The 132,042-nt window shown below is 40.8% G+C and overlaps 1 protein-coding gene across 1 annotated transcript; it reads left to right on the top strand.

Moving 5' to 3' along the window:
- The first annotated feature begins 67,974 nt into the window (after positions 1 to 67,974).
- Positions 67,975 to 131,179, top strand: ANXA4 (annexin A4). The gene is made up of 13 exons (XM_058551032.1): positions 67,975 to 68,193; positions 94,486 to 94,540; positions 102,435 to 102,522; positions 106,958 to 107,052; positions 109,579 to 109,692; positions 110,518 to 110,608; positions 112,897 to 112,976; positions 115,068 to 115,124; positions 121,025 to 121,118; positions 123,400 to 123,495; positions 124,080 to 124,138; positions 125,166 to 125,288; positions 130,108 to 131,179. The coding sequence occupies exons 2-13, from the start codon at positions 94,532 to 94,534 to the stop codon at positions 130,165 to 130,167; spliced, it is 966 nt and encodes a 321-aa protein (XP_058407015.1). The 5' UTR covers positions 67,975 to 68,193; positions 94,486 to 94,531; the 3' UTR covers positions 130,168 to 131,179.
- Positions 131,180 to 132,042: the final 863 nt, after the last annotated feature.

Below are 132,042 nucleotides of genomic sequence, written 5' to 3'. Positions count from 1 at the left end.
TGGCCATCTGTATATCTTCTTTGGAAAAATGTCTGTTCATATCCTCTGCCCATTTTTTGATCGGGTTGTTTGTTTTTTTGTTGTTGAGTTGTATGAGTTCTTTATATATTTTGGAGATTAACCCCTTGTCCAATATATGATTTGCAAATATTTTCTCCCAGTTGGTGGGTTGTCTTTTCATTTTGTCCCTGGTTTCCTTTGCCTAGCAGAAGCTCTTTAGTCTGATGAAGTCCCATTTGGTTATTTTTTCTTTTGTTTCCCTTGTCAGAGTAGACATGGTATTTGAAAAGATCCTTCTAAGACCGATGTCAGAGTGTACTGCCTATATTATCTTCTAGGGGTTTTATGGTTTCACATCTTACCTTCAAGTCTTTAATCCATTTTGAGTTAATTTTTGTGTATGGTGTAAGATAGTGGTCTACTTTCATTCTGTTGCATGTGGCTGTCTAGTCTTCCCAATGCCATTTATTGGAGACTTTCCTTTCTCCATTATATGTTCTTAGCTCCTTTGTCAAAGATTAGCTGTCAGTAGATGTGTGGTTTTATTTCTGGACTTTCAGTTCTGTTCCCTTGATCTGTGTGTCTGTTTTTGTACCAGGGTTTTCTATATACAAAATCATGTCGTCTGCAAATAGCAAGAGTTTCATTTCTTCATTGCCAGTTTGGATACCTTTTATTTCCTTTTATTGCACAATTGCTCTGGCCAAAACCTTCAGTACTATGTTGAATAAGAGTGAGCACACTTGTCTTGTTCCTGTTCTCAGAGGAATGGCTTTCAGTTTTTCCCTATTGAGTATGGTGTTGGCTGTGGGTTTGTCATATATAGTCTTTCCTTCTATACCCATTTTATTGAGAGTTTTTATCATAAATGAATGTTGGATCTTGTCAAATGCTTTCTCTGCGTCTATTGAGACGATCACGTGGTTTTTATTCCTCATTTTGTTAACGTCTATCACATTGATTGAGTTGCAGATGTTGAACCATCCCTGCATCCCTGGTATAAATCCCACTTGATCATGGTGTATGATCCTTTTAATGTACTGCTGTATTCGGTTTCCCAATATTTTGTTGAAGATTTTTGCGTCTATGTTCATCAGCGATATTGGCCTGTAATTTTCCTTCTTTGTGCTGTCCTTGTCTGGCTTTTGGATCAGGGTGATGTTGGCCTCATAGAATGTGTTAGAAAGTGTTCTGTTTTCTTTAATTTTTTGGAACAGTTTGAGAAGGATAGGTATTAAATCTTCTTTGAATGTTTGGTGGAAGTCACCAGAGAAGCGATCTGGTCCTGGACTTTTATTTTTTGGTTGGTTTTTGATTACTGTTTCAATCTCTTTACCTGTGATTGGTCTATTTCTTCTTGATTCAGTTTTGGGAGGTTGTCTGAGTCTAAGAATTTATCTATTTCTTCTAGATTATCCAATTTGTTGGCATATAGTTTTTCATAGTATTCTCTTATAATCTTTTGTATTTCTGTGGTATCCATTGTAATTTCTCCTCTTTCATCTCTAATTTTATTTATTTGAGCCTTCTCTCTTTTTTTCTTAGTGAGTCTGGCTAAGGGTTTGTCAGTTTTGTTTATCTTCTCAAAGAACCAGCTCTTAGCTTCATTCATCTTTTATACTGTTTCATTTTTTTATTTCAATTTCATTTATTTCTGCTCTAATTTTTATTACTTTCCTCCTTCCGCTGACTTTGGGCTTTATTTGTTCTTCTTCTTCTTGTTCTGTTAGGTGTAGTTTAAGATTGCTTATTTGAGATTTTTCTTATTTGTTAAAGTGGGCCTGTATTGTTATGAGTTTCCCTCTTAGGACCTCTTTTGCTGCATCCCATATGAGTTGGTATGGGGTATTTTCATTCTCATTTATCTCAAGATATTTTTTTATTTTTCCTTTAATTTCTTCAATGACCCATTGGTTGTTCAGTAGTATGTTGTTTAGTCTCCACATATTGTCACTTTCCCAGTTTTTTCTTGTAGTTAATTTTAGTTTCATAGTCTTTTGGTCAGAAAAGATGCTTGATATGATTTCAATCTTCTTAAATTTATTGAGGCTTGCCTTGTTTCCCAGCATATGGTCTATCTTTGAGAGTGTTCCATGTGCACTTGAGAAGAATGTGTATTCTGCTGTTTTTGGATGGAGTGTGCTACATATGTCTGTTAAGTCCATCTGGTCTAGTTTTTCATTTAATTCCACTCTTTTCTTGTTGACTTTCTGTCTGGATGATCTATGCATTGATGTAAGTCGGGTGTTAATATCCCCTACTATTATTGTGTTGCTGTTAATATTTCCTTTTAGGTCTGTTACTAGTTGCTTTATGTACTTTGGTGCTCCTTTGTTAGGTGCATATATATTTATAAGTGTTATGTCCTCTTGGTGGAGTTGTCCCTCTTATTATATACTGCCCTTCTTTGTCTCTCATTGCCTTTTTTATCTTGAAGTCTACTTTGTCTGATATAAGTATGGCAACACCTGCTTTCTTTTGTTTGCCATTAGCTTGGAGTATCATCTTCCATCCCTTCACTCTGAGCCTGTGTTTGTCTTTAGAGCTGAGATGTGTTTCCTGGAGGCAGCATATTGTTGGGTCTCTTTTTTTAATACATGTAGCTACTCTGTCTTTTGATCAGAGAATTCAATCCATTTACATTTAGAGTGATTATTGATATATGAGGGCTTAATACTGCCATTTTATCACTTGTTTTCCAGTTGTTCTATATTTCCCTTGTCTAGCGTCCCGTGTATTGCCAACTGCCAATTCAGTTTGGTGGTTCTCTATGATGGTTTTCTCAGTGTTTATCATTCTTGTCTCTGTTCTGGTTTTTTGTTTAGTGGTTATTGTGAGGTTTGTATATAAGACCTCATAGATGAGATAGTCCATTTTCTGATAGCCTCTTATTTCATTAGTCTAAGCAGGTTACATCCCTACCCTCTTCCCCATCTAAGTTATTGTTGTCACAATTTATTCCGTTTTGTGTTGTGAGTTTGTGGTTAAAATGAAGTGATTATAGTTATTTTTGATGTTTTCCTTCCCTTTATCTTTAATGTTATAATTAAATTTTTGCTAACCTGTTCTGATAGAGAGCTGCAATTTTCTGATTTTATCTGCCTATTTATCTCCTTGCTCAAAGCTTTGTAAATGCTTTCTTTTTTTTTTTCAGGTATGATGGCCTTCTTGATCATTTCTTGTGTGTGGGGGGGTGGTCTTGTGGCTATGAACTCCCTCAGCTTTTGTTTACCTGGGAAATTTTTATATCTCCATCATATCTGAAAGATAGTTTTGCTGGATAGAGTATTCTTGGCTGAAAGTTTTTGTCTTTCAGAATTTTGAATACATCTTTCCACTCTCTCATAGCCTCTAAGATTTCTGCTGAGAAATCTGCTGAAACCTGATAGGGGTTCCTTTGTAGGATATTTTCTTCTGTCTTACTGCTATTAATATTTTTTCTTTGTCATTGACTTTTTTGTGTGTGTCAGAAAGATTAGCCCTGAGCTAACATCTGTTGCCAATCCTCCTCTTTTTTACTGAGGACGACTGGCCCTGGGCTAACATCCGTGCCCATCTTCCCTTACTTTATATGGGACGCCACTGCAGCATGGCTTGACAAGCGGTGTGTTGGTGCGCGCCAGGGGTCCAAACCCAGGGCCACCGCAGGAAAGTGTGTGCACTTAACCGCTATGCCACCAGGCCAGCCCCTCTTTGTCATTCACTTTTGTCAGTTTTACTGTCTTGGAGAAGGTCTTTTTACATTGATGTAATTAGGAGTTCCATTAGCTTCATTTACTTGTAACTCCAACTCCTTCCCCAGGTTTGGGAAGTCCTCAGCTATTATTTCTTTGAACAAGCTCTCTCCTCCTTTTTCCTTCTCTTCTCTCTCTGGAATACCTATAATTCTTATGTTGCATTTCCCAGTTGAGTCAGATATTTCTCAGAGAATTTCTTCATTTCTTTTTAGTCTTAGTTCTCTCTCTTCCCCATCTGAAACATTTGTATATTTCTGTCCTCTAAATTGCTAAGTATGTCCTCCACAATATCAGCCCTGTTATTTAAGGACTCCAGATTTTTCTTTATCTCATTCATTGTGTTTTTCATCTCCAACATTTCTGATTTTTTTTATAGTTTCCGTCTCTTTTGTGTAGAATTCCCTCTGTTCATTAATTTTATTCCTGATTTCACTGAACTGTCTTCCTGAGTTTTCTTGTAACTCATTGAGGTGTTTTTTTTGATAGCTATTTTGAATTCTCTGTCATTTAGATTGTAAATTTCTGTGACTTCAGGATTGATTTCTGGGTGCTTGTCATTTTCCTTCTGGTCTGGAGTGTTAATATACCTCTTCATACTATTTGATGGGTGGATTTGTGCCATTGCCTAGTGGTAGTATCTGGTTACAGAATCCACCCACCACCACTGGAGGGGTGCAGGAGCTGTGTATTCTGAGCCTGTCACCATCCCTGGTGGCTGTGCCTGTCCTTTAGAAGCTATGCTGACAGGGCCTGTCTGCATTTGCCCGCTAGCCACCACTGCTTCACACACATGTGCATAGGTGCTCTGGTGGGGGTCCCTTGCTGTGGCCGACTGGCTGAGCTGATGAGCCAGGCGGGGGGAGGGGCACTTTTGTTTGCATGCACGATCTTGGGGGCACTCCCGCTCTGCACTCACTGTCTGCCCTCCTGGGCTGCTTGGCTTGGTGAAGACGCCTCTGCAATTAAGCAAAATTTTTTTAAAAACACACCCAAATATACTGAGTACTTCCATATTTGCAAATCCCCTTGATTGTGATTTTGTGATATCAGAACTATCTCAAATTTTTTGTCAAAAAATTTCAAGATGAAAAATTCTCGAAACCAAATTAATTTAAAATTTAAAAAATAATATATACCATGCTGCACTTTAGGAGGTAGGGAGCTTGGTGCAGATTCAAAAAAGGATGTGGTCTCACCACTTCTGAAAGGTCAGGAATCTCTTATCAAATATCTATCCTACCATCAAATTGCCATTACTTTGTGCTGGAATAACTATGAAAGGCTAAAGCTCCAAACAAGCTCAAATTGTTCTAAAACTACAAGGTTATGTTATGGCTATTATTTGGGTGTTCCATTCTTTTTAGTAAAGTTTGAGGAATAATATCAAGTAAAGGATAGGACCTGTAGCTTGGGGCCACTGTCAGTGGGGGATATAAATAAAACAGAGCTCTCCCATTTTCTTTTGTTTCTGACTTTCATGACAAGGACATTTCTTCTCTACACGGAATGAGGAAGGTGAAGACGAATAGAAAAATGGAATGAACTTTGGTAAGGGAAGATGGGAGCCCAAGATGAAGTCATAGAATATGAAAAAGCCCAGAGCAGCTCCAATTCCCCAGCTGTGAGGAACAATGTCTTAGGGCACTGAGAAAAAGTCATTATGGAATCACCAAACAATTGTCAGTGATCTTTGGGGCATCCTTGAGAATAGGAGAGATATCAGAAGACTGGAGACAGTGGAATATTCTAATTTTCAGAAAGAGAAAGAAGGCAGAGCCAGAGAAATTGTAAACAATTGTCTATAACTTCAATCTCAGGCAAGACTCTAGAATGGGTTACCAGAGGAGCAGTTTCAGGCACTAGGTGAGGAACTAATGATTATAGCCCAGAATGAATTTACTAAAAGCAAGCCAAGGCTGATTTATCTCCTTCCATCTTTACACGATTACCAGCCCAGTAGCTCTGGGAAAGCCCATACTTATATAGAGAAAGTATTTCATCATTGGATAGATGTTTAATGAGGTTTTTCCTGATATTCTTTTGGACAAGATGGAGAAATATGAACTGGACTCTGGCATACAGGATGAATTAGTAACCAGTTGATTATATGCACAAGGCACTGACTAACAAATTGATATCAAACTGCAAGAAAGTATATAATGATGAGTCCTAAGGTTGTGTCCTTCACCTGCCGCTCATAAATGTTTTTAGAATAAATACACAGAAAATGTGCTCATCAAATTTATAGGTAACCTGAAGTTGGAGGTATGATGAATACTTGGATGACAGAATGAGAATCAGTGAGTTGAATCTAAAAGGAACCAATTTAAAAGTGATTCATAAGTGAAGTCTAAAAACTTTTTTAGTTTTAAAACCTTTAGTGAGGTCTAAAAACTCAATTGTATCAATAAGAATGGGTTATACTTGCTTTAGCAGTAGCTAAGAGCCTTAGCCTAATGTGAGTCAGAAGTGTAATGTGGTTGCCAATAAAAAATCTAAGATTTTAGGCTGTAGCCAGTGGTTCAGTGGTAAATGTTTAACAATTGGCTCTCTGGAGGAAAAAAATGCCTTGATTTATAGCACTTGCCAATTTCTGTAGCGTAAATACTCCCACCACGGCAAATTTCAAGCTACCAACATGATGTCACTGAGCACAGAGTGTGGAAGACATGTGCAATAGCATATCATTATTTCATAATTCTATTACACAAATCCAATACATGTAAATTACCCCAAGAGAAGAGATAATAGTAAAATGCAGTAAAATAATTAGGAACTGATGAGTTTTACGAATTTTATACCTTTGTTTTTAATGTAATATACGTAACTGTAAGTTTATGTAATTTAACTTTTAATTATGGCTATGTTTAACAATCGGCTCACAAAATTCTTGAAAATTTAGCACTCAGCGCTTGGAACTTTGTGCATCCAGGCTCCAGCCCATGACAACAAGAAATGTGGTAACTGGAACAAGGGAGGTGATAGCCCTGTTGTTCTCTGCAGTTGCCAGGCTACACCCAGATCACTTCATTCCAGAGCACATAACTTACAACTCTGTTCTGAGATCAGAGCAGAGCAGCCAGGATGGCAGGGAACCAAAGTCACGAGTCTGTGGAACAGTAGACAGAATTAGGGCTGTTTAGGCTGGAGGTTGAAAGACCTGCGTGTGGGGTTGGGGTGAGAGGGACAGATGAATGCTTGTTTTCTAATATTTGAGGGACTGTTGTGTGAGGAAGGGCCAGGCTATAATACACGGGTAGAAGAAAGATACAGGGAGACAGATTTCTGCTCAGTACAAGAAAAAATTTTCAAAGCTGTCACAAGTGGAATGGGCTGAAGGTAATGCTGGGGAGTGTGGGCAACAACCTTTAGGGACAATGTAGGATGGTTTAAGCCTCAGAGAAGGGAATAGGGTCCCCCCCCAAGTCTATGATTTCCTGATTTTTGATCCACTGCTCTTTCTAGGTACATGCAAAGAGGTATCCTCTACTCCTGGCTTTGCTTGGCTCTTATTAGAAAGGTGGTGCAATGCACTTAAAAAAAATCTTTTTATTAAGGAAATTTTCAAACATTAAAAAGTAGAAAGGATAGTATAATGAATATATCACCATGTTTCTACAATTGTCAATTTATGTCTAATCTTGTATCATCTATACCGCCACCCACCTCCCACCCCCCACCCTGGATTATTATGAAACAAATTCCTGACATCATATCACTGCATCCATAAATACTTCAGTATGTATCTCTAAAATATAAAGGCCCTTTGAAAATATACCCACAATACTTTTTATCACACTTAAGAAATTAATATTGATTCCCTAACAGCATCTAATATCTAGTCAGTGTTTAAATTTTCCCATTATCTCATAACTTTTTATATTTGAATTTGCTCAAATCAGGATCTAACTAGGGTCCACACACTGCAATTGGTTGAGGTGTTTCTTAAGTTTCTTTTAATCAGTAGGTTTTCCTTTCCTTATTTTTTCCCTTTGCAATTTATTTGTTGAAGGTGCTGAGTCATCTGTCCTGTAGAATTTCCCAGTCTGGACTTTTCTGTCTGCATTATCATGATGTGTTCAACATGTTCCTCTGTCCCCTATATTTCCCGTGATCAGATTCATGTCTGATTTTGGGGGCAGGGATACTTCATGGGTGGTACTGTGTATTTCTCATTAGGAAGCAAATAATGTCTGGGTCTCTTTTTGCTATATCAGCAGCCACTGATAAGTGTCTAGGTCCATTAATTCATTAGGAGTTGCAAATGGTGATATTCTAATTCTATCATTCCTTCTTCATTTATTAGTTGGAATATTTCCATGAAGAGAAATATTCCTTCATCAACTGTTTGTACCCAGAAGTACAGATGATATAGGAAATGTAAGATAAATGGTTAGATTATTTATTAATATTCAAAATAATGAGTTGGTTCTCTAGCATCTCCCAAAGTTGACCAATGAGGTGTTTTATTTATTTATTTGTTCATTTATTTATTTATTTTTGGTGAGGAAGATTGGCCCTGAGCTAACATCTATTGCCAATCTTCCTCTTTTTGCTTGGGGAAGATTGTCCCTGAGCTAACATCTGTGCCAATCCTCCTCTTTTTCATATATGAGATGCCGCCACAGCATGGCTTGATGAGCAGTGCATACATCCACACCCAGGATCCAAACACGCAAACCCTGGGTCACTGAAGCAGAGCACACGAACTTAACCACTATGCCACCAGGCCAGCCCCCTAAGGTGTTTTGTTTTAAGTATCATTATGAACTCATGGATTTTTTATGTATTTCAATCCATTGGCATTATTATTCTTATTAATATTCAACTTGTGCCATCTGTGGCCAGTAGGAGTTGATTCAGCTTGGGTCCCAAGTCTTAACATGATCCTAGTAATTTTTTTGATTTCTAGTATGACAAGATTCCTTGTATTCCAGACTCAGCTCATGTATTTTCTGCCTCAGATCTGGAATTAGCCATTTCTCAAAGGCCCCTCACTCCTTTTAATGGAAAATGAGATTTAGAGACCATACTCTGGCCTCTGGGGTTGTCAGGCTACTGGGTTGATCATAGTTTCTAGGCTGTTTCAGTAGAAAGAGTTAGGAAATACTCTTCTTCTTTTTCAAGAGAAAATACATCATGAGTTCATATGACATTTTCAAACAGGACTACAAGATGTTTTCTTAGCTTCACCAACATCACATTTATATTTCTTTCTCCCTTATCAAAAATCCTGATTCTCAAAGACATCAACACAATTACTTATTTGCTTTATTTCACAATAAACACGCAAATGTCTTTGAATAACTGTTCCAACACTACCACCAATAATATGATTACTGAAATCCATTTAATATTATGTAGTTATTTTGTTTTTAGGGTATATCATAATAATGAAACTCAAATTAAAGACACTTGAAGTAGTTCCTTTCTGCATGGTTGTTCCACCAACTCAGAGTATACATTTTAGTTCATTTGTTTCATTTTGATAATGGTTTTTAGGGATTGCTTTTTAATTAAAAAATTGTTTTATAATTATGTAAAATATTCATAAGCTTCCAGAGTCAAATCTACAATACCAGGCATATTCAGAGGAGTGTGACTTCTACTCCAGTCCCCTCCACCTTGTTCCCTCTCTATTTTAAAAAACAAAGTTTTATGGTTTATTCTTTCAGTTAAAAAAGAAGAGCAAATATTTCCATATATTGAATTCTCCTTTCTTAGAAAAACAGTAGCATGCTATGGACACCTTTTTTCCTACTTTGCTTTGTTTTTACTAACTATATGTTCTCAGGATTGCTCCATATAGTCCTCATTTCATTTTTATACCTGTGTAGTACTCCATTGTGTGGATTGAACATAGTGTTATTTGGATGTTGGACACGTTTAATCAAAATAAAAATTTAAAGAATCATAACATGTAGCATGGTCTGCTGAGAATAAATTTTCTCTCAGTCTCTCAAAATTTGCCCTCAGTCTCTCTCTCCCACCTGTTTAGTGGCCCTGCTGTTTGTCCAGTTCCTATACCCTTACCCCTGGGGCACCTTCTCTAGCCTGAGCAAATGTCCTATATTTTTCAAACAATTCTCTCAGGCATCTAAATGAGCCCTTTTTTGTCCATCCCCTTAAAACCTTGCTCTTTTTTAGGTGACAATGCACGCTGAGAAGTTCATTTAAAAATAACTCCTGCAAAAGCTTTACCCACCTAATGAGTCACCTCTCCTGGGTACCATGAGGCCCTGACTTCAAATGCACACATATCAGGATATCACTGGTTGCTTTATTAAGCACTATGTTTTAGCCAATAGTGCTTTAGCATTGTTGATAAAAACAAAGAAAGTCGTCATCAAAATGTATCCTGGGAGCTCGTTGCAAAGAAACATCCCAGAGTAACTGATAAATAATGATAATGGTAAGTCACACGTACGCATGAATGCTGGGGAAGGAGGTTGTGGCAGCTGTTTTTCTTGCCTTTTAATGCTCCTTATGTGGGTAACAGAAACACAAATTTTACAAATACTCTGCCCAGTAGAACCACCACTTGTACTTTCATCTTCCTGGTACAGTCTTTGCACTGAAAAACAGATGAACCACCACAGGATAAAGAAGGGAGTTTACCCTGGAGACAGCAAAGAAAAAGGCATTGGATTCAAAATTATAGGCTCAAAGTTAAAACATAGGCAACCTCAGTAATTACACACACCCCAATGAGCTATTTTGTCAGAACCAGCCACAGAACACTACAAGCTGCCATTGAAACCTAGAGCTGTGGAGCACAGTTTGAAAAGGCCTGGGACATGAGAGTCTGGATGACCCTCCTGAGCTGTCTAGACCTCACACAAAAGGACAGAAGTTAGAATAGGAACAGCCAGCGGGACCAGAGCTGCTTGACCGCTGTGACTGAGCTACCTGGCATATGTAGACCTTGAAGGGGCGTGGGATTAGTTACTATCCAGCAACTTATCTTTCCTTAAAAAAGTCTAGAATATTACCTCAGATGGAACCACTGTAAGGAGATTTAACATATAGAACTCTGAATTAAAAATATAAATCTGAGCATAACGATTTGCATTATGCAATTTACTACAACACTTATAAAGTCAAGGAATTTAGACCTGGAAGTGTCTGAAACATTTAGCGCTTTAGGCCTCTATGCATTTATACGTGCTGTACACTTAGCTTGGAAATTTCTTTCCTGATATCTTCTCATCCTAACAAACTGCTCAGTCTTTAAGACCCAACCCAATGTTACTTCCTCTCTATGCCCCCGTAACACTTAGTATATATCTCTTGTAACAATATCATATTGTATTATAATTATTTGTTTATTGCTTGTTTCATACTAGATTGTGAGTTCTTTGGGGGATGTAGCCTTTTCTTTATACCTCAGTACCTGGCATAAAAGACACTCGATATTTATAAGTGATCTTAGAGACCAACTAACCCAGACCCTCAAGTATAAGAAACTGAGGCCCAAAGAGTTTCTTTACAGTCAGTAATGCAGCAAGTATGCTGAATTTCCACAACGTGCCTAGCACTATGTTAAGGCTTAATGTCTTTAGTGTATTTTACATGTGATTCAGAATATGATTGATTTACATTTATCCAGAGATAAAAAGATAAATACCAGCACCTTATGAATCCTCAAAGAAAAATTAAATTATGCTCAGAATTGGTTTACATCAATTTATTTTATTATATTCTAAGTGAGCGTCACCCAAGAATACTATCTGCAGAATGCTAACTTAATTGTGTTTGTGTGTGTGTGTGTATGTGTGGTCAGGAGTTGGGGATGTTGAAAGCCCAATTTAATTTAGGAAACATTGGGTTAAATTAAATTAAATAGTTTCTTCCCTGAACTTTCAACATACTTAATAGTGATTAGGTAAATCTCCAAGAAGAACATCTAATATGAGTGTTTCCAGAATTCATTTGGCTAGAGAACTCCTCTCTTTTTTGTTGCCCTTATTAATATACTCCAGAAACGGTGTTCTGAAAAACACACTGGGAGTTGTAAATGCAGTTGTTCTTTGAAAAGTGCTCATCCATATTTAGTGGGGACTTCAAAGGAAAACAGGAGCCTGTGTCAAAGGGTTGACGGTGGTGCTAGAGGGGGAGGAAGGTGGCTGGAGGGGGAGAAGGGAAGGTTTTCAGGAGAGGCAGTGGGGGAGACCGGGGAGGTAGCAGGTCGCTGTCTAGGGTCTGAGAGAGGGGACAGGGGCCAGAAGCAGACATTTGAGGAGCAGATAGCACTTCTGCAGGAACGAGCAGCATGGCTTCAGCCCTCTGGGGACTCCAAAGGACAGGCACCCTGCCTGCAGCTGCCCCAAAGGCTGCCACACCTCCTGGCCATGGTGTCCACGGGGGTAGGAGAGGGAGGAAATGAAGTGCACACAAAGTAGGGGACCAGGTGGTTTCATCACCTCTGTGAAATCCACCCGCCAGGGGGCTTCAGGACATAATTGGGGCTGGATTCCTCAAGGGGCTGTAGCAACGGGGAACACAAGTAGATGGAACAAGAGCCAGGGAACAGGATTGGCTACGTAATTTGCAGGGCACAGTGCAAAATGAAAATGTGGGCCCTTTGTTTTAAAATTAAGAATTTTATGATGGCAATAGCAGCACATTACAAGTACGTGGCCCTTCTGAGTGTGGATCCTTGTGCAACTATATAGGTTGCACACCCACGAAGGCGGCCCTGCCAGAGACTTACCACTGGTCCTCTAATCCATTTGAATCCCCTGGCTAATGTGACCTGGAAAAACCAGGTTACACGTGTGTTATATGAAAGGTAGGTCTCCTTCTCTCAAGAGACTCAATTATCATGGAAACCCTATTTACCAGTCATTCAGGGTAAGCTTGATTTTGCTGAAAGATAAATCTATGTACACATTAAATTTCAGAAACATATTTAATGCAAAAATCCAGGCACATCCAAGCTATTTCCATATATAGTTCTCACATCACAAAGAGCTTCCTTTCTTCTGATGCCAAGAATAAAGACAGATTTGCAGCTGCAAAGCAGAAATGTCTAACCTTTTACTTTGTCCTGGGGTTAAATACCAGTACTTAGTTGGTGCTGAGGCAGCATTCAGCACCCATGCTGAGTTCTCTCAAAATGAAAAACAAACTCAGGGGGAAAATCCAGGCAAGCAATGTCATTTGCTATTTTTGGAGATGAGGGAGAAACAAAGTTGTGGAAAGTGTTGTAACAAACAACATAGAACAGCACACCATGAGTGTGAAATACAACAACACCCGCATGCTCTTGCTGGTGATTGGATGGAAGCAACTAAGGGGAGGAGGAACTGACCTGGGAGAGCTGGTATCCTCTTGTGAGAGGCCATCGGCCTCCCAAACCAGGGAATGAAAGCACGAGTTACCTCACCCTGCCAGATTAATCTCCAACCACACAGTAATCCTACCTCTGAGATCATTCTAAATGTCCATTTGGGGAAACAGTGAATACATCAGGGGTTCAAGACCAGACTCTCAGGGAGTCTCTTCACACCGAATTTTTTGAAGCTGAAGAACTGCCCCTCAACTCCTTCCACCTGTCTCCTTGGTGGTCCCCTTCCATCTGCCTCTCCCCATTGTTTCTCCACAGAGAGCTCGCTGAGGAGCACAGGCCTGAGTGGGGTAAGCCATGAGGTGCAGTTAGAGGGAGACTATGGCAGCAGAGAAGGATTACTGGAGGGTCTGGGGACCAGAGGTGTCACCTCTAGAGAGGATGGATCCTGGGGAAAAACTGAGTTGTAGTATCTGACCAGGTGGGGCAGGATGGCACTGACAGGCAAGAGTGAGCTATCATTGCCTCCATAATGCAGATGAAGGAACTGGGGCTCAGGGAGGTTAAAAGAATAAACGGTAGTGCTAGGAGTCCATTCTAGTCCTTGCTCCTCTAAGACTCATGTCCTTTCGGCCGTATCAAACATCATCCCTGCTTCTCAAGACTGTGAGAGAAACTCCAAATGTTCTGCAAGGGAGTGGTTTTGAGTTGTAATTTCAATTAAGAGGGGGAAGAAGAGGTAGAAAGAAATGATTTATTTTTATGATTTGAAATATTGATTGAAGAATTCAGCATCCTTCAGAAGGAAATAAGAGGATAAGGAGAGAAAGGAGGACAAAGAGCTAAACAACAAAGCCTGGAAAATACACAGCGCTAATATCTTAAAGAGATAATGAATTGAAGAAAGATTCTGGGGGTAAAAAGGGCTAAGATATACATTGTGAGTGAAGAGGAGGGTGTGATCTCCCTGCCGAGCACTAGCACCGGCAGTGGGAACTGGGGAAACTGGGGTGTCAGAGGGTCTAGAGTTCGTCTTCATTTCATAGATGAGGACACGGGGGCGAGAGTCACACAGTAAGTTGGTGGCCACACTGGGACTAAACTTTGGTCTCCTGGCTCAGGGGTCCAGGGCTCTTTTCTCTCCTTTGTCCTCCCTGAGAAGGAAGCTAAAGGACAAAAGACGTGGAAAACCATATGTGAAAAGTTAGAGGACACCCGCATAGTAAGAAGTGTAGGTTGACCACTTGTGGTGAACATGAACTAAAAACCCCTAAAAACTGAGGGGCCCCGAGTGAAAAGAGGTGCAGATTGAGGTGCTGGGGATGAAAGATTCAGGACTGCAGCTTCGAGGCTTTCAAAGCAAGAGCATCAATCACGACCAAGAAAAATTTGTTTTTCAAATAGGTATTGAACTTCCAGATGTGCATGCTTGTACCAGGCGCAAGGAGAGCTGCACACAGTTTGAGGATGGCGACCTTCCCCCATGGGAAGGCGGCACTTCCAAAGACTCCCCAGTGCAGTTGTACAGTAGTCACACGCGAGGTGGTAGTTGAGTTTAGACAGGGAAGTGAGCGCCCAGAGGGAATGGAAGGAGAAAAGGAAAGATGGAAGAAAGGCACAGGGAAGGCAAACTAATGTTTAATACCGTGATTTCGAAATTTGACCTATTAAAAAGGATGGTTACATACTACATCCAAATGGAAATATATCTTGTAAACCATATGCTAAGGTTCATAGCCTCTAAGTACAAAATGTTACATTTCCTTTAAACCTAGAAAAATTAAAATTGGTTACCTTCAAATGGGGAAAAAAATCCAAGCACTACAAAAACGTTTATAATTAAGTCTTATTATCACCACCACCAGCACTACTCCTCTCCCCACTATTAAAAATTTATTTATAACTCCAGAAAGATATGTTATGGTTATATAAAAATTATTATAAATATATCACATACACACACAACACACACGCTTTTAAAAATGTATACAATACACATTCAGTGGAATTCTATTCCCTTGATTAATAGTAATATATCTCAGAGCTCAATATACTTTTTCAAAATCTCTGCAGAGTAGTGTGTTGTATGGTTTTACCATAATTTATTTAACCAATTTACTGCTGTTGGGCATTTAAGTTTTAGTTTGAAATGTTTGCAGTTACAATGAGAATGAACATTCTTGGTATATATTTTTTTATTGATGTCATAATAGTTTATAAGATTGTGAGATTCCAGTTGTACATTATTATTTGCCAGTCACCATATAAATGCGCCCCCTACCCCTTGTGCCCTCCCCCCAATCCTCTTGCCCCTGGTAACCACCAAACTGTTCTCTCTGTCCGTGTGTTAGTTTATATTCCACATATGAGTGAAATCATGTGGTGTTTGTCTTTCTCTCTCTGGCTTATTTTGCTTAACATAATACCTTCCAGGTATCTCCGTACTGTTTTCCATAGAGGCCGCACCAGTTTGTATTCCCACCAGCAGTGAATGAAGGTTCTCTTTTCTCCACTATAATAGGGTATTTCTCCACATCTTCTCCAACATTTGATATTTTTTTGTCTTGGTGATTATAGCCATTCTCACCGGTGTAAGGCGATATCTTAGTGTAGTTTTGATTTGCATTTCCCTGGTGATTAGCGACGTTGAACATCTTTTCATATGCCTATTGGCCATCTGTTTCTCTTCCTTGGAAAAATGTCTGTTCATATCATCTGCCCATTTTTGATTAGGTTACTTGTTTTTTTGTTGTTTAGATGCATGTATTATTTATATATTACGGAGATTAACCCCTTGTCGGATATATGGTTTGCAAATATTTTCTCCCAGCTGGTGGGTTGTCTTTTCATTTTGATCCTGGTTTCGTTTGCCTTGCAGAAGATCTTTAGTCTGATGAAGTCCCACTTGTTTATTTTTTCTTTTGTTTCCCTTGTCCAAGTAGACATGGAATTCGAGAAGATCCCTTTATGACCAATGACGAATAGTATACTGCCTATGTTTTCTTCCAGGAGTTTTGTAGTTTCAGGTCTCACCTTCAAGTCTTTGATCCATTTTGAGTTAATTTTTGTGTATGGCGAAAGCAGATGTTCTACTTTCATTCTTTTGCAAGTGGCTGTCCAGTTTTCCCAGCACCATTTATTGAAGAGACTTTCCTTTCTCCGTTGTATGTCCTTTGCTCTTTTGTCAAAGATTAGCTGCCCGTAGATGTGAGGTTTTATTTCTTGGGTTTCAATTCTGTTCCATTGATCTGTGTGTCTGTTTTTGTACCAGTACCATGCTGTTTTGATTACTATCACTTTCTAGTATGTTTTGAAGTCAGGATTGCTTGAGCTATTCAGGGTCTTTTGTTGCGCCATATTTCCATGAAGAATGTCATTGGCATTCTGATTGGGATTGCATTAGATCTGTAGATTTCTCTAGGTAGTATGGAGATTTCAACTATGTTTATTCTTCCAATCCATGTACATGGGATATCTTTCCATTTCTTTATGTCATCATCGATTTCTTTCAATAATGTCTTAGAGTTTTCATTGTCTAGATCCTTCACCTCCTTGGTTAAATTTATTTCTAGATATTTTATTCTTTTTTGTTGTGATTGTAAATGGGATTGTATTCTTGAGTTCTCTTTCTGTTAGTTCGTCGTTAGAGTATAGAAATGCAACTGATTTTTGTAAGTTGATTTTTCACCCTGCAATTTTGCTGTAGTTGTTGATTATTTCTCATAGTTTTCTGATGGATTCTTTAGGGTTTTCTATATATAAAATCATGTCATCTGCAAACAGTGAGAGTTTCACTTCTTCGTTGCCTATTTGGATTCCTTTTATTCCTTTTTCTTGCCTAATTGCTGTGGCCAGAACTTCCAACACTATGTTGAATAACAGCGGTGAGAGTGGGCACCCTTGTCTTGTTCCTGTTCTCAGAGAGATGGCTTTCAGTTTTTCCCTGTTGAGTATGATGTTGGCTGTGGGTTTGTCATATATGGCCTTTATCATGTTGAGGTACTTTCCTTCTATACCCATTTTGTTGAGAGTTTTCATCATAAATGGATGTTGGATCTTGTCAAATGCTTTCTCTGCATCTATTGAGCTGATCATGTGGTTTTTATTCCTGATTTTGTTAATGTGGGGTATCACATTGATTGATTTGCGGATGTTGAACCATCCCTGTGTCTCTGGTATAAATCTCACTTGATTGTGGTGTATGATCTTTCTAATGTATTGCTGTACTCGGTTTGCCAATATTTTGTTGAGGATTTTTGCATCTATGTTCATCAGCGATATTGGCCTGTAATTTTCCTTCTTAGTATTGTCCTTGTCTAGCTTTGGTATCAGGGTGATGTTGGCCTTGTAGAATGTGTTAGGAAGTGTTCCATCTTCCTCTATTTTTTGGAATAGTTTGAGAAGGATAAGTATTAAATCTTCTTTGAATGTTTGGTAAAATTCTCCAGAGAAGCCATCTGGTCCTGGACTTTCATTTTTGGGGAGGTTTTTATTACTGTTTCAATCTCTTTACTTGTGATTTCTCTATTCAGTTTCTCTATTTCTTCTTGATTCAGTTTTGGGAGGTACTATGAGTCTGTTTCTTCTCGACTGTCCAATTCGTTGGAATATAGTTTTCCATAGTATTCTCTTATAATCCTTTGTAGTTCTGTGGTATCCATTGTGATTTCTCCTCTTTCGTTTCTAATTTTATTTTATTTATTTGAGCCTTCTCTCTTTTTTTTTTGGTGAGTCTCACTAAGGGTTTATCAATTTTTTTTATCTTCTCAAAGAACCAGCTTTTTGTTTCATTGATCCTTTCTACTGTTATTTTGGTTTCAATTGCATTTATTTCTGCTCTAATTTTTATTATTTCCCTCCTTCTGCTGACTTTGGGCTTTGTTTGTTCTTCTTTTTCTAATTCTGTTAGGTGTAGTTTAAGATAGCTTATTTGGGATTTTTCTTGTGTGTTAAGGTAGGCCTGTATTGCTATGAATTTCCCTGTCAGGACCACTTTTGCTGCATCCCATATGAGTTGGTATGCGGTATTTTCATTTTCATTTGTCGCCAGATATTCTTTGATTTCTCCTTTAATTTCTTCAATGATCCATTGGTTGTTCAGTAGCATGTTGTTTAGTCTCCACATCTTTGTCACTTTCCCAGCTTTTTTCTTGTAGTTGATTTCTAGTTTCATAGCATCATGGTCAGAAAAGATGCTTGTTATGATTTTAATCTCCTTAAATTTATAGAGGTTTGCCTTGTTTCCCAACATATGGTCTAATCTTGAGAATGTTCCATGCACGCTTGAGAAGAATGTGTAATCTGTTCTTTTTGGATTGAGTGCTCTCTATATATCTATTAAGTCCATCTGGTCTAGTTTTTCATTTAAGTCCACTATTTCCTTGTTGACGTTCTGTCTGGATGATCTATCCATTGATGTAAGTGGGGTGTTAAGGTCCCCTACTATTATTGTGTTGTTGTTGATATCTCCTTTTAGGTTTGTTAATAGTTGCTTTATGTACTTTCGTGCATACTTGGTATATTTTTGCTTGTTTAACCTAAGGTAAAATATCTGGAAGTGGAATCGCTTGGCCAAAGGGTATGTATTTTTTTTCTAATTTTTTTTGTTGTGGTAAAATACATGACAGAATTTACCATGTCAGCCATTTTTAAGTGTACAGTTCAATGGTATTAAGTATATTCATATTGTTGTGTAACCATCACCATCATTCATTTCCAGAACTCTTTTCATCTTGCAAAACTGACATTCTATACCCATTAAACAGTAACTCCCCATAACCCCCTCACCCCGGCCCCTGGCAATCACCATTCTACTTTCTATCTCTATGATTTTGACTACTCTGGGTACTTCGTATAGCTGGAATCATACAGTATTTGTCCTTTTGTGTCTGGCTTCTTTCATTTAGCATAATGTCTTCAAGGATCATCCATGTTATACAGTACATCAGAATTTCCTTCCCTTTTAAGGCTGAATAATGTTCCATTCTATTTACAGGGGTATGTATTTTTTAACATGTTGACAGATATTCTGAAATTGTCCTCAGTGTGTAGGTTTGACTGTTTCCCCCAACCTTACCAATACTGCTTTGTATCAAAACTTTTCACATTTGCCAGTTTGCTAGGTGGGAAATGGCATCTCATTATTGCTTTCCTTTGCATGTATGAGTAAGAGTGATCATCTTTTCACAAGTTTGTTGGCTACTTTGTTTCCTTTTCAGTGTTCCTCCTGTTGATATCTTCATCCAGTTTTTTCTTTTGGGTTGTCTTTTTCTTAGTGATTTGTGTGAGCTCTTTATAAATGAAGGAATTAGCCCTTTTAATATCTTTATTTTTTGAGGAAGATTGGCCCTGAGCTAACATCTGTTGCCAATCTTCCTCTTTTTTTCCTTTTTTTTCCCCAAAGCTCCAGTAGATAGCTGTATGTCATAGTTGTACATCATTCTAGTTGCTGTATGTGGGACATGGCCTCAGCATGGCCTGATGAGCGGTGCATAGGTCCACGCCCAGGATCTGACCCGGTGAGCCCAGGGCCACCGCAGTGGAGCAAGCAAACTTAACTGCTATGCCACCAGGCTGGCCCCCAAGCCCTTTTAATATCTTATGCTGCAAATATTTGTTCCCAGTTTATCTTTTTACTTTGTACATAGATTTTTTTCTTGCTGTTTATCTTTTACTTTTTATGACGGAAAAATCAAACATATAAAAAAGCAAAGAGAAGAGTACCCAGTGTGCTCATTATCAAGCTTCACCTCCACCACACCCTAAGTTATTTTGAAGCAGATCCCAGACATCATATCATTTCATCCACGAGTATTTCAGTATATATCTCTAAAGACAAAAACATAAAAAAAAAAATAACTATAATACTGTTATCACATATATGCGGCATTTTTAACATAAAAACTGCTAATTTCTATGCAAATGCAGCAATCATTTTCCATTTGACTTCTGGATTTTGTGTCATGCTTAGAAATGTCTTCACTATGAGATTATAAATGAATTCACATATTTTCTTCTAGTATTTTTTTTTTACTTCAAAACCATTTAGTAAGTTTAAAATGATTGTCCAGGGTATGCAGAGTCCTAAAGTCCTGGGAAGAGGCAGAGTGATAGAGTAGTCAGAGCCACGAGGGGTTAATCCCTTGCCCTTTCTCACCTATAAATTACAACATCTACTGCTGAAAAACACCTTCCAGACCCAGTTCTGGGGTCCTCTCCAGGCAGCCTGCTCTGACCTCAGTACTTGGGTCAGAGCCTCCTCTGGTCTCCCCAGCCCCTGGACTGCTGCTGCTGCTTTTTTAAAAAAAAAAAATAATAAGAGTTTTATTGAAATATAATTCACATACCATAAAATTCACCTTTTAAAAGTGTACAATTCAGCGGTTTTTAGTATTTTCACAGTTGTACAACCATTGCCGCTATCTAATTTTAGAACTTTTTCTTCACCCCCAAAGGAAACCTCATGTCCATTAAGCAGTCACAGCCCATTTCCCCCTTCCCCCAGCCCCTGGCAACCACTAATCTACTTTTTGTCTCTGTGGATTCCCAGGACATTTCATATAAATGGAATCATACAATACATGGCCTTTTTTATCTGGCTTCTTTACTGCTAGTACCTTAATTTCAACGTTTGATCATGTTCCTTTGGGAATTTACTTTGATGAAAGAAGTGGGGTTATACAGCTTGATTTTTTTTTCCCCCAAATAGTCTAGCTGTTGTCCCAACACTGTTTTTTGAATAATCCATCTTTCCTCTCATGGATTGGACATGTCAACATTATCATCTACTAAAATCTCATGTGTATTTCAGTCTATTTCTGGATTCTCTATTTTATTTCATTGATCTATCTAAATCTTTTCTAGAACCAAACTGTATTTAATTTTTGTAACTTCAAAGTGTATTTAAATATCTAATCTGACTGCCCCTCCTAATATCTCTATGTTCAGATTTTTTTGTTGTTTATTTCTACAGATAAATCCAACATGGTTTTTTAAAACGTTTTAAAACTTTTTTGACATTTTGATTGAGATCACATTGAGTGTATAGATTAATTTAACAAGAATTAATATCCCTTAATAGAGATTTTGCATTTGCTTTGCATAGGTCCTGCCTATCTCTGATTAAGTTTATTTTGAGGTTAATTGGTGGTCATGTTGCTATTGTAAATGAGATCTTTTCTTCCATTATATTTTCTAACTATTTATCAATTTTGTACGTTAATTGTACAAAAAGTAACTGACCACTCTAATAAATCCTCTTATAATTCTTGTATCAGTTAGTTTTTGCTGCATAACAAACCACCCCAAAACTTAGTGGCTTAAAATAACACAAGCATGTGTTATGTCTCATAACTCTGTGGGTCAATTGGTTGTTCTTCTGGTCTGGGTCAGCTCAGTTTATCTCTGCAGTCAATTGGCACCTTAGCTGGCATAGACAGACTGGGATGGCCTCACTCGTATGTTCGGTAGTTGGTTCTGTGTCGGCCGGGGCCACGGGGATGTCGTCACCACACGTCTCTCACAATCCAGCAGGCTGACCTAGGCTCGATTCACAGAGGAGTTGTCTCAAGCTCCCTTAAAATGATCAGAGGGCAAGTTCCAATGCGTAAGTTTCTGCTTGCATCATGTTTGCTAATGTCCCATTGTTCTAAAGATAATCACATAGTCCAACTCACATTCAAAGTGTGAAATATACCATTCCATTTCTGAGAAGAGCTGCAAAATATAGTAGCCATTTTTTCAATTTCCCACACCTTTCTAACATTTCTTTGGCCTATTCTCTTCAGGTTTCTAGTTATTCTTTGATATCATTGCAAATAATAAATCTTTCTTACCTTAGGAAGTACTTTAACTCTTAAATTCTTTTCTTAATGGTACTGATTGGGATTTCCAGACCATTATTAAAGTATAGTATCTTCTTCTTTACTTTAATGGGAATTAAAGTACAATGCTGGATCTTTATAATGGCAAAAAAAAATCTAGTTATTCCTAAAAATATTAAGACTATGGTTTTTGTTTTGGTTTTGATTTTGTTTTGTTTTTTTAATCAAGAATGGATGTTCAATTTTGCTAACTGGCATTTCAGTATCTATTGGAATGATTATATTGTTTTTCTCCTTTGATCTATTAATATAGTAGCATATTGATACAAATCCTAATAATAAACCACACTTGCATTTCTGGCATGAGGCTCACGTGGTTAAGGTGTGTTTTTTATTATAGCTGGTATAGAAAAATGTTGTCTCTATGCCTATTCTAGACATTTCATATAAATGGAATTATACAACATGTGGCCTTTTGTGTATGTCTTCTTTTACTTAGCGTAATGTTTTCAAGGTTCCTCCATATTGTATCATGTGTGTGTCAGTACATCATTCCTTTTTATGGCTGAATAATATCCCATTGTATGGATATACCACACACAAATGTTTCTGTGGCATCTACTGAGTTGATGCTCACATCTTTCTCCTCCTTTATTTTGCTTTTCCAGTGAATTGCATTCTAGATATTCTGGTGTTGAAACATTCTTCATTCCCGGGATAAATCTTACTTGGTCATGATTATTATTCTCTTAATATGTTGCAAGATTTGATTTGTTCATATTTTATTTAGAATGTTGGTATATTTTTATAAATGAGCTTAACTTGTATTTTAAATTTCTTCTGGTTTCCTTATTTAGTTCTAGTATAAGATTTACGCTAGCACAGGAACAGTTCATAAGATAGGAAATATTTGTTCCTTGAAAGTTTGATGAAATCTAATCGTAGAGTCATAGGATCTGGTTTCTTTGAGGAAGTAGATCTTTGGTTACACAAAGAAACTGAAAGAAACCATTTCAGTTTCTTCTATGGATACTGATTTATTCCTTTTCTCTACTTCTTCTTGGGAGAGACTAACATACAGATAGTAAAGTTTACAAAACAGCTTGATGACATTTCACAAAGCAACACCCAGGTCAAGAAATACAAAATTGCCAATACTCTGGAAACCCCAAAAGAGATTCCTCCCAATCACTACTCCTTTTTCTTTTCAAATATAATTCTTACCTTAACTTCTGTAATAATTATTTCTTTGGTTTTCTTTATAGTTTTGCCTCCTAAGCATGAAACCCTAAACAGTATAGTTTGGTTTTACTGTATTTAAGCTTTATATAAATGGAATTATACAATATATATTCTTGTGGATCTGGCCTTTTCTACTCAACAATATGTTTTTAAGATTCACCCAGATTGTTATGTATAGCTGTTGTTATTCTTTTAATTTGCTGAATAGTATTTTATTGTATGAATAACCACTGTTTATTTATACATTCTTGTGTTGATGGACTTTGAGGCAGTTTCCAGTTTGAGATGATTGTAATAGAGTTGCCATGAACATTCCTGTATATGTCTCTTAGAGAGCATGTGCACATATTTCTGTGGGATATATTCCTACAAATGGCATTCCTGGGTCATAAGTTATATGTAACTTCAACTTTATTAAATACTATTAAAACTTTTCCAAAGTGTTGTACCAATCTACACTCCTCCAGCACCATATAAGGGTATCTGATGTCCACATCCTCACCAACACTTGGTAGTGTTAGTCTTTTAATTTTAGCCATTCTGGTGGGTACATAATGGTGTCTGGTTATAGTTGTTCTTTTTTTTATTTATTGATGTCTTAATAGTTTATAACATTGTGAAATTTTGGTTGTACATTATTGTTTGTCAGTCACCATATAAATGCCTCCCTTCAACCCTTGTGCCCATCCCCCACCCCTCTGGCCCCTGGTAACCACCATACAGTTCTCTCTGTCCATGTGTTAGTTTGTATTCCACATATGAGTGAAATCATGCGCTGTTTGTCTTTCTCTCTCCGGCTTATTTCACTTAACGTAATACCCTCCAGGTCCATCCATGTTGTTGCAAATGGGACAATTTTGTCTTAGGGATGAGTAGTATTCCATGGTGTGTATATATATATATATATACACCATATATATATATATATTATATATATATATATACACCATATATATATATATATATATTATTGGATATATATATATATATATCCAATATATATATATATATATATATATTGGATAAGGAACATGTGGTGTGTATATATATACACACCACATGTTCCTTATCCAATCGTCAGTCAAAGGACACTTGGGTTGCTTCCAATTCTTGGCTATAGTGAATAATGCTGCAATGAACATAGGGGCGCATAAGCCTCTTTGGATTGTTGATTTCAGGTTCACTGGGTAGATACCCAGTAGTGGGATATCTGGATCATAGGGTATTTCTATTTTTAATTTTTGGGGGAATCTCCATACTGTTTTCCATAGAGGCTGCACAAGTTTGCATTCCCACCAGTAGTGAATGAGGGTTCCCATTTCTCCACAACCTCTCAAACATTTGTTGATTTTTTGTCTTGGTGATTATAGCCATTCTAATGGATGTAAGGTGATATCTTAGTGTAGTTTTTATTTGCATTTCCCTGATGATTAGTGATGTCAAGTATCTTTTCATATATTTATTGTCCATGGGATATTCTTTTTTTTTTTTTTCAAGAAGCATCTGTTCAAGTCTTTTGCCTATTTTTCTTTTGGGTTGGCTGCCATTTTCTTATTGGTTTGTACAATTTTTTTATGTATTCCATATGTGACTTCTTTGTACATTATAGGTGTTGCAAGTATCTTCTCCATATTTTGTATCTTTTAATGAATAGAAGTTCTTAATACTAATGTTAAATTTAAATGTTAAAGTAATGTCAAATTTATCAATCTTTTTCTTTATGATTAGTTCTTTTTGTCTCCTATTTAAAAAATCTTTCCTTGGGGCCAGCCCGGTGGTGTAGTGGTTAAGTTCACACACTCCGCTTCAGTCGCCTGGGGATCACAGGTTTGGATCCTGGGCGCAGACCAATGCACTGCTTGTCAGGGCATGCTGTGGCAGCGTCCCATATAAGGTAGAGGAAGATGGGCATGGATGTTAGCCCAGGGCCAATCTTCCTTAGCAAAAAAGAGGAGGATTGGCAAAGGATATTAGCTCAGGGCTGGTCTTCCTCACACATACAAAAAAATAAGTCTTTCCTTACCTTTAATGAGGTTTTAAATGTTAATGTATTCAAATCCATTGATCTTTTTCTTCATGCTTAGTACTTATTAAGCAATCTTTACTCATCTTGAAGTCATGCAGCTCTCCTTCTGTATTGCCCTCTGGAAGCTTCATTGTTTTGCCTTTTTCATTTAAGTCTATGATGCGTCTGTATGGTGTAAGGTAGGGGTCATGTTTCCCTCCATAATTATCCAATTGTCCCAGCACCATCTAGTGAAAAGATCATCTTTTCTTTATTGCTTTGTGGTGCCTCTTCTGTCATAAATGAAATATCCATATATGCATGGATCTCTTTCTGGATGTATATTCTATTCCATTGGTCAATATGTCTATCCTTGTGCCAAAATTATTTATAATATATGTAAATATGCAGCAGAAGTCCTCCCACTTTGTTCTTCCAGATTATGTGGGGTATTCTTGGCTCTTCGCATTTCTATCTTATCAAGTTTCAGAGAAAAAAATCTCGGTTAAATTTTGCTGGCTAACAAATTTTAAAAAAGCCCCTACTGGGTATTCTGAATAATCATTTGAATATTATTTCTTGGTTTCATGGGTCACTCTTTAGCAAACATATATAGTGTGCCTGCCTTAGGTAAAGTAACTGACCGCGTTCAAAGGTATCTCTGTTATGAGCTAAATCTCTGACCTTCATGAAATATGTTGCCTTAGGAGATTGCCTTCTTATGAGAGTAATCCCGTAGGGGCATCTTAAGTTCCTTCCTCTCAATAAACACAGTAGTAATTGTACTCTCTTTCTAGTCATCAGAGGATAACATAAATAACTTTAGAACTAGAAATGAAAATGAGTGGGGGAGTCAAGATGGCGGCGTAGGCAGACTCGGAACTCACCTCCTCCCGTGGACACAGCCAATTTACAACTACTCGTGGAAAAATTACCCCTGAGACAGAACTGAAAACTGGATGAGAGGAACTCCTGCAACAACGGACAATCCTAACTGAGGTGGAAGAGGCAGAGACTCCCTTCTGGAGAGGAAAAACGCCGCCTTCACAAGCCACCAGCTTCACGGCCACCGGGAGCAGCGCACAGGTACGCAGCCTCCCTGGAGGCGCGGGGCCCTGAGCCAGGAGTGCCCCCGCTGTGGGCATATTGTGAACCCAGCACAATCGAGACCAGCGGCATAATATCTGACTGTGCCTGCTACTAAAGCATTGGGGAGCACCCCCAGAAAACCCGGTTCACAAAGAAACTAAAACTGGCTCTTAAAGGGCCTGCGCGCAACCTCACTCGTTTCAGGAAGCACCCTAAAATCACCAGAAAGAAAGGGGTACAGTGCTTTGGTGACAAGAGACTCACCTAATAGGCCCTGAGTGCATCTCGGTGAGGGGTGAGACCTCTCCAGGGACTGGGACATTGGCGGCGGCCATTGTTGTGGCCTGGTGTGGGCGTGCTGACACAGACACCATTGGAGTTCTCCCTGAGGCCTGCTAGCCCAGAGTCTGCCCCACCCACTAGAGCACCGATTTAATCCAGCTCAGCCAGGGCAGGCAGCCCACCCTAGAGACTGGCCCCACCCAACAACAAGCCCTCAGGCAACTTGTGGGCCTGCATAGATTGGTGACAGGATTCTCTGCAGCCTGGCAACTGAGCCGACTTGAGCAGGGCAGGGTGTGCACAAGGAGCAGGTGGAGAGTGTGGGGCGGTGGCGGAGTGTGTGGGGCTCCCGCTGTGGAGAGACTGGGTCCGCTTAGGGAGGTCGGGGCACTCACACAGGGCAGGACTGTGTTGACTGTGTGTGTGTGGACCTGTGGGCAGCAGGGCTTCTCAGCCGCAGAAGACTTGTACTTCTCAAAGACCCACATAGGAGGTTTGCTCCACCTTCCAAAACCTAAAACAATTGGGTGCTCCTGTGCCTGAGGCCAGCCCCACCCAGCTGCAATCCTCAGAGAGCTGACAAGAGACCTAATAGGCTAGAGGCTTACAGCAATTGTAAGGCCCTGAGCCTAACAACCTGCCACGGTGGGGGCCTACTCACTTAAAAGAAATACTGCAACACAAATGTGGTATTAGAACTTGCAGCCAACTGTGCTGGGGATCCCCACACCTGATAAAGAGACTGAAGGGCCCACAACAACTACAAGCAGCTGAGCATTACAACAGCTGGCCAGGAGCATAACTCAGCCTCCCTGGGCGCCTACAGGGAGAGCAAACAGGCCACAGCGGAAGGATACACATAGCCCACATAGGGGTCACCCCTGGAACATTGAGAACTGAGGGAAGCACACTGGAGACCTCCTAAGGCATCACTTACATAAGGTCACCTGTCCAAGAGCAGGAGATGTAGCTGACCTACCTAATACGTAGACACAAGCACAGGGAAAGAGGCAAAATGAAGAGGCAAAAGAATACATTCCAAGTAAGGGAACAGGACAAAACCCCAGAAAAGGAACTAAGTGAAACAGAGATGAGCAACCTACCTGACAGAGAGTTCAAACTAAGAGTGTTAAGGATGCTCACAGATCTGGGGAGAAGAATAGATGAACTCAGTGAGAATGTCAACAAAGAAATGGAAGATATAAAAAAGAACCAATCAGAAATGAAGAATACAATACTGGAAATGAAAAATTCATTAGAGGGACTCAAAAGCAGAGTAGAGGATACAGAAGAATGGATCAGTGAGCTGGACGAAAGACTAGAAGAAATTACCCGAGGTGAACAGGTACAAGAGAAAAGAATTAAAAAGACTGAGGACAGTCTAAGGGACCTCTGGGACAACATCAAGCGCACTAACATCCGTGTTATAGGTGTCCCGGAAGGAGAAGAGCGAGACAAGGGGTCAGAGAATCTATTTCAAGAAATAATAGATGAAAACTTCCCTAACCTAAGGAAGGAAACAGACATCCAGGTACAGGAAGCACAGAGAGCCCCAAACAAGATAAACCCAAAGAGGCCCACACCAAGACACATCATAATCAAAATGTCCAGAATTAAAGATAAAGAGAGAATCCTAAAAGCCGCAAGAGAATGTCAAGTTACGTACAAAGGAAACCCCATAAGGCTATCAGCTGACTTCTCTGCAGAAACCTTACAGGCTAGAAGAGAATGGCACGATATATTTAAAGTGCTAAAAGGAAAAAACTTACAGCCAAGAATACTCTACCCAGCAAGGTTATCATTCAAAATGGAAGGAGAGATCAAAATTTTCCCAGACAAGCAAAAATTAAAGGAGTTTGTCACCAAGAAACCAGTGCTACAAGAAATGTTAAAGGGACTGATTTAAGGGGAAAAGAAAAGACCACAAATAGGAAAAAGTATCTATTTCCATGATTAGAACGTAATGGATACAAATGCACAACAAAGAGGTTAGATATGATGTCAAAAACATGAAGGAGGAGGGGAGTTAAAGAGTACAGCTTTCAGACAGAGGTCAAACTAAAGTGACCATCAATTCTGTATAGAAGAAGAAAGGAACAGAGAAGGACTACTAAAACACTGAGAAAAAAAAAAGTTAAAAAATGGCAGTAAGTACATACTTATCAATAGCTACTTTAAACGTCAATGGACTAAATGCTCCAATTAAAAGGCATAGGGTGGCTGACAGGATAAAAAAACAAGACCCATATATATGCTGCATACAAGAGACACACTTCAGACCTAAAGACACTCACAAACTGAAAGTGAAGGGATGGAAAAAGATACTCCACGCAAATGGCAATGAAAAGAAAGCTGGGGTAGCAGTACTCATATCAGACAAAATAGACTTTAAAACAAAAACTGTAAAAAGAGACAAAGAAGGGCATTACATAATGATCAAGGGAACAATCCAACAAGAGGATATAACACTTGTAAATATCTACGCACCCAATGTAGGTGCACCTAAATATATAAAGCAATTATTAACAGACATAAAAACAGAAATAGACAGTAACACAATAATAGTAGGGGACTTTAACACTCCACTTACACCAACAGATAGATCATCCAAACAGAAGATCAATAAGGAAACACTGGCCTTAAACAACACACTACAACAGATGGACCTAGTAGATATATACAGAGCATTCCATCTAAAAACCGAAGAATACACGTTCTTTTCAAAGGCACATGGAACATTCTCCAGGATTGATCACATATTAGGCCACAAAACAAGTCTCCATAAATTTAAGAAGATTGAAATAATACCAAGCATCTTTTCTGACCACAACGGTATGAAACTAGAAATCAATTATAGGAAGAAAATCAGAAAAGCCACAAATACGTGGAGATTAAACAAATTGCTACTGAACAACGACTGGGTTAACGAAGAAATCAAAGAAGAAATCAAAAAATACCTGGAGACAAATGAAAATGAAAATACGACATGCCAGAATTTATGGGATACAGCAAAAGCAGTTCTAAGAGGGAAGTTTATAGCGATACAGGCATACCTCAACAAACAAGAAAAATCTCAAATAAACAATCTAACAATGCACCTGAAGGAACTGGAGAAAGAAGAACAAACAAAGCCCAAAATCAGTAGAAGAAGGGAAATAATAAAAATCAGAGCAGAAATAAATGAAATAGAGACTAAAAAAACAATAGAAAAAATTAATAAAACCAAGAGCTGGTTCTTTGAAAAGATCAACAAAATTGACAAACCTTTAGCTAAACTCACCAAGAAAAAAAGAGAGAAGGCACAAATAAGTAAAATCAGAAATGAAAGAGGAGAGGTTACAACAGACACCACAGAAATACAAAAGATTATAAGAGAATACTATGAAAAGCTATATGCCAACCAATTCGACAATCTGGAAGAAATGGATAAATTCTTAGAATTATACAACCTTCCAAAACTGGATCAAGAAGAAGTAGAGAATTTGAATAGACCAATCACCAGTAAGGAGATCGAAACAGTAATCACAAACCTCCCCAAAAATAAAAGTCCAGGACCAGACGGCTTCCCTGGTGAATTCTACCAAACATTCAAAGAAGACTTAATACCTATCCTTCTCAAACTCTTCCAAAAAATTGAGGAGGGGGGGAAGCTCCCTAACTCATTCTACGAAGCTGACATTACCCTGATACCAAAACCAGACAAGGACAACACAAAAAAAGAAAATTACAGGCCAATATCACTGATGAACATCGATGCAAAAATCCTCAATAAAATACTAGCAAATCGCATACAACAATACGTTAAAAAGATTATACACCATGATCAAGTGGGATTTATTCCAGGGATGCAGGGATGGTTTAACATTCGCAAATCAATCAACGTAATACACCACATTAATAAAATGAAGAATAAAAATCACATGATCATCTCAATAGATGCAGAGAAAGCATTTGACAAGATACAGCATCCATTTATGATAAAAACTCTGAATAAAATGGGTATAGAAGGAAAGTACCTCAACATAATAAAGACCATATATGAGAAACCCACAGCTAATATCATCCTCGATGGTGAAAAACTGAAAGCCATCCCTCTAAGAACAGGAACCAGACAAGGATGCCCACTGTCACCACTCCTATTTAACATAGTACTGGAAGTCCTAGCCAGAGCAATCAGGCAAGAGAAAGAAATAAAAGGGATCCAAATTGGAAAGGAAGAAGTGAAACTGTCACTATTTGCAGATGACATGATTTTATATATAGAAAATCCCAAAGAATCCACCAGAAAACTTTTAGAAGTAATAAACGAATATGGTAAAGTTGCAGGATACAAAATCAACATACAAAAATCAGTTGCATTTCTGTACACTAACAACAAAGTAGCAGAAAGAGACATTAAGAATACCATCCCATTTACAATTGCAACAAAAAGAATAAAATACCTAGGAATAAACTTAACCAAAGAGGTGAAAGATCTGTACACCGAAAACTATAAAACATTTCTGAAAGAAATTGAAGAAGACACAAAGAAATGGAAAGATATTCCGTGCTCTTGGATTGGAAGAATTAACATAGTTAAGATGTCCATACTTCCTAAAGCCATCTATAGATTCAATGCAATCCCTATCAAAGTTCCAACAACATTTTTCACAGAAATAGAACAAAGAATCCTAAAATTTATATGGAACAACAAAAGACCCCGAATAGCTAAAGGAATCCTGAGAAAAAAGAACAAAGCTGGAGGTATCACACTCCCTGATTTCAAAATATACTACAAAGCTATAGTAACCAAAACAGCATGGTACTGGCACAAAAACAGACACACAGATCAATGGAATAGAATCGAAAGCCCAGAAATAAACCCACACATCTATGGACAGCTAATCTTTGACAAAGGAGCCAAGAACATACAATGGGGAAAAGAAAGTCTCTTCAACAAATGGTGTTGGGAAAACTGGATAGCCATATGCAAAAAAATGAAAGTAGACCCTTACCTTACACCATACACAAAAATTAACTCCAAATGGATTAAAGAATTGAATGTAAGACCTGAAACTGTGAAACTTCTAGAAGAAAACATAGGCAGTACGCTCTTCGACATCAGTCTTAGCAACATCTTCTCAAACACCACGTCTGACCGGGCAAGAGAAACAATAGAAAAAATAAACAAATGGGACTACATCAAACTGAAAAGCTTCTGCACAGCAAAGGAAACCATCAGCAAAACGAAAAGACAACCTAACAATTGGGAGAAGATATTTGCAAACCATACTTCTGATAAGGGCTTAATCTCCAAAATATATAAAGAACTCATGCATCTTACCAACAAAAAAACTACCAACCCAATTAAAAAATGGGCAAAGGACCTGAACAGACATTTCTCCAAAGAAGATATACAGATGGCCAACAGACACATGAAAAGATGTTCAAAATCATTAACTCTCAGGGAAATGCAAATCAAAACTACAATGAGATATCACCTGACGCCCGTCAGAATGGCTATAATTAACAAGACAGGAAACAACATGTGTTGGAAAGGATGTGGAGAGAAGGGAACTCTCATACACTGCTGGTGGGAGTGCAAACTGGTGCAGCCACTATGGAAAACAGTATGGAGATTCCTCAAAAAATCAAGGATAGAACTACCATATGATCCAGCCATCCCACTGCTGGGTATTTATCCAAAGAGCTTGAAAACACCAATTTGTAAAGGTACATGCACCCATGTGTTCATTGCAGCGTTATTCACAATAGCCAAGACTTGGAAGCAACCTAAGTGCCCATCAAGGGACGAATGGATAAAGAAGCTGTGGTATGTATACACAATGGAATACTACTCAGCCATAAGAAACGATGAAATCCAGCCATTTGTGACATCATGGATGGACATTGAGGGTATAATGCAAAGTGAAATAAGTCAGAGGGAGAAGGTCAAATACCGTATGATTTCCTTCATTAAGTAGTAGATAATAACAACAATAAACAAACACATAGGGACAGAGATTGGATTGGTGGTTACCAGAGGGGAAGGGGGGAGGGAGGAGGGTGAAAGGGATAATTCGGTACATGTGTGTGGTGATGGGTTGTAATTAGTATTTTGGTGGTGAACATGATGTAATCTATGCAGAAATAGAAGTACAATGATGTACACCTGAAATTTTTACAATGTTATAAACCAATGTTACTGCAATAAACAAAAAATTTAAAAAAAAAAGAAAATGAGTAAAAGGATACAAATTATACAGGATAAGACTTTACAGGTGCAAAATATATCTACAAAGCTCTTATTCAAAGTCTGACAGTTCTCAGTCAGGAAACCTGTTTGCTTAGGCTCTCAATTCTTTCCTCCATTTCCTCTTTCCACTCCTATCCTTCTTCTTAGCTCCAATATTTTGTTCAACCAAGGCTACTCTCTTCACTTGCCCACATTGCTTTCCTTCCAGGTCTTTACGTTTGTGTTCTCTTCAGTCTCATTTTTCTCCATCGGCAGAAGCACAGAGACTCTCTCTTCTGAGTATTAAAGGCATGCCTGACTTCTCAAGATGATCTTCCCAAGTCATTGAACATAAGCTTGGGAGCTTTTGCATATTTTAGAATATGTACCTGGGAAGCAGTTCCCCAGATAGCTACATGGCAACCTTGCGAGGTACTTCACAGTTCTGAATCCCGTTTTAAACAGGAGAGAAAAACTGCTTGGAGTTCAACAGCAGAGCTGGAATTATAGTTCAAAGCTTTTGGGTGGACCGTTATGCAATTAACTAACTCACTTGGTTATTAACGGTATCACAAAGCATGCCGCAGTCCAGGTGAGCTTGTAAAGGAAGCACCACCGCTGTTTTAACCATTTACTTCTTTGTGAGATGTTTTTTCCTTTTTAACTCAGGCATGCTTCCTGTATAAATCTTGAAAAAATATAGACAAGTATAGAGAATTTAAACATCAGCCATAATCTTACCACTTGGATATTATCACTCATTATTTTGGCATATACTACCAAGCTTTGTAAATGTATATCTGATATTATACATAATGTTATTTTATGCTTAAAATTATATCAAAAGCAGGTTTCCATGTCTTTAAATTTTTAATATTATTAAACGACTGTAAAATATTCCTTTCAATCATAAAGAAGGGAACATTTTCCCTTTTCATTAGATCGTAACTTGTTTCCAATTTCATAACAATTGTAAATAACATTGACGTGAAAAACCTTGTGCATGACTTTTTTTCTGTACTTTGGGTTATTTCCATAGGCAAAATATGTATCTGGTAAAGGACTTGTATTCAGAATACTTAAAGAACTCTTACAAATCAGTGATAGGAAAACAACCCAATTTTTAAATGGGCAAAGCATGTGGACAGTTTACCAAAGAAGATTTACTTAAGGCAAATAAGCACATGAAAACATGTTCAACAACACTAGTCATTGGGGAAACACAAAGTAAAAGGACAATGAGGTAATACTACACATCTACTTGAGTGGCTAAAATTTTAAAAACTGACGATACAAGGTGTCGATGATAAGGAGCAACTGGAATTCACCTATATTGCGGGTGGGAATGAAAATGATGCAGCCCCTTTGGAAAACTGTTTATCAAGTGTTTTATAAAGTTAAATTACACTTACCATACAACCCAGCAATTCTCTTCCTAGAAATGAAACAAAATTTTACTCCCTAGAGAAGTGAAAATATATGTCCACACAAAGATCTGTATGTGAATATTCATAGCACTTAATTCATAGTAACCCCAAACTGAAAACAACTCAAATGTCCATCAGCTGGTGAATGGATAAACAAACAATTGTGATGTATCTATACAATGCAGTATTTCTCAGCAATAAAAATGAATGAGTTACTGATACATGCAACAACATGAATAAATCTCAAAAGCAATATGCTAAGAAAAGAAGCCAGACTAGAGACTACCTACTATAAAATTGCATTTATATGACATCCTAGAAAAGGCAAAACTATAGTAATAGAAAGGAAACCTTCTGGAGTGATGGAATTCTTCTATGTCTTGATCGTGGCGGTGGTTACATGACTGCATGCATTTGTTTAAAAAGCATTAAACTGAATACTTACAATGGATGAATTTTTGTTTGTGTAAACTATATCTCTGTAAAGCAGATTTCCAAAATAAGGAATGATTCTGAATTTTTCTTTTTTAACTCGGGCAGCTGACCTGAAGTAGAACATGAGTACAGCTGGGGGAGTTCAGCAAGAGAAGTAGGACTTGAGGGTGCGGGGCACGGTGTCAGGATAATGACTTCTGGTTTTGGAAGTGTTAATGAGGTTGAGCTAATGAGGGCACCGAGGGAAAAAAGAGACGTATAGAAATGAGAAGAAAAAAACCCCTAATGCAGTAGAAAGGAAAAAAGAAAGAGAGCATGAAATTGAGAAAACGAAAGACTTGGTTTTTGTACTTAGGCTTTTTTGTGTTGCCTGTTTTTGTCTCAATTTATTTTCTTTTTTTTTTTTCTCTTTATCCTCTTGGTCTTTCCTTTTACTGGGAGGTCTTACACACCACGTGTGACCATTCTGTGCTTCCAAAGTCTCCCTCTAAACAGACCACACACATCCATTCCTGCACACACACACACACACACACACACATACACAATGCAACCAAATGAGAACAACAGCAGGAAAAAGTAAACCAAAAAAACAAGAAGGTAAAGAAATTTGGCACCTGCCCCAAAGTGCATTAGTAGGGAGGGTTCACTCTTGGTCCTTCATATTTACAAAGAAAAGCAGCAGAAAAATACCAGATTATTTGCCCTGAGTTCAAACAGCTGAGTAGGAAAACAGCTTTAATAGCTCCATCAGGACCTGGATCAAGGACTTTTCCTTTGGGTTCATTGTAAATAATTAAAGGTTAATGGTGGCATTTTCCTTTCAGCCTGGCAGAGGCAACCACACCAGTCATGATCCTAATTGAATCCAACTGGGGAACTCGAAAACCCTTCAGTAACAAGTTTGCAACGGTTCTGGGCCTCTTAATCTGTATCCACAAAAGGCAATGAGGCTGTATTTTTATTTCCATCCTAAGGATGAGGAAATTAAAATTCAGGAAAGCCATGGGATCTGCCCCCTCCCTCGTAAAGAAGGACCAAAGGACAGATGTTAGAGGCAGGCTCTCCAGTATGACATTTCGTTTCTAGATGTGCCTGGAAGAGGCAGACAAGAACTTCTTGGGCTGTTGAAACGTGGGTTCTGCACAAGTTGTTGAGACGTCACCTAGATGCTATCCACGTTCTCTGGACCAAGTTTGTGGACCGCTATCACCATTCACTGCAGAGGCTCAGAGAAGGTGAGAGGAGGACTCTTAGGGGTTCATCAAGATCCTCTGAGGGAGCTGATGAACAGAGAGGCCTGGCTTCTGCCTCCAATACAGATCATGATACTTCTCACTCCAACTTCCTCCACTTTGTACCAGTGAGAGTGTGTGTGAGCTGGAGTGTGAACCCAAATTCTGTCTGACTCCAACGACTTGCTCTCAACCACCATCCTCTGCTGCTCTTATTCTTTTCTAAAATTTCCAGTATATGTATTATTATGAGGTAGAAAAGAAAAAGGAAGGAAGGAAGATCGGGGGACACCCTCTATTTCCATTTCCATATGTTTCCATGAAGAACCTTCCAGTCTGCTTTTTTAGGGGAGAGCACTACCACCCCATCACTCATTCTCCCCACAGAAGGAGCCTGAATGATAAGACTGGGAGAAAGGTCGCTCTTATGTGCGGTGCTGTGCTGATAAATGTTTAGCAGCTGGCTTTGGGGCAGGGGAGCAGCCCCTGTAGCGTGTGCCAGTTTCCATGGTGTAAACACGCCCACCCTGGCTGATTTCAAGTTACCAAAGTAAGGTCAACCAGTTTGCAAAATTCCTAAAAATTTAGCATTCAGTTTCTGCAAGCTGTTATGTGTTGGCTACAGCACATAACACCCACATAACCATGTTATGTGGGTCTCAGCTCCCTGCTATGAACAGACTCCAGATCTCTGGCCCCTTTGGGGGGTTGGTTCTCTATCTCTCCATTGCTTCCACGTCTTCCCTAAAGGCATCACCTGTCTCCCCTCTTCCCGTGGGGCACCTAACTCTTTAAAGAGGTTAGGACTTTGAAGAGTTTAGCCTTTCAGACACACACACACACACACACACACACACACACACACAATTACAGAAAAGAAAAGAAAGAAATGTTGTGTTTCAGCAGCTTTGTTTTCTGCCCTACAGCACAGACTTCACCTGAGGAAGGAACACAAAGGCCTGACTACCTGCCCTGAAGAGGAGAAAGGAAAATTCTATACAGAATAAACAAAACCCAACTTCAAAGAAAATACATTCCTCTCTCTGTCCTCCACAAGAGAATGGGGCATAGACAGTCTTCAGTCTGCCTCTCTGTCCCACAAGTTCCCAATGACAGCAGTGCTGGTGTGACATCTCTCCAAGCTTTAAAAGACATCTGAGCCTGGATTCTGAGCACAGTTCTGACCTCCCTCTTTTGGAGGCTCTTCTCCTTCCAGGTCTGCCTTCCTGCAAGCCCTGGCTCTCTCCCGCCTGTTGAGGCTGGGCCCTGGCCTGGGGGTCAGGGTGGAAATGTGAGAACATGGTGATTGGTCACCCCATCTAAATCTCATGGAATGGGAAATTGACTTTCTCCAAAGGAGGGGAGTATACTGTTTCCAGAAAGAAGGAAGGATGATGTGAGGACCAAAGGCACCCACCACAGGACTTCAGATATAAACGACTCGATAGAATACAAGCACCTACTCCTGACAATCAAAGAAGGGGGAAGCGTAAGACGCTTGGACCCTGGGGCTTCAGTGAGGGGATGTGACTGAGATCTCCCATAACACTCAAGCCTTCTCCAGTGCCAGCATCAATTCAGCCAGGCTGCTGTCCACAGTGTGTCCACCGCTGGGCCCACTGCAGCCCCTGCGGACATAGCCTTTATCAAACATCCGCGCTTTATTTCCTGGGACCCAGCCGGGGTTGAAAGGCTGAGTGGGCTCCCATTGAACTTCCTGTGGTGTCCACTCAGCTGTTACGCATGGGAGAATGCTTATGTTGGGCAAATCCCCAGGCTGGGACCTAATTTGTGGCGAGATGCCCTGGGAAGCAACCATGATTCACCCTGAACCCAACCCAGGCCCCCACGTCCGGAGATGCCTAAGTCAGTTGATAGGACGCGGCACCTGCTCCAGGTCTAGGTTCAGAACCACAGCAGTTTTCTCCTTGAACGTCCCTGGGGCTTGTTCACAACGCCCCCTGCTGACCATTTTTAGTCAACCTTTTGTTTTTTGGATCCCTGGACAATTCTGTTTATGAAACTTAATCCAGGGCCCTCTAGGGTGCACAGTGAAGTCAAGTAATAGACGTGAGAATGCTTTGGAGACCCGAAAAAAGAGACTATAAATGCAATGGGCCATTATTATAAAGCCAAGATGGAGGAGGACAGAACTAAATGCCTCCCTTATCCTCAAAACTTCTCTTATCATGTATACCTTTTCAGTAACATACTGTTTCAGTGGACAGAAATTAATTGTAATGGGCTGAATTGTTTCCCCCCAAAATTCGTATGTTAAGGCACAGACACACACAGAGGGAAGACCATGTGAAAATACAGAGAGAAGACAGCTGTCTGCAGGCCAAAGAGAAAGGCCTCAGATGAAACCAGCCGTGCCGATGTCTTGATCTCAGACTTCTAGCCTCCAGAACTGTAAGAAGATAAATTTCTGTTGTTCAGACCACCCAGTCTATAGTACTTGTTATGGCAGCCCTAGCAAATGGATACATCAATCTATGATATATTTGAGCCCGGCTATTACAACCGATTTTATTGTACCTAAAACAAGGCCCTGCCTCAAGTAATTCATAGTCTAGAAGGAGCAAATAGGCAAATACAGACGATTAGGTGATATGAGTGTTATTAATAATAGTATTTACTGTGTACCAGATACTTTGCCTATGTTGTCTTTAATCCTCACAATAACCCTAAAATATTGTACAGATGAGAAAGTAAAGGCACAGAGAGGCTTAAAACTTTCTCAAGACCACATAATTATTATAAAGCCAGTAATTGAGTCTATGTCTATCTGACTCAAAAATCTCGTTTTGTCCCCCATTGGTCCCTCTGTCTGTGCACAGAAGGCAGTGGGAAGATGAATGGAGAGGGAGGGAGAGGTGAGATGATGATTGTAGTAGACATTGGTGGTCTACTCTCTTTTCCTGATAACGGCACTCTCTCTTTTACTGGAGAATGGCTTGCCAACAAAGCAAGTACCCCTTCTCCCTCCCCAGGTCAAGAGGATGGTCCAAGCCCTGGCCAATCATAACTTCATCCCTCCAGCCACAGGTAAATGACTGGGCACATGTCTATAGCCAAGCTAATCTTAGACTTTCCCATAATTTTTACAAGCTGAAACCAGGAGAAAGAAACCTTTGTTCTCCCCTAGGATGACCAAACTGTATGTCAGCCTAGAGCTCCCTGTGACCACATTTCTCCCTAGCAAGAGAAAAAGAGATTAACTCATAACAAGAAGCCAGAATACATGTGTGTGTGTAACCAGAGAGAACGAGAGAGAGAGCTAACAGTATCATACGAGTGTCTAGATCCAGCCATTCCTGAGGCTGACCCCAGCCAATCCCTACTTATATAAGTTACTATATCCCCTTTTAACTGAAGCTAGTTTGTATTTGGTTTCTGTCCCTTAAAATCAAGAGTCCCGAGAAATACAATACTGTTCAAAAAAATCATAGATGAGGTAACCCAGGAAAGAAGAGATTCACCAGAAAGACAAGAGGAGGAGAGAGACAGAGGCTGAGATGTGTAATCGCAGCTGCACCTGGGGAACTGCAGGCAGCTCAGTATAGCTAGACCTGAGACGTGTGGAGTGGCTGAAGAGATGAGCAAGAGCCACGTCAGCGAAGGCCTTAGTGCCCTGCTAAGATAATTTGGTCTTTATATGAGGTCAAGGGGGAGCCGCCCAAGAGTTGTCAGTGGTGTGACACAATCAAACTTGTGTTTCAGAAGGTCACTCAGGAGATGCATCTGAGAGAACACAGCAGGAGGCAGTGTCAGCAGGAGGCTGCTGCAGGAACCCAGGTGAGAGATCAGGGTGGAAAATGACTCCCAAGTTCTTGACTTTGCCATTGGCTGGAGAGGAGGGCAGGGACAAAAAGAATTGCATTTGGGTCATTTCAAGGTTTAAGTACGTGTGAGATATTTAAATGGAATCGTCCAGTAGGTATATTAAAGAGATGGCCGAGTTGGAGATTTAAAAAACGTTTTCTTGAGTCATTAATTCAACTACGTATTGACTGCATGCCTACTACTAGCCGAGCACTGTGCCGAGAAGAGTACAGTCAGACCTCTGCTCCCCTGGGATTACACTCTGGGGAAGACAAAACAGATAATAAACAAGTAAACAAACGAAGAGACAAGGTGGGTGCCTGATAGACAATAAAGTGGCGTCATGTGAAAGAGAGGAACTGGGGGTGAGGGGCTCCACCTTCCCTGAGGGTGGAAGAGGCAGTCACAAGATGACTGTTCTCAAATTCATGCAAATAGGAACATGCACAATCCATCCATCTTGTAAAGTTGCCTTCCTTGCCTGGCCGTGCCCTCAAGGCTGGCCATGATGTGGCAAGAGCTTCCATGCAGAAAACTGTGGCTGGTGCTCAGGCAATCCCCCCACACTCCTTTGTTCTCACCCAGCGCCTTTCATCCCACATTCCCAAAACCCATCCTGGCAGCCACTCTTTAATTGTCGGGCTCATTGACACAGGCAAGTGGCATTTGATCATTATCCCTGCCTCATAAATAAGGGCAACACAGGCCTCCGATCACAGGGCATCAGCCAAAATTATTTTGTGAGTCAAGGGATCTTACTTTGAGTTGAACCAGAAATACCTGATGTCTGGTCCTTTTTTTTCTGGAATTGCCAGTCGCTACATCTTTCTATTACAGCTGTTTCCTCTTTAACGCCATGCCTCTGACTAAAAACTTAGTTTTTCTTCATCATGAAAAAGTCACTGAGTCAAGTTGCTTTATCTCACCTATTCCAGGCCTGCTGTTCAAGCTAATCAGTGTTTCTCCCCAGAACACTCTTTAAATTGAAGTGCTACATAAAATTCAAAATCATACATTACAAATTGTTTCCTTTTTTCAGGGCTCTAGTATAATGGTACAAACTTCATAAAGTACTTAAGGGGAATGCTTGTATTTTCAGGTTGCCCAGGCAGGGGTTTTATGAACAGCAGACTTCCTTTTTCTAGAAAAAGTTTGGTTTCCTTAAAAGCCAGGAAACGTTCAGGTTGCCATCTGAGGGGCTGACCGTTTGGGACACTGAGGAAATGATGATATTATTTTGGAAGCCTGGTCAGTGTGATAAAATAATTTACCCATTTTGAGAAAGTGAAACTAAAGAAGATTGGCATGAGATTATTTTGAAATGAGCTTATACATAGGAAGATAAAAATCAGACAGCCTTGGGGACTTTTGGCTACAGCTGCGTGAAAAGGATGGTGAATCCTGTTGGCAAAAACAAAGTGTAAAATTAGATAAAATTATAAAAGAAATAAAGAAATAAAGTATCAGGGCTCTGGAAATTAACCACAGGCAGAAAACAAATTGAGAAACGTATACTTGTAAAAAATTGCTAGACTTTCAGATACAAACAGTTGTCTACAGTTGTATTAGTTATCTGTTGCTATGTAACAAACTGCTTCAAAATGTAGTAACTTAAAACAATAAACATTTATCGTCTCCCAGTTTCTGTGCATCGGGAATCCTGTAGTGGCTTACCTGGGTGCCGCTGGTTCAAGGTCTCTCATGTGGTTGCAGTGAAGCTGTTGGCCAGGGCTACAGTCTTATCTGAAGACTCAACTGGGAGAGTCTGTGCTTCCAAGCTTCCTCAGGTGGCAGCTGGCTGGCTTCAACTCCTTACTGGCTGTTGGCTGGAGGCCTCCCTCAGTTCCTCATCACATGAAGTTCTCCACAGGGCGCCCTCACCTCATAGCACCTGGCCTCCCCCAGTGTGACTGCTCCAAGAGAGAAAGAAAGAGAGCACCCAAGAGGCAAGCTGCAGTCTTTTTTGTTTTTTTTATGAGGAAGATCAGCCCTGAGCTAACATCTATTGCCAATCCTCCTCCTTTTTTTTTTTTTTTCCCAAAGCCCCAGTAGATAGTTGTACATCCTTCTAGTTGCTATATGTGGGACGCGGCCTCAGCATGGCTGGAGAAGTGGCACGCCGCTGCGCGCCCGGGATCCGAACCCGGGCCGCCAGTAGCAGAGCACGCGCACTTAACCGCTAAGCCACCGGGCCGGCCCCTGCAGTCTTTTTTAAGATATGAATTTTATTAATTACGCAACTTTTTTAGAGAAGAAGTAGAAGTCTGGTTTGTATTTGGAAACACCAAAGAATTTAACAATGTACCTCCTGGTTTAAGCAAAACACACTTGTGTACTAACGTGTGCAGCCTGGTTCCACTCAAGAGTAGCTTAGAAGGCATTTCCACAAGCCAAAAGTCCCAAGCATTTCAATTCTGCCTCCCCACTGGTTACGTTTCCAAAATGTCTCCCTAAGCTTTTTTTGGGGGGGTATTGAGATAAAATTCAAATAACATAAAATTAACCCTTAACCATTTTAAAGTGTACAATTCAGTTGTATTTAATGCATCTAGTCAAAACAATTTTGAGAAGAACAATGTTGGAAGACCTACCTGATTTTAAGACTTATTCTAAAGTGGCAGTGATCGTGACAATGGGATATTGGCATAAGGATAAACACTATAGATCAATGGAACAGAATAGAAAGCGCAGAAATAAACCCTCCATTTATGGTCAGTTGATTTTTGATAACTGTACCATGGTAGTTCAATGCAGAAAGGATAGTCTTTTCAACCAATAGTGCTGATTGGATATCTACGCCCCAAACACACACACAAAAAAAGAAAGAAAAAGAAGGAGAAAGAGAAGGAGGAGGAGGAGAATAAGAATAAAAATAAGAATGTAGACCCTTACCTCATGTCATAACCAAAAACTAAGCCAAAATGGATCATAGACATACGTGTAAGAACTAAAACTATAAAAATTTCTGGAAGAAAACATAATAGAAAATATTTATATGTTGGGTTAGGCACAGATCTCTTTGTACACAAAAGTATGATTTATAAAAGAAATAATTGATAAGTTGGACTTCAACAAAATTAAACACTTTGTGCTTCAAATGACACCATCAAGAAAGCAAAAAGAGGGGCCGGCCCAATGGCATAGTGGTTAAGTTCGCACACTCTGCTTCAGCAGCCTGGGGTTCACGGGTTCAGATCCCGGGTGCGGACCTACGCACTGCTTATCAAGCCATGCTGTGGCAGGCATCCCACATATAAAGTAGAGGAAGATGGGCGCATATGTTAGCCCAGGGCCAATCTTCCTCAGCAAAAAGAGGAGGATTGGCAACGGATGTTAGCTCAGGGCTAATCTTCCTCACCAAAAGAAAAAAAAAGAAAGAAAGAAAGTGAAAAGTCAACCCACAAAAGAGAAAATATTTACAACCAGATATCTGATAAAAGTCTAGCATCCAGAATATATAAAAAACTCTTACAACTTAACAATAAAAAGACAAATAACCTAATTTTAAAATAGGCAAAAGATTTGAAAAGGCATTTCTCCAAAGAAGACATTCTAATGCCCAATAAACTCAACATCATTACTCCTTAGGGAAATGCAAATCAAAACCACATGAGATACCAGTTCACACCCATTAGTATGATTAGAGTGAAAAAATTTAAAATAACAAACGTTGGCTAGAATGTGGAGAAATTGAAACCCTTGTACGTTGCTGTTAGGGCTATAGAATATTGCAGCTGCTATGAAAAACAATTTGGCACTTCCTCGAAAAGTTAAACATGGAGTTATGACATGGCCTAGCAATTCTACTCCTAGGAATATACCCAGGAGAATTGAAAACATGTGTCCACACAAAAACTTGTGCCCAAATGTTTGTAGCAGCATTCATAATAGCCAAAAAGTGGAAACCACTCAAATGTCCATAATCTGAGGAATGGATAAGTAAAATGTGGTACAGCTGTACAATAGAGTATTATTCAGTCATAAAAAGAAATGAACTACTGATACATGCTACAACATGGATGAACCTTGAAAAAATTATGCTTAATGAAAAAAACCAGAAATAAAAGACCACATATTATATGATTCCATTTATATGAAATGTCTAGAATAAGCAAATCTGTGGAGACAGAATATAGATTGGTGGTTCCAGGGATGGGAAGAGGAAGGAAGGCGGGGTGACTACTAATGGGTATGGGGTTTCTTTTTTTGGTGAGGAAGATTAGCCCTGAGCTAACATCCGTTGCCAATCCTCCTCTTTTTGCTGAGGAAGATTGGCCCTGGGCTAACATCTATGCCCATCTTCCTCTATTTTGTATGGGATGCCGCCACAGCATGGTTTGGTAAGCAGTGCATAGGTCTGCACCCGGGGTCCGAACCTGCAAACCCCAGTTGCCGAAGCAGAGCGCACGAACTTAACCACTCCGTCACCGGGCTGGTCCCACGGGGTTTCTTTTGGGGATGATGAAAATGTTCTGGAATTAGATAGTGGCAGTGGTTGCACAACCTTGTAACTATACTAAAAACTGCTTAATTGTACACTTTAAAAGGTAAATTTTATGGTTATGTAAATTAATATCAATAAAAAAATGTTAAAATTTTTGCACTTCAAAAGGCATCATTAAGAAAATGAAAATACAAAGTATAGCTTGGGAGAAAATATTTGCAAATCATATATGTGATAAGGGACTTGTATCCAGAACACATAAAGAACTCTTACAACTCCATAGTAAGACAAACAAATCAACAGAAAATAGGCAAAATACTTGAGTAGACGTTTCATCAAAGAAGACATTCAAATGGCTAATAATCACGTACAGAGATGCTCAACCTCATTAATCATTAGGAAATTCAAGTTAATATCACAGAGAAACCACTACAGACTCACTGGAATGCCTGTAAGCAAAAAGACTGAAAGTAACAAGCACTGGGGAGGTTGTAGAGAAATTGGAATCCTCATACATTGCTGGTGGAAATGTAAAATGATAGTTACTTTGGAAAAGTACTTTGGAAAACTGCTTTGGCAATTTCTTATGTTAAATCTACTTAAAACGTAGCAATTCCACTTCTATGTATGTATCCATGAGAAATGAAAATATATGTCTACACAAATACTTCCTCATGAGTAATCATAGCGACACTATTCATAATAGCCCAAAATTGGAAACAATCCAAATGTCCATCAACTAATGAAGATATAAACAGTCGTGGAAAACCTATACAATGTAATATTTCTTAGCAATAAAAAGGAACAAATTACTGATGCGTGCAACAAAATGGATGAACTTCAAAAACATTATGCTGAGGAAAGAAGACTATATATTGCATGATTCCATTTATATGAAGTTTCTAGAAAAGGCAGAACCACAGAGAAAGAAAGCAGATCCATGGTTGCCTGGGGGAAGAGTTTGCAAATGGGCAGGAGGGAACTTTTTGGGATGATAGAAGTGTTCTAAACTGGAGTGTGGTGATGGTTGCACAACAGTATAAATTTACTTAAAATCAATGATCTGTTAATGACATAAAAAAACACGCAAGGAAATGGACAAGGAGAAGTTTGGGGATAAAGGTAATATACTTTTTCTTGGCCTGGGTGGTTTCTGGATATGTTCACTTGATGATAATTTGTGCTCTTACATATATATATATATTTCTCAAACTTATGACTTATTCCCTTTACTGAATACGGCATACTTTAATAAAAATGTTTAAAATAGAAAATTAATAATTCAGACAGTCTAAACGATTCATTGATGAAAGCAGAATCAGCGTGAAGTTAAGCATATTGCTGATGCCATCTGGGCCTGATCCGCGCTATTATAAACAGCCAAGAGCACTCATTCTCCCCATAAATTAACAGGAACGCATTTTCCACCCATGGGGTCTGTTTGGCCTTCTCTCAGGGGGTCACCTCACGACATCTTTTGGTTTATTTCTATACCTACTGACTCCTACCTGTTCTGAATCCTGTAAGATAGGAGGAGAGGTGGATGCTTCTCAGATAAGGCTTTTTTTTAATTGAGATATAACTAGCATACAGTAAAGTGAACAAATCTTATGTACACAGCTCAGTGAATTTTTACACATGGATACCCCTGGGTAACCATTACCTAGATCAAGATAGAGAACATTTGCAACACTCCAGAGGCTCCTTTCTGCCCGTTTCAGTCAGCAGACCCCCACCAAGTATAACCCACCAAGTATAACATCCTGACTTCTATCACCATTGATTACTTTTGCCTGTTTTTGAACTTCATATATGGATTAAGACAGTGTGTACATTTTTGTGTCTGACGTTTTTCATTCAACGTTATGTCTGTGAGGTTCATCCATGCTGTTGCATTGTACCAGTAGTTCACTTTTTCTTTGCTGTATTCCATTGTGTGACTATGTCACAATTTACTTTTGAGGAACATTAGGTTGTTTCTAGCTTTTGGCTTTACAAATAAAAGTGTACATGTCTTTTGGTGGATATAAGCACTCATTTCTGTCGTCACCTAGTGATATTTTACACTAGGTTTTAATAAAGTGCAGCATCCAGACCAGAGTAGGCCCATGACATTTGGACTTACAATACTTGATCTCTCCCATGCAAGGGTAACCCCAAAAGGCTATGATAGGGAGTAATTTTGGAAACAGAAAATAATACCCATTTCACAAGTCTATGCGAGGTCTAAATAAGAAGGAACCTGTGAAGACCCCGGCACAGATTGAAATCTGTCATGTCTTTTCCCAGCTAGTATGCAAAACTGATCACTACTGAGTGAGCCCAGCCTTCTGCCCAGCCTTCATAACCACTAATAGTTTTAAAGAATTAGGGAATTCTCAAAGAACTATAAACAATTCATTGATAATGTAAAAGATTTACTTCAAATAATATTTTTTCTATAAGGTCTTAAGAGGAAAGAAGATGAAGGGCAAAGATAATGGGTTTGATAATGACCCTGAGATATTGACCAGTCCTAGAGAAAATTGTGAAGTAGGTTAGGTGCCATCCATGCTCTTCTCTTCTTTGGAATATCTTGTTCCCTGTGACCCCTCCCCTCAAAGCTTTGCCTCAGCATCAGGTGTCCTCATGAGGCCCTGGACTGGTACCTCATCCAACCTACTCTTCTCAGGTGGTGCCTAAACTCTGCATCTGCCTTGATCCCTACAGTGCATGCCCTTGGGGGCTGGCTTTCTACCAGGTGACAGGCAAGCTGAGAAGCTTACACAGTCTATGTGATCCCTTCCCTCTAGGATGTTATAATAGGAGTCTTCTAGGAAGAAAGCTGGAATTAAAAGGAGCTGTTTTCATGGTGGAAAATCTGGCTGGGGAGATGCTCTCATGGGACTCACAGGACTGTTTGTCTAGCTCGGCCTGGCACAGCTCAGCAGGTTCTGCATTTCCGTGCAGATGTTTGGTTTGGCAAGTCCCTTGGCTATTTGGCTTCTGGAGTCCTCTCTCACCATGGAGCTCCTCTGTGGGAGAAGAACTCATCAATCACATTCCCCAAATGTCAAGCTCCTGCTGTGTGACCCCAGGAGAACCTTGCTTTTCATCAACATAACGGAAGCAAGGACTCTACATCTGCTGGATAGAAGCTTGAACTGCTGGGCAAAGGTCTTCCCTGATGATTAGTGTTCCCAAAGATGGCGACTATTGGAAGACAAACTGCAGTATACATGTCACCCCCACCCTCTGGATGTTTGTCATTTCACCCTTCCTTCTTCTCTTTCCTACAGTCTCTTAAGAGATTCTTAGGGGATGTAATTCCCCAGCCAGAAACTAAATTATATTTAACTTTTCAATTAGATGCTATTTCAGCTATGGTAAACCAGTACTTGAGATGCCAAGCCAGGACTTGAGATCACTGGAAGAGGTCACAGAAACATTCAGGTTCAGACTTGTAGAATTGCTTGTACTTTCCAGAACCTGCCACAACTTCCTTTAACTGCTGCTCCCTTCCAAAATAACCTAGCATACTGGAGAATATTTCCAGAGAATGTAATTCAATTCAGAATTTGCTTGCTATGCTCAAGGCTTGACCCTGAGGGATAGGGGAGAAGGAAACTAGAAATACTAATTGTAATCTCTGCCTTCAAGGAGCTTTCCATCTTTTGGGGGATGGTGCTAGTGTTGGTCACCTCCCTGCATCACGTGAGGTCCTCTCAAAGCCCTCCTCCTCACTCCAGCAGTGCCCTGGTGACAAGTTTCATGCAGGCTCCTCCAACTGCACGTGTTCAAAGGCTTGTGGGTGAAAGAGTGCAGTGCATCCACGGAACTTCAAGAAGTTCAGAGTAGCTGAAACAAAGTGCTTTCATGGTGGGGAGGAGCAAAGGCAGTGGTGGGAAGAGATGAAGCTGGAAGGCTTGGCAGGAGCCAGATCTTGAAGGGCCTTCTGATCATGCAAAGTAATCTATATTGATGGCAAGGAGCAGTCATGGGAGGGTTTTGAGCAGGGAAGTGAGTTGATCAGACTTATGTATTTAAAAGATTCCTCTTGGGCCGGCCCTGTGGCTTAGTGGTTGAGTGCGCGCGCTCCGCTGCTGGCGGCCCGGGTTCGGATCCCGGGCGCGCACCGACGCACCGCTTCTCTGGCCATGCTGAGGCCACATCCCACATACAGCAACTAGAAGGATGTGCAACTATGACGTACAACTATCTACTGGGGCTTTGGGGGGGGGGAAATAAATAAATAAAATCTTTAAAAAAAAAAAAAGATTTCTCTTGAGCCAGCCCTGATGGCCTAGTGTTAAAATTTTGCGGTCACCGCTTCAGTGGCCTGGGTTTGCTTCCTGGTCGCAGAACCACACTACCCATCTGTCAGTTGCCATTCTGTGGTGGTGGCTCACATAAAAGACCTCGAAGACTTACAACTAGGATATACAGCTATGTACTGGGGCTTTGGGGAGGGGAAAAAAAAAGAGGAAGATTGGAAACAGATGTTGGCTCAGGGTGACTCTTTCCCTGCAAAAAAAAAAAAAGATTTCTCTCGGGCCAGCCCCGTGGCTTAGTGGTTAAGTACACGCGCTCCGCCGCTGGTGGCCCGGGTTCGGATCCCGGGCACGCACCGCTGCACCGCTTCTCCGGCCATGCAGAGGCCACATCCCACATACAGCAACTAGAAGGATGTGCAACTATGATATACAGCTATCTACTGGGGCTTTGGGGGAAAAATAAATAAATAAAATTATAAAAAAAAAAAATTTCTCTCGATACAGTGTAGAAAATTGACCCCCGTTGGACAAAGCTGGAGGCAGGAAGTCCAGTTGGCAATTACATAGTCTCAATTCTGGTTGCACATGAGAATCATCTGGGGAGCCTTAAAGAAGTATCTAGAGTTGGAACCCAGGCCTCACTTTTTTTTCTTCTAGCTCCCTAGTAATTTTTCTGTGCAGCCAGGGTTGAGGACCACTCATTCGAGGTACTAGAAGACTCAGTATGGCTGGAGCATAGAGGGACGTGGCGTAAGGCAGGAGAAACACGGGAGAAAGCTGAGGTTCACATGCCCTATGGCTAGCGTCCAGGCTGTTCCATTTTCTGTGATTCACTGTAATTTTGACCCAAGTGGGTTTTAAATTTGAAGCGTTGCACAGAGGGTTTTAAGACAGTGAAACTACTCTGTACGATACTATAATGGTGGATACAAGTCATTATACATTTGTTCAAACCCATAGAATATACAACACCAAGAGTGAACCGCAGTGTAAGCTGTGGACTTTGAGTGACAATCATGTGTCAGCGTAGGTTCATCAGTTGTAACAAACGTACCAGTCTGGTGGGTGATGCTGATAATAGGGGAGGCTGTGCATGCGTGGGATTGGGAGGTATACAAGGTATATGAGAAATCTCTGTACTTTCCTCTCAATTTTCCTGTGAACTTAAAACTGCTCTAAAAAATAAAGTCTATTAGAAATTTTGAATTAATTGCCAATATTATAAAATTCACACAAAATATCCAAATTTCTGTTTCTCTAAGGAAGTTGGAAGATCTGGCCACACTGGGTCTGCACACTCCCGAAGCAACAAACCAAGTACAGGCTGCCCGCTGTAGACATAGCGTGCCCTCCCCAGGCCGTCACAGTCCCCACCACTCTCCCTCCATTCCTACCGTTGCAGCTAAGTGCCAGTTGCTATTTCATCTCACACCCAGCCAGCTCACTCGTTTCAGTTAATTGTCTAGTCCCTATCAGGATTGGAGTTGAGAATTCAAGAGTTCCTGTTAAGGATTTTGTTTTTCACCCTGGGAGCAGCGCAAAGCCATTGAAAGGTTTTACGCAGAGCAACAACAGGATCAAACCTGTGATGTTCAAAGATCAGTCTGGATTGCTTAAATTCCAAGTGCAGGAACTATCTTACTAGATAGTGAGGGCAAATCAAGACCCCTCAGCCTCCCCCAGCTCTTTTACGTTCCTGTAATCAATTACATTATTATAATCAATTTTCAGTAAGAATGGATGCTTTTCACCAATAATTTGTCAGAAATAATAGGCAAAATAACAAGATAGGATGAAAATAGAATTGAACCAGAAGGCGAAAGGTCTGGATTTGAATCCTAAGTGACTTTGACCTTGATCCCCTTACTTTTGCTGTCCTCCTCTGTAAAATGGAAATAATATCCGATTCTTCTACATGCCTCCCAGGGTCATTGTGAAGATCAAGTAAAAAATATGTGATAAATGCTTTATAAACTGCAAAGTGATTCATAGATGTAAAGAATTATGATTATTCATTTATTTACCAAACTCACACCCATTCCTACTGTTTGGCCTCTACTAGGCCTGGGGTTATAAAAATGAATGGGATAAGCCCTAGTGGTCTACAGTCCACTGGAAGTACAGGTGTTGTAAAGAGATAATCATTAGGTATATACCCAAAAAGAATTAAAAACAAAGACTCAAACACACACTTGTATGCCAATGTTCACAACAGCATTATTCACAATAGCCGAAAAGTGAAACAACCCAAGAGTCCATAAACAGATGAATCGATAATCAAAACGTGGTACGTACACACAATGGAATATTATTCTGCCATGAAAAGGAATGAAGTTCTGATACATGGATAAACCTTGAGAACATTCTGCTAAGTGAAATAAACCAGACACAAAAGGACAAATATTGTATGATTCTATTCATATGAAACATCTAGGATAGGCAAATTCATAGAGATAGAAAGTAGGTTAGAGATTACCAGGGGCTGGAGGTGAGGGTGGGACTGGGGAGTTATTGCTTAATGGGTACAGAGTTTCTGTTTGGGGTGGTGAAAATTTTTGGAAATAGTGGTGATGGTCGTACAACGTTGCATATTTAATTAATGCCACGGAATTGTACACTTAAAAATGGTTAAAATGGCTAAGTTTATGTTATATATATTTTACTGCAATAAAAAGGAATAAATAAATAAATTCAACTAAAGACGTCAGAAAAAGAACAACAGTAAACGTAATGAGAGTCTAATTAAAATACTAAAAATAAAAGAAAAACTAATGAAATAGAAAACAAACAATAAAGAAAGTCAACACATCAAAAGCTGACTCAAGGGCAGGAGAAAGCTAATAAAATAAATAAATATAAACAAATAAATAAAAAAGAAGTAATCATAACAAAATGTGACAAGCGCTAAGAGACGCACTCATAAAGTGCTAGGAAGAAACTCCTAACTGGAGGGGGAAGCAGGAGAAAGCATCACAGACGTGCTTTTTGACCTGCGAACTCGGGAGAGGAGAGTAGGAGTTTTCTGGTGCACAGAGCCGGGTGTGTGTGTGTGTGTGCGCGCGCGCGCGTGTCCGTGCACGCGTGTGTGCGTGCGTATGCACGTGTGTGTCTGCCAGGAAGAGGGACTCACGTCCTAGTCACCATTGTATCCCCTTAGTAGCCCAGTGTCTCAAACAAGGGTGTTTAATAAATGTTTGCTAAATGAATAAACATCTCCACTGTCTTATGTGTCTTTTGTCTGTCCATGGATTTTAAAGAAAATTTTAAAGTAAAATTTCCTAAGCCCTTTGTCTATAATTTTGGATTTGTCCAATTCCATGCTATAGCCTTTCAAGACAAAACAGTGTGATACCGTTTTCCTAAAGAGGTTACATTAGAGCCTCCCAACCTTTTCTCCCATTTCACCTAAAATGAGGCCTTCAACACCTAGGCCTGAACTGAAAGCTAAAATTGATGGTGCCTGTTGAAGAAAAAACTGAAATTCACATATAACAGTGGCTGCCCAAGTGCCTTAAGGATACATATGAGGGTAGGACGTGCCCATTGTGTGCCCCAGCTTTGAGGTACTGGTGTTTGCTGTGGGCATTTGAGGTGCCAGGAGGAGGTACTGTTGCTGCATCATGGCTGCAGTGCATGGTTGTGCAAGTTGTCCACTGCACAAGGGTTCCTGGCAGAGGTGAGGAGGAGGGCTGAAATACAGCCTGTATTCCACTTATCAAGCCATGCACTTTGGGGCTCTGTCCATCCAGAAGAAAGAAGCCTTTTTCTATTTGGCACAAATGCATCCGTGAATATGGGCTAATTGCAGCCCTGTGTCCTTGTCTGTCGTCACTATGCTGTACTGGCTGGCGGATTCAGCGCCTGAGTCTCTTGTCTGTCCCTTCAGGAAAGCCCCCTCCATTCTCTTCAGCTTCAAAGCACCTTTTCAAGCCCTTTGGAGGATGACTAACCCACCACTGGCAATCCACGGATGGAGAATTATCTTCTGCCAGGAGACCGTCTGAGTTCTGCAGAAAGGCATAAGCTCATTTCCCCCACGCTGCTTTTAACCCTGTGGTTGCCTCTCCCGCCACTAGATGGCAACCTCGCCCAGGGACTGGAAACAGACTTTCCTGAGGCCCGAACTGGGGGAACAGGAAGCAAGCATGCAGGGGACGCCTGTGTGGAAAAGACTTTAGTTTGAGCCCAGCTTTTTTATTGTGTGATTTGGAAATATCTTATCATCCTGTCATGCCGTTGATTACATGGAATAACAGTTTCACAGCGCCTTTCAAGCTCATATACAGCCTCTTCTTTTCTAGCTCATCTGACTGTTTCCGTCTGCAGATGTTCAAATCCAGAAGACACAGGTCAAGCCACAGGGAACTCAGCTCCCTGACACCTAGTATTTCTGGGAAATACTAGGAGGACTTACTGATAACATAATGAGGTGTTGGTTTAATAAATTCTGACTCCAGGCAACTAATAACTATTAGTCGTTTTAGCATTCTTCTTTTTTAATTGGGGCATAATTTACATTACACTTAAAGACAATTTTTAAGTGTACAGTTCAGTGAGTTTTAATAAATATATATACCAGTGTAACCACCACCCCAATTAGGGCATAGAACGTTTCCATCATGATTGGGAGATCTCTTGTCTGCCTTCAAAGTCAATCCCTGTGACCTGAAGAAGGCTGAAGGCCCAGAGGAGTGCAAACAGTGGGTTGAGCAGGGAGTATGTGGTCTTGAGGAGAATGTGTGCTGTAAGAGGCTAAACACAGCTCTGAATTATTAACAGTTATGTTTTTGTTTTTTCCTGGTAAAATCAAGCAACCATTTATTTTAAAGAAAGAAACGGAATTTTAAGAACCAGTTTATTTTACCCAGCATTTTAGTAACGTAATTTTCTTCCAGATATGTAAATACATGAAATTATCTAAAATATGTTTAGTCGTTGCTTCATGATTGATTCTTGTGAAGTTCTTTTACTATGCAGTTATTAGGCTGCAGCTGAGAAAACTATCAAAACTGTTCAGTGAGACCATTGATTCGTTTTGAAAATAATTTTTCCTGAAGAACCAATCAAAGCATTCTTCAGCCCAGGAGTTGAATTCATCTGTCAGCCTGCATTAGCTGTGCCTTGTTTACTAAGCTAGAAAAATGCAGTGATTTCTACTAAGAGATGATTTCTTTATTGTAAACTTTTTATGAAAGCATAACACACATATGGAAAAGTGCACAGCTCAGTGGATTTGTACAAAGTGGACACACCCATGTAATCAACACCCAGATCAAGTACCAGATTACTAGAACCCCGGAAACCTTCTAGTCACTCCAAAGATAACCAGTACCCTGACTTCTAAGAACAGAGATGAACTTTACCTGCTTTTGAACTTTCCATAAATAGAATCATATATTAAGTTGCTGTTTTTTGCCTGGCTTCCACCACTCAATGTTTTATTTGAGAACGATATTCACATGGTTGTGTTGTAATTTGTTCTGTCTCTTTCTGTACAATATTTCATTGTGTCACCATACCACAATTTCTTTATCAATTACACTATTGATGGACATAAAAATTGTTTCCAGTTATTGGCTATTACAAATAATGCTGCTCTAAAAATTTTTGAAAATATCTCTTGATGCACATTACCTGCACATTGCTGGGTCATAGGATGTACATTTGTTCAGCTTACATTGATGCTGCCAAATGTTTCCCAGTGTGGTTGTTCTAATTATAGTCCCACCAGCAGTGTAGGAGAGTAGTAGTTGCTCCAATTTGACATTTGATATAACTGGTCTCTTTCCTTCCGGACACCCTGGTGTCTGCAGGTGACTCTCACCAGGGTTTTAATTTGCATTTCTCTGGTGACTAATAAAATCAAGCTCTTTTTCGAATGTTATACTGGCTATTTGGATCTCTTCTTTTGTAAAGTGCTTGTTCAAGTCTTTTGCCAATTTTCTGCGAAATACTTGAACAGGTACCTTATGAAAGTTTTTAATTTTTTATTTATTTTTAACTTTTTGTTTTGAAATAATTTCAGACTTTTGCAAAAATAGTAGCAAAAAAATCCCTTATTCTCTTCACCCGGCTTCATATCTTGCTGTCTTGCATAACTACAGTCCAATGATCAAAATCAAGAAATTAACATTGGTACTCATCTACAGACCTTATTAAAATTTCATCAGTTGTCTCACTAATGCCTTTTCTGAACCAGAATTCAATCCAGGATTACACACTGCCTTCAGCTGTCATGTCTCCTTAGTCTCTGTTAATCTGGGATAGTTCTTCTTACTTTGTCTTTAATGACCTTAACGCTTTCAAAGAGTACTGGCCAGTTATTTTGTAAAATTTTGTCTGTTGTTCCCTCAAGATTACATTCAAGTTATGCATCTTTGAAGGAGTGATGTTGTGTCCTTCTCCGTGCATGACAGTGGGAGAACGTGTCAATATGTCTTATCAGTGGTGATGTCAGCTTTTATGGCTAGGTTAAGGTAGTGTCTGCCAGGTGTCTCCACTGTACAGTTACTATTTTCTCCTTTGTAGTTAGTACATATCTCATAAGGCAGTATATAAATACCCTGTTTCTTGTCATTCTTTTGCTCTACAGTGGTTTTAATTTAGGTATTCTTCATATATTCTTGTCATTAGTCTTCTTTTTGATATATGTGTTGAAAATATCTTACCCCACTGTAAGGCTTGTTTTTCACTCTTCATGTCTTTTTTTTTTTTTTTTGGTGAGGAAGATTAGCCCTAAGCTAACGTCTGTTGCCAATCCTTCTCTTTTTTCTGAGGAAGATTGGCCCTGAGCTAACATCCATGCCCACCTTCCTCTACTTTATATGGGACGCCGAAACAGCATGGCTTGAGAAGTGGTGCATTGGTCCGCACCCAGGATCCGAACCTGCGAGCCCCCGGGCCACCGAAGCGGAGTGTGCGAACTTAACCACTACCCCACCAGGCCGGCCCCGCCAATCCTCCTCTTTTTGCTGAGGAAGATTGGCCTTGGGCTAACATCTGTGCTCATCTTCCTCCACTTTATATGTGGGATGCCTGCCACAGCATGGCTTGATAAGCGGTACGTAGGTCCCAGCATCCTCCTGCAAAGTCCGGGCCCCTAGCAAACCAGAGTGTGCGAACTTAACCACCACGCCACTGGGCCGGCCCCACACTCTTCATGTCTTTTGATGAACAGAAGTTCTTAAGTTTAATATATTTAAATGTATCAATTTTTACCTCTATGGTTACTACTATTTGTGTCCTCTTTAAGAAATCTTTACCTACCCCAAGGTCATGAACACATTCACTTATGTCTTCTAAAAACCTTATTGCTTTTCATTTCATGGTTGGATCCACAATCCATCTGCAATTGATTCTCTTTAAGCTAAGTATCCAGATTCATTATTTTTTCATATGGTATCAAATTGACTCAGCACATTTATGGAAAAGTCGATCCTTTCCCCTTTGTTAGAAATCAGGTGACTGTATGGGTGAAGGTCTGACTCTGCCCTCTCTCCTCTGTTCCATTTGTCCATATGTCTCTTTGTGTGAATACCACACTGACTTCAGTGCCATATTATTAAGTCTTGATGCCTTTATATTTCTGGCTTTGATCTTCGAGAGAGAGATTTGGCTATTTTTGGCCCTTTGCATGTTCAGTCTAAATTTTAGAATCAGTTTGTCAATTCTCATATGCCCATCATAAACCCATGCTGGGATGATTTGGATAGTGTTGAATCTATAGATCAGTTTGGGAGCATTACATATTTAAAATATTGAATCTCCCAATTATGAACATAGTACCTCCCTCCCTTTAATTAGATCTTCTTTATTTCTCTCAATAACGTTTTATAGTTTTCAGTGTAGTGGTCTTGCACAGCTTTCATTGATTTATTCCTAAGCACTTGATGTCTGACAATTTATTTTTTTATTTTTTTATTTATTTTTTTTTTTTGTGAGGAGATCAGCCCTGTGCTAACATCCGCCAATCCTCCTGTTTTTTGCTGAGGAAGACGGCCCTGGGCTAACATCTGTGCCCATCTTCCTCCACTTTATATGGGACGCCGCCACAGCATGGCTTGCCAAGCAGTGCGTCGGTGCGCGCCCGGGATCTGAACCAGCGAACCCTGGGCCGCCGCAGCGGAGAGCGCGCACTTAACCGCTTGCGCCACTGGACCGGCCCCCGACAATTTATTTTTAAAATACGACTACATGAGAAGAGCAGTGTTTCTCGGTGGGAGGTGATTTGGCCCCCAGGACAACTTTGGCAATGTCTGGAGATATTTTTGGTTGTCACACTCGGGGTAGTGCTACAATGCCTAGGACAGTCTCCCACAACAAGAATTATCCAGCCCAAAATGTCCATAATGCTACTCTCAAGAAACTTTAGCATAGAGTTAAGAATTTCCAGAAAGATGTCACTTAGTAGTGACATTCTTTTGTATACATTGTTTACGGAATTTTGTATTTCATGTGGCGTAGTGACCTACAGTGACATTTTCATCATGTGAAAGTTATTCTTTACTACTGGGGTGTGAATAAAACTTCGCATTTTCAGAAATTTATAAAAAGGATGTTAAAATTATTGGGAGATAATTCTCCATGGGTTTTGGGTTTCTGTACATCTTGTGATCAAAAGGCATTGACAGTTTTGTTCAAGGATGTTTACATAACAGACAGCCTCTGCACGTAAAGACAGAGATTCCCTGTAGAGAGATTTGGAGACATCTCTCCCTGGAGATATTCCAGGGTAATAAATCTAGAGACAGTGCATTTACTTCCCTGGAGATGATTTGCTTACATTCCAGGGTAATAAAAGATAATAGCTCTCTCTGGGGGGATAGGCAGGTTTGTTAGCAGTCCCCTTATAAGATTAGGGGTTTTCTAGGTTCTCAGCTGTGCCACAGATCCGCTGTGTGCCCAGTATCCACTTGGACCCGCCCCTGCATCACCCCATGGGACTTGGAGGCAAGAGGGAACCTATGCTGCCTGGTTTATATTTACGGTGAGTAATAAAGTGTCTAAATCTATTTGGACTTGTTGTCTCCTTACTGGCTGAATCTATAGAAGTATGTGAAGCTGACTTAGCAGCTGTAGTAATCTCTGTTGCTTAGGGATTGTTTAACAATGACCGGTTAGGAAGGCCTACCATCAATGTGGGAAGGGGAGGAGGCACCACTAATGTCACAGGTTTGTTTCCTCTGTCTTGTAGTGATGACGCAGTTAGACAAGGCAAAATTGTGTCTGCATCAAAGGTTCCCAAGACCTGCCTTTCAGGTAGCTGGGTTTGAGGGGCTGGCCCTAAGACATTCAGAGGAGCCAACAGCTACCATGTCACTGTCTGTATTCAAATTCACAACTTAGTTGCGTTACTGAACCCTAAGGGACTGGTGACCCGCAAGTGGGTCCTTTTGCCTGGAGCCGCTTGTGCCAATAGAATGAGACCGGGTTTGGAATAGCAGAGCAGAAACTTTATTTATTGACCAACGAATGGAGGAGGCAGAGCTCATGCTCTAAAATACCTTTTCCCTAAAGGGAAGGTGAGCAGAGATCTTATGGGATGTGAAGGGGCAGAGTCTCCAAGTCATTGCTTGGGGCGGGGACATTTGAGACATGTGCAGATCTTCCCTTCTTGCACACAGCACCTTTAGCACATGGCACTCCATCACCATCTTGGACATTTCCGGTTTGGACTGGTTCTGGGATTTGGCCATCTGGCAATATTCTGCCGTGGTTCCTATAAGCAAGCACAACTTAAAAACAAAGCATTAGACATGGAAAATGTTTTAGAGACTTCTCTGGGTGACAGTTGTAGTCATCAAAGGCCTACCTTTGTCTATGCAGATGATAACATAAGGCTTGGTTCAATCCCACTCAATATTTGAAACTTATTTCCTGGAGGCTGAGTCCCAGTTCTGTTCTTGGGGTCCTGGATCACCTGTACCGACCAGGTCTTTGTTACTTAATTAAGTTCAGCATGCCTGGCTCCTTTCCCCTCTTGGATGAGGTTTCTCAGACCTCTGCTGGACCTTTCCCACCAATTTGCCAGACCTACCCAAACTTGCCTGAACCCGGCAGTGGCCACAACCTCAATTCAAGCTAAAAGCCCCTCTACACAAATACAATATATGAAAAGGATGAGTTATCATGGTAACTCTCACCCTGTACCATTTGCAGCTGCTGTGTGTTTGTGATTGCTGACACAACTGCAGTCACTTCAGGGCTGTCCACATCCACCTGGAGTATTTGCAAAAACAAACGAGACCATGTCAATTCCTATGATCAGAGCTAATTTTCGCAATGATGGTTTGATTTCATGAGGCATACATGTGAGCAGCAGGACAGCAGCAGGAAACATACAAGCTAGAAGAGCAGATGTTAAAAAAAAGATCAATCTTGAAGGGAAAATATCTTCTCTGTCAGCTGCCATGCTTCTGAGTGAGGTGAGGGGTAGGGGTGGGGCACTTCCCTGAAGGCAGTGATCTGCAAATGCGTTGTTATTTGACTATCAAACTGTGCTAAAGTTTAACCTCTTCGGCCATGCTGAGGCCACGTCCCACATACAGCAACTAGAAGGATGTGCAACTGTGACATACAACTATCTACTGGGGCTTTGGGGGGAAAATAAATAAATAAAATCTTTAAAAAAAAAAAACAAAAAACCTGTGCTGAAGTTTATACTGATATAATGCAAATGATTAACCTCCCTGTGCTCAGATCAGGTTTCTTTTGTTGGAGCTGCAGCAGCTCATGGTAACCAAACAGGTTTTGGAGAAGAAAAAAAAGGTGTTCCTCCATTGAGGCATGGAAAAAGGAAAAATAGCAAATGCTGCTGGTTTTCCTAGATATATTTTCTGTAGAATATTAGACCACCTCCTGATGGGGAGGGGGGTTTGCAGTATAGAGGATTCATCACCTTTGCTCACCATGTCTGTCTGTTAGGCACACATAAAGTTCTGATATCCTATATCTAAAAGTGGAATAAATCAGACAATACTTCTTTCCAAATACCAATAAAGTTCACTGAATAAAGATTATTACAATAGCAAAACAGGACCCTAATCAAAAGCTTGTGCTAATCTCAGGTGTGTTGCTCATCTGCTGCCATGCTGTGCCTTAAATTCCTTAGAAGCCCAGACCAGAGGTGAAATGAGTTGTGGTGGATCTGCTGGTTCATGCTTGAGAAGGTGGGGGAAAAGTGGAAGTCGAGTGCTAGACATAGAAGGTGGAGCTGTCACTACCATTGGACTGGGGCTGTCCCAAAATAGACTTGTCTTCCTATCTCCTTCTCACGGTTCCTTCCCTCACTCTCAATTTAGCAGATTGGAAATGTTATCGCACAAAATTGGGGTTCTCTGCTCCATGTGCATAAACAAGCCAGATAATTATGGCATCAGCCTTTGGGGGAGAAATCAGCTCTTATTCTGTGAGATTGATCTGCAGGGAGACAGGGGGCATGTGCCCTCAGATATGTCTCCCTGATTCAGAATTTGGGGAAAAATTTAAGAGGTGAGGGAGAACAAGCTGGCATGCAGAAATGCTGGTGGGACAGGATTGGTGGGCTTCAAACATTTATGGTAAGGTTTTTAAACATTTATGACAGGGTGGGGAAGGAATTTTAACACCAGGTTTTCCTGAATGAGGGACCCCTTGCTTCTGATGAAAGTCCGACTTGCAAGTTCCTGTCATGTCCTGGTCCTTGTGTTCCATGGAGAGGAGGATCTTTAGTTCCGAGGTCGTTTCAGGTCACGATTTCTTCTTTTAAGCATGCTCTGGCTGTGTGACTTTGCAGTTTTTCTGAAAGACAATCCTTAATCACTTTGTTGATAAGAGATGGGGTCTATTCAAAGTGGCTCTAAATGGGCCTGCAGTTATAGACACACAAGTTTTCAACGTGAGAATCCTTCTCACAAACCTTACGTGTGTATATATATATATATATATATATATATATATATATATATTTATTTTTTTTTTTTTTTAGCAAGCCTAATATGCTGCTGTGACTTCTGATTGGGATGTCCTAGTCCGTAACCTCAGGAATCAGTGGATTCTATGGACCTCAGAAGGGTTTATCCTTAAAGCAGCACTAGTTGCCTAGAAGGGTGAGAATGAGAAGATGGAAAGCTGCTTTTTTCTTTTCGTAACAAGCCTTGTAGAACTATTCACCTCTTAAAACTATGTGTATTTGTAACTTTGATAAAAATAAAAGTTATATTTAAAAAAAAATTGGTAAATGAACTGAATACAGTGGACACAACGGAAAATGGAATTAATGAATTTGTAAGATTAATCCTAAGGATTCTCTCAAACTAAAGCTAAAGGACTAAAATAAAACCAAAAACAGAGGCTGGCCCCGTGGCATAGTGGTTGAGGTCGGTGCGCTCTGCTTCAGCAGCCTGGGTCCGAGGGTTTGGATCCCAGGTGCAGACCTATACACCAGTTGTTGGCCAAGCTGTGGTGGCGACCCACATACAAAATAGAGGAAGACTGGCACAGATGTTAGCTCAGGGCTAATCTTCCTCAAGCAAAAAAAAAAAAAAAAGAAGGAAGATTGGCAACAGATGTTAGCTCAGGGCGACTCTTTCTCAACAAAATAAATAAATAAATAAAAAATGACCAGTGAAAGAAGGGTTAAGTGAGATGGAGGATAAAGTCAAAAGTTTCCACAACATCAATTGAAATTCCAGAACAAAAGAATGAGAATAATGGAAGAGAGAATAATATAATAGAGGAACATTTCTGAGTTCGGAAAAGATTCACTCAGAAGAGTCACTTCTGAGTGAACAGACCTAAGACTGTCCACTAGAAGGAGCAAAACAGGTCCCACTCCTAAACACATTCTTCAAAGGAAAGAGGAAATCTTAAGTTTTTCTAGAGAGAAAAACTAGATTACCTACAAAAGAACAAGAATCAGTTTGACATCAGGTTTTTCTTTGATATCATTGGATTCTAGGAGACAATGGAGAAACATCTTGAAGGATGATGTCAAAGTTAGCTTCTCTTAGAGCTCCCAAAACATGGCATGTATATAATTAGGTGGTAGTAAACACTGCTGATTGGGGAAGGGAGTGATTGGTTAAAAGTTTTACTACTAAATTTTAATTTTATTTAATTGTGACCAGAAAAATAGCCAACATTAATATAGAACTTACAATGGGCCAAGAACTCTTCAAAAAATTTTACATATATTAAGTCATTTAATTCTTATAACATAGCACCTATGAGGTAGGTACCATCATTATCCTTATACTACAGATGAGAAACTGAGGCACAGAGAAAATAGGTGACTTTCTTAAGGTCACCAGCTAATAAATGGTAGAGCTGGGACTTAAACCCTATTTTTATTTTGAAATTTATTGAGGTTTTCTTTGCAAATAAATATTTTGTCAGTTTTTAAAATATTCAGTAGATAATTGAAAAGAAAGTGCTTTCTCTGTAGAATATGGAGTCCAGTCCAGTCCAGAACTATCAATTCTACCTCATGAATAATATTACTCAGTTTACTTCTATGTTTTTTGGTCTATTTCATCTATCAAAGACAACAGAAACAGTTTACTTCTGCTTTATATTGTAAAACTTAAAAAAATGGTTTCTTCTCCTGCCTGTTAGATGTTGTTTTCTTCTCTATGTTCCAGAATTTTTTCATAGTACTATATGCTTTTTATGCTTACTCATCCTTGAACGTTAAAAGTTTTATCTATACTTCGCATTTGTCCCCAAACAGGATGAGGTAATTCTTGGCTCCCTGCCTGTCTATTTGGATGCTTTTAGAATTTTCTGCTCATATCTTAGGTTGAAAAGATAGTGGAGGGAGCCATCTGGCAAGAAATGTCACCCCTGCAAGATTTCTTCTCAATGCAAAGCCACGGTTATCTGGCCTTTGTTCTCAAATATTTCCTGGCCAGCAGCCAAACTGGGTGTGGCCTGGCCATCCTCCGGAGATTGCCATCTCCTGTATCAGAGAGGAGACTTGCCACTCAGGGTAATAATTCCCCCTCTTTACATGCAATGGGTCTTTTCAATGAGTGTTGGGAAGGGAGATTCAGAAGTATGGGCTAAACCCCCACGTTTATCTGGAAGAATTCTGGTTATCAATTGCTTCGTAAAATACCCCAAATTTTGAAGTGTGAAACAACAATTATTTACTGTTGTTATCGCTCATGATTCTGGTGATTGACTGGGCTCAGCTAGGGGGTTCTCGCTCAGGGTCTCAGCTGGCTGCTGTGGGACAGGAACAATGTTGGAGTCATCTCGAAGGATTCCTCATTCACACGTCTGGCACTGAGACTGGGAAAGTTCAAACTGCTGGGGCTGGAACAGCCAGGGCTCCTCCGACTCTCTCTTTATCTTCATGTGGGCTGACCACGTGGTCTCTGCAGCATGGCGGCTTCAGGGCACCTATACTTATTACATGGCTGCTCGGGGCTCCAGAGGCAAATGTTCTGAGTGGGAGAAGTAGGTGGAAGCTGTATCACCTTTTAAGACTCAGCCTTGAAATTCACATAGGATTACTTTTTTTTTTTTTTTTGTGAGGAAGATCAGCCCTGAGCTAACATCCGTGCTAACCCTCCTCTTTTTGCTGAGGAAGACCGGCTCTGAGCTAACATCTATTGCCAATCCTCCTCCTTTTTTTTTTTTACCCTCAAAGCCCCAGTAGATAGTTGTATGTCATAGATGCACATCCTTCTAGTTGCTGTATGTGGGATGCAGCCTCAGCATGGCCGGAGAAGCGGTGCATCGGTGCGCGCCCAGGATCCGAACCCATGCCGCCAGTAGTGGAGCGCGTGCACCCAACCGCCAAGCCCCGGGGCTGGCCCACATAGGATTACTTTTGTTGTGCAGTCACAGAAGCCCAGCCCAGAAGCCCACCCAGGTTGACGGGGGCCAGTTGGGAGCAGGGTTTTTGGAAGAGCATGTAAGACTGAATATATTATTTCAATCAACTTTGAAAAATACCATCTACCACAGGAAGTTTAATACAATTTTGTTGAATTAATAAATGACTGTATACCATCAATAGTGATACCTATTTACCTCTACTCTATGGGAGTATCTAACTCGTAGAGCTGTTGTGAGGATTAACTGATGAAGATTGTATATCTAAAGCACTTAGAATACTGATTGGCACATAGTAATTGCTTATATAAACGTTAACCATACCCCACAATTAAGGAAAATTAGAAATCAATAACTATATGTAGTGTTAACTAACCACTCTTCCCTGCCATTCAATTTTCAGTTGTCCATTCTGCTATTCACTTTTTTTTTTTAACCATCTCAGTTTACCTCCCTGTTTTGGTGGAGCACATCATCTGAAGGCTTTTTAAGAAAAAGTAGATGGGAGATAAATTTTTTGAAATCTTGAATGTCTGAAAATCTCTTTATTGACTCCCACACTTGACGGATAGTTTGGATGGGTATGAGAATCTATGTTGCAAATCACTTTCTCTCAGAATTGTAAAGGCATGATCACATTGTCTTCCAGCTTCATGTGTTGCTGTGGAGAAATCTGATGCCATTCTGGTTCTTGGCTCTTTGTATGAAACCTCATTTTTCCCTCTGGGTGCTTGTAAGATCTTCTCTATGTCCCCAGTCTTCTGAAATTTTATCATGATGTACCTTAGTGTGGTTCTGATTTGTCCACTGTGCTGATCTCTGTGAGCACTTTCAACGTGGAAACTCACGTCCTTTAGTTCTAAAAATATATACAATTGAATTATTTAATTGCTTTCTATTCCTCTGTTTCCCAGATGTCCTGGATGGGCTTTCTAATTTTCTTACCCTTTCTTACCTCTTTCTCTTCTTTTTGCCTTTTATGTATACATTCTAGGATATTTCCTCAACTTTATCTTCCAGCCACTCTATCATATTTTTAATTTTAAAGAGCTGTGTTTAGTTCTCTGAGTGTTCATTTTTTAGATACTCTATTCTATTTTTATTCTATTTTAATCTATCTTTATTTCTCAAAGGAGGTAATAGATTTTTCAAAGTTTTTTTCTCTTCATGTAATGTGTTTCTTCCAAGTTTCCTTTTTCCTGTTCTATGTTTCATGTCTGATCCCTCCTTTAAATTCTGATGACTTTCAGCTGTCTGCTCTTATTTAAGAATACCAGATTCAGCATGGGGCCGGCCCTGTGGCTTAGAAGTTAAGTGCCCACGCTTCGCTACTGGCGGCCGGGGTTAGGATCCGGGCATGCACCGATGCACCGCTTGTCCTGCAGTGCTGAGGCCGCGTCCCACGTACAGCAACTAGGAGGATGTGCAGCTATGACATACAACTATCTACTGGGGCTTTGGGGAGAAAAAGGGAAAAAAAAGGTGGAGGATTGGCAATAGATGCTAGCTCAGGGCCAGTCTTCCTCAGCAAAAAGTGGAGGATTGGCATGGGTGTTAGCTCAGGGCTGATCTTCCTCACACACACAAAAAAAAGAATACCAGATTCAGCAAAACAAAATACAACAAAACAAAACAGGACAGCTAGTTAAATTTGAATTCTAGATAAACAACAAAAAATTTTTTGTATGAATATGTTTTGTGAAATATTTAGGACATACTTATAGTATATCAATATTTTATACTTTAGTAAAAAAAATTATTTATCTGAAATTCCAATTTAACCAGGTGTTCTGTATTTTACCTAGCAACCCTACGAGTAAAATATCACATGCCACCTGGGAGCTCTGTGTGCAGATGTAAGTGGGTGGGGCCTGCCTACGGAGAGTTGCTCAGTTTCGTTAAGTAACTGATGACAGTCTCTTTAGGTCTCTACTTTTCCCCTAAGGAGAATATTCAAACTCCCCATTTTGGCTGCCAGTGTTTTAGGAGCCAAGTGAAGGAAGAACACTGAGCAGCTCAATATTCATCATATTAAGTTTCAGATAGACCTTCAATGTCAGTACAGTTCCGTTAGCCGTGTGTGGCAGATAAAGGTGGCTGCAATTTTTTTTCTAGTTCCCCATTAGGAGATGGAGCCTAATGCCCCTTCCCTTGAATCTGGGCTGGCCTTAGTCACTTGTATGAGCTATGCGATGCAACAGAAATAACGCTTAGGCGCTTCCAAGCCTAGATAATAAGAAGCCTAGTAACTTCTGCCTGGATCTCTTGGAGTATCCTTTCTGGGAGCCCTGAGCCTCCATGTAGGAAATCTGACTACCGTTAGACTGCCATGTGGAGGGAGCATGTATAGGTGCTCTGGTCCACAGTGCCAGCTGAGACCAGCCTTCCAGCTACCCTTGCCATGGTGCCAGACATGTGAGTGAATCCTCCAGACTGGCCCATCTACCAGCTGAATACCACCAAGTGACCTTTGCTGATGCCACATGGAACAGAAGAATTGCCCAGCCAAGCGTAATCCAAATTTAGACCCACAAAACCATGAGATATAACAAAATAGTCATTGTTTTAAGTCACCAAGTTTCGGGATAGTTAGTTAGCAGCCTTAGATAACCGGAACATCTTGACTACACCCGGTGTGCCCCGTTCCAGAGATCCTCTGCTTTATCCCATCCAGAGACTACGTTTCCAATCTTCTGCCCAAGTGGGAGAGGGGCAGTGGCAGCTGTGCAGTTTTGGGAAGCGGGTGGAGGAGACTGCTTCCTGTACCGACTTACAAAAAATCCTCCTGTTTTTAGTCTTAACTATATATCCACTTTCAGAAGCACCTGGGGCAGCAGTTTCCTGCCTATCCTGAGAAATTCTACAGTATCGTGTTGCTTCTCAGCTTTCTCTACTCTGGCTGCAGAGTCAGTTTTCTCAGGTCTAAGTTAATTCTTACCTGTCTATCTGCTTTCCAGTTTCCAAAGTTTTGTTATTTTTCCTGTCTTGTTCTCTTGTTCTTGTGAGATTTAAAAAAAAAAAATCTCCTATTGCTTGAGTTGGATTTCAAGACGGAGCTGAGGCAAGTGCACGTGTTCATCCTGCTCGCTTGAATGCAAAGGCTCCCTTGAGTCTTTCATTTCAACACTTATATTAATTTTTAAAATACTCTGTGTTAGATCAGGTTCCCCAGAAGCAGAGGGTAAGAAAGGGATTCTTGTGCAAGTGCCTTAGTGAGGGAGGATTCTCAGGAGAAACCCGTGAGTAAGTGAGAGAAGTAAGCGCAGAGGAGGAAGCCAAGCAAAGCTGTGATTTTCCCTGAAATGCAGCCTGAGCCTAGCCCCAGGGAGCTCCTGAATATGAAGGGCATCACAGGTTTATTCCTGATCTTTGGTACTCTGTAAAAGTTGGCGCCTCACTGTGGCCTCTCAACCTGGTCTGAGGGCAGTTATGGGGAGAAGGGAGCATCTGTGAGTTGGGCGCACCCTCCTAGTAAAGGTGCTCGGAAGGGTGCTAACAGCATCTGCTCCATTCCTACCCTTTTATTTTTTAGGGTAGCCTAATAGTTATTTTTTAAGGGATGCAATAGTTTCTCTAATCTCTCTGAGGAAATGTATTATCCTTATTTCCTTCTTTTTATACTGTTTATCTTGTTAATTTTGTTTCCTCCAGGTTAGTTCATAAACTGAATCTCAGGGCCTTTAAGTTATGAAGCAGAGAAAAGGGGCAGAACCAGGTCTAGAATCTGCATCAGTCTGATCCTTGCTCTTAACCGTGTTAAACCACCGCCTTTAGCTACATCTTTGTGTGTGTGTGTGTGTGTGTGTGTGTGTGTGTAAGGAACATTAGCCCTGAGCTAACATCCGTGCCCATCTTCCTCTACTTTATGTGGGACACCGCCACAGCATGGCTTGACAAGCAGTTCGTGGCACCGCGCTGGGATGGAACCCGCGAACCCGGGGCCACCGAAATGGAGTGCGGGAACTTAACCACTAGGCCGCCAGCCGGCCCCAGCTACATCTTAATGAAATAATTTCATGTTACCTCTCCAGCTTTAAGGGTGCTAATAGTCACTTGGATTTTGGTCTGCTGGATAGCAAACACAGTCCCCAAAGCTTCCTACACTTTGTTAAATAAAACCGGAATTTGCCTGTAGACTCAACGGATTCATTCTGCAAGCATTCACTGAGCACCCACCATGTGCCCGAAATGGTACTGCGCGCGGGTGCGAAGACGGCTTAGACTCAGTTGGTGCGGTCAACAGGCTTGTGTTCAGTCGGGAAGGCGGATAGGAACACACAAAACTGTATTACAAGAGGCGAGCGCTGCACCAAGGCCGAACCCGGGAGCTACTGACCAGCGCCACACCCTGGTAATTTACAGGTGAAGAGAGAAAGATCCGGGGCTGCTCCTAACTCCAATTCCCAAAGGCTTCCCCAAGGAAAGGGAAAGCAGTTTTCCTCAAGGGAGATGAGGAACTACTGGGAACTTTTCGGAATGCATGCTTTATTGTGCAAGAGGGAAACGCAATGTGCCATCCTGATTTGACTTTCCACTTTTCCGGCCACAGGCTCGGCGTGAGTCCTGACGTTGAGAGAGAAAGTGCAGTTTCCCGGGAGGAAGCGTGGACTCGCGGGCGCAGGCAAGGCCCGAGGGCTTGGACCTCCGACGGTGTGGGGGCGCCCGGGCACCGGAGACCGGAGAGTCCAGCTGCTCCGGCTCTGCGGGGGCAGGAGCGGGGCTGGGCGGTGCCGGGCGGGCTGTGCGATCCGGGCGGGCACGAGGCGGGGAGCCGGCAGAGCCGGACTGGCCGCCGCCCGGGGCGCGGGCACGTGCCCGGCGCAGCTCCCCGCCTGGGGGCGAGGCCGGCCCCTCCCTGGGCGCCCAGCGCACTGTCCCGGCCCCCGGCTCCAGGTGCGCTTCGTCCGCGGAGGATTTTCCGGTCCCGTGGGCAGAGGGACGACCAGGAACTCGGCTCAGTCTCCACCCCGAAGTGGGGCGGGTCCGCCTGGAATAAGACCCGCTGCCCGGCCCCGACGAGGGTGTGACCTCCGTGGCCGCAGAGGACGAGCGCAGTCCCTTCTCGGCACGAGCGGTAAGGGCGCCCGGGGCCGGGGGTCCTGGGCTTCGGGAACGGGGCGCGGCAGCCCCGGAGCGCCTCGCGGGGATGGCCGGCTCTGCGCCGGGCCGAGGAGGGGGTGCCCGTCGCCGGCCTTCGGGCGGGGCCCGGGCGGCCACAGGGTGGAGCCGAGCCGGCGGGCCCGAGACTCGCTTGCAGTGGGCAAGAGTGAGGCAAGCCCGCCTTTTATCCACTGGCACCGTCGAAAAGGCCCTCCAGAGCCGCTTATACTCAGGACGTAGAGTAGTTAGAGACCAGAGCAGCTCCTTATTGAGTTCTCGTGCCGGAAACACTGTTTCTGGCATTAAGAAGGGTTTCGGCATTAAGAAGAAAGAATTTCACTCATATGTGGAAGATAAAAACAACAACAGACAAACACATAGACACAGATTAGATTGCTGGTTAGTGGGGGGAGGGGGTAGAGGGGAGGGTGGAGGGTGAAAGAGGTGCTAGGGCACATGTGTACCATGACGAATGGTAATTAGTCTTTGGGTGGTGAACATGGTGTAGTCTACACAGAAATAATGATGCACACCTGAAATTTATATAGTGTTATAAACCAACGTGACCTCAATAAAACTTCAAAAAAAAAGAAGGATTGAGTTCATATTCCCTGGAGCTGACTCAGACTAACACCTAAGTTTTCTTTCTTTTTCTTTTTTTGTGAGGAAGATCAGCCCTGAGCTAATATCCGTTGCCAATCGTCCTCTTTCTGCTGAGGAAGACTGGCCGTGGGTTAACATCCGGTGCCCGTCTTCTCTACTTTATATGGGATGCCGCCACAGCATGGCTTGACAAGCGGAGCGTATGTCTGTACCCCGGATCCCAACCTCCAAACCACGGGCTGTGGAAGTGGAGCACGCGAACTTAACCGCTATGCCACCGGGCTGGCTCCCTTGAGTTTTCTTTTTAACTGTTTTACTTTTAAATTCTTTCTTTGCTCCTTTGAAGAAACTTACTGCTTCCTCCTAGTTTCTTATCCTTTCTCTCCTTCTTATGTATCTAATGCTTTCAGTACAATGCTTGGCGCATGGGAGCCTGTGATTATGAAGTCCTTGACTTGAGTCTACCAGTGGCACAGTCTCATTCTTTTGTCATGGCTTTGACCAGCTGGAGACTTTGGGACCAAGGAGGTTATTGCTTTTCAACAGTCGGCCCAATTTTAAGTGCTCCCCAAGTTGATGCAAGTCTTCTCTGAGCTGTTGGGAGCATTGTGGGTCCTGATTAACCCCCACCATTTATGGAAAATGGGCATTTGCTCACTCCAGCTGACTGGGAAGAACGGATAGGGTGTCCTCCTCCAAATTATTCATCTCACTGCCCATCAGTTCTAGAACTCTCTACCTCCTCCTTACATTGCAAGTACAGTGGTCCCTCAGTATCTTGGCGGGATTGGTTCCAGGACCCCCGCGGATACCAAAATCCGTGGATGCTCAAGTCCCTTGTATAAAATGACGTAATATTTGCATATAACCTATGCATATCCTCCCATGTACGTTAAATCATCTCTAGATTACTTGTAATACCTAACACAATGTAGATGCCATGTAAATGGTTGTTATACTGTATTATTTAGGGAATAATGACAAGAAAAACAAGTCTATATGTGTTCAGTACAGGTGCAACCATTGTAGACCTTTGGATCTGCGGTTGGTTGAATCTGCGGCCGCAGAGCCGCGGATACAGTGGACAGATTGTAACTGCTGATGGCCAAACCCTAGCTCTTTAGTTGCCAGGGAATTCTCAGATGACAGAGAGATGGAAGGGCAAGCAGGAGAGGAAGGGGACAGGAATGAGAAAATGGGTTACCATGGCTGCCCAAGCCCTGCTTTCTTCCCAGAGCCCCGTGTGGCCAAGGCCAGATCCCCTACATTCAGCTCAGGTCAGATTTCTATTGCTTTGGGGACATACGCACGCACCCATACACACATATACACGAGCATGCCCAAACACACAACTGCTAGATCAAGGGGTCTGTGAATTTCCCTCCTAGATGTTCTTGCATTTGGTTGGGGATAATTTTTCTCTGAAAGCAAGTTAGAGAGTAACATGCACAGTCAAGTTGGAGCACAGCAGCCCTCAGCATCTGAGGAGAGACTCCTGGTCATCCCCAGACTCATAACCTGTGGCCCATTTCTTTGCTTATGTCTAACACTCATTTGTTTACCCGATCTTGCCCATCTGCTTGTAGACTAAGCCTGCTCTTCTCCAGGGGAGATGGAGGTGTGTGGCAGGCACTTGAGATGGTAGACTGTGTGCCTGCGAATACCTGAAGCTTCAGAATAAACAAGGGGGGGATTTTCCTTGGGTGTCAGTTTTACCCAGATATTTGAGGAAAAAACACTTTTGTATTAAAACAGTCACAGATGTATTTTGGAGTAGAATTCAAAATTTAGATACCTTTTTAATATAAAACAAGAAACTTCAAACAATTTTGCTTGGGTTTTGGGCTGCGATTTGGCCCAAACCTAGCCCTTGAGGGTTTGCTTTCACTGCAGTTAGGGCTACTTATGGAGGCAGTTTGATAGATGCAGGAATGGCCTCCCTGGAGGGACTCTGAATGACAATCACCCTAGGTTACTCATTTAATCTTGATTTCAACCAGAGGCGGGTTTATTATCCTTGTTTTACAGATGAGGATCCCAAGGCTCCAAATTGTGGTCCTTGGTCAAGGTCAGACCACCTGTAAACAGATTTATTCTCTCTGTCCTACTGTGGCTCCGTCAGTGCTTGGTTCATAGTGATTTGGGATTTAGATTTGTGGCTTCCTGGCTTATTAACTAAATCTTGACTGAATGTTTTCCTTTTCCTCTTCAACTTTCTTCTTGTCAAGCTGACGTGTGAGATACGGTTGAAAGAAATGGAGCCGTTTCAACTAGAAAGGGAAGATTGCAGTGGGTGTGGGAACTCATGTTAAGGGCCCTAAGTTTTTTATTTTATTGCGGTAACATTGGTTTATAACATTATGTTAGGGCCCTAAATTCTTGAAGGGCTTGGCATGTGGACGAGGGAATAAATTTACTCCTTGTGGCTTTGGGCAGAGCTGGGTAGGAGTTTTTTGGATGGTGAGTTCTGGTTAAATTTAAGGAAATTGCTTTTGAAACCCATAGGGTAGGTGGCCTTGGAGTTGGCGAGAGCTTTCTCACCAGAGGTGTCTAAGCAGAGGCCCCACAGCTCCTTTTTGTTGGAGCTGTGAAGGATAGAAGGTTAAACTAAGATGACTTCTAAAGCCATAGTTCCAAGACTTCAGGGTCTATCAAAATCCCCCAGGAAGCTTGAACAACATCCAGAATCTTGCCCCACTCCCCAAAATTCTGACCCAGTATGACAGGGTGGGACCCAGGAATCTGCATATTTAATAGGCTCCCTGGATGATTGTAATTCAGGTGTTTCTTGGCCCTTTCTTTGAGAAACTAAGCTTTAGAAACGGTTATAGGAATATATGCATGCCTGATAAATTGAATAAGCATTAATAAAAACATAGGACTTAAGGGAACTTAGGCCTGTCCGTATGCTATAAACTCTAGGAAATGTGCTTAATGCTGAAATTGTCCCCATTCACAAGGATAGCTCTTTATTACACCTATCATATCAAATTCACCCTATAGTTTTACAGTGCTTAACACTTCTAGACCAGCATGAAGCTCCAACTAAAGGTTTTTTATGTTGTTAAACTTAATATAGTAATCCTTCTCAGTTTCAATTAAGATTAATTTCCCTAAGATAAGTAAGTACTAGGGATATAGTTATAACATGAAGACCATAGGTAACACTGCTGTGTGACATATAGGAAAGATGTCAAGAGAGTAAATCCTAAGAGTTCTCCTCAAAGGAGAACCTTGTTTTTTTTCTTTTCCTCTTCCTTTTCTTTTTATTGTATCTATATGAGATGATGGATGTTAGCGGAACCTAATAATCATTTCACAATATACTTAAACCAAAAAAAAGAGATTAATTTCCCTAGGAATTTAGGATTTCCATCTAAGGCCTGTTGTTGTTTTTATTGGGAGTAACTTGTAGTGTTCAGTTGTGTTTGAGCTGAACTGAGAGCTATGGGAACCTGAACCACTGCCTTTGAAGGGTTCTTTTTAAAGGTTCAAGATGTTTGAGATCAGTAGATTGCCGTACTGCTTCTTGGTCTGGACTGCTAGACATAAAATCCAGAGTAAATGTTTTATCCACAATCAGCCTCAGGGATAAATCGAAGCTAAAGGCCAGACTGTAAATTATTCTGGAAAAGACCTTCACCTTTCCCCCTCAACACTGTTAACCCTTTAAGGCCTAGGTATAACACAGCATGAGCAGCCTGACCTGTAACAGAGCAGGAGGCCCCACAAGTGGACTTTTGTCAAGTCGTCAGAAAGACCTCCCTGCCCAGTCGCTGTGGCTTCCTTCCTCAGGGTTAAGGTACTCTCCTCCCCTCTCCCAAGAGGTAGCGTTAAATTATTACCAGAAGCTAACGTAGAGGGGCCCTGTGGGGAGTGGGAACAAGTTCTCCTGCTTTATATGTAATTGACCCATCTTGCCTGGAGGAGGTCCTGTGAATACAAGCCCAGTAGTATAACGAGCCCCCCAGCATCTTCCCTCTCACTCCTCTCCAGGGGCCTCAGGAAGGCATTTTCTGGGTCCTACTTACCTTCAGCTTCTGCCCTTGCTGCTTTTTGAAGCTGTACAATGACCTGTTGACTCAGTAGTTCTCGTCTTTGTTAGAGTCACCGACCCGTTTGAGAATCTGATTAAAGCCGTGAATCCTTTCTCGAGAAAAATAAACACATGTTAAGAATTGCCCTGAAATTTGGCAGTGTCTGTCAAAGTAAAAAAATACATTTACCATTGTTCTGGCAACTTGAATTCTAGGAATTTATCTTAAGGATATACTTGGACGTGTGTAGAGACATGTGTACAAGGATATATACATTGCAGCCTTGTTTGTAGCAGCAGAAGATTGGAAATGACCTAAATGTCTGTCGGTAAGGGGACTGGTTAAATTATGAAACATGCCTTCAGTGCAATGTTTTTAAAAACATTTTAAAAAGTGCAGCTTTTAAAAAGTGATGTAGCTCGACAGGAACAGATATAGGATGATATTGAAGATATGTGAAAAAAATCCCAAAATACAGCTTTGCATGATATGCTACCATTTCTGTATATAAGAATGATGGGGGCTATTTATATTCCTACATACTTGTTAATGCATTAAAAACTTCTGAAAGGATACACAGGAAGATTATAAGAGTGGTTGCTGCTGGCGGGGCCGTGAAGTTCTTACAGACTTATCACTATATGTGTTTTTGTACTACTTGTACTATTTTGTGCTTTTGTACTTTTTGTACTATTTGAATTTTTTTACCATGTTTTTGTATTGTCACTTTTTTAACAAAGTGAGTTACAGATATTACCTGACCGTTTAGCACTGTTTGTGAAGAGAGAATGAGACAGAAATGAAGAATGTATAATTATCAAATTTTCCGACCTCAACATTAATATATAATCATATACTTTCTTATTTGTATACAAAGAGCTAACATACAGTTATGCTTCCATTTCGTATGAGATGAAGTAGCAATCGTTTATTCTTGTCATACATTTCAGTTGGGTTATTTATTCATTTGGCTATACTTCAGCTGTTCCAAAAATTATGTAAGGTGCCTTGAATTGCATGGTGGGGAAAGCTCTGTATGTAAATGGTCTGGTTCCATGTGTCTTCAGCTGCAGAAGCAGAGAGAGGAGGTGGGGGATACGTCATGGCCTGTAGACTAGATAGACTTGCTGGGGCAGGGCCCTTTGTCAGAGAAAGTTCTGGCAGTGATAGCAGGTCATGGGCACTGAGGGGCCTGGCCTTGGCTGCAGAGCCTGGACCTCCTTCTTCAGCCAGATTGTGCCTTAGTCTGTGAGGGCTCTGCCTCTCTGCATGCTGGAACCTCTGTGCCACAGGTATGAATAGCTAATATTCAACCAAGTGTTTCCTGTGAGCTTGACCCTGTGCCAAACACCTGGAATGTTGTTATTTTTTTTTTTTAATTTTCACCCATATTAGGTGGGTGCTACTAATATCATCCCCGTTTTACAGATGAGGAAACTGAGGCACAAAGTGGTTGAGTAATTTGCACGAGATCACATACTAGCAAGTGGTAGGGCCAGGACTTGAAGTGGGCCCTCTGATTCTATAGCCTGTGCTCTACCCTCTGTTATACTGTATAATGGGTTAAAAGTGGGGAATCAGCCTGAAAGGCGGGGCTGGGAGCTTAAGCTGACTATGGGACTGGACTCTCTCAGAGGGGAACAGGTAGAGTCTGTGTCCAAACCACTTGTCCAGGATGAACTTGATGTTGACTTGGGTCGTTCTAAGTATCCAGGGGGGTCCCAGCTGATAGGTGAGGAGTGGAGAGCAGACATCGAACCAGGACGATGTGCTGTGTCCAGATTCCGGGGGCCCATCCCTGTGGGATCAAGTCTTGGGGTAGCATCTAAAGGCAGGAGAGGCAGCTCAGTGCCTTGAGGAAGGGTCTTCAGGTACCAGGCACAACGTCAGCAGCCCCTGACAAGTGGTTCATTTATTTATTATATAGTGTGACAGACACTAGAGAGTCAAGGATAAAATACACAGACCCCATCCTTAGGAAGATAAACAAGTAAATCGGCAATACAAAGATCAAAGGACTGCGTGATAAGTGATTTGATACTTTATGCACAAACTACCCATGGAATAACAGAGGAGGTGCATCTAACTCCATCATGGGTAGTCAGAGAAGGCTTCCTGGAGGTGGCATAGGGGAAGGGCTTATGCACAGGCATGGGGATGAGAAAGCAAGACCAGGCACACTGGAGGAGTGGCATGGTGGTCAGAGCAGGGCTAGTCTCAGAGGGCAAAGTGGGAGGGTCCTCAGAAATTAAGGTCATTCTGTAGGCCTATGGGAGACAGGACCAGTCACTGTTGAGTGAGATCCTAGAGAGTCTAAGGATCCCCGAGTAAGAGCTACTGGCCTGGATTATAAATCCCTATTTTCTTTTGCATCTGCTCCAGTGCTTAGCACAGTTATGTAATAAATGTTTTTGAATAAAATGGAAGTGCTGGGTACCAGGAAGGAAATCAAGGCAGAGATTCAGCCTTGAGAAACAAGACTCCCTGCTGCCCTGTCCTACACCTGGCAACTCTTCAACGTTCAGCTTGGACAGTCTCCTTCCCTGACTGACTGAATCTGGGTGAGGGGCCTCACTGTGTGCCCCTGTCTCTGCGAATCCCCCATCCCAGGAATGTTCACACCTTATTGGGTCTCATCACAGGCCTGTCCTTCTCTCAGCTTTGTTCTTCTCTGAGGGCAAGGACCACACCGCCCCCATCCTCTGGCCTAGCACACAGTGCGTGCTCACCAAAGGTGTGCTGAATGAATGTACGATTGCCTGTGGCCTGGAAAGTTTAGTCCAACCTCCAAGCCTGGCCTGCCACAAAATGACCCACTTTTGAAAATTTCTTTCCCCTTCTTTGTCTCCCACCGCTCTCTTCATGTCCTTGAGCTCCAGCCCAACTCCACACGAGCTACTATTATTTTCCAAGTAAGTCTTACCATTCATAATCGTAGCTGAGGCTTCATTTTTACTGTTCTCTGCCCGAAAAAGTCTTTCCCTATTGAAATCCTGTCTGTCCTTCTAAGCCTTAGTCAAATGAGAGCTCTTTACTCTGTGGAGTGTAGAAGGGACTTAATCTGTCGTCTCCGCTGATCTTGCAACTCTGATGATAGTTACCGCATGCTGCTTTGTCACTGGATTCGTTATATACCTGTTTTGTTTCTCTTATTAGCTTACATGCCCCTTGAGAGCAAGGTCATGTCTCTTCCATCTCTGTTACTCTGACAATGCCTAGTACCTGGTAGGGGCAAAATAAATATTTAAGTAAGACTGAGTGCCTGCACACACCGTGAGTGGCAGTTTTGGAGCTGGGCTCTCAAGCAGGGACTATCTGCATGAGAATCAGGGCCTGGAACTGGGTGTGAGGAGAATAACTGGGGCTGCTTATTGAAATTTGATTAAATAGAGTCTCTGGGCCCCACCCAGGAGTTACTGACTCAAGCTCTGGAGCCTAGCATCCCCCAAATCTGTATTTCTAAACATTCCCCTGGTAATTTTATGCACACTAAAGTTTGAGAACTGTTCCCAGATACCATGCTAGGTGCTCTGCTCTCTGTATTAATTAGGATCCCTTTGAAGCCATAGCCCCGGACACTGTCTGGATTCCCAGCCTCTTATCTCCAGCGCTGAATGCTCTCCTTCACAGCCTACGCCAGCACTCGCATGTGGCAAGAGAGTTGAATGTGGAATTTCACAGATTTCCTAGAATAATAGATCAGGCCCACCGGGAGTAATGCATGTTTGCGGTGGATGGCTTCGAGAGCTCTACTGTTTAAATAATCTTTGGCAAACACATTTCCTGAGTCATATTTATGCAGATATTTTAAAAAGTTAATGTTCTGATTCCCCCCATCTGTTAATCTAATTTCTCCTTTTTCTTCCTCCATTCCCTTATACTTAATGTAAGATTATGAATGAGAATCTACACTTATGAAATGCCCATGGGGTGGTTTGAGGGCCTTTTTTGGCATCAATAGTTGGAATCTGGAATCATCGTAGAGCAGTGGTTCTCAAATTTGAGAATGCATCAGAATCACCCCGAGGGCTTCTTAAAAAGCAAGTTACTGGGCCCCACCTTCTGAGTTTTGGATTCTGGGGGTCTGGGGTTGGGCTGGAGAATTTGCCCTTTTAACAAGTTCCCAGTTGATAATGATGCTCTTGGTCAGGGGACCACACTTGCACAACTACTAAGTTGTGTGAACTTCTTTTAAGTTGAAACACTGGTCTGGATTTATTGAAAAGATAAACATAGTGAGATTGTAATCATGAGCGTGGCATATTCTACCCTGTCTAGGTTCTTTTGTGCTCCCTATTAAAGGTGCCTCTCCACTGGGGCTGTGCTTTAAGTGGACAGGATTCCTGGGTCTTCTGTACTTCCGTGAATCTGGGCTAGGCTTATTCCTGAAAAGTGAGAAGGTATAGTGACATCCACACACCCGCCCTCCAGACCAAGCATGGTTGTCTGGGCAGCAAAGGTGGCCCTAAATGTTGGTCTTAAAATCCCACTTTCACCTTAAAAAGGAATGAAGTTCTGATATATGCTCAAACATGGATGAACCTTGAGAACATTATGCTAAGTGAAATAATCCAGAAACAAAAGGACAGATGTTATACGATTCCACATATATGAGGTACCCAGAATAGTCAAATTCATAGAGACAGGAAGTAGAATGATGGTTATCAGGGGTTGGGGTGAGGAGGAAATGGGCAATTATTGTTTAATGGGTACAGAGTTTCTGTTTGGGATGATGGAAAAGTTCTGGGAATGGATAGTGGTGATGGTTGTGCGACATGGTGAATGTAATTAATGCCACTGAATGTTACACTTAAAAATGGTTAAAATGATACATTTTGTTATGTGTATTTTACCACAATTAAAAAAAATCCTGTTTTCATTACTGTTCTGTCTCCAGTGGTGTGCTGGAGCATACTTTGTGTTCTTATATCAGCTCATCAGAGCTGACTGTTACATTTTCAGTGGTTTTGCGAGCTGATTGTAAATATAGCCATTATTTAAAATTAAATTGTATGATTTTAGGAGTAAATAAATAAATAAGTTATATTTAAAACAACTTATCACTTTCTAATTATTTTGCTACCTCTTACTATTATATATGCTCTTGAGGTTATTTATGTCTATTATGTCTGTGTGGTGGAAATACTATATAATGGTGTACTACTGCCTGCCTATTCCCAACTACTAAGTTTAGTAACATCACATTGGTGACTTGAAACTGGTCGTGATAAAAATATTTACACCAAAGATATAGCTACAGATCAGGGTTTTCATTCCTCGGAGACCCATTTGTTAAGTTCATCAGCACACCCCTGGTCTTACCATGCCTTATTGGTGGGGCAGGATTGGAGTAAGTTTGTAGGAATAAAGTGTTAGCTATTTGAAATCTTCCAATGAAACTTTCTTTAATTGAATTCTAGCCCATTCCAAACAGCCCTGCCTTTGGGTGTTTTTGTTGTGCCTGAAAAAGAAGAGGTTGTGGCTGAGTTTAGTGGGTGGGAAACAAGATGAGTCATATGCTAAGTGAGTTACTTATCCTCCTGAGCAAGAGTTTCCTCAACTGGAACATGAAAGGGGTGGGAGAAAAACTAGTAGAAGTAAAATAAAGTGATTTTTCTAGCAATGGGAAAGAGATACTTTTTTTTTTTTTTTTTGGTGAGGAAGATTAGCCCTGAGCTAACATCTGATGCCAATCCTCCTCTTTTTGCTGAGGAAGATTGGTCCTGGGCTAACATCTGTGCCCATCTTCCTCGATTTTTTTATATAGGATGCCGCCACAGCATGGCTTGACAAGTGGTGCATCACTGTGCGCCCGGGATCTGAACCTGCGAACTGCAGGCTGCTAAAGCAGAGCACGTGCACTTAACTGCTATGCCACTGGGCTGGCCCGAGATACTTTTTTAAAACATTTTTATTATGAACATTTTCCATCATGTGTCCAAGTGAGAGAATAGCAAAATGAACACCCATGTTCCTATTCAACACCCAACTCAACAATTATCAACCTTTCACCAAAAAACAGACTTTTCTGACTATTGAGTAAGAGGGAGGAGTACAAAGGAAAACTTGGATAGGTATGATTTAAAATTTTTCTTCCAAATTTTGACTATACCAAAAGGAGAATATTAAATTGGAAAAATACTTAATAAAATTTTAGATATAAAATATTAAATTTTATATATGCATAATTTCTATAAATATATTAGTAAAGCACCAAGATCCTAAAAATGGGCAAAAAATGCAAACAGATAATTCACAAAGAGGGATACAAGTAGAAAAAAAAGAGAGAAGGATTCAATGTTCCTACTACTAATTTTAAAAAAGCAAGTTAAACCAATAATAAGGTTCAATATTAGACTTAAATATTAAATTACAAATAAATAAATAAACAAGTTTATGGCTGGCTGGGCTTTGGATATCCTTGTAAATTTGGAGAACAAATGGAAAAATTCATAATTATCAAATATCACAAGCAATAGATCAAAAGAAGAATAAAACATCTACAAAGCTAATTATGAAGATTATAGTCATGGTATAAAAAATCTGAACAACCAATAGTAGGGACATTGAATAAATTATATCAATATGATGGAAGAGTGTAAATTTAGTGAAATGACAAATACTGTGATTGTGTAGAATATGGAAAATTAAGAGGAGAGAGTAGAACACAAAATTATATACATACTGGGATTACAAATGTGCTCAAAGGTTGGAACAAACAGAAAATCAAGGTAGATGGTAAGTTACATTGTTTTAAAATGTCCTTTTGGTGCTTACAGTTGATTTAATAATTTACAAAATAAAATGAAAGGGGGAATAGACGATTGCTAAAGGCTTTACAGTCTCTAAAATTTTATGAAAGTTAATCTTTTCTGTTCAAAGGCGGTGGAAAGATCCATAATTTTCAGCATTGCAATGGAAAATATTACCTCTACCCACATTCTGCTGGGTTTGGGAAACAAGTTTATCAGATCAAGCAGGCAATTTTGCTAGTAACAGCTGGAGGGAAGGCCAGGTTGAGAGTGGTAGGTAAAAATGAGCACTAACTCTCCAGGTCCATGCTTCATCACCACCACCATAAAATTCTGAGTTGCTAAAACAGAAATAAAACCAAATAATAAATTTTATGTCATGTACATTTATTTTCTTTAAAATTCAAAAATGTTATTTTAAAAAAGCTAACCAGTATTTTCTGTTTTATCTTTTTTGTGATTTCCTGAGATGCTAATATTAAATTTTCTGTGATCTCTGCAGATAGTCTCCGTTTCTTTTAGAAGGATTCCTGCTGGAGGATTCTCTTTTTATGGAAGAAAAAAAAAATTTTTTTTTTAGTTGAAACCAAACAGTAGTGAAAAGAATGATATTTAGATATGATTTGGTAAGCCCTCTTAAATACACGTGTGTTTTAAAAATCTAAAATCTCTTTCCATTTGATTAAGTAGAGAGAAGGAGGAAAGGGTGATCATAGAAAATTAATCTTGGCGTTGATGTGCTGAGTATGGAATATTTAAGCCAAAATCTTTAGTCTCAAAGGATTAATTGATATTGTTATGCTAGTCATCTTTCTCCTTCTATTTAGAATGCTGTTATTCTGCCAAATATTGAAGATGCCCAAGAGTTCCCTGAATGTTTCTTCTGAATAATTAAGTGGATTATTTTCTGGGATAGGCTTTTCCTTTAAATATTCCAGGCTTTGTTTCTTTTCCCTTGTTCTCTAGCATTTTGTTATAGGCCCATATTGTGTTTTGTTTCTTTTTTTTAACAAATTGGGAAACGAAGCACTAAGAAGATAAACAAGTTTTTTGTGAGATTGAAGAGAGCTAATCTGGTCATTTGTGTAAAGTGTTTACAATACTATCTGATATGTAATAAAATAAGTGCTGGACAATAGATCTAATTATTACTAAGCGAGGCGAAATATGTCTAGAGCAGTGCTATGCAATGGAAATATAAAGCGAGCCATAAATGTAAGGGTGAATCTAATAGTGACATTTTAAAAAGTCAGAAGAGACAGAAGAAGTTAACTTTAATAATATAGATTATTTTACCCAATAGATCCAAAGTATTATCATTTCAACATGTAATTGATATAAAAAAATTTTAGTGAGATATTTTACAGTCTTCTTTTTCTACTAAGTCTTAACAATCTGGTGTATATTTTACACTGAGAACATCTGAATTCAAATGCTAAATTTTCATCAGAAATACTTGATCTGTATTTAGATTTCATAAAATGGAGTTTTCACATAGATTCACATACCCAAGGTATTTCAGACATACTTAAAAGTTTTCCAGTATGTGAACTGAGTACCAAAAAATAATTTTCCTTTAATATTTGCATCCACATTGAAAAAACTGGTTCATCTTTTTTAGAATTGATTTGACTTTAAAATGAAAAGCATATCACTTTTAAAACTTCACCTGTCCGTGTTAATTCACTAACTCTCGTGCCAGTTCACTCTCTTTTTCTTTACTTGCCGGTCTTAGTGCTTCTGCCTCTCCACATAATTCCACATCAATAACATGCCTTCATTTAAAATTTTAAAATGTGTCCGTAATTATTTTTTCAAACTAGAAAATAATTTGTTATAATTAAGTATTTAAATTTAACGACAAATTACAATTTACATAGATACCGCTGTAACTCATGCTGTCAGTAAAACATATTCAAATAAACACATTAAAAATGTTGCATCAGTGCATGGAAAATATCATTGATCGTGAATAAATCTGTTGACACCAACTGGATTGGTGATGTGATTAGGTGTGGTACTAGAAAAGATGCAGCGCGCCTGACACGTGCACTCCACGATGCAATGGTGAAAGTGAAATGTAGCAGGACCAAAATGTTAAAAGTTGTGTGTTATGGAAAAACAGTTTATATTGCTTCAGTTTTAAAATTTAAATTTAATTAAAACTAAACAAAATTAAAAGTTTAGTTTCTTGGTCACACAAGCCACATTTCAATTGCTCAGTGACCACATGTGGCTTGTGACAACCACATTGTACAGCTTGGGTATAGAGATTGTGTCTGTCAAAAGACGCGGTAAACAGAATACCTTAGTCCCACTCTGTGCACCTTGTTGTGTAGGCATCAGCTTTAAGCAGGAGAGAAAGTTGTACGGTGCCTGGTCCAATTCCCAGTTTCTAACTGGTTTTCTCTTTGTTCCCCCCTGCCTGTCGAAGGTGGCATCTTTTCCTACCCCTAGTGCCCGATTCTCTGAGCTAAATATGTATATATACTTCCCAGCACGCATTTCTGCCAGGGTTCTTCTCATTGGTCATCTTTTCCTGCATCCACTCTGCCACCACAGTCTCCACCTCAACACCTCTTGGCTAGTTTGAGGGTGAGTAGGGTCGGTAATGGGTCCATCTCACAGATCCTCAACTAAGGTGGGTGGTTAGGGTTTTCTGGATGGATCCCTACATCAGACAGAGCTGATGGGAGGTATAACCCATATCTCCACTATCACACTCACACGCGTGCATGCGCGCACGCACACACACACACATTCTATCTGCCTTAAGTTAGTTTCAGTTCCTCTCAGCTACTGCCATTATCTCATGTCAGTCTTAGTCTTTTTGGTTTTGTCATGAGTTTCTTCCTTTGCCTCCCCATGCCTTCATGAGGTTTTTCATTAAAAGGTGGGAGAGGCTTCATCAGAAATAGCAAGTTCCCTATGTGAATCAGAAATTCACTGTGGAAGAATTTTAACAGTTCTGTTTTTTGTATTCTTATGCCAGAATTCTGGAAAGATTTGGAAATAGAGCCCTGCCCTGGCCCACGGAGGGTGTGGCTGATCCAGGGGGAGGGGGAGTTGCCCACAGATCTAGAACTCGCATATTTGCAGGGCGTGGGAGGTGTCAGAATAAAATATGACATTTAAGAGAGCAGTGTTTATTCTTTGCTCGCTTCCAGATCTCCAAAGTTGAAACCAGTGTAAATCTATGGAGGAAAACTCAGCTGCTTTTCCTGTTCATCTAGGAGGAGAGTTTTTTCCCTCGTGGGCAAACACAGGTGGTGGTGTTGGTAAGGAAAGGACTGGGCTGCATAATACCTGTTTTCCTACCTACAGGCAAATAAAACAACAGGAAGCCCTGCCACATGTCTGGCTCTCTCACTGACTCACTGCAAATCCCTTCCCTCCTGTACTTTAGTTTCTCACTTGGGTCCAGTCTGTCTATTCCCTTCCCGCATCACAAGGATTTTGTAAAGAAAGATAGAGTGGATTTTAGTTTCTCTGGGAAAGGCTATACAAGAGAGACCAGATGCTAGATTTAGAGTTCTTTTTTCTGATGAGATGCTCCTCTTGTTTTATCCCTAAGACTTATGATTGCTGAGACAAGAGAAGATATGAAGAGTACTGGTCAACCTTGGAATTTGAGTCTCGGGATATGGCAGCTTTTAGTTTGTGATTCATAAGGAGAGGCCAGGAGTGACCCAAGGGCAGTTGGACATATGAGAATACCTGGTACTAGAACAGACAAGAACTGGAGATCAACACCAGTAGCTTGTGATCAACTAGTTGGGGTTCCTGGGTGATCACCTAGTTGGAGTTCCTGTATTAGATTCTCACTTGCCTGGAATAGTTTACCTATGGTGTTTCTGAAGGAGGAATGTGGAATTAAGTGACTTTTCACATTTCCATGAGGGCCTTTGATTCTAAAGTAACTCTGAAAATGGATCAGGGAACACAGTGCAACCTTGTATATCTTTCGAATATATACCCAGAAGTGGAATTGCTGACTCATACAATATTTATTCTATTTTTAATTTTTTGAGGAACCACCATAATGTTTTCCATAGTGGCTGTGCCATTTTATATTCCCACCAGCAGGACACAAGCGTTCCAGTTTCTCCACATCTTCACCAACACTTGTTATTTTCTGTGTGTGTGTTTATAGTAGCCATCCTAATGAGTGTGAGGTAAGTTCAATGAGTTTTGACAAATGTATACATCTGGGTACCACTACCCCAATCAAGATAAGGAACATTTCCATCACCCCATAAAGTTCCTCCCTCCTGCTCCTCTGTAGTTAGTATCCCCTCTGCCTCACTGCTACCTCCAAACACTGGCCCCATGCAAGCACTTTTGTGCTTTCTAGCACTATACATTAGCCTTGCTTGTTCAAAATTTCATATAAATTCATATAAATATTTTGTTCGGCTTCATTCACTGAGAATGTTTTTGATATTCATCCATGTATCAGTAGTTTGTTCCTTTGTTATTGCAGAATAGTAGTCCATTGCATGAATATACTCTGATTTGTTTGTCCATTTATCTGTTGGTGGACATTTCTTTCCAGTTTGGAGCTGTTGTGAATAAGGCTCATGTGAACAGTCTTGTCCAAGTATTTTTGTGGACATGGGTTTTCTCTTATCTTGGGTAAATATCTAGAGATAGAATTGCTGGGTCAAAGGGTAGATGTATGTTTAATTTTATTAGAAACAGCCAAATAGTTCTCTAAAGTCCACATGTAATGCTTGAAAGGTCTAGTTGCTCTGCATCCTCTTCCGTATTTAGTGGTGTCAGGGTTTTTGTTTTTTTCATTTTAACCATTTTAGTGTGTGTGAAATGGTGCGTCATTGTGGTTTTAATTTGTGTTTTCTGCGTAAGCAATAGTGAGCACTTTTTCATGTGCTTAATTGGTCATTCACATTTCTTCTTCTGTGAAGTGTCTGTTCGTCTTTGCCTTTTTTTAAAAATGGCATTGTTTGGGGCCGGCCCGGTGGCGCAAGCGGTTAAGTGCGCGCGCTCCGCTGCGGCGGCCCGGGGTTCGCTGGTTCGGATCCCGGGCGCGCACCAACGCACTGCTTGGCAAGCCATGCTGTGGCGGCGTCCCATATAAAGTGGAGGAAGATGGGCACAGATGTTAGCCCAGGGCCGTCTTCCTCAGCAAAAAAAGAGGAGGATTGGCGGATGTTAGCACAGGGCTGATCTCCTCACAAAAAAAAAAAAAAAAATGGCATTGTTTATCCTCTAAAAATTACACCGTTTTGATTTTTAGTTCTTTCTATATTCCAGATTCAAGTCCTTTGTCAGATATATGTGCTGTGAATATTCTTTTTCAGTCTATGGCTTTTCTGTTCATTTTCTTAATGGTGTCTTTTGTTGAACAGGCCTTTTTAAATTTTGATGAAATCTTATTTATCAATATTGTCTTTTATGGCTAGTGTTTTTTTGTGTCCTATCTAGGAAATCCCTGCCTACTTGAAGGTAGAGAATGTATTCTCCTGTGTGGGTGGAAAATAAACCCCAATGTGACTGGAGTAGTTGAAACCGTGCTAATGTTTGTTTAGAGAGAACTATGGGGCTCAGAAACCAGGTGAGAGGAGGAGACTCTGGGGAGGGCTGAGGGGGAGGGGGCCCTTCTTGGAGACCGGGCCTTCAGGAAGTCCAAGGAACCAAGGCAATTAGTATCGGTTCTCCGGCTGCGGGAGCAGCCAGTTCAGTTAAAGTCAGCAAGCATGTCTTGTAGTCCCACTATGTGTAAGGCACTGCTTAGAAGCAGGAAGGTGGGGGCCTAGGGTAGGAATCTGGTGAGCAGAGTCCAGGGAAGGTGCTGTCGCAGACTTCAGACAATGTGAGGACAATGTTCTTGTCAGAGGACAGACACATAAAAGACCTCATTGACTTGGAGGCCAAAAGAATCATAAGGGAAATCTGGTTTGACATGTATGTAGATGTGAAAGCCTGAACTCTGTATACCACAGATGTTTTTAATGTGGGTAAAGTTGGTAACCCACACCTTAAACAGCTCACTGAACAGGTACTGCTAGAATATGTGGATGTGGCGGATACAGGTTACTTGGAGAGAATAGTAATAAAAGGAATAGCTAACATTTGTTGAGTACATAATGTGTGCACCATTCTAAGTACTTCATGTGATGTAATAACTTGATTAATATTTGCAAGAACCCTTTAACCATTGTTACTAATTCCATGTTACCAATGAAGAAGCTGAAGTGCAGAGAGATTGTAACTTGCCCCACATCATGCAGCTAGGAAGAATGTGTAGGAGAGTTACAAACCCAGTGATTGGGTTCTGGGCTTCAGCTGCTTTGTTATGGAGGAAGGGTGGTGTGGAAGGAAGGATGGGTCAAAGGAAGGAGGAGTTCCTGCCTGTCTGAATGGCCATCAGGTAAAATTAGCAACTAGGCTGTGAAGTTGGCCCTACCACCCTCAGATTCGGACCTTCTGGTTGCTGTTTCTCCTCAGAAGGATGGCATGATTTTCATGTCCTAGTGTGACCCTGTGCTGCCAATGATGCCAGCACCTGCCAGACCTCAGGTCAGACAAGAGAACCCAAGAGGTTATTACCACGCACATTTCCCAGAAAGTGGACCCACCACTTACCTGTAGACAGGGCTGCTTCCTTATATCTCAGTCTTGGAATTGCTCTCTCGCCTGTAGTTTGCTTGACATTTTGATCTGAAATAGGGGAAATCAACTCTGGGAGATCAAAAGAATAGTTGTATTTTAAAATCTAGAGAGACACTGCCTCTAATAGCATAAGTAACTGCCATCTAGGGCTTGAGAAAACATGTCATAGCTGTACCAAATCCATCTTAGGCTTTGAATGAAAGCCCATAATGTTTTCTGTTCTTAGCGTAAGCTAGAAGAGCTATTTCTGGCATTCCTTCTCTCTCTCTACTGGTGTACACTGGATAGTTCTAATATTGCTGGCACTAGGATAAACATAACCAAATGGGGTCATTATTTCTAACCTCCTTTGACACTGGATTCAGACTACCCCAAGGGTGTGATGTGTCAGTCCCTCTCTGAAGCGGGCTGCACTTTGGGCAGTTTTATATTGTGGTTGGATCAGCCGTGACCTCCCTCCTGCACTGAGCTCAGGATCCTGGGCCCTGTTATAGGGAGTGGGGTGAGCACAGAGTGTGCCTGCATGGAATCTTTATGTCTCTCTCAGCTGGAAATGGCACGATTCTGACCATATGTCTGCTCCATTCCAGCCATATGTCTGCTGTTATCATGGAGCCATTTGCATTGCTCTCCCACCAGAAAGGCTGGATGGCTGAACTAGGGCAGGAGTGTGTGGGGTTAGAAATGTGCTCTCTCTTCAAATAACCAACAGCCTTGTAGTCAACACTTTCACTGGGGAGCTGTCTGCCAGTCAAAGTGTGGTCCAGTTTCCACCAGGTAAGTCTGGGAGAGGAGTATTTTTGTTGTTGTTGTTTTATTTTGCATCCAGCTTGTTAAAGATATGAAGAACAAGAAACTGTTTAGCTCAGCAAAAAGGTGTGACAATTTAGAGTTTTTATTCCAATATTACTCTAAAAGCTTCTAGTATTGTCACCTGCCTTTATACATAATTATACACACATGTACATATACATGCATTTGGCATTGCTATTGTGGGAGATCAGAATTGGCCACCTCACAATGTGTCTTTTTACCTAGGTTATATTATTGATAGACTGGGAGGGTCCTTGGTAAGCCCATTCTCATCAAAGTTCTGTTTAAGGGAAATCTCCATTTGTAAATGTATCTCCCTCTCTGTACCAGGAAGAAGGGGGGGTGACCTTATCTCTAGAAACTCTTATTGGTGCGGAAGGCAAGGACTTAAATCTGCATACTCTTGATTACTCTGCTTTCTGGTAACCTCCCATAGCTGACTCCCCCACCCCAACATCCTCCTTTGGCTACCTGAATATGCTATTTAAGGTGAAAACTTCTGCCATTTGTTTAGAAACTCAGTTTCCCTGGTTTCTCCCATGTGTACATGTTATAAAGCTGTGTTTGATTTTCTCCTGCTATTCGGTCTCATGTCATTTTAATGTGTAGCCAGCCAGAAAGGACCCAGAGTGGGTCGAGGATAGTCTTCCTCCCCTTCTGTATGATACAAAGGTCTCCAGAGTCAGACAGACCTGTGAAAACATAGCTCCTACCACCTGCTACATGAGTGACCTTGGGCGCTGCACTTAACTTTTCTAAAACCTGAGTTATCATGCCCAGTTCATTGGACAATGAGAGGGAAAATGATACAGTATTGATAAAACCAGCTAGGCACTCATATAACTAAGTGGTCAATAAATATTTATTTAAAAATAAAGTCCCTCTAGTTCCAGTGCACAGAACAAGGAATACAAGGCCAGCTTTCCTGAGCAGTGACAGAGCCTGCCCCATGGAGGAGTGAGCCCCATGACCAGAGGGAGGATGACTAAATGCTGGGAGAGGACCATTCAGGAAGGTTGTAGCGAGTCCTTGCAATGGGAAGGAAGTTCAACAGCCTCATTGGCAACAGCTTCCAGGACTTTTTTTCATAAGTTACTCTTGAACAGACAAGGCATAAGGGATAATTTTCTGTATGAAGGGTATATAGGTAGAAATTTAAATTGTGCCTTTTAGTACCTAGAATGGTACCTGGTGTGGGACAGGCATTCAGATGTTTATTGAATGGATGAATGAATGAATGTGCCTGAAACATCGGTGAAACTGTCATAACAGTCCCATGACTGTGAGCAATAATCAGTGTTACCAGTACATCAACTCCTTGTTTCTATGGTCACTGACCTGAGAGGAGGGGAATCCAAACAGCTTGTCTGCAATTAAAAGGCAGAATAGTTAAAAAAAAAAAAAAAAATACCACCAGCAATGAAAAACCAACCAGCCAGAATTCCAAAGGTCTCCAGTCCACAGGTGGCACTAGAAGTCACTCAGATAACAAAAGAAAATCACTTAGGAAAATCTGAAGCACTGTACTATGCAAGCCAAGTACAGTACCCAGAGAAACAAGGTAGGGTAGCTACACATTTATAAATTTTATTAGAATATGCTTTGATTTGTACTCTGCTCGAAGCTTGTACCTGGGGAAACTGAGGTATTATGTGAAGTAGAAAGACATTTAGCAAGACAAGTATTGAACTAAGAGTGCAGGTCCCAACCAGCTCTCTCAACCGTCATTTAGGCCACCTCGGCAGTCTTCATTTTTCTAATTTTATCTCTTAATATAGAACTCACCATAGCCAGCTTTCCTTATTATATCATCCAGCTGGTTTGTAAAGTGGAGATGATAATTGTGACTCCAAAGGTTTTTGGGTAGATGAATTAGGAGGATGTAGAGGAGTATTTAGTAAATGTTCCTTCCCTCCTTCCACCTGCCTTTTGGACAAAGGAATTGTTGGAGTAGAGTAAAAACAATAATAGATCTTGGCATGATGTGGAAATGGTAGAGAAGGAGTGAGGCTGTTTTAAATTATATATAAAATACATCTTTTCTATTATTTGTGGATTGGAATTACTATTATTATTGTCTCCCCAATGCTGTGAATAAGTAGCTAAAATTTGGACAAAAGACTGTCAGTAAGTTACCTGCCAGGTGTCAGTAAGTTACCTGCCAGGTGCTGGGTTGGAATAGATTCTTCCTTAAGATGTTTAGCAGGCAGGTTTCCAAATTTGTCTCCATTCATTTAGCTTACACACTTTGCCTTTGATTAAATGTTTGAAAATGCTTATTTCTCCAGACTCAAGCTCCATCATTGCAACAAAACTTCCTTTACCTTTAGAAGGATCTAAGTTCCAAGGAAAAAGACTTGCTTTCATTTTCCTACTTCATAGGGAGTTTTGAAAGCTTTTAGTCTTGAGTGGGGCCCAGGCACACCCTCCACAGATCCACAGACAAAGTTTAAATTTGTCATCCTGTGGGATGTAAAATGAAACCATATACCAAAGACAAATGGTGAATGACTCACTGACATGTGATCTTTGGGGAAGACAGAGATTCAGTAAGAATGTGCTGCAAGGACAGCAAATCCCTTTGTAACAAAAGTTCACATTGCCTGTCCTGGGATGTGGGATGTGGGTCAATGTTATGAATCTGAATGGAGGCCACCAAGCTAAGTTGGGGTCTCAGGGAGAGCATCTGGTACCAGGGTGAATTCATCATGGTGCCACATCCAGCAGGACCAGAGAAATCATATTCATTAGCACACCAAGAAGGGGTTCAACTCTCAGGGACGGGTTTATGTTTATAGGCTCACCACACACATGCACACGCACACACTCACATGCAAACACACACACTGCTAATTTATTTATTTACATTGAGAAATATAATTGTTACTTAGACAAAAATGCTCATGCTCCTGTACTTTGTAGACATGTCTGTGTGGGAAGCCAAATTCTAGTCCAGAGGTTGCTTGGCAACCAGGGAATCAGAACAAAGGGTTTCAGATGGATAAAACTCATCTTCACAGTGGGGAAATATCTGACCCTGGACCATTGGATCCTGGGGCTGAGCCACACTTTCCTTAGGACAGGGCTTTGATGACCATTTCAAAGTAAGCTTCTCTGAGGGTTTTATGTGGAGCTTACATTGCTGATGGACACAGTTTTTCTTTAAATATGCTGATACCTTTCAGCAAGCTGGCTCAGCTCAGGAGCTGTTCTTTCTCTCTGAAATGAGTTTGCATATCTTTGTTTTGATGGTTATTTGCTGATTTTAATAGTTAATGCTCAAAGAACAATCTAATTTGCATGCTTTCCAAATTCTGGGTGAGTGGGGAGGAGTACACCACATTGCTGTCTCCATGTATGGCATGCTGAAATATTACTTGAAATTGGTGTTCCTTGTTCCACGTAGCTGCAGTCTGCCATAAGGACATGAGAAACTTTATACTTGAGTCAGCACCTGGCTTGCCAATTTCTGGCAGTGATACAATAGGACAATTTGTGGGATAGTATAATAATTATCCTTCTGGACATCCAACTGGAAAACAGTAGGGATGTGTTCTTGACATCCCTAATTTTTCTTTATGAATCCATCATAAATTTCTGTAAATTTATGTAATCTTATCTGAAATAGGTTGAACTTATTTACAACTTATTAATCCTTTATGTAACTTCTATTGCACTAGATCCCTTATGTTTAGTTCCCAGCTGTCTTTCAGTTGCTCTGACACTATGTCTTCAAATCTTCAGGAGCCCTATGATGAGCTCTAGTTGCAGAGTTCTGATATTATAAAGAAGCTGCAGTTTCCCACCCACGTACTGTATAACCCTTAGATTCTTTTAGACATCACTAGCGTATTTCAGTCTTCATCTTTACGTCTTGAAGAGTCCCGATGCTTTTAGGGTTATTTGAGCCATGCCCAAACCTGAGTGTGTTTACATTTTATAGACATAAAAACTGAGGCATGGTTGCTAATTATTTTACCCCACTTGTGAGCAGCAAAGGAGCTTGTAAAACCCAACACAAAGTCTGAGTCATTGTGAACTTTGTTGTATTGTTCAGTTTACGGAGTTGTCAGCCGGCGTTCAGAGAGAAAGAGTGAACGAATCAAGGAAGCTGAGGCGGAAAAGGGTCCTGTAAAGAATCGTTGGCTTTGCAGGGCTGTGGAAGGCGTGGGAGGACTTGCACAGGTGGAGCTTCGGGGAGAAGGGCCTTTCTCCTTTGGGGACCGGTCATTTTGTGCAGTTAAGAAGAGGCCCACAGCGATTCTGTACTGGGGGAGGGGTGTATGCGATTCCTTCCCTTCCTCTCTGGTCCCCCCCCATCCTTGCTAAGAGTTGTTGAGACCTTACTTGGTGGCAAACACTGTGCTAGGAAGCATTTGTGTGGGTTAACTTTACATGTTTTATCTGATGTCTAGTGAAAGAAAGAAGGAATACCATTTTCTGCTTTCATTTCTATAATCTATTTAGAAGCTTGTTTGGTACTAGTAAGTAATAAATATACAGCAGCTGTCTCTATATAAATGGACTTCTGCTGTGTGCTGTCCAAGTTTCAAAATAAATTGTGTGGCTGAAAGCATCCTGTGTTCAAGTATGATACGTTTTTTTCCTGTAGTAAAATATTTCTAACTCGTTGAATAATGACTCTCAATATTTCCAGAAGGCTTTGCTCAAGGGGTCTTTCCACTTCTTGCTGTAGTAAAAAGGACTGGGAGTGTTCATATTAAAGGCTGGCTTTTTGAGAGATGTCCCCCTTCTCTGCCTCCTCACTCATTGTCATTTATTCCAAAACTATATGGAAGCAAAGGAAGGGCCCTTGCTCCTAAAAGCTGTGTCTGCCAGACTGTCAACCAATCAGCAGCAACTCAATCCAATTCACATATCAGTTATACTTAATGAGGGATATGCATGCATTTTGATAATTCATATGATGTGAACCACGGCCTCCAGATGAAGGAGTGGCTAAGGCCAATGACAGTCTCAAGCAGCCTTGCTCATGGCTTCCCTTAGCATGTTCTGTGCAAATGAGAAAGGGGCACCCCTTCCTGCCCCACAGATGGTCCTGGCCCTACTCCAGCCCAATCTCATGCCACTCTAGCCCTTGCTCTTGGTGCTTTTGTCCATCCCTCAAACACAGTAAGTTTCTTCCTGCCTCAGGGCCTTTGCACTAACTGCTCCCTCTGCCTGAAACTGTTCTCCTCCAGAACTGTGAATGGCCAGCTCCTTTTCATTCATGTCTGAGCTAAGATTCTTTGGAGATGACTTCCCTGATCACCCTGCGCAGGCCAGCTCCTTCCCAGTAACCTGATCATGTCATCTCTGTACGAGGGGTCGACAAACTTTTTCTGTGAAGAGCCAGATATTAAATATTTTCAGCTTTGTGAACCACACAAGCTCTGTCCCAACTCCTCAGTGCTGCCATTGTAGCATGAAAGCAGCCATAGACAATATGTAAACCAGTGGGTATGGCTGTGCACCAATAAGTCTTTATTTATGGACACTGAAATTTGAATTTTATGTAATGTTCATGTGTCATGAAATATTATTCTTTTGATTTTTTGTCAACCATTGAATATGTAAAAACCATTCTTAGCTTGTAGTCCGTACAAAAACAGAATTTGGCCCATGAGCTGTAGTTTACTGATCCCCATTCCTGTTGTATTTTCATCTTACTGGTATCTGAAACTCTTATTTATTCATTTGTTTATTTGTTGTCTATCTTTCCTGGTAGACTGTAAGCTTCTTGAAGGCAGGTTCTTTGTCTTATTCACTGTATTATCTCTATCAACTAAAACAGTGCCTGGAATATAGAGGTGCTTTATGAATATTTGGTGATTGAATGAGTAAATCCATATAGTCCATGAGCCACTAAATCCAATCAAGTCTTCCTTCCAAATATCTCTTGAGTATATCCTGTTCCAGGTGCCACACCGTGCCCAGGTCTTAGCCTCGGCCGGTCTGTTCCTGTAGTAGTATCTTAAGCCTTCCTGACTCCTTCTCTCTCACTCCAATCTACCCTATAGTATAGTAACTTGCTAAAGCATGTCTTTTATTATATCATTTCTCTGCGAGAACCAAAAACTTTCCACTGTTTTCCCATTACCGACAGTGTAATGTCAGACTCCTCACTAGGGCATTCAAGGCCCTTACTAATCAGCTCCCTAACTGCTTTTCCAGCCTTATCTCTGAGCCTTCCCCGGAACAAGCCCCCTGCTGCAGCAGTGGCATCTCCTCATTGTCCCTGAAGCCAGTGCTCATTCCCCCCTCTGCATGTTTGCTCAGGCTGTGCCCCAGAACTAGTTGACATTTCCCCTTAGGAAGGGATTGACTCTCTGTGTAACATGAGGTTTGTCTGCAGTGAGTGGTGGGAAACAGGGAAGAATGGAGCCTAAGGAAAGTTGGAAGATGAAAACTGAATGTGACCAGACATGACCTAATCAGTAATAAAGTGGGTTAAGAAGGACTTAGTTATTTCTGGGGGTAATAATTGAAAAGTGCTGCTTGGGAGAATTGTCTAGACTAGTGCTTCTCAAACTACTATGCAGACAGATATTTGGAGAATCTTGTTAAAATGCAGATTCTAGGTCTGAGGTAGGGCCCGAGATTCTGCATTTTTAACAAGCTTCCAGATGATGCCCATGCTTCTAGTTCGAGGACGATTCTTTGAGTATCAAGGATCTAACTAAATGCCTAGGAAAGGAGCCTTTTCCACAGGACTTAGACATGGAAATGAGAAGCCAGTTGGCCTGCCCCTTAGAGCCCTGCCTATATGTCATGAGAATCCCCCAAGCGTCCTAGCCTACAGTAAAGACATTTCTTGCATTCTGAATGACTGAATAAAGGTGTGATGATTCAAGTCTTCTTGATAAAGGAGGGGATGCTAAAGAGAGCTAAGGACAAAGCTGAGTCTGTAAGGCTACAGCTTAAAGGGAAGAAGCACCTTTAAGTCCTGAAGTGGTGGCAGTGCAAGTGGTCATAACGGGCCCCTGGCCTGTTATCACATGCGCACACAGCATGCAGGCTGGAGGGCAGTACTGTCCCCTGATGCAGTTGGATTATCTCTTCTCTCCAAGGAGGCACCTCTTCTGATCCACTGGACCATACAGTTCAGAATCTAGGTTTAGCTTGAGGACAAGTATGTACTTCTCCCTAACAAAACAATAGGAATCATTTCTGTAATGTGGATCTCCAAACAGAAGAGCAGGTAGGAAAGCACATATTTTGCTGATGTAATAAACTTGCCTGTTTGAACAGTTTCTCTTTAATTATTAGCCTGGCCCTTGTATCTTTGGCTAATCAGTAGCTGGCCTTTTGATGAAATTGGGTGCTATTTCCCTATGGCTTCACTTCATGCAAACTACAAGTTATCCCGATTAATGATTTTAATGACACTCCCTGATCACAGTAATTTTCCCTCTGCTTTTCTCACAGAGGAGCTTCTACCTCGGTGACTGAACTCTGATCCCGACAGAGAGTCATGGCCATGGTAAGTGGGGAAGCGCCTCACCCTACCTGGTACCAGCCACAGATAGGTACAGGATGTGTACTCAGGGAACCTTGGCTTATACAAAGGGTTATTCGCTCCACAAAGGGGAGGGAGGAGGAAATGAAAAGGCAGGTTTTTTTTTAAACACCAATTTAGTTTCTTTCAGGGGTGGTGAGTAACTTGACTCTGAAAATTAATTCAAAAAGAGATTCCTTTGAATTCTTCTGACAGCTTGAGATATAGAAACAAGTTATAGTTTTCTTGCTGCAGAAGCACTTAATGCTCATGGTAGAAAAGTTAGGCAAATAAAAAGGAAAAACTAAAAATCCTGCAGATTGTACCACCAGATGACTGCCGTCCACTTTTTGGTGTAACCCCATCATTTCAGGCTCATCAAGAAGGGTGTTTCTTAGCCATATGGGCTTGTCATCTGCCTCCTGCTTCTGGCTGTGACTGGACTCCTCAGAGCTTGGATATCTGATCTTTGAGACTGGCAGGGAATTGGATCCCTTTGCGAGTTCCATAAAATTCTGATGTGGAAGCTGAACCTCTGAGCTGCAAACCTGGCTCTACCTGAGGCTGGCCATCTGTTCTCCTCCCACCCAAATAAGGTTTCTGAATAGGCAGGTGATTCTGATCCCTGGTCTTCTGGGAAGAAATAATGGAAGTAGAATTTTATCCCTGGAGAGGAGCTAAGGATCCCACCAGTTCTACATGCCTTCCTTTAGGAAGATGGATGTGTAAACCATCCTGAACAAATAGTAGTATACTCTTAGAATTTTTTTATATTAGACATTCTAGAATTTTCTTCATCATCCCTGATAGTCGAAGTCTCACTCATGTCTGCTCGGAATCTTCTTATGCTTTAATTTAAAATCGATTTCTTCTTGATTGATTCTCCGCGGACATGGAGAACATTTATTTAGAAATGTTTATGATGCCCCTACCTTGTGCCAGATGTGGTACTTGGCTCTGGGGACTCAGAATTAATGGGACAGTCTTCCTGTCCTCAACAAGATCACAGCCCTCTGACATTGAAGACTATAACCAAGTGACCCTCTTTAGTGTGCTTTCCACTCGAGGAAAATTAGCTCAGTCATTCTTGTCTTTCATCCTAGAATCTGTTTTTCCATCGTGAGTGTTATTTATTGGACAGGTAAAGGACATTTTTAAAGGAAAAGAAAAATAAACAATAGTCACAATATTGTCATTCCCAAATATTTTCCATCATTTTATTTTAGACCCTATTCATATGTATAATGGTTTTTAAACGGTAGTAATAATAAGCACATAACAGTTAAGTATATATTCACTCTAATCTTTGCTATGCTAACATGTGTATATTACTTCTTATAGCATATTAAAATTATTTAGATTAGAAAGTAGAGTTATGAGTGTTTTAATTTTCTTCTTAATTCTTCTTTTTTTTAAATTTCCAAATCTCTACAATGACCATATGATACATCTCTAAAAGAAAAACATGTTCTTTTTTTGTTTTTTTTCGTGAGGGAGGTCAGCCCTGAGCTAACATCCGTGCTAATCCTCCTCTTTTTTTTGCTGAGGAAGACCAGCTCTGCACTAACATCTATTGCCAATCCTCCTCCTTTTTTTCTTCCCCAAAGCCCCAGTAGATAGTTATATGTCATAGTTGCACATCCTTCTAGTTGCTGTATGTGGGACGCGGCCTCAGCATGGCCGGAGAAGCGGTGCATCGGTGCGCGCCCAGGATCTGAACCTGGGCCACCAGTAGCGGAGTGCGCGCATTTAACCGCTGAGCCACCGGGCTGGCCCAGAAAAACATGTTTTAAAAGCCATTATATTCAAGTATTAAAAAAATTTTTTCTAGAGGTTTAATTAACATATAGTGAAATGCACAACTCTTAAGGTTAATGAGTTTTGACAAATATATGTACTCTTTTATCAAAATAGAACATTTTATCTCTCCAGGAAGTTCCTTCATGTCCCTTCCGGGTCAGTCCCCACCCTGCTCCCAACTCCATGCCAGAAACGTAACCACTGTTCTGATTATCCCATAGATTAGTTTTGCCTGTTCCAGAACATCCTGTAAACGGAATCATAGAGCATGTACTCTTTTGTGTCTGGCTTCCAGTGCTGAGCATTATATTTTTTGCAATCCATCCATGTTGCTGTAAGTGTCAGCAGCTTGTTCCTCCACTCCTTATTGGTGATTAGTATTCCATTGTATTGCATTTTAATATTTTGGACATTTATCATCTTCATTATTATTTTATTTTGTTTTATATTATTTTATTTTATTTATTTTTTTTGTGAGGAAGATCAGCCCTGAGCTAACATCCGTGCCAATCCTCCTCTTTTTGCTGAGGAAGACTGGCCCTGGGCTAACATCTGTGCCCATCTTCCTCTACTTTATATGGGACGCCGCCACAGCATGGCCTGATAAGCGGTGCATCGATGCGCGCCCAGGATCTAAACCCCGGGCTGCCAGCATGGGAGCACGCACACTTAACCGCTACGCCGGCCAGCCCCTTCATTATTATTTTAATAGCCGAATGACATTTCATGGATTGTGATATAACACCTATTTCTAGCTATTTGTTTTTGTCATTCTTTCCTACATCCTCCCTGTTTCCTTTGCTTGCTGCCACAAGAAGCCTCCCTGGGGTGGAATCCCCTTCCTTCCCAGAAGGGACAATGGTACGTTATGCCCCAGAATTTAATCAATACAGATACTTTAGGGCTAACAGGAACAAATTTCCTGAGCTTATCTTTTTCCTGGAAAAAAGAGTCACTATGAATGCTAATTGATAACCTGAACTATCTTTGCAAATCCCTGTATCGATTCATCTTGTTAGATATTAATTTTAATCCCACAGTAGTGTCCCTCAGCAATGCAGTTTGCTTTAAAGTTGAATGCAGTATTTGAATACCATCCAAAATTTTTTAAATACTGGAGTTCTAAAAGAACCTTGTGAAACATTTGACTTAGAAAGCTATCTCGTGGTGGGGCCAAGGGCTGAGTTAGGCCGTGTTGGAATTTTGACAGCAAATCACCAGTTTGTGTATTACCACAGATATATAGTAGAAAAAAGAAGTAAAGTGCTTGTATTAATTTTCTAGGGGTGCCATAACAAAACATCACAAACTGGGTGGCTTAAAATAATAGAAATTTGTCGTCTCACAGTTGCAGAGGCCAGATATCCAAAATCAAGGTGTTGGCAGGGCCATGATCCCTCTGAAACCCATGAGGGACTCCTTCCCTGCCTCTTTCTAGCTTCTGGTTTGCTGGCCATCGTAGACATTCCTTGACTCCAATCTCTGCCTTTGTCGTCATGTGGTGTTCTCCCTGTGTGTCTGTCTTCACCTGCTGTCTTCTTATCATGATACCTGTCATGTTGGATTAGGGGCTCACCCTGCTCCAGTCTAACCTCATTTTAATTTAATTAATTACATATGCAATGACCCTATCTTCAAATAAGGTCACATTCTGAGGCACTGGGGTTAGGGCTTCAACACCTCTTTTTGGGGAGGGAGTACAGTTCAATCCATAACAGCGCCCAAGGAAGTTAGTGTTATAGATTTCTACTTTCCCCTGTGAGGTGAGCAGAGGGTGATGACTAAGTGCTGGACGCTGACCATATCCAGGAGGTAAAAGCCTGGTCTTTCAGCAGACAAGGCCCATACTTTCTGGTCCCTGAGGCCTTTGGATGGGCTTGATGTAGCCACAGTGGGCCTGAGAGGTCCAGGCCAAGGTGAACTAGCTCATCTAACTTGCAAGAGAACTGCCCTAAGGGTGTAAAAGTCCTCCATTCCTTTATATGGCCCATATCACATCCTTGGATAAAATTTAATCATCAGAGAGTTGTAGATCTATTGTACATGGTTTTCACCACCTTGTACAAATGCCCTATTCTCGATTTTGCTCTGGCATTTCCCCGTAGGCTTACATTAAGGGATATTATCAGAAATAGGTGTAAGAATCTCACTATTACGTTTACTGTGGAGATGCTGTCAACGTCATATTTAATAATAATGATGATGATGGTAGCCACTGAGTTTGAGGTTTTGTTTTAGTGTTTACTATTCGCTGGATTCTGTGCTAAGTGCTTTGCCATATTGTCCTGCTTCATTATTACAACAAGCCTGTGGGTTGATATCATTATTCTTAACATACAGGTGAGAAAAATGAAACTTCCTCTAGACCAGCCAGCCAGAAAGGGTTGAAGTCAAGGCTCAAACCTGGGGCTATCCTACACCAATGCCGCCTAAGCTTTACTGCCTCTCACTAGCCCACCATGTCTCCTTCATGAAGACCCACAGATGATACTTCCCCAAATTCAAGGATTCCCTTTATAGAGTCCATGACCCCTTGAATGATGTAGAGGAGACAGAACTGACTGTCTCCGTGAATATTAGGAGATTTTCGTGGAATCATGGGCACAAGGCTGTGGGTTACGTTTCAACCAAGGCTTATATAAGATGTAAAGCTGTTTTCCCTTTGCAGTAATTCATAGTCATCTTCATGTTCTGTTCCCTTCCATCACCATAGCACCCTACCACTTGGCTACCAAAAGGGGCATTATCAGAAAGGTCAGGAAAAACAGACCTACTGATGTGACCTCAGCCTGAGTTTAGCCCTGGCTGTCTCTTACTCTCTGCTGTGAGCTCTTAGCATCTTGAAAGCACACAGCACCAGCTGTGAACAGAGGAAGGTTTCCGGATGGGTCTTAACTCCATCAACATCTGGGCACCAAGAATATCACTTAGATCCTTCCCGCTGTGCAGCCTCAGCCGATCAAATGCATCACAGTGGCAGACACCTGACAAATTAAGGGAAAAGGGATGAGGCAGAACAATTTTAGAAAGTGCTGGTTATGACTGATTAGGCTGTGTTTTTTTTTTTTTTGTGAGGAAGATCAGCCCTGAGCTAACATCCATGCCAATCCTCCTCTTTTTTTTCCCTTTTTCTTTCCAAAGCCCAGTAGATAGTTGTATGTCATAGTTGCACATCCTTCTAGTTGCTGTATGTGGGACGTGGCCTCAGCATGGCCGGACAAGCGGTGCATCAGTGTGTGCCTGGGATCCGAACGCTGGCTGCCAGTAGTGGAGCGCACGCACTTAACCACTAAGCCACGGGGCTGGCCCCTGATTAGGCCATTTTTAAAGACAGAATTTGGAATATCAAAACATGGGTTGCTAAAGGGTTATAATAATGCTTAGTGTCAGTGAAGAGAGGGGAAGATACATTAAAGACCAAAGTTAGTTTGATTCTACCCTCTGCTGCTAAATCAGGGAGCCCAGAAGAGCTCCACTAATGCAGACTGCCTCTCTCTAAACTCAGTACAAAGAAAGGCAGGGCATTTCTTGGGTTACTGGTCTCTTTTCTTGTCACGGACACTGCGAGTTTCAGATTACGAATCCCTCTTGCTTTGGCTTCTAGGCAGAGAAATCTGTGGCTTCCCTCTAACTACACAGGCCCTTAAGATCTGCATTTTGGTTTCCTTCCCACCTCCCTGGCTCTACCTTAATTTTCTATGCTTTGTGCCCCATCACTGAATTTCTCCGTCTATTTCTTTATTTTTTATATTGAGTTATATGTATTTTTTGTGCTGCTTCATGTAACATAAATAACACATTAATACATCAGTAAATACATTAGAAATACTCAGGGCACTTTGATGTTTATCAGTAAATTATCTCTAAATTATAATCCAACTGAGATGGTTCCTACTGGTCACTAACCCCTGTTTTGCTTGTTGATGTTTTCCATTTTTAATCTTTCTTTGCAGAGGGTCAGGCTCACTAACTTTTCATCCCTGGTGCGTATCAGAGGACGTCTTACTTTAAGGCAGGTTGATCATTTCCAGTGATGCTAGTCATCATCTCGGTTGTCTAGAGTTGCTGTCTCCTCCTCATGACTTTCCATTCTCCCCTCTGCCCACTCAGTCAGGCTTCAGTCTCCTTCTTTCCATTGGAAAAGCTCTTGTCGGGGTCATCTGGAACCTCCATGTTGCCAAATCTGACTGTCCCTTCTGTGTCCTCCTCTTGTGCCTGCGTCGGCAGACACTGACTCCTCCCCCCTTCCTCAGCCTCTGGACAACACGCTCTCTTGGTTTTCCTTTGACCTCAAGGACTGATCCTTCTTGGTCATCCTTTCTGGGTTCTCCTTCTCTGCTGAACCTATGCTGCTGGAGAGGCCCAGACTGGTCCTAGCACCCCTGTTCTTCTCTATCTTCACTTTCTCCCTGGGTCATCTCGTCCAATACCATCCAAATGCCGATGTGTCCTAAATTTATTACTCTACACTCGACCTCTAGACTTAGATTGTATAACCAACTGTCCTTTTGACAACTCCACTTGGATGTTTAATGGGCATCCCAAACTTAATGATTTGAAAATAGAACTTCTAAATCCCACCCCTGACTGCCACCTCAAATCTGATAGTCCTCTTCCGGTTTTCCCCATCTGGGTAAATGGTACCACTCTGCCTGACTGCTCAGGGAAAAGGATTTAGAGTTACACTTGTTTCTTTTCTTCACCTCCCACACCAGTCCATCAGCAAGTTCTGTCGCCTTTGCCGTAAAACATGTGCTGAGTCTGTTTCTTTCCATCTTTACTATTTCACCCTCTAGCGTCATATCCCTGGATCTTGGCCCAGATTGTCAACTGGTCTCTGCATTTCCCTACAGCAGGCTGAGTGGACTTTTTAATATGTAAATCAGATCATCTCCCCCATCTGCTTGCTTAAAACCTGCCAGCAGCTTCCCACTGCACTTAGAAGAAAATATAAACTCCTTACCCGGCTTGTGAGGACTTCCTTGTTCTGGCCCAGCCCTCTGAGTTTCTGTCTTTCTTTCTCTTTTTAAAAATTTTTACCAGGGAAAACTGTAAACACATACAAAAATAGACTATTAGTAGTAGAATATTGAAAAGAACCCCTTTTACCTAACAATAATTATTAACTCATGGTCGATCTTGTTTCTTCTTTATCTCTACTTACTTCCCCCAACCTGTGTAATTTGAAGTAAATTCCAGACATCTTGTCATCTCATCTGTAAACTATGTATAAGATTAAACTCTTAAAAAAATAAAATATAACTAATACCATTATCATACCTAAAAGTGTTCACACTAATTCCTTAATGTCATCATATATCAAGTCGGTGTTCAAATTTCCAATTGTCTCATAAATGTCATATCTTTTTTACTGTTTGTTTGATTCAGGATCCAAATAAGGTTCACAAATTGTGATTATTGATATGCCTTTTTAATCTTTTTTAAGCTGTAGTTCCCCTCTATCTCTCTTTTTTTAAATTCCCCTTGCAATTTATTTGTTGAAGAACCTAGCTCATTTCTCAAGTGGTGTTTCTCACAGTCTGGATTTTTCTGATTACAACCCTGTGGTGTGGGTTAACATTCTCCTCTCTCCTCTATTTATGGTAAATTGGTATTTGACTTGAGAGGCTTGGTCGGATTCAGGTTTGAGTTTTTGCCTTTTTGAGGGACAAAAGCTAGAAGCTTGTCCCAGCCTCAGGGCCTTTACCTTAGCTGTTTCCTCTGTCTGTAACACTTTCTCCTCCGTTGCATGGTCACTGCCTCATGTCATTCAGATCTCAGCCTAAATGTCACTCCTCAGAGCAGCCCTTCCAGGACCTTTCAATCTCCATAGCACTTCTCACCGCCGGGCACTTGGTGGAATATTTACTTGTTGGCTTGTTTACTGTCTGCCCTCTCACCCCCGAATTAGAACATCAGCTCCATGGGAGCAAGAGCCTCATCTCTCATGGTCACTGCTGTATCCCCAGCCCATGAGCATGTCTGGCCCATGGTAGGTGCTCAGCAAGTGTTTGCTGCATGAGAACCTCTGTGTTAGTAAGATGCGTCCTCTCAGTCACATCTTTCTCTGTGTGCTCAGTCAGCCAAAGGAGGCACCATCAAAGCGGCTTCAGGATTCAACGCCATGGAAGATGCTCAGACCCTGAGGAAGGCCATGAAAGGGCTCGGTAAGTGTCCTGTGGAGGTGAACACTCCCTCATGTGTTGTCGCAGAGTCACACAGAGGGTGCCGTGTCCACTCGCAAATGTGAGTCGGTCTCACTCTAAAAAAACACAGTGGGAACAAAGTTTGCTTTTCAAGACAAATTAGATGGGAGGGCATTAATTTCACTTTTACTACAGAATTTTAAATTTAATTCACTCATTCTAGAGTTCCCCAATTATTTAAATCTGTTTTGGATTACAGCATTCTAAATCTATATATAAAACTTGAGAAATGTATTTGTTTTCCAGTTAGTGCTGTATGTGTGTAGTGCCATAAGGTTTACAAAGCACTTTCACAAATATTTTCCCAATGCATATATGCAACAACCATGTGATTTAGTGAAAGCAGCTGTTGCTATTGTTATTTTCACTTCATTTTACAGATGTGAAGCTGAGACCCAGATAAGTTAAGTAACATGGTAAATCACATAGTAAGTGGGACTGAGCCATGAGTCACACTTGGCAGAGCCCGTCTCAAGGTCGGGCCTGCAGCTCTAAGTCCATGTTCTTTCCCCTGAGTCCCTCTGCCTGTTGCTGCTGTGATAGGCATGCAGTGTGTGGGATTTCTTGTGAGAAGCCTATGTGTACAGGACCAGAAGGGTTTGTCTTCCAGTGCACTACCCTCCAGCTAGCTCCCCAAGGGCGGAGGCCTCATGGTGGCTGAGCACAGTCATGCGGGGTGCACTGCAGGCTACCCTGGCCTAGTCCCTTGTCTGGGTGGACATTTGGCCAGAGAAGTGTCCTCTGGTTTGTAGCTGCTATTTATTGATTGATTGATTGATTGATTGATTGAGGAAGATCGGCCCTGAGCTAACATCCGTGCTAATCCTCTTCTTTTTGCTGAGGAAGATCAGCTCTGAGCTAACATCTATTGCCAATCCTCCTCCTTCCCCCCCCCCCCAAAGCCCCAGTAGATAGTTGTATGTCATAGCTGCACATCCTTCTAGTTGCTGTATGTGGGATGCGGCCTCAGCATGGCCGGAGAAGCGGTGCGTCGGTGTGCGCCTGGGATCCTAACCCGGGCCGCCAGTAGCGGAGCGCGTGCACTTAACCGCTAAGCCACGGGGCCGGCCCAGTGTAGCTGCTATTTAGAATCTGCTTGAGATTTAGATAAAAACACTTGACTATGAGGCTTTATTTCCTAGTTTTTCTACCCAAAAGGAGTTCATTTTACTTAGCCCAAATGCTACTAACAGCAACAACAACAGGAACAATAATAGTGGACATTTATTAAGCTCTCCTACGGATTGGGCACAATTCTTTACATGGATTATCTTTTAACCCTGACAGCAGCTTATTTTACTGATGAGAAAGTTGAGGTTTAGGGAGATTAGCTAACTTGCCCAAGGTCTCAGAACTGGTTAATTGTTAGAGTCAGGATTCTAGGCAGTTCCAGGCCGTCTGACTCCAGAGCTGGAGTTTAAGCCACTGTGCTGTCCTGCTGCCCACCTCTGAACAGAGGTTTTTTTTTTGTTTGTTTTGTTTTTTATTTTTGTTTTTTATGAATAAGTCTTTATTTATTCATTGTATTTTCTCAGAGAAAACAGAAGAGAAGGAAAAAAGGTCAGCATGTGTGTTACAAAATGATAGCAAATGGCAAAGAAGTACCCCGCACAGCAAAATCAACCATCAAATAAACACTCCCCAGTGACAGGGTTGCCAAAGCCCAAGGGGGCTCTGTCTCCTGCAGTTCAGGAATGAGGGTGAGGGATCAGGGAAAGAACAGACAGGTACATGCTTTCCTACCCTACCTCCCTCCCCATAAATTCAAGATTTCACACAAAGCTTTGGTTTCTAACAGTAAACATGGAGTTACATTCATCTGTCTCCTATTAAACAATCTTGTGGCCACTTTGACATAAGTTTCTTGCACCTGCATAAAAGTTTCCTGAGTGGCTTGGATATACATTCACCTTCCCTTCTTTGGTCTCCCGACCCCACTTTCTACATTGTTCTGAATCTATGTATCCTTCTCCTCATTTTCCCTTTTTCATAGATAAAGTGGAAAATGTACTTGGCCTACCCTTTTCTCAGGTTATCCTAAGTCTTTGCTATATAGCAAGAACACCGTAATTCAGAACGTGGACCACATGGCATTCAGAATTCTCAAACTAAGAGTTAGGAGACATTCGACATAACCAACCCTTTTCAGTGCTTGCTTTGTGGGGGCCAGTGCGAGGTGGCTGGTTGGAGGAGACAAGGATTATAGAACCTAGTCCTTGTGGTCAAACAGTCCATGGATGCTAGATGGCTAAGGCATGCACAGAAATAACTATGATCAGTTCATAATATGATAGCAATAGGAGGGGCACAAATAAGATCCCATTAGAGTTCGGAGAGAAGATCACATTCCATTTGGGGGCATCAGGCAGAACTCCTTGGAGAATGTAGAATTTGAGATAGGCCTTGGGAGATGAGTTGAGTTTCAGTAAATAGAGGTAAAAGAATGTGTTTCAAGTGAGTGGAATAGCATTTGCAAAGGTGTGGATGAATGTGAGCATGGTCCCATTTTCCAGTTTAGCTGAGGCCTAGGGGAGTCACCGTAAATACATGGAAAGGTGGATTGCAGCAGCAGGTACTTGCAAAACAGGAGTAGGCTGGTTGGGAGCTTTCTGAGAAGGCAAATACCAAAGGGAGGGCCTGGAGGTGCTACTGAGAAGGCCACCTAGAGAATCATGGACATGGTGGGGATGGCCCAAAGGCGTTGGCCAGGAAACAACAAATGCCAGAATCATGATGCTAAATGGATGGGGTTAGGGAGACATAAACCATTAGACTGATAATGAAGGAGGTCAGGAGAAAGGAGTGCAGTACAGTCGGGTCAAGTATAATAATTCATGAGCTGAGTCTGTGGGTCTGGCTGCCTGGTATCCTTTTGTGTGGGTATTTACAATAGTGAATGGGATATCATGGAGAGTCTCAAATGCCTTTGGTAAATCCAGCAGACCCGGGGGAGCCATTCCCAAGCAGAGGAGGGATACATTTTAGGAAAATGAATCTGGCAAGACTTTGGAAAGACCAAATAGGAGGTAAGATTACTAGTTAGCAGACTTTACAGTTATCTAAGAAGAGACCCCAAAATCCTGAATTGGAGTGTTAGTGGTAGGAATCAAAAAGAGGGGACAAATGTGAAAAAGATTTTAGAGTTAGATTTTGCATAACTTGGCAGGAAATTTGAATGTAGAGGAAGAGAGAGGGTAAAAAAACAAAGCTATTTTGAGGGTTCAAACTTGACTGACTGGAAGAAGGGTGGTGTCTCACAGAAACGGGGTGAGCAGAAGGTGATGGACCTTCTCCCTGCAGCTTAGAGTTTTGAAGGAGAACAGGATGGTTGTATCTATTACCCCCTTTTTTTCTAAGAGACCAGAAAGTAGGTACCTAAGATATGTAAACTTAAAGTTCTGTAGCTTCCTCCCTACACCTCACATTTTTCTGGATCTCTGATCATGCAAAGAATAACTCTGATAAATCTATATTTTTTCATTTCTCCCTGAAATGTTTCAATAGAATATCTTCGCCCCAAATAGTATAAACAATGAGGCAACAGGAAACTCACTAAACATGTGTGAACATCCAGCTGTTACTTAGACGAGGGATTTTGAAAATTCAGAATATGAAAAATCAGAATAAAGTCCTCCTGTAAAAGTTGATGCAAGAAACAGGCAAACAAAACTTAGGACACCTTTAATTTGTAATTCATGTTGTAAAGTTTTAATAGGATATCACATCATGAGAATTTGTTGGCAGTTATAAAAAGGGAACCATCTGAGATCAGGAGAGATAGCTTGGAGATGAAAAACACAATTACAGGTCTTAAAACGCGGTGAATGCAGTGAGCGGCCCATTTAAACCCTGCGAAGTGCCAAATCAGTGAATTAAAAGACGAGTTTGAATTGTTTCAAAACTTAGAGGAAATGATAAACAGATAAAAACGGGGAAAGAAAAGGCAAGAACATGGAAGATAGATACAAGAGATTCAAAAGACATTATAAGAATTCCAGAGGAGGGGAAAAAGCATGATCCCAGTCAACACTTAATGAGTATTTAGTAAGTTCTGGGCATTGTGCTAAGTAATTCACTGAATTGTTTTATTTAATGCTTGCAGCAGCCCTGCGGGGGAAAGTCCTGTGATCACTCACATTTATAGATAAGGAAACTAATGCCCAGAGAAGTTAACTATTTGGTTCAGTGGTAAACAGCTAATTAAAGAAGAGGCTAAGACTCAAATCTAGTGTCTGATTCCCCCCAAAATAGACAGACCCTCTGAACAAGAACCTCTTTTCTTAGAAAGCTCTCTGTGTGTGCTTGGGTTACTCCAGCGTCTGCAGAGGACACTGCAGACGTTTTTCTCATTCCTCTCTCGAATCGCACTCACTCACTGTCTCTGCTCCACCTCCAGGCACCGATGAAGACGCCATTATCAGTGTCCTCGCCTACCGCAACACGGCCCAGCGCCAGGAAATCAGGACGGCCTACAAGAGCTCCATCGGCAAGGTGGGCCCGGCCTCTCTGCTCCTTGTTGACGAGGGACCTGTCAGGCCACAAGGAAGCAGGGGCCTCTTCCCAATCTAGATTCCTGAAGTGGCCCTGTGTTTTTAAAAGATGGATCCTTTGCCTTGTGTAAAGATGTGTATTTTCTCCACTATCCTTAGCCAGAAGTGATGTCAGGGAACCCTTGATTCATAGAACTCAAAGCCAAGCGTGGTCTTTTCCCCCTCAAGTCCTCACAGGGACTTGGTTGTTGAATGGGCTCAACCACCACCCTTTCGAGCGCCGAGCAGGGCTGAGCTTCCTGTGTGGTTTCCCTGAGCCTGATCGCTTCTTTTAGGCCACTGTGGATGAAGATCCTCCGAACTGACTAAAATATTTAAATCCAGTTTGTTTTAAATAGGCTCCAGGATTTAGGGTCTATTCTGGCTCTTCCACATAAACCCATTGGTAGCATATATTCATGCCTTTGATGACCCTCAATTGAGGGACACCCCCTCAAATTCTAGAATGGGGCTTTCTGTGTTTGTGTATGTATATTTTAGTAGCTTATGCATTCAGAGGTGGTTCATTCACCATGTTTTCCTCTTCCAGTTTGAATCCCACACCCCTCAGGAACCCTCTCTCAGTCTCATCTTCAACGACTCACTTACCAGACTCATTCCACCCAGTCTTTCCACATGGCTGAAAACCTATCTCTGTGATTAGCGAGAATCTTTTTATTGAGGAAACATTATCAATGAGTGTCTCCAGGTCTCAGAGTACGGTAACTATGATAAGTGCTTCTATCCTCGAGATACTTTATAGCCAGTCAGACTGTGGCTGCTTCTCAAAGACAGCAATAAACTGCTGGGTGGGACAGGGCTGGCTCAGCTATTCCCCAGAGCATTCCGCAGCCTTGACTGGGCACCCCAGTAGGGAACAGGATTCTTCTGATCAGATTGCTTGTACTATCTTCTGGGTGTTGTAAACTCTTCTCCATCCCCGAAGAAATTTATTGAGCACAAATAACCATGAACATGCATGTGATGTGTGAACTGGAGACCTAAAGGGTGTTGCCACACACATTCGGATTGATTATCTAGCTTCAGAACTAAGCTAATCTGGTGGCAGTTTGTTAAGTTGACCAACATTAACAGATTACCTGAGCACTAATTTATTCATCCATTCATTCATTCATCCGCTATGTCTGGATGTAACATAAAAGTATGCACAATAGATTGAAATACAGTGTTATGGAATCAGGTTTGTGGGAATCAAAGATCTGGACTTGAGTAGCAACTTAGCTCCTTATTAGTTGGTTGATCTTAAGCAGGTTCCTAAACTCTCTGACCTGTTCTCAGAGGAAATGTGAATAAATGTCTTTAGTATTTGGTCCTTTGTCCAGATAATTACATTTCTTTTTAGGAAGTGAGCCTTAAGAAATAATCATGAGGGGCCAGCCTGGTGGAGTAGTGGTTAAGTTCACGCACTCCCCTTTGGCAGCCTGGGGTTCGCAGGTTCGAATCCTGGGCGCAAACCTGTGCACCGCTCATCAAGCCATGCTGTGGCAGCATCCCACATATAAAACAGAGGAAGGTGGGCACAGATATTAGCCCAGGGCTAATCTTCCTCAGCAAAAAGAGGAAGATTGGCAATGGAGGTTAGCTCAGGGCTGATCTTCCTCACACACACACACAAAAAAGAAATAATCATGAACAATCACAAAGATACAACTGAACATACGTGTATTGAACAGCAGGAAAACAGAAGCGGGACTGGTTAAAATTATATTGCATCTACATATAGAAATTTCAGCAGCTGTTAAAAAATGTCATAGGTGAATATTGACTTGGAACATATTCAAGGTATATTGGTAAATGAGCAGATTCATTTAAGTCAGTGTCTACAAACTTTTTGATCTCAGAACCCTTTTACACTCTTAAATTATTGAAGACTGGTTTGGTGGGTTGTATCTATTGATATTTACCATATTAGAAATTAAAATTGAGGACATTTAAAAATATGTATTTCTTAACTTATTTGAGAAACAACAATAAACACATTACATGTTAATATAAATAATTTTTTTTATGAAAAATAGCCATGTGTTCCAAAACAAAAAAAATTTAGTGAGAGGATTTGCGTTGTTTTACATTTTGTAAGTTTCTTTAACATCTGGCTTAATGGAAGACAGCTGGATTCTCATATCTGCTTCTGTATTCAGTTTGTTGTGATATGTGGTTTTGGTTGAGTGTATGAACCAAATCTGGTCTCCTATGGACATATAGTTGGAAAAGGGAGGAGTATTTTAATAGCCCTTTAACATAATTGTAGATATGTCAAGTAACCTTTGGAAAACTCCACTGTACCGTGGTGATAGAATGACCATGTAAGGGCAAATAATGTCTTAGTGTTATTATAAAGATAGTTTCGACTTTGCGGGCCCCTGGAAAGTGTCTCAGAGACCCCAGGTGTCCCTGGACCACACTTTGAGAGCAGCTGGTTTAAGTTACTGTGGCAGTTAAGCGGAGCTGCTTTCTTGTGTTGCAGGACCTGATAGACGACCTGAAGTCGGAATTGAGTGGCAACTTCGAGCGAGTGATCTTGGGGATGATGACGCCCACCGTGCTGTACGACGTGCAGGAGCTTCGAAGGGCCATGAAGGTTTGTGCTGCTCCTCTCATGCTCTCAGTGCCACCAGTGCAAACGCTGAGGAGCTTTCTCAAGAAACTGTGACAGTGGCCATCTGAGAGTGGGGAGGGTGAGGTACGGGAGAAAGATTTTCCTTCATTTATGACAACTTGAAAACATGACATTACATTATAGCAATTGTAATTTAAAAATTGTTTTCCAGAAGTTATGGAAGCTTTTGCTGTTTCCTATGCCTCCAGGGGGAGTGATTATGGTTGTGCTTTTGGTGCAGTTCCAGAAACTTTCTTGTCGTGTTAGCTACTTTTGAGATATGAAACTATGATTGATACGTTGGGGGCCTCTCGTCTCCTGTGGGCCCAGAACTGGCAAAAAGGGTTCTCTCCCTCCCTAGATGCTGGATCCACTGTGCCCTGGCCCCAGGGTCTGCCAGTTTTAATGACCAAGTATGAAATTCAAATACAGTTACCCTCCTCAACCATGTCAATAAATACTCAGCCTCATGGAAGGTTCTGGGCTAGGCTCTTGCGTAAGCAAAGAGTTAACAGTCTTTGTCAGAAGATTCTGCCCTTCAAGGGAAAAGTGCAGAGAGGTCAAGGAAAGATTAAGTCCCCAGAGGGCAGAAACTTTCCCTAACCTGGCACATTAACCAACCAATAGTAACAGCCCATAAATGTTTGTTATTACTACTAATAATTATGGTAAACACATTGGAATTTGGGCAGAACAATTAAAAATTAGCAAATCCTGTTGCTAGATCCCTGAGAATTGTCTTCTGTGTCTGGGACTCAACTTTGTAAACTGGCTCATAACACCCTTTCCTCTGGGTTTCGTGTTTAGGGAGCTGGCACGGATGAGGGCTGCCTGATTGAGATCCTGGCTTCTCGGTCGCCGGAGGAGATCCAGCGCATAAACCAGACCTACCAGCTTGGTATGTAGCATCCTCAGTGGCCTGGCTGAGGTTTTGCTGTGATTTGAGAAGTAAACTAGCAGTAAACTAGACTCTCTTCGTAGAAACACTGACTGTGAGGGATCCTCAGTTCCAAGCTCTGCTTTCAGGCAGATCCCTGTCTAGACAAATGACTGTCTGTTGGCTTCTCAACACTTCTCAGGTGAAGACGCCTCTCTGCTTAGGCTCCGCAGTGCAGTGTTGTATTACCCTGAAAGTTGGCAAGTTGTTCCTTGTTACCAAGCAGAGAATCAAACATGCTTGTTCAAAAGTGGTGGCACCAGAGAATCCTAGCGTTCCAGGGAATGGCCTGGGGGTGCTGTCTGGCCCAACTTCTTACAGCCAGACTGGACCATATGTCCTCCAGCCTTCTCAGAATGATAGCCATTTACTCCCTTCTTAAAAATCTCCAGACGGGGCCGGCCCGGTGGCGCAAGCCGTTAAGTGCTTGCGCTCCACTGCGGTGGCCCGGGGTTCGCCGGTCCCCATCCCGGGCGTGCACAGACGCACTACCTGGCAAGCCATGCTGTGCTGGTGTCCCATATAAAGTGGAGGAAGATGGGCACGGATGTTAGCCCAGGGCCAGTCTTCCTCAGCAAAAAGAGGAAGGATTGGCAGATGTTAGCTCAGGGCTGATCTTCCTCACAAAAAAAAAAAAAATCTCCAGAGGATGATACATATGAAAAGCCTTTAAAACATACATGCCTTTTTGCCATGAGAATGTAATAAAAAAAATGCACAAAGGTTTAGATCCTGCAGTGTTTATTTATTTATTTTTTATTTTATTTTTTTCCCCCAAAGCACCAGTAGATAGTTGTATGTCATAGCTGCACAGCCTTCTAGTTGCTGTATGTGGGACGCGGCCTCAGCATGGCCGGAGAAGCGGTGTGTCGGTGCACGCCCGGGATCCGAACCCGGGCCGCCAGCAGCGGAGCGCGCGCACTTAACCGCTAAGCCATGGGGCCGGCCCTGCAGTGTTTATGTGATATTGTTTATATTAGCTAAAAATGTCCAACAGTAGCAGATTGGCTAAACAAAATTTGATGCACCCACACCATGGACTATTATGTAGTCATCAAAATGTGTATTGAAGGATATTATTAAATTACATTAAAATGGTATGGCATATGGATAAATGAAAAAAGACAAATCATAAAATAGTATGCTATGATCCCATATTTTTAGGAAAGAAGAATAATTGGTCCATGTGGGGAAAAATGAGGAAGGATATTCACCAAAATGTTGTCAATGTTTATTATTTTGGGGTGATTAGATTATTGTGAGTTTTTTATTTCCCCCTCCTTCATTTTACTTATTTGTTTTTTCCTAAGTTTTCTGTAGTAAACATGTAGTACTTTGGTAGAAAGAAAACAAAACAATAAGAGTTTTTTGGTAAGTGTTCAGAGCGGGAGATTCTAAACCTTGAGAGTTGGGTTCTAGCACCTGGATGCCCACGTCTGCTGAATGCAAGTCTTCTTCCCCTGAGGGCTGTGAAGGGTTGCAGCTTCTTTGGGGAAGCTCTCGAGCAAGTGATATGGCAGGGAAGGCACATGCTAGAATGTGGGCCTGACAGCGCCCTGCTTGTCCCCAAACACAGGTTCAGAAACTAGACTCTCTTTGCCTGTCTCTGTGCCGATCATCAGTTGCTGTTCTCTGTGTCACGTTCAGGAGAGACCCCTGGACAGTAGGCACCGTAGAGTGAGGATTACACCCAGCCTTCTCGACCTCCCATTTTTTTTTTTTTTTGTGAGGAAGATCAGCCCTGAGCTAACATCCATGCTAATCCTCCTCTTTTTGCTGAGGAAGACTGGCTCTGAGCTAACATCTATTGCCAATCCTCTTCCTTTTTTTTTCCCCCCTCCCAAAGCCCCAGTAGATAGTTGTACGTCATAGTTGCACATCCTTCTAGTTGCTGTATGTGGGATGCGGCCTCAGCATGGCCGGAGAAGCGGTGCGTCGGTGCGCGCCCGGGATCCAAACCCGGGCCACCAGTAGCGGAGCGCGTGCACTTAACCGCTAAGCCACGGGGCCAGCCCTCGACCTCCCATTTTAAGGAAGAGAAACATCTCGTTTCCACTGTAATTACAAACTAAGCTTATCTTGACCATTTTACCAGAGTTTAGTTTTTGAAAAACTGTGTGTGGGGTGAAAAACCTCATGAGGAGCTGCTTCAGCAAACAGGTTGGTCCTGGAGAGGACAGAAGGCTGTGGAGTGTGACACAGTATTGGGCAAGACTATTCTGATGTAGCTAATTTTACTCTTTTGCTAGAATACGGGCGGAGCCTTGAAGACGACATTCGCTCTGACACGTCGTTCATGTTCCAGCGCGTGCTGGTGTCTCTGTCTGCTGTGAGTGGCTCCCTCTGTCAGCTGCTTCTGATGGGGGTTGGGTTTTATTGAAATGCCTACTCCCTGTCCCCTTTTCCAGACTTGCTCATCCTTTCAATCACCCAAATGGGAATACTCCCCAGGTCTTTTTCTTGGGCCTCTCTGTTGTTTTATCTTCTCTCCTTTAGAGACTCGGGCTAGTCATATATGCCCAGTTGTTCTAATTTATATTTACAAGTACCTAATACATGCCAAGTAGCCTTATTACTCAGTGCATTGAGAATTAGGAAGATTTAGGAAGAGGCAGTTCCTGGGCTTTAAGAGTTTATTTTGTCATAAGGGAATATATCAAGTACGCAGGTTGCTATAATAAAGGCATGAAAAATAAGTGCCAAAGGAAAGGTACAGAGTAAAAGAAAGATTCAAGAAGATTTTGGTTGCAGAAACAAAGAAAAGACTTCATGACAGAGGTGCTGCTTCAGAGAGGACGTGGAGGGTTGCTAGGATTTCAGGAGACAGAGGTGTGGGTGGGTATACTCCAGGCAGGAGGAACAGCAAGAGCGAGCCAAGGAGGTAGGACACAGGAATATTCTGGGAAGAACTGGCTGAGCAGTTGGGCTGGTAATTCTAGGAGCAAGGTGGAAGGATGAACTGGGATTCTGTGTTGGGAGGAGTTTCCGCTTTCTTTGAAGAGCAGTAGGGAGCCCCTGAAGGTGTGGAGCAGTTGAGTGATGTGATTGGAACTGCATTTTCAGAAGAGTAATGTAATAGTGATGTGTAAGATGAATTGAACTAGAGGCTGGGAGACCAGGTAGGAAGTTACCTCCATATCCTCAATGAGAAATAAAGCAGGACTGGGCTAGCGTGGGAGCAGGGTGCCAGAAAAGAGAGGATGGGTACACAAGATATTTCACATGACTTCCCAGTTTTATCTTTATCCCTGCCCTCCTTCCTGAGTGCGAGACTCTCATTTCTCACTGCTATTGGATGTTTCCTTATGGACATTCTACCATTGCCTCGAATCAGTCCTCCTAAACTAAACCTGAACTCATTTTCCCTCCAAACCAGCTCATCTTCCTGACTTGCCTGTTTCTGTTAATTTTATTGCTCTTCTTCTGACAACCAAAGCAGAACCCCAGAAATCATCTCCAACTCCCACCTCGCTCTGTCTCTGATATTTACTTAATAATGCCAGCCTGCTTTTCTTATTTCCTATCCATTTTCTCTTTTCCTCTCAGATTTACCACTCTGCTGAGCCATGCATAGACTGTAGAATATTGAGACAGCATAGCAATAAAAATAGTCTAACAAACCAGAGTAGCCTTTTGTGTCACTCTGTAGCATTCCTTGAAGCCTTCAACTGTGCTCTCCCCATGAGCTGGTATTGGTGAAGGGTGGGGGCATTTTCATGTGCTCCTCAAGCCTCACTGCTGGCCCACATTCTCTCTTTTTTTTTTTAAAATAATTTTATTTATTTATTTTTCCCCAAAAGCCCCAGTAGATAGTTGTATGTCATAGCTGCACATCCTTCTAGTTGCTGTATGTGAGACGCGGCCTCAGCATGGCTGGAGAAGCGGTGCGTCGGTGCGCGCCCGGAATCCGAACCCAGGCCGCCAGCAGCAGAGCGCGCGCACCTAACCGCTAAGCCACAGGGTCGGCCCTGGCCCACATTCTGTTGATTCTCCTCTTTCCCAGTCCCTATTTGGCAGAAGTGATCAGTGTAGCTTTGCCAGTTAGGAAGGCCCGAGTCAGCTGGGAAGACCCAGGAATGGGAGAGGGGAGTGGGGGAGAGGAGGAGGCAGTAGTGGAGGGAGCGGTCAATAGGCAGCATTCATTCTCCTTCCCCTCTGCTGGCAGAGACACCCATGTAGCATTAGGGAGCCACACCGCGGCTCGCCCTCTGGTAATGTTCTCTAGGCGCAGATCAGAGCTGTGGGAATAATGCACATTCAAAAGACACCTGTCCTTTCTCCCTAGCCTGAAAGTGTGACCCCTAGTGGCATTCTGTCTAATGACCATGTGCTTTGGTTCCCAGACATTCTATCTTAACAGTGCCCCCCAGTCGTCATAGATACTCTCTTATTCTCTTTGGTTTGTTTCTCTTGTCCTCAGGGTGGCAGGGATGAAGGAAATTATCTGGATGATGCTCTCGTGAGACAGGATGCCCAGGTTAGTAGAACTGCAGCTTCTTTTTTCTCTTTTGCCAGTAAGACAGGCCTTAGTTGGGGGACACCTTCTTATATTTCAGTGTATATTGGCCAAGCTGGGAAATGTTATGAAAAAAAGATTCCTGCAGGTGACCTTGAATAGCAGAAGTTTCTTGCAGAAATACCTGGGGCTTGGGGGTGGCACAGGGTGCTTATCATTATATAAGCACCCCTGGATTCCAGATTTCTTGTCATTGGGACCATGGTGGTGTGGCCACCCCAGAGAACCATGGAGTGTCTTCTGAATCACTTGGAGGTGAAGGGACCTGCCTTTGCTTCGTTTACCTTGCATTTTTACTCCCCAAAGAGAACATTTGATAAGACCTGTGTAAAACAGCTTGGTAGAGTGTGTACCCTGTTGGGTAAAATTAATACCAAACCCCAAGAGGGGGTTGCTTTCCTGGTACCCAGCCCACTGATGGTTGCCTTGGCACCAACCGCTTGTCTATTTACTGTGGCCAGATAACACTAATAATAATAGCTAATAAAAAGTGAGTCCTTACCAGTTACCAAACACTGTTTTGAGCTCTTTATATGAAGTATGTCATTGAATCCTTGCAGTAACCCTATGAAGTAAGTATTGCTATCCTCATTTTATGGACAATGAAATTGAGACTCAGAGAAGTCAAGCTCCTTGCTCAAGTTTGCACAGATAATAAATGGCAGAACTGGGATTCTGCAGAACCCAGGCAATTTGGATCTAGACCTCGTATTCTTTACTAATATACAACCATAGAGAAGGATTGGTCCCATCCAGTATGTGAAGTATGAACCACTATGGATTCTGTAGGAAAGAACCTGTTGTTCTCACCAGAAGGAAGAGGAGTATGTATGTCATAAGAGCTTTGAAGACTCAGGGTGGCCCATCCCAAGCAGGAGATATAGGAAATTGCCTTTAATCCAGAAGCTTTGAGGAGGGAGAAGGTATTGAAAGTACTGGAACTCTTGGATGCTTATGTGAATTTCAGTTACCTCAAGGAGACCATTTTGGGGCATGCTGGAAAGGAGCCTCCTTTCCAGGTGAGTCCCAAATGAAATGAAAAGTCAGTGAGCAATTTATTCCTGAAACACTATATCCGCTGTCAAATTTGGTGGGCTTACTAGGTGCCAGGCATTGTGTTAATGACTTTACATTTTTTCCTTACAACAAATTGTGAAGTAGATATTATTACTTCTGTTTTATAGAATAGGAAACTGATGCACAGATTTACGTAACTTGTCCAAGATCACATAGTGCTGGAATTGGGCTCTTTGAACCCAGGTCTGTCTGATTTTTTCAAACCATGAAATTCAACAAACAAATATTTTTGGGCTCTTCAAGGAGCACAGTTCTCTTTGGAGGTGACCAGGTGAAAAGGTGCTCCCAAACAAGTTTGGGCTGGGGAAGTTGGACAGAGGAAACAGAACTCAGAATAGAGTTTTGCTGGATCCTCCAAGTCTTACCAAAAGGCAAGGAATTTAAGAACAACTCCAGCCAACGTTTCAGCTTTTCCAGGATAAGACAGTTGGAAAACCTTGTCAGTCTTTGCTCTTTTAACTTGCATCAGCAGCAAGGGAGCATTTGCAAACTTTGTATGTTATAGCTGGATTTTGATGTAGGAAAGTAAAGGAGTTTGAGATGAGAAGAGTGATCAGGGCAGGCGGAATTAGGTAGTAATTTCTTATAAAAGGTAGAAATTTTAAAATATAGAGAGGCTATTATCTAACAAGTCCAATTTTACCTATTCTTGGGATGAAACTTGCGCTCAAGGAAATAATAGGTAATGTTCAGAATTCCTACTTTAAAAAGAAATTCATGATATATTGAAACTACATTACAAATGCCCTTCAGAGTTTTTGCTAGAAGATGACACATTTGATTCCCTTCTTCTGAAAAACGAATAAACCAGGAAATATAAAAATAGGGAAAAATAGGGAAAAATCTGCATCAACACTGGAAGCTATGGAGGAGGAGCATTAAAATGCCAGAGGGGCAGCTGACCTGGGCCAAGGAAGCAGGAGGGCCATTCCTGCCCCAGGAAAGAGGCTCAGCCTCCCCACCGCCCCCTGCAGCTGGAAGCAGGCACAGCGGCTTCACGCAAACAGGAAGAGACTCCTCAGAGAGGAATTGCTGTCAGCTGCCCTCAGGGGACAAGTAACAAGCACTCCTGCTTGAAATTCGTCCAGATGAAAAGTGAGGAGCTCCAAGAAGAATCCACCCATCTTGTTCTAGGGGGAAAAAGCAGATCTGGATAGACTGCTCATCATTTACAGATGAATGAGCATGAAAATCAACAAATCCTCAGCTCAAACACTGTGTGGCCTATGAACAAACTGAGACACAGAGGGAGGCAGACGTGGCCAGACCGTAAGAGACAGATTTCAGATTGCTTTGGACCCTAAAATAAATGAGAGAAAAATGGATTTTAATTAAACAAGAACTAAAAAAAAGAAGATGCAATGAGGAAATAACAGAGGTGAAAATGGAGCTGGATGAAGGGAAGCAGAGACAGAAAAGGGAGCTAGATGAATGGAGGAGAAATGTTCTTGGGTGAAACAAAGAAAAAACAATTTTAATGCCTATCAGAAGCAGGAGTGATCAGAAATGACATTGCTGAAAACGGAATCGTTGTTGTGGAAAGCAATGCTGAAAAAATCTCCAGAATTCAGAAGAAAAGGGCAAAGTGATCAGAGAAGAGGAGGAATGTAGAGGAAAGACGATGGAGATTAGAATCATGACAAAAAGCGTGTGGACAAACTTGCCCTGATCTATATTTAAATTTAAAATAAGTGTAAAAATAAATTAAGGCCTGTGGTCCTGGTGTAAAAATAGAGAGAAACCAGTGGAATGATTAGAAAGTTTAAGAACAGAACCAAGCCTGTGTGAGAATACACAGGTAGCATTTCAAATCAGTGAAATACAGATTACTTACTCAGTGGAGCCGGGACAACTGCCAACCGTTGGGTGAGAATAAAGTTAGATCCCTACTTTCCCCTCACATCATAATGAATTCCAAGTAGACTGAAATCTTAATATAAATAAATGAAGTCAGAAAGATACTGTAATAAAGAATAGTTAAATATTTTTCTAATCTGGAGCTGGGAAAGGATTGTGTATGCATGACACAAAAGGCTGAAACCATAAAGGAAAACGATTGCTCGTTTTGGCTACATTAAAAAACATAAATTGGGGCCGGCCCGGTGGCGTAGTGGTTGTTCACACGCTCCGCTTCGGCAGCCCGGGGTTCACAGGTTCAGATCCCGGGTGTGTACCATCGCACCGCTTGTCAAGCCATGCTGTGGCAGCATCTCATATAAAGTGGAGGAAGATGGGCACGGATGTTAGCCCAGGGCCAGTCTTCCTCAGCAAAAAGAGGAGGATTGGCCGATGTTAGCTCAGGGCTGATCTTCCTCAGCAAAAAAGAGGAGGATTGGCAACAGATGTTAGCTCAGGGCTAATCTTCCTCACACACACACAAAAATATATGAATTGTTTTAACAATACCACAAACAAAATTAAAGTTTCAACTTATGTATAATAAACTTAACATTTATTTAAAGAGATTTTATAAATAAATAATATGGTTAACTCTGTTATTGATAAATCAAAACTATTGTTTTGATACTATGAATAAGAATGCCCCAGTTTTTCTGAAAAATGGACAATGGACATTAACAGTTAACTCAAATGGCAAATACACAAAAAATGTGCAACCTCACTAGTTATTAAAAAAAAATTAACACAAAAAGATACCATTTCCTAAGCATTATTAAAAAGGTTACTCTTGTCAAAGTCATTTTTATGATGTTTTACAAAAGTATCATTCTGTGACAGGTGGAAAGTTGGTTCTCTACCCACATGTTCTAGTTACTATTGCTGTGTGACACACCACCTCCAACTTAGTGACCAAACAACCACCATTTTAGTATGCCCATGGATTCTGTGACTCAGGAATTCAGACGAGGCACAGTGGGGATGGCTTGTCGCTACTCTGTAACGTCTGAGGTCTTAGCTGGGAAGACTTGGACAGCTGGAGGTGACTCAAAGGCTGGGGCTTGGAGGCTCCATCACTCATGTGTCTGGTGTCTGGGTTTCTCTGACTCAAGGCTGGGCTCACCTGGGACTGTTGAAAGGATCTCTTCCATGTGGCCTCTCCAGGTGGCTTGGGCTTCCCAGAGCATGGCTGCTGGATTTCAAGAGGGAGCATCTCTAAAGCCAGCATTGCAAGAGAACTGACCTTTTGTGACCTAGCCTCAGAAATCAGTGTCACTTCCACCATAGTTTATTGATTGAAACAGTCACAAACCTACTGAGATTCAAGTTTGAGAAGCACTGAATTAGATGAACCATCCTGCCCCTCCAGCTTTAAAATTCCATGATTCCATGAATGACTCCAAAGCAGTGAGGGAATTAGAGAAGTGAAGAAACAGATGAGTAGATGGAAGCAAGCCCAATAAATGACAAAATGTGTCAGTTAAGGTCATTTTGAGAAATTTAATAAGCCAGCTGCTGATTATCGATGAACAGTAGGGTTTTTACAAAAAGAATTTTTAAAAATTTTTTTATAAAATACACATAACATAAAATATACCATCTTAACCATTTTTAAGTGTTAAGAACTTAAAATCTCCAGAATTTTTTCATCTTGCAAAACTGAAAGTCTATACCCATTAAACAACTCATGTCCCCCTCTCCCTTGCCCCTGGCAACCACTATTCTACTTTCTGTTTCTATGGGTTTGGCTACTCTAGATGCCTCATATAAGTGAAATCATGCAGTATTTGTCTATTTGTGACTGACTTATCTCACACAGCATAATGTCCTCAAAGTTCATCCATGTAGTAGCATGTATCAGAATTTCCTTCCTTTTTAAGGCTACATAGTTTCCCATTGTGTGTATACCATATTTTGTTTATCCATTCATACATCAATGGACATTTTGGTTGCTTCCAGCTTTTGGCTGTTGTGAATCATGCTGCTATGAACACTGGCATACAAATATCTCTTTAATATCCTGCTTTCAATTCTTTTGGGTATATACCCAGAAGTAGTATTGCTGGATCATATGGTAATTTTAATTTTTTGAGGAACAGCCATACTGTTTTCTATAGCAGCTGCATTATTTTACATTCTCACCAACAATGCACAAGGGTTCTAGTTTCTCCACATCCTCACCAACACTTGTTATTTTCTGTTTTTAAAAAAATTTTTATAGCAGCATCCTAATGGATGTGAGGTGATATGAACAATAGTTTTGATTTATCAATAATATAGTTAAAGTGACAAGAATCAATTTCTTATATTCCTATCTGGTTGGAATATAAGCAATTACTAATGGGGTTCTGATTCTACTGTGAGACCTTCTGTGGCCTCCAGCAAATTATAGATCCTTCTAGATCAGTGTTGTCCAATAGAACTTTCTGCGATGTTGAAATGTTCTACATCTGTTATTGTCTAGTACGGGTAGCCACTTGTGACATGTGGCCACTGAGCACTTGAAATGTGACTAGTATGACTGAGGAGTTGAATTTTAAATTTTATTTAATTTTAATTCAAACTTAAATAGCTACATGTGGTTAGTGGCTGCTGTATGGGACAGCCCAAGTCTAGGGCATTCCTTTTAGCTCTTAAGATAGAACCACGTTGTCTGCGTAGAGGGGGCTGCTGGTGTTTGCCCTAACTCTCAAGGAGATATTATAGGATCCCATTAGTAGCTAAGGAAAAACCCTGAGTCATTTCCATTCACTGCCAACACCACTTCCACCCCCATCACCAACAAGATAAAACTAAGCCAGCTCAGCTCTTTGAAGTTCTGGAAATATTTGCATATGTCCTGGCACCTTCTCTGTGGTGTTTCAAACTTGTGCTTTGTTTGGCTTCAGGATCTGTTTGCGGCTGGAGAGAAGAAATGGGGGACAGATGAGGTGAAATTTCTAACTGTTCTCTGTTCTCGGAATCGAAATCATCTGTTGCATGGTAAGGCGCTTGCTTCATCTTCCAAAGAAACTGTTTGAAAGACAGTCAAAATTATTGCCCGTAATTAATTGATAACCTTTTCCCCATGGTACAAAGAACTGATTGTACTGAACGGTCTTAGATATTTTACTTTGGAAATGTGTGAGTGCAGCTTTGTGCACAAAGGCCAATTTCTGAAAGATTAATTATGAATAATTATCAGATATACAATGTATTCACAGAATTTTGGCATTCCTGTTTGTAGGAAACCGACCTTCCTAATCAGTCCTTTTTCTAAAGCATCCCATTTAAATTTAGTTAGAAATTAAATTTAAGAAAAAATCTTCAGTACTTCAGTGAGCAATAAAACAGAAATATTGGTTGACATTTATTCCTATTTAACATCCAAGTTGTAAAGGTAATAGCAGAGATTTCTTTAGGGGGTATGTTGCATAAGATGAATAGTGGATAATTTCAAATTTTATTTCCCATGTGTGATGTTTCTAATTTGCTTCTGATAATGCTAGTCTTTGTAATGTGCTTTTAAGTTCTTTGGGGAAAAGATACTATCTATACAATTGTAGCATATTTGTTGTCAGGTTTATTTTCTTCCTGTAAACAGCAATAGGGTTTAATAAGACATTTCATCTGTATCATACTTTCGTAAACCCACCATGCCCTTATAATCACACACAATTTACAAAGCTTGTGGGAAAATTAAGAATGAATTTGCTAAATCGAAAACATAAAGTAATTGAAAAGTACAACACATTTGGAGGTTGCAGTCATTTCACATATTCCACAGTGACAAGACATAGATGATTACTCCTGTTAATAAATGCATGGGCTTCATGCACCAACTTCTGACTCAGCTCCTTATTTCTTTGCCTTCCCTTCTGCGATTACTAATAACACAAATCTCCCCCTGGTGGCATATCTCAAGAACTGCAGGTCCTCAGAAGCCGATTTCGTGCAAATACATTTGGAACAATTTTCGCTTCCAGATACAAGTCAGTAGTTCAGCAATTATAAAATACTATCTCTTTGTAAGCCATTTTAAGCACTATTTGGATAAAGAATACTTCATAATTTTCTTACCAACCAACAATAAGAGTAAGGATTCACAATAACGAAGGTTTTGTTAATAGTTATCTTCTAGGTGCAGTGCTAAACGTATTATAAGCATTGTTTTTTGCAACATCCTAATGGAGCAGCTGTTATTCCTCTATTTTATAGTGGAGAAAACTGAGGCTTAGAAAGTGTGTCAATTAGATTTTTCGATTCCAAGCAATATACACTGACTCTAACTTAAGTAAGAAACAAGGAAATAATATAGAATGGGACGAGAGGGCAAATGGAAGATACTGTGGTGGCTCACTGAATTGAAGGAAGAGCTGAACAACTCCAGGAAGAACAAAAATCAAGGCAGTTCTGGGGATCTCAGTAGAAGGGTATCATGGATTTTATTTCTAAGGCAGAGTTTCCCAAAGTCTGGTGTCCATTCTTGAACCCCTACTTCAGACTGGCTGAGTTGGTGTCTCTGAGAGTGACACCCAGGAGGTCTGACAGGCTTCCCAGGTGATTCTTATATTCTCTGAGGTTAAAGATGACTCAGTGCCTTTGGCTATCCCCATGATCTGCTCAATTAAAAAATTCCCAGGAGGGTAAGACTGATTGGCCCTGGTGGGGTGAACTGATCACTTGTTTGGTAGACCTTATGGTGCATGGTGTGGGGCAGGGGTGTCCCAGGATTGACATTTGGGTGAGGCAGCACCCCGAAGAAGGTGATGTTAAGAAGATAAATGAAACAGATATCCACTCTAAGAAGGCTCCAAAAGGAGGCAAGAGAGGAAAACATGTTCATCACATTAAAAAATACTTGGCAAAAATGCAAAAAAATTATGTTAAAGTCTATTAAAAGATGCAACCAGCTGTTATGAAATATGACTCAGTTTTGAAGAGGTTGAATTGTTCTAATTTTGATGAGCCAAAAGGAAAATTAAGGAAACAATGAGAAAAGCAAATCCCTCCAGAGGTTATCTCTATTTTATGTGTGAGAAAACAGGGTCCCAGATAAGGGAAGGGACTTGCCTGATGAGTGTTCCTTACTCGTCTCCTTCGGCCCATTCCACTTGCCCTATGTCTCTTGGGTTCTCACTCACATTGCTAATTAGTTTCCTCTTGAAATATGCCAAAGAATACATGGTGTGGTCTAGTTGAAAGATACTCATTCTCTCCATAAATTTTAGTTTCCTTTATTCTTTTTTTATTATCTATTATGCCATTTTGTTATTGTTTGTAGTGTTTGATGAATACAAAAGGATATCACAGAAGGATATTGAACAGAGTATTAAATCTGAAACATCTGGTAGCTTTGAAGATGCTCTGCTGGCTATAGGTAAGCTGGTAGGGGGTGGGGAGTGGAGAAACAAATGTCTGTAGACTTTTCTCCTTGTTACCAGTTTATTGTCATGGGGATGTAGAATTTTTTTTCAGGGATAAAAAAATTGTTCACTCATGATGTGTTCCAGAATTTTAAACAAGAAATATTATATACAATCTGATTGTTATTGTACCACGTGGTTTTGTATATTTTATATCCTCTGTGCCTTTATATTTCAGTATATGGGAAAGATAATCCTATACTAGCTTCATCTTGCAAGCCTGAATGCTTAGAACTAATAACTGTTTCATATGGTAGAGATAGGAATCATTTTGAAACTATATGCTGCCTTTTGCTTTATAAAATGGCCTTTATTAATTACTTCTCCAGGAACTTGACAATAAATTGAGGATACTTTCCATCTGTGAAAATGTTTTCAGCATAGCCTGTGTTAATAAAACATTGTTTGGCTAAAATTTTTCTGACAAAGCAATCAAGAAATAACTACTAAATGCCTTGTAGAAACAGGAAACAGCTGTCACTTTTTTCTCATGGATTTTATCTGTAATCTTTTCATTTCTTTTTTTATGTCTTGACAGTAAAGTGCATAAGGAACAAATCTGCATATTTTGCTGAAAGGCTTTATAAATCTATGAAGGTAAATAGCCTCATTTTTAGCATCTGAATGACTCTGACATGTCTTGTGTCCATCTTCTTTGCTTACTAATATCCCCCATTCAAATTAGCCAAAATCAGCCTGAGATATTCAATTCATCAGATACTTCATTGAGTGCCTGCTAATAATAACACTAGGTAATATTGAATACTTATAATGTGTGAGCACTGTACCTAATGCTTTGTATGTGTAGATTAATTTTATCCCCACAACAGCTCTGTGAGGCAGGTACTGTTATCAGCCCCCATTTTACAGATGAGAGAACTGAGGCATGGAGAGGCTATGCAATTTCCCCAAGGTCCCCAGTGAGGAAGCAGTGGATCAGGGATGCAAACACTGGCAGTCTGGCTTCAGAACCCAGGCTCCTAACCATGCATTGTACTCTGTGCAAGCACCGTTGCTGGGAAGCATGGGAGGTGCAGGAAAGATCAAAAAGCAGTCCTTGCTCACAAAGACCTTCTAGCCTTGAGGGTAAGGTAGGTACGTGCAAAACACCAATAAGAACAAAACAAAATGTAGGACAGTAGTCGAGGATCCAAATATTAGAGGAACACAGAGGAAAGGCTATTTTTTTTTCAATATTTGTTTGTTTAGGAGGTGAGGATCTGAAAAGAACATATAAAGATGCTGGTATATTTGAGCAGGATCTTAAAGGAAGTTTTACATCAGAGGATTTTACATGGTAGGAAGGAGGGGAAGGCTGGGGAGGGAAGGATGACATGTGGAGGAATCATTGCAGGTGAGGCAGGCAGGCTGCAGAACACCAGGTATGTCCCTAGAATGGCAGAAAGCAGTCTCCTCTGGTCAGAACACAGAGTGTTGGGGGAAGTGAAGTTGTGGAGAGCCTTGAATACCGTGGTGAGGAGCGATATTCCACGGCCTCTACACTTGTGGCACAAAGGACATCATCAGGAGAGACATACTTACTCTTGCCTTGATAGACTTAAGATGAGCACTGTCTGAAAACCAGCTAGGCTTTGAGACGCGGGGATCTTGTTTTCTTCCCTAGGGCTTGGGCACCGATGATGACACCCTTATCAGAGTGATGGTTTCTCGAGCAGAGATTGATATGTTGGACATCCGAGCAAACTTCAAGAGGCTCTATGGAAAGTCTCTGTACTCCTTCATCAAGGTAAGTCACGGGAGGCTTACTCTGGCCCAGGGGAAAGCTCTGATGAAAGGATGGGGTTCTGGGCTAGGTGTTTAGACACTTCTTATCTTATCCTTCTTGGCAGATATCACTTCCTTTAAAGATGGTCCTCTAGTTCAGAAAATTCCGGTCTCTGTCCTTTCGCACAGATGTTTTGATCTCTGCTAGGTTAGGAGCTGGAAATGTTTGCTTTCTAAATATAGTAATTATTTCATGTTGACCGCAGACAAAGATTATATTTTAATGAATACTTTAAGAGTACTGTTTCCTTGTCTACCTGCTCACAATGAAAGATAAGCAGCTGAAGCAGTCATCTAGGACCCTATCCAGGGCCAGCTGAGGTCTGCTGAAAATATGGGAAAGCATGTTAGTTATCTTAAATAGCTTTTCTTTACCCGGTGTCAGACTTCTAGGAGTCCTAACATGGCATGGGAGTGACGAGAAATGATTCGCATCCCTCCAGAGCCCTTATTCCTGGGATTTTGCTTCTTGAAGAAGCCAGAAGGTCTCATGAATATGAAGCCAAGACCCATTTCCGTAGAAGTTGGTGTTGCATGCACAATAAACTTCAAATCAGGATTTGATCTGTGAATTAAATATTCTGAATCCTAGTCATAGCTTGGAGGGGTATAACTATTAGGTGATATGAGCTGCAGAGTTTGTTACTATGCCTACAAGCCATTCAGGAATTTGTTTCTATTTCTGTAGAGTCTATGAGGTAACTTTATTTTGCAGAGCTGAAATATAGCTAGCTGTAAGTAAAATACTTTTAAGATTCAAGGATGACCATAAATGAAGTTATAGGAAAATATATTCATAACATGTACTATAGGATTAATATCCCTATATGAAGAACTTCTATAAATCACTAAGAAAAAGGAGAAAAATCCAAAAAGAAAACATGCATTTCACGAAAGATGAAACACAAAATGGACAATAAATATTTAGAATGTCTAATCTCACTAATATACAATGAATTGCAAGCAGAAACAAATCGTCATTTTTCACCTAATACCTTAACAAAGTTTAAAGAGATCATAATCAGCATTGAGAAGTGCCTGGGGTAAACTCACCATCTCTTATACAAAGACTATAAACTGGTCTAACCTTTCTGGGTGGCAACTTGGCAATAAATATTTAAAAAATAAACTATAACTATTACTGAGCTATTATATGTTTAGGAATTTCTTTAGAGAAAATAATAAAAATGCACTAATCTACAGAATGGGAGAAAATATTTGCAAATCATATCTGATAAGAGTTTACTATCTAGAATATATAAAGAACTCCTACAACTCAATAACAAAAAGACAAACAACCCAATTAAAAATGACAGAGGGGGCCGGCCTGGTGGCGCAAGCAGTTAAGCGCGCCCGCTCCGCTGCGGCGGCCCGGGGTTCACCGGTATGGATCCTGGGCGCGCATGGATGCACTGCTTGTCGGGCCATGCTGTGGTGGCGTCCCATATAAAGTGGAGGAAGATGGGCACAGATGTTAGCCCAGGGCCAGTCTTCCTCAGCAGAAAAAGAGGAGGATTGGCAGATGTTAGCACAGGGCTGGTCTCCTCACCAAAAAAAAAAAAAATGACAAAGAATTTGAATAGACATTTCTCCAAGGAAGATAGACAAATGGCCAATAAGCACATGATAAGATGCTCAACATCATTAATCATTAGAGAAATGCAAATCAGAACCACAATGAAATACCACTTCACACCTACCAGGATGGCTATAATTTAAAAAAAAAAACAAAAACAGGGCCAGCCCCGGTGGCCTAAGTGGTTAAGTTCAGCACGCTCTGCTTCGGCGGCCCAGGTTCCGTTCCAGGCACAGACCTACACCACTCTGTTAGCAGCCATGCTGTGCTGGCAGCCCACATACTGAAAAAAAAAAAATAAAGGAAGATGGGCATGGATGTTAGCTCAGGGCAAGTCTTCCTCAGCAAACAAAACAAAAAACCAAAACCAAAAACAGAAAATAACAAATGTTGGTGAGGATGTGGAAAAACTGGAACCTTCATATATTGCTGGTGCGAATGTAAAATGGTGCAGCCACTGTGGAAAACAGTTTGATGCTTCCTCAAAAAGTTAAACATAGAATTACCACATGACCCAGCAATTCCACTCCCAGGTAAATACTCAAAAGAAGTGGAAACAGAGACTCGAACAGATACTTGTACACCAATGTAAACATTATTCATAATAGCCAAAGGGTGGAAACAACCTAAGTGTCCATCAACAGATGAACAGATAAACAAAATGTGGTACATACATACATAAAAAGGAATGAAGTTTCTGATATGTGGATAAATCTTGGAAACGTGTTCAGTGAAATAAGCCAGACACAAAGGAACAAATACCGTATGATTCTACTTACATGAAATATTTAGAATAGGTAAATTCATAGAGACAGAAAATAGATTGGAAATTAACCAGGGGCTAGGGGAAGAGGAGAATGGGAGTTATTGCTTAGTGGTTACAGAGTTTCTAATTGGGGTGATGAAAGGGTTTTGGAAATAAATAGAGATGATGGTTACGCAACAATGTGAATGTAATTAATGCCACTTAAAAATGGTTAAAATGGCCAATTTTGTTTTATATATATATTTTTTTACCACAATAAAAAAAATCTATGAAAGAATTTGAATAAAATTGTTTCATGAAATGTGAAAAAAGTACACTAAATATTATATTTTCATCATAGCATTATTTCTATTTATATTACTTTATATGATTTATAATTGTATAAATGTTATACATTTATAGTATATAATTTATTATGTATTATTATTATTATTTTTGTGTGTGTGTGAGGAAGATCGGCCCTGAGCTAACATCTGCCAATCCTCCTCTTTTTGCTGAGGAAGACTGGCCCTGGGCTAACATCTGTGCCCATCTTCCTCCACTTTATATGGATCGCCGCCAGAGCATGGCTTGCCAAGCGGTGCGTTGGTGCACCCCCGGGATCCAAACCGGCAAACCCCGGGCCGCCGCAGTGAAGCTCACACACTTAACGGCTTTTGCCACCTGGCTGGCCCTGTATTATTATTTTTATTAACCAATAAGGGATGACTCAAATAAATTGTGGAAAATCTATATGATCTAATACTATTCAGATACTAAAATGATGGGGTACAAAAATATTGATTGGCTTGTGGAAACATCACTATAAATATATTTACATTATATGTTTGTATATATGTAAATATGTAAATATATGTGTTTTCACACACTCACACAACACTGGAAAAGATTAAAAATAAAGAATACATTGCCCATTCAATGACAATTGCCAAAAGGAGAAGAATAGAAATATAAAATATGTAAATAATCAAAAAATGACAGAACTAAGATAAAAATATAAATTATGATAATAAACTCTTAAGTTAGGTAAAAATATAAAATCCTACTCCATGCTGTTTATAAGGAACAACTTATATAGTGACATGTAAGAAGCTTAAAAAAAAACCAGAGAAAAGAACATTTGACAAATACAAAAAAGAAAGTAGGGATTGCACTATAAGTAAAAAGAATTTACGGAGAAAAAGCATTAAATAGGAAAAAGTGGATCACTTTATATTGATAAAGGCAACAATTCACAGCAAAGGTTAAATTGTCAAGAAACTTTAGATGCCAAATAGTATTGCATTCAACTAACTAAATAAGAAACTTGAGGCTCCAAAAGAAGACATCAGCGGAAATACTATGCTAGATAGACTTGAACACATCCTTATTTCTTGTCAGATCAATGAGACAAAGTATAAAGAAGGATATATTAAGATTTATTTTAATAGATGTATATCAAACTTCGAATCCTATAGACAGAGATTCCATCTTTTCTAGTGCCCATGAAGCACTAACAAAAATTGATCTATAGGTTAGACCATAAAAAATTCTATGTAGAAATTATAGCACCTTTCTGAAAGGCTGTTTTGAACCCATATTAAAAAGCTTAAGGGCCAGCCCCGTGGCTTGGCGGTTAAGTGCTCCAGCTCCACTGCTGGCGGCCCGGGTTCAGATCCCGGGCGCGCACCGACGCACTGCTTCTCCGGCCATGCTGAGGCTGCGTCCCACATACAGCAACTAGAAGGCTGTGTAACTATGACGTACAACTATCTACTGGGGCTTTGGGGGAAATAAATAAATAAATAAAATTTAAAAATAAATAAATAAAAAAATAAAAAGCTTAAGAAAATGCATGATCATTAATCTGGTAATTCCCATTTTGTGAAAATTCATCCTGAATAAATCATCAAGAAAATGCACAAGAATTTAACTGTACTATGCTTAATGCAGCAGTATTTATAATAGTGAAAAATTGGAAACAACATAAATATCCAGCAGTGGGGAGGGTGATCAAATAAATTATTTTACCCATGTACAATGGAATATTCTGTAACCATTAAAGAATGATGTTGTAGAAGAATATTTAATAAATTAAAATAGGGAAATAGGCTATATTAAGTAAAAAAGCAGAATACAGAAGAATACTACCACCCCATCACATGGGAATCTATATGCATAGAAAAAAGTCTGGAAGGATACGCACAAATCAAAATGCTAAGAATAGTAATCTCTAGATGGTGGAATTATGGATGATTTTTATGTTCTTTTATGTCTTTATTTTCTACATTGAACAAGTATTATTTTTGTAATAAAAAATAACAAATGTTATTTTAAAAAAAAAAAACCTCTCTGAGAAAAATCCAGACAAGATTGAAAAAGTTAACCTAGATGACTTTGAGCTGTATTCCCTTTTAAAACCCATTAATCTGAATGTAACTTTGCTTCCTTTGCCCCCAGGGTGACACATCCGGAGACTACAGGAAGGTACTGCTCATTCTCTGTGGAGGAGATGATTAAAATAAAATCCAGGAGGGATAAGAGGATTCCCAACTCTTGAATTTTTTTTAACTTCATTTTTCTACAGTGCTATTAGCATTATCTCAGAATGCTTATTTCCAATTAAAACGCCTACAGATGCCTCCTAGGATATACACTGTCTGTATTATTATTCATCTGTAATTACTCACTATGATGCTTTAAAGCTGTACTTGCATTTCAAGGCTTATAAAACCTAAAAGGAGATTTAAAATTAAAAATAAAAATGTACTCTTTTTGTTTCACAGAAATTGGAATATTTTAAATTATTTCATGTTTTCTTTTTTGGTGAAAAACTACTGAAGTGAAAGACTGGAAGACTGTTCTAAAATCACTTTTCTTCCCTAATTCTATTTTCAGAGTGGCTGGTAATTTCTTGATTTGGAATTGTGAGCATCTAGTCAGTAAGAATATCTATCCAGTTTGCTATTTTACATAGTCATAGTTTGAAAGCATCCACAAATCTCCTTTGTTTAGATTTTGTCTATAGCATTAGTTGATCTTTACTAAGTTTGGCATGGGAGACTTCCTCCATCACATTATATGTTAAGATCACTTACTCTCTCCAGGTTAAAGTATACCAAAATCACCAACTTGTCTGAACAAATTAAATTCTAAGTGGTTATACAGATCATATATGTCTGGTTACCAAACATAAATGCTGAACATTCCACAGTATTATGGTTAATGTCTTAATCCAGCTTGAAGATGGAGAAAAATAAGTGTCAAACTAGTATAAAACTGGTGATGGTGTAATGCTCTGAATTTACTTTTACTTAAAGGAAATTTTTTGTGTTAAAAATAATTTTTTAAATCATTTTCGATTTTGTTGATTTGTAATAATTTACATTTGCACTGTGCCTTTCAACTCTAGAATTGTTCTGAAGGTGTATTTGGATCTCATTCAAAAGTTCAGTTTGTATACAACATGGAAAAATAATTTTAATAAAACATGGTGCCTTTAAAATGAGGTATATTCTTTCTTTGACTGATTTTGCCACTTGTGAGTTATTTCATCCTAGACCCTGAAAGGAGATATTTTTGAAGGACTTGTGTTACTCAGTTTCTACTAGGAACTACAACATTAAGAAAAAAATAACATATTTAGTCTTTTGTGCATTTAGTGCTATAAAACTAATGTTCATGTATACTAAACACTACTTAATATAAAATAATGTATTCTTCAGAAATGAGTGATGCTCTCTGTTCTACTAAGTAGAACATTTATATAAAATAAGAGTATTAGTCTTTGTTCATTCTATAATATATACTGTATTTTGATGGGTGAAATATAAAGATTTGTTTTTCAATTTGTTTCTACTTGCCTATTATAAGTGCTTGAGCTATTGGTGAAAGCTATTTGCGTGAATACTTAAGTCATTCCAGTTAATTATAGGAAATAGTACTGCTGTTTTGATACCTACCTACCCAGAAGAGTATGGAATCTCTAAATCAACTTTAATTGGCTGTGGAAGCATTACAATTTTTTGGTTGTTTTGTCTTTCAATTATATATGACTTAGTTACAATTTTAAAACAAAATGCGTTTCTTGACTGGAAGCTTTCCAGAGGGCAGGATAAAGCTACCCTGGAGGAATGTTTATTATATTAAACAAGCATGACTTTGGAATATAACTATGAAGCAACTTTGTTTTTCTCTCCCACTGTCCATTTTACATTTCTTCATTGGGCCTAGTTCTTTGTCTTTAGATGAAAATTCTGAGGAGGATAGAGTTGTGACTTTCCAGGTCACTCTTAGGTTTTAAAAAGTCCTACTGTGCAGCCCCTTAAGTGTCTTTTCAGTAATTAATATGTCCAGTCAAAATTCCAAACTTGATTTACACTTGAGGCTTCTTCC

Source organism: Diceros bicornis, chromosome 12, assembly GCF_020826845.1.
Source record: "Diceros bicornis minor isolate mBicDic1 chromosome 12, mDicBic1.mat.cur, whole genome shotgun sequence".
NCBI classification, from domain to species: domain Eukaryota; kingdom Metazoa; phylum Chordata; class Mammalia; order Perissodactyla; family Rhinocerotidae; genus Diceros; species Diceros bicornis.
This window is presented reverse-complemented; position numbering and strand designations above follow the sequence as displayed.

Excerpts from the sequence above, each read along its gene's own strand:
- ANXA4 (XM_058551032.1), top strand. Across the intron at positions 121,119-123,399 it reads TCGAAATCATCTGTTGCATG|TGTTTGATGAATACAAAAGG; the intron begins GTAAGGCGCTTG and ends TATTGTTTGTAG. Across the intron at positions 123,496-124,079 it reads AGATGCTCTGCTGGCTATAG|TAAAGTGCATAAGGAACAAA; the intron begins GTAAGCTGGTAG and ends ATGTCTTGACAG.